This window comes from Ruditapes philippinarum, unplaced genomic scaffold, assembly GCF_026571515.1.
Source record: "Ruditapes philippinarum isolate M1 unplaced genomic scaffold, ASM2657151v2 ctg6227_1_1_1_1, whole genome shotgun sequence".
Classification (NCBI taxonomy): domain Eukaryota; kingdom Metazoa; phylum Mollusca; class Bivalvia; order Venerida; family Veneridae; genus Ruditapes; species Ruditapes philippinarum.
The window spans coordinates 1-138,337 of NW_026855531.1; the positions used below are offsets into that span (position 1 = coordinate 1).

At 31.5% G+C, this 138,337-nt stretch overlaps 1 long non-coding RNA gene across 1 annotated transcript; it reads right to left on the bottom strand.

Annotated features, from left to right (window-relative positions):
- Positions 1-13,758: 13,758 nt before the first annotated feature.
- Positions 13,759-60,517, bottom strand: LOC132743651 (uncharacterized). The gene is made up of 3 exons (XR_009627596.1): positions 60,139-60,517; positions 18,018-18,164; positions 13,759-15,522 (listed from the first exon to the last, which is right to left on the bottom strand). It is a non-coding gene; the product is annotated as an uncharacterized LOC132743651 (long non-coding RNA).
- Between the last annotated feature and the right edge of the window lie 77,820 nt (positions 60,518-138,337).

Consider the following 138,337-nt stretch of genomic DNA (forward strand, 5'->3'; position numbering starts at 1 on the left):
GATTGTTGAAACATTTGAATCTCTAATATTGCATTCAAATAACTAGAATCATATGTTTTATAACTATATAATAAAAACGAAACAAACTAAGTTTTGGGGTAGTCATTGGCAAATCGTCAATAGTATAGTTGTATTGTCCAGGCATGTTAAACATTCCATTTCTTACAACAAATATGCAATTAAGAAAATGTATAACAAGGACTCTACGTTCAGAATAAGTTTATATTGTTAAGACACAAGATACAAAATACCAGAAGCTAATTATAAGTCGGTTTACTAATTACAAGAAAGAATAAAAAATGTGTAGCATAGAAAGGAAAACACAGAATAAAATTAACTAATTAAGTTTGGTAAGCTCTTTACATTATTTAAGTGTTGAAAATGGTAGACATTTTAATATCGATAGAGAAGATCGTGATTGTATGTTTTGTGAATCAATTTTAGAGGACGAATATCACTTTCTTATCGTGTGTTCTTTATATGCAAATTTACGTTCTTTTTATATACCATTGTACTATTGTCAAATTATCCAAATGCTGAAAAGTTCTACTCTTTGATGGCAACTTAAGACGAGTCATTTATACGTTATGTTGCTATGTATATTTAGCAATGAAAGAAAGAAATAATTTCCTTAAATGTTTTGAATAATTTACATTCAGATTGTACTTTATAATTGTATTAGAAATTTGACCATTACTATGTACATGTATATCTCCAGCAATACTTATTTGTAGTGTATATTGTATGCACTGTGTATGGGCCGGAGGCCTTTTTTACAATAACGCTATTGAATAGGATAGAATTGCTAAGAATAGCATAAGGATAATTTTTAAATTAACTTTTGAGTATATTTCTGAATTGTCATTTGCTTTTATCATTTTATTTGAATATTATTTCTTTGAATAACCCTAAAATCAAATGGCAACACGTTTAACAAGGTAGCTCATCTTGCCAGTCTTAGTATAAGACTGTAATATATTATACAATTATTGACTAGTGAGCCATTGAATATGATGTGATATTCACCGGCAGATGACATATTGACCGAGGCGATAGCCGAGGTCAATATGACTTTCTGCCGGTGAATATCACATCATATTCAATGGCTCACTAGTCAATAATTGTTTTATTATATGAATAGGCTAAGAAATAAAAAAAAATCACAAAAAGTACAACCTTATATATACATGTACGAACGCTGCGCATAAAAAAGTAATTCAAGTATATACTCATCATTGCGGTGTAGCCTTTAAGTAAAATGGTAATGTATTGACATTTTAATCGAGAAATATGCCATAAAGAACAAAAAGCAACAATCATTTTTTTAAGTAACACGCGTATTTAACAGTCTACAGTGTATGATCATTGAATATGAGTCTCAATCTATTTTTAGACTGGGAAAATCCAATTTAGCCAGTGAATATGATACTACACCCAGTAAATATGATTTTATAAAAAGTTCTGTTGACTACTGTTTGGACCAATGAGATTGCAGCTATATTAAGATCATATAATAATATTGATTATCACATTACTTTCGAAAAATTGCTAAAGTCTCATCCACATGTGTATGAAATGTATTATTATAAAGTCGCGTTTATTTTTTGTAAACCTTTTAAAACTTGATACGAAGATATGTCATTAAAATAACTGAGGAAAATGTGTTAACTAGTTGTTTCAAAACGTCAGATTACCAGGTAGTTATTTAAAACAATTCAAAACAAACGTACAAAGTTCTCAATATTTATTTTACTTTATATATGTTTTGAATCGACAGATCATACTACGATATTTAAATGAATTACTATAATGTTGGCATAATTATATTGGCCGCTCACCTATAGTAGGTTAAGCGAACAAGTGTTTCTCTCAACCGAAGGTGATCAGGCGTTATCAGTATGTTACAACCCCAATACTTTAGAAACCACACAAATATGCAATGCAACGACTTGAAGCAACAAGCTAGCAAACGCACTAAACAAACGCTAACAAACTAGCCACCAGCGCAATACCTCTAGAGTCTATCCAACTACGTGATCATAGATCTCAGCTCCCCACGGTAATGTAATGGTAACCACTACCAACGTAAAGAGAAGAGAAACTATGAACACGCAGTTAGATATATAGATGTGCCAGGGAGGTAATAGTGCGCAACACTAAGACTCCAATTAAAGCTATACAACGCAACGCAATCTAGATCTTATCAAATACTTTAAGGGCCAGATCTCGTAACTCTAAGCAACACGAGTCAACCTTAAAACCAAGTTCAAAAACTTGCATTATATACTTAACACTGCAAACAGATCACCTTTTCTATATTCTATGCAATTCCAATAACTCTCAATGGTAACTCGGACAGAAACAACCATTATGCAAAGACGAAGCTCCGTTAATTACATTGCAAAGTAAATAAAAAGAACCCCAACATCCCGGACACGGAACTTTCCCACTTCTGGTAACGTACCGAAGTACCAATTGAAAGACAAAAACACCGTGACCAGAACATCCCTGATTTAAAAAATAAGTGGAAATACAGCCGATGACCTCCAGAAGACAGAAACTAAAGCGACAGTGTAAAAGTTCATAAATGCATACATTAATCCAATACATACAAATCTTTTGAATTCAGATTATTATACATAATGAAGTACACTGTAGATTATTAGGCTCCATAAGTACTTGTTTCTAGCCCATAGTTCAATAAGTCAATCATAGCTTATAATAACCACCGATGCTGACTAAAGTCAAATACAGTTTATGACACACGTTTAATTACACAAGTTTAAGACTATGAATGTTTATTGTCCATTCCAGATAATACATGTGTAGATCCAATTTTCCACAAGAATTTCCTTGTTTGGTGAACTGTGATGATAAGGACTTTTGATTGTGTACAGCATCGGTTTCATCACATTATCCATCATACATGAAGCCAAAAGCCTGCAAAATATACTTAAACAGCAGAAATCTAGCAAAACCCAACCCAACATAATAGTAAAAACAGTATGGCAAAATACTAACAAATGCCATGAACGAAAGATAAATTAATAACCAGTAATTAATTAAGTAATTAATAATAATCATTGGGGTGTGGCGGGCGGGAAAGTTTTCCTCTGTCCAAGCGATTGAAACTAGCTAACTGAGAACGCTGCACAGGATTTTTGTGCTATATCAAACTTAACTACTTTAGATCGTTTCCTAAACATATATACGTAACATGCGATCATTTTAACGGGAATGAAGCGATACGTGTATATAAAACGGAAGATTACATGATTATTTGTCAAGCTAAATAAAGGAAATTATTTTTATACAAAATAATTTATATTATTTAAGACTATTTAAAATAAAGATAACGAAGTACATCATTCTCAATATTTATTTTACTACGTATATGTTTTGGATCGACATATCATAATAACGATATTTAAATAAATTACTATAATGTTGGCATATTGGCCGCTCACCTATGGTAGATTAGGCGTAGATCCTCCTACCACAAGTGTTTTTCTCAGCCGAAGGTGATCAGGCGTTATCAGCATGTTACAACCCCAATACTTTAGAAACCACACAAATATGCAATACAACGACTTGAAGCAACTCAAGCTAGCAAATGCACTAAACAGACGCAAATAACTAGCCAACAGCGCATTACCTATAGAGTCTATCCAACTACGTGATCATAGACCTCAGCTCCCAACGGTAACGTAATGGTAACCACTATCAACATAAAAAGAAGAGAAACTATGAACACGCAGTTAGATATGTAGATTTGCCAGGGAGGTAATAGTGCGCAACACTGACTCCAATTAAAGCTATGCAACGCAACAAACGCCTGATCATCCATCGATCGATATTATTTCACGCCATAATAAATTCCAATTTATCCCCAAAATTATAGAGAACATTATGTACTAGTATTCTTAATTAGGCCTATTGCTTCTTTTCAATAATAAAGATAAAACTCCAATCCGAAGTCATTCAGATGAACCCCATCATCTCGAAAAAAAATTTGTCTCAATTCAATGTCTTGGGAAATAATGTCCCTTTTCCCCGACAATTTGATAATTTGTCTACCCAGACAATTGATTCATTTGCGTTTGGCTTCAATCGGTTTGTTACTGAGAGCCACTCTCCAGACCCTCCTTGGCAAAATATCCATATATATTAAGGTCGCTTGCGGCAAGGCCTCACGATGGTAGCTTTCTTCAGACTCCATTATTCTTTTAAGCTTTATCAAAGAAAGACTCGTTAAATCATTACCACCTAGATGGATGATGATGATAGATGGTGGTGATGATAATAAGACTTGTGTCTGCACTGAATGTCTGAATGATGCACATCACAGCCCTCTAACACCCCACCAAGCTATTGTCTTGCCTTGTACACTTAAGTTGACCTTTCAAGTCGACTCAGCCAGTTTTCCAGCTCAAACGAAATGTAATCACCGACAAGCCAGATGTCTAAATTGATTTAAATAATTGTTACGTTACATAGCAAATTGTAAAATTTAAACTAAATTGAACTATAAAGCCTAAAGCGCCTAAAGACCTATGAGCCGATGTACAATTTATAACAGGATGAGGGTCATCTTTCGAGTTTCATAATCGCCTCCGCAGCTGCTAAATCTGAGTCCTGAGAGAAAAGAGTTAAATCTGATTTTTTGTTAACTAATTCCGAGCCCCAAATATATAGCACAACCAATATAGAAAATAATTCTAAAACTGTTATATCTGATGTACATACGCGGGTGTGCCATAACGTAGGCCCCTTAGCGTGACACCAGTGGCCTTTGAAATGTAACCCAAACCCCAGGTCTTGCCCCCAGCACTGTCTGAATATAGTTGAACATCTTCGTTAGTTATCCAGAACCTGTCATGAAATACAGATATACCATTAAAATTCTTAAGAAAATATAACCACCTTTCTAGATCTAAGTGAATATCTTTCTTATCCTTATACGATGATATTTTTTGTATGCCCGCAAATTGCATTTATTAAACGGCTAATAAATGGCCTACCTGCAACAAAAAATCAATGAGCCTATAAGTGATTGCATCATGTTTAAAGTTGTTTTTATAAGCTTAAATTTCCTGTATGTTTAATACAACCTCATAAATTTTGGACCTTTGGATACCGACAGTCATTTGGTCAGAATTTAGCTCAAGACTGAGAAAAACCAAAACCTCCGACGGGCCTTCAGTTTTCTCGTGTTCTATGGGAACCCCCAATTCAGCGAAAACTTCTTTAAAATGGCTAAGATTTTAAATGCACAGATCTGACGTTTTATTTCCACCTAAAAAGTCATCTAAATACTGGATTAATTTGCCCGACTTCATTTTTAATTTTACACAGAATTCTAAAAACCTAGAAAATCGTTCGAATGTAATGTAACTTATAGATGCTTCGAAGAGAAGAGCCTTATGAAAATAATATTTCTCGTTGGATGAAAAACCAAGTAATTCAAAATCGGAAGGCTTCACTGGTATTCATATATATGCACTTTTTACGTCAGATTTAAATATTTTACAGTTCTTGTACCAACTTGACAGCTTCGTCAAAACTGGTGTATTGAACCGTGCAGAGTGTCGGGTCGATATAATCATTGATTGATTCACCAGATGGAAAAGACAAATGGTGAATCATTCTATATTCGTCCGGAGTTTTTGTAGGAACGATACCAATAGGGGAGATAACAAAGTTCGAAAATGGGCGTTGAGTAAATGAGCCTAATACCCTGTCTGCCTTTAGTTCTTTATTTATTTGCGATTAAATTATTTCTGGATTTAATGCTGTCGAGCCTAAATTTTTTGAGTCACGTGGTACTATAGGCCCTAAATACTGATAGAGAACCTGTGCAAAGAACCATTAATTGGAAAGTTCGATTCATTTTTGTCATAAAATGAGCATTCTAACACTATCGGAAAATTTTCTATATAAACAAAGAAGGCCCGAAGCGTGCATTATTCTACAACAATGCACTCGCCGTTCCTATTACCTCCCTTTACTTTATTTTCACATTGAGGACGCCATTTTGTTTAAAAAATCTGATAAATAAAAAAACAATTTTTGTCGAATTTTGTTGTGAAAACTATCTAGAATGAAAGAAAATGTTCTAACAAAGAAAATGAATCCGAACACCAAAAACTATAATTCAGTCGTTAACGCTGTACAGACGTTAAAAGTGTTGTTTACGTGACGTTACAATGTAGCGCCAAACAGCACGTGCAAAACAATCAAATCAAGTACGCTATTTTAATGTCGCAAACGAGTTAAGTTTTACATGTATTTCACTTTTAATAATTTGTATTTCGCTTAAAAAATTGTAGAGTGAAATAAAATAAACACAGTTTTATCAACGTTTTCAAAATTCGTTATTCTCAAAATGTTTCTACACACGGTAGATTTAACGATAGTTTTTTCAACCCACTGGAACAGCCTTAAAAGAACGTTTCTATTGGAAACTCTGAGGCGAAAACAAATTTAACCACCAAACATAAAGTCGAACTTTATAATTATAATTATATTTTTTCTGGACGTGTTAGAATGGAAATAGATATTAATTCTTCGTGCATTATTGTATAATAATGCACGTTTTTCGTTCAAATGCTTTGTAATTAATCACTCAGGCCTATCGGCCTTCATGATTATATTACTACGCATTTGAACTCAAACCGTGCATTATTCTACAACAATGCACTCAGAATTGATATTTATTTCCTAATGCCCGCGTCACACTGTCCCGAATTTGACACCAGATGTGCATACGAATAAGGAATTTTTAATTTCGCGCGAAGTTGGCCCCGAAATAAGTCGACAGTCAATCAAATGCCGAAGCAAGTACGATTCCTACAGAAGGTCACGCGATCGCATCCGATCAACACACGATTTTTACCGAAGGTAACGCGATTGCATCCGATTCGCACACGAAGTCACCTAAAAGATGCAATTTTTAACCAAATAGTTAGCACGCATGACACACGAAGGCCACGCGATGGGAACACGACATCGTATTGTGAGTACGAAGAGTAAGAAGCCCTTGTAGTTTCTGTACATAGAACCAGTATTCCAAGGACATGTAACCGCCACATGCTTGCCATCTAGAGCACCACAGCAGTGTGGAAATTGCCATCTCTTTTCAAACTGCTCAGCAATGGCAGTCCACTCTTCCTTTGTAGTAGGACACTGTATCACCTCAGCAGCAAACTCGGCTTTGATGGCATCGCAAACTTCATTTATTATAAGGGAGATGGTGTTTGGAGCTACTCTGAAGTTGTAGGACAGGCTTTTATAACTGTCACCACAGGCCAGGTGTCGTAGAGTGATAGACAGCTTGAGACTAGGAGGAAGAGACTTTCTGTACCATGTGTCCTTTTTCTGTATTCTGCCTTCTATCCTTTGCAGGACCTCATCGTATAGACCTCTGGGAAGTCTTGTATAGTTAAAGAAGGAATTCTCATCTTCTATCTTCAACTCCTTTAGTAGAGTGCGTGCTGTAGTGACCATACTTTTCTCTTCTTTTCTCAGATAGCCATATCCTGACCCACACAGATCTCGGTTTCTTCCTTCGCCTTGGTTTGCCCCTGCTCTAAAACATAAAAACAAAATAACATAAGTACATTGTCGAATGCTGGAAAGGCAAATAGCAGGAAATGACAAAACTAAATAATTCAGTATTGTTTTACCTGTAAGAGGCGGTGTTCGACCTGTAACAGCTGCTTATCATGGTTCCATAGGTTTATAAATAGTAGCAATGCTGCTGCCTTCTTTTTCTTGTTTTTTTTTCCTCAAAATATGCCATTGTGAAAATTATTGTTAATTACTGCGAATAATGGAACTTTTTTGTATTGTCTATAGAGTTGTGCAGGACTGACTGATGAGGAAGATGGTTTGAGGCAAGTCTTTGATACGTCCACCATGATACATTTGATTGAGCCACTCAAATTTGCTTCTTCCGCCCACATCGTGGTCCCATCTCGATGGCATCGTACCAAAGTACGATGGCGACATGAAGGTATTGCGGGGGCTTCACGTAGTCGTGTTGCCTTCCTAAGACATTCGGGCATCTTCGTATTTCCTTCGTATTGTCTTCTTGAGGCGAAAATTGCCAGATGGCACCGATGATTACACGAAGTAAAGACGACTACTATACGATTTGACAAGATGGCTTCACGAAGGCCTTACGAAGCGCAAAATTGGCATACGAACTGAACACGAAAATGAACCTTCGCAATGTCCTCCGGCAATTTTTTGGCATGCCAAAAAATTTAGGACCGCTCACGAAGTTGCTGCCGGAGCCTGAAAAATTTAGCCGGGGGTTATACGATTACAAAAGATGCCCTTACGAATGACCCGGTGTTATTACGATCAGATCCGAATTTGAACATTTCTTTATTCGTGTGTCCATCTGGTTCCAATTTCGGGACAGTGTGACGCGGGCATAAATAATATTTTAAACGTTTTACATTGACTGGCGTTTTCGCTTAATTCGAAATATAAAAAAGTCCCACGACTTCTGGTACTGGGATTGGCGGATTATTTTGTTTGTTGACCCCTTGCACCGCCCCTGAAGTACATACCAGCTGTTTTGGCTAGAACAATAGGCTGGGGTTTTGACGATTGAGAATTTGTCAACGGCGAAAATTTGTTGCATTGGATCTCAAGGTGAACTCCATAACATTTGAAACCATGATGAAAAAATCTGCAATTTTGCCACGTGCATGAACCTTTATTAGTTATTGCACGTGTATCTGTGGGTACTAGACATAGGAGTTTGTGTATCTCTCACTTGCATGCAACGCCACCAAAGATTGTTTTAAATTTGTGACCAGCTTTTTGGTGATAACGCCTGGCGGAGCCGAAATTGTTCATCGTATGTTTTCCAGGCAGTACCACCTTGCCGTAAAGCACATTCCCAAATATTAAAGAGATAATGAAGCATTTTATGTACTTTGTCAGGATGATTGTGCAGATAAATTGATATATTAATGATAAATGCATTGGTCTATTTTGGCGTTTAATTTGAGAATATTTTTGTTGCAAAAATCGGAAAGTTCAACGGCGCCTTTTAGCAGCAGAGACAATATTACGTATCGCCTTTACCAATTTTTTGTTTAAGCGATGACGGGACATGAGCGGCTAGAACGTCACTTGCTAGAGTTTGGCGCATTTGCATTTGGTATTAATGAATGCAAGGATGTTTGTTTCGACTCCGGCGGTCGTGAAAACAAGTTATGACCCTTAGAGCAGCCACATCCAAATTGAAAATAAACTGTTAACTTTCATTTGAAGGTATGATACCCGAATCTTAAATATTTTTTTCAAAGTCAATTAAATTTGACTCACCAGCGTTATCCTGCAGGAACCTGCTATATTCCCCACCAATATCCTCTGTCTCTCGTCTCGATGACGAGCTCCGTGTCTCCAACACAAGCTTCCTCTGCGCTGCACTTTCGCCTGTTTTAGCTGGCGGATCATTTCGTTGGCGTTCGTCATTGACCGCTCTACCCTAAGTCGCCACTCTTCTTCGTCCCGCACCTCTTCGCATGCCTCTACCTCGAGGCATATTTAATAGTTTCGAAATATTGCTATTGCAAAATTTTCCTCTGTCCAAGCGTGTTGAGCCGTCGATTAAAACTAGCTAACTGAGAACGCTGCACGGGATTTTCGTGCTATCTCAACTTAACTACTTGGGACCGTTTTCTAAACATACCTACGCAACATGCGATCATTTAAACGGGAACCAAACATGAATGAGTTTTATTCTCTTTAACTATTAATTGTGCGACATGTGCTCACAAGGATCAAGTTATAAATCATTTCATGTGACAATTGGCTCACGGTAAGGTTCAATGACCTTACATACAAATAAGTACATCTTTGATATAATTATAATGTAACAAACTTTCCATATTTCATTACTATGCATTAATAATTAAAAGCGTGTACGTTTGCGCGTAAAGCACAAGTATACATTATATTGTCGAGCAAAACAAATAATCTCAGAAACAAAATGATATACAAGCATTCTAACATAATGTGTTCGTGACATAGCTAATTATGTTTCAGTGTTTCTATTTAAACTGCCATTAACAGTTTTCGTACCATCTTTTGAATAATTCCTGTTCATTTAAGAAACTAAACGAAAATTATGTTCAGTTAAAAGTAAGAACAAAATTGATTTGAATTGAAAGTATAAATCATACATCTTCACAAACTTCACATACTTCACATACATATTCAAAAAGGATTATTCTCTACTGTAAAGTATATGATAAACGATACATTTTTTTTTCAAAATCTAAGCCGCATTTATGATAAAATGTTTTATTAAAGGTATATTTTAAAATATTTTACAAGAAACTATTCCGAGGAAAATATTAAAATATTGCCTTTTTACATTAGTTTTAATTATGTTAAGAAGATTAAAGACAGATTTGTTTAACAATTCGAACATTGTATGTTCTGTCTTCCTTATGGGGAGCATAATGTTATGCATTCAATCCTCACAAGGCTTAATGTATTTTTAAATATCTTTAGTTTTGGTATCTTACCATATTGTATCATATCTTGCTCATACAACATGTATTTACCATTTGATAACTTGTTCTTATCTAATTATTCTTTGATCGGAAAATGTTATATTTCTTCTTTCAATTTCATTTGAATGTAATATTACTTTAAGTTCATATATTCCCGTATAAATCTGTTGTTGCACACGAATTGGTAGCAGCGTAGGAGTAATTTACCAGTCCTAATTGGATATTACATCATATTTTGTACTAGCAATAACATTAAATTAAATCTCTAGTGAGCTATAGACTGCAAATATTTGCAGATATGACAAAGAAATAAGACACATAAAAGCTATATAGCTGCAAGTCATAAAGAACACGATCACAATTTTTGTGATTTTCTTACACAAAAAAAGATAAATTTGAGTCATACATATTTGATAGGTAGGAGACGTTTTAACATATTTGTTCTTTTTTTTTTAAATGCGGAATTTTCCTTAAACAAAATCCATTTCCTGACTATTCTTATTTTATTCTTAGCCTTAGCTATTCTTAGTATGATACTCAAATGTGTAACACAAACTCGCAAATGTATAGAAAACATTTCGCTCTGTGCTAATATTGTTCTGTACATTGTAACCGAAACAAATAAACCTAACGATCCTGTACCAAATTTTGATTATGGTTTAATACAACAAGTATGATGCTCAAATTAAGATTATCAATATGGTAAGTTCCCAAAAGCATTATTTATAAAGATATTACCGAATTTAATATTTCATGTAAATAAAAGGAGGTAATAAGAAATTTGTTTTCTATAAATTCTAAGTCAAATTTTCGAATAAGAAATGAATGCATATAATTTAATGATTACATTAAATATAACTCCATCCATTTTAAAAAGGGATTATCCACAGATTCCCAATTAAAAATGCCATTTTCAGCTATTTTAGTGGATATTTTAAGATGTATTTTAAGGGAAAAACAACAAAAAGTACATCTGAAAATATATTTAACACAAAAATTATTTCATTTTGTTATAAAAATACAGCATATTATCACAAATAAATCATGATTTGTTCCGCCAGCAGAACATTTAACAGTTCTTTCTGTGTGATAGCAAGAATCCAAAAATGCTAAAATGTTCTGCCGGCGGAACATTAAATAAAAAATAAATTAAGCTATTTTACACAATAGTTCAGTCTTAAATTGTTCCGCCAGCGGAACATAAGTATGAAAACATGTATTAAAACGTAGGAGGTTATACACATAAGTGATTCTGTTCTGCCGGCGGAACATTTATTAATTACAACATACCACAATTCTAAACAACCTTTGCAAGATTTTGTAACAAATGCATTTCTTAAAGTAAAAATCAAATAAAAGAACTCATTGGAATTGTTCCGCCAGCAGAACAGAAATATGATTCCAGTCCATATGAATGCAAAAATAAGATAGAACCATAAAAAATCCTGTTCCGCCGCCGGAACATTTACTTATAACAACATATCAAAATTCTTAACAACCTTTAAAGGTTTAATCAAAAATATAACTCAGAAAGAATATCATTTAATAAAATTGATTTGAAATTGTTCTGCCGGCGGAACATAAGTATGATAACATCAATTTTAACATAGGATATAACCATAAAGTATTCTGTTCTGCCGGATGAACATTTATTTATTACAAGAAAAAATCTTAACAACCTTTTTAGGTTTAATCAAAAATATAATTCAGAAAGGATATCATTTAATAAAATTGATTTGAAATTGTTCTGCCGGCGGAACAAAAGTATGATAACATCAATTTAAACATAGGATATAACCATAAGTGATTCTGTTCTGCCGGCGGAACATTTATTTATTACAAGAAAAATCTTAACAACCTTTTAGGTTTAATCAAAAATATAACTCAGAAATAATATCATTTAATAAAATTGATTTGAAATTGTTTGTTCTGCCGGCGGAACATTAGTATGATAACATCAATTGTAACATAGGATATAACCATAAGTGATTCTGTTCTGCCGGCGGAACATTTATTTATTACAAGAAAAATCTTAACAACCTTTTAGGTTTAATCAAAAATATAACTCAGAAAGAATATCATTTAATAAAATTGATTTGAAATTGTTCTGCCGGCGGAACATTAGTATGATAACATCAATTTTAACATAGGATATAACCATAAGTGATTCTGTTCTGCCGGCGGAACATTTATTTATTACAAGAAAAATCTTAACAACCTTTTAGGTTTAATCAAAAATATAACTCAGAAAGAATATCATTTAATAAAATTGATTTGAAATTGTTCTGCCGGCGGAACATTAGTATGATAACATCAATTTTAACATAGGATATAACCATAAGTGATTCTGTTCTGCCGGCGGAACATTTATTTATTACAAGAAAAATCTTAACAACCTTTTAGGTTTAATCAAAAATATAACTCAGAAAGAATATCATTTAATAAAATTGATTTGAAATTGTTCTGCCGGCGGAACATTAGTATGATAACATCAATTTTAACATAGGATATAACCATAAGTGATTCTGTTCTGCCGGCAGAACTAATATTTATTACAAAAATAATCTTAACAACCTTTTAAGGTTTAATCAAAAATATAACTCAGAAAGAATATCATTTAATAAAATTGATTTGAAATTGTTCTGCCGGCGGAACATATGTTTGATAACATCAATTTAAACATAGGATATAACCATTAGTGATTCTGTTCTGCCGGCGGAACATTTATTTATTACAAATTTAAAATAATCTTAACAACCTTTTTAGGTTTAATCAAAAATATAACTCAGAAAGAATATCATTTAATAAAATTGATTTGAAATTGTTCTGCCGGCGGAACATAAGTTTGATAACAACAATTTTAACATAGGATATAACCATAAGTGATTCTGTTCTGCCAGCGGAACATTTATTATTACAAGAAAATTCTTAACCTTTTTAGGTTTAATCAAAAATATAATTCAGAAAGAATATCATTTAATAAAATTGATTTGAAATTGTTCTGCCGGCGGAACATAAGTTTGATAACATCAATTTATACATAGGATATAACCATAAGTGATTCTTTTCTGCAAGAACCAGCAGCTAAAATACCATACTAGATTTTAAGATAAAATTTGTTACAATATTACATAAAGGAAACAACTTCAGAAGGAAGTCTCAACTAACAACTAACACTTATATATTTACTCACAAAAAAAAGAAATTTAGTTTGTTAAATTAATACAGAATCCAACTTATTTTCTCTTAAGTAACTACAATCAACTTAAAGGGTCACTCCACTGAGGTTTTTTGACATGATTGGACTGGAAATAATTTTTCCAGTAAAATGTACCATTTGATGTAGGTTTAGACCACTAATCTTTGTGCAAAATTTCCGATCATTCGCGCACTTAGTTTTTCCAGAATAATAACAAAACAAATGTATTCAAATTGTAAAAAATGACCAAAAATGAAAAGCGTTTTAAACCCTTTTCACTCAATTCGGGCTAAGGAAAGCCTAATAATACGATTTTCTATTTATTTCAAAGTATATTTCTTAACTATCTTTGCATATATTTCTGTTTAAAGTGTCCCAGCTCAATTATGTAAGAAATTCAAATGTTATGTTTTTAGGCTTTTAAACCTCAGTGGAGTCCCTTTTTAAGACTGCGAAGCTTAGTCTCAACTACATTTTTGCGACACAATCATTTTAGGTGAATATGAACACTTTAACCATGCCGTAAAATTGGTCATTGATGATAGATATGATCTGTGGTTAACCAACATTTGAAACATTTTATATGGACAATAACTTGGCATTTTGCCAAGAAAACTCTTTTATATGTCTAGTTATAGTAACATATGGCACATTCTGTTTCCTCTTTTTTAGTACTTCAGTATAATCATTTATTATTGAAATTATCCTCATGAAGGTCTTGAAAGACCGAAACCGGTAAATCCTTGAATAAACGTACCAGTTACAAACCATCCAGATGTTTGACATGTGTTCTCTCCTTCTCTTGATTTACTTGTTAAAATATACATGTATAATCATAAATGATTCTGTTCTGCTGGCAGAAATTTAACTTATTGCACATGAAGTATAACAAATTCTGAACAACCTTGCAAGATCTTATCAAGCAGTTTTTTCTCTCTTTAATTAACAACATATAATTCATTTGATTTTTTTTTTCTCCAAAATACCACTGCATCTTCATTTCCAGATAATAAATAACTCACTGTTTGTTTCCGTTTTTCTATTCTTGAAATATCAACAATCTAAAATCTACCAAAAAGAGAATCCGCTTTAAATCAGGGCAGGTGTCGCTTACTTTTTCCCAAGTCTGCCTTTGTGAAAACAATATTCAAATAACTTTTTACAAATTTGTAGTGCTAAGTCAGGTTTACTTGTTGAGCTCTGTACATGTTTATAATGTATAATTTTTTGTAAAAAGCACCATTTTCTCCAGCCAATCATTTAAACACTATTTGTCTGAGTCCAGATTTGTTATTGCAATAGTTTGGTAGGTCTTTTTTACAGCAATGTAAGATTAATTTAAGCCCTAACCCAAGCAAAACACCTGGGAGATATGCATGTGGCATGTTCATTTTTTAGTCCTTCCATTAGTTCTTTCTTTGTATAAAATGTACACATTTTCTTAAAAAGAACTATTTTCTCTATTAAATAGTTTTAACAACATTTGTGTGATTCTGTTGCAGATTTGTTTTTGTATTACTATTATTTTTGTAGGTCTTCGCTACATACGCTAAATATAAGGCCCAAAGCCCTAACCCAAGCAAAATGTCCGGTAGAGAAGCCTCAAATGATAAATTTTGTTCATCCATTCTTTTTAGTTGGCCATTGCATCTATCATTTGTGCATCCTTCAATAACTTTTAAAGATCTGGCCTTGTCTCACAATCCATACAGTGAAGTTTTTTGTTTAAGGAGGTATCTTATCTTCATGCTTATGCCCGACTGGTAAAAATGATAGGTAGATCTGAAAAAAAAAAAACACAAATGATATGAATTAGGTTATCTATCACACTGGCCATAGCTTTCGCATAGCTGTGGGTCCATCGGACAAGGAAAAGTAACAAAGGGCAATAATTCTGTAATTAGTGAAGATGGAGTTAAGGTTCTTATGCACTACACTTCCTCTCAATGTGCTTGACAATTGTATGAAGTTATATTGAATTCCAACCATAAGTCTTCAAGTTACGGTCCGGACAAAAGAAAGCAATGGAAAAGTAACAAAGGGCAATAACTGTAATAACTTTAGGTAGAGTTATGGTTTTTGTGCACTGCACTTCCCCTTATTGTGCTTGACCATTGTATGAAGTTGTTTTGAATTCCAGCTTGTAGTTTTCAAAAAATGCCCCAGACAAGGAAAAGTAACAAAGGGCAATAACTCTGTTATTAGTGAAGATGGAGTTATGGTTTTTGTGCACTGCACTTCCCCTTATTGTGCTTGACCATTGTATGAAGTTGTTTTGAATTCCAACCAGTAGTTTTCAAGTTATACTCCGGACAAGAAAAAGTAACAAAGGGCAATAACTCTGTAATTAGTATAGATGAAGTTATGGTTTTGTGCACTGCACTTCCCCTTATTGTGCTTGACCATTGTATGAAGTTGTTTTGAATTCCAACCAATAGTTTTCAAGTTATGCTCTCGACAAGGAAAAGTAACAAAGGGCAATAACTCTGTAAATAGTGAAGATGGAGTTATGATTCTTGTGCACTGCACTTCCTCTGAATGTTCTTGACCATTGTATGAAGTTGTATTGAATTCCAACCATTAGTCTTCAAGTTATGCTCTGGACAAGGAAAGTGCAATAATTCCAAAATTAGGCATAACAGAGTTACTGTTCTATGCACTGCACTTCTAATCAATGTGATCTATCAACCTACAAAGTTTCTTGATGATATCTCATATGATTTCCAAGTTATGTCCCGGACAACTTCAAAAAGTAAAAATAAACAAAGGGCAATAATTCTAGAATTAGACAAGGCAGAGTTATAATTCTTGTGCACTGCACATCTACCCATTGAGATATATCTACCTACAAAGTTTCATGTTGATATCTCTTATAGTTTTACAGCTATGTCCTGGACAAGATTTTTCTAAAAGGGGAGATAATTCAAAAATGAGGCTTATCAGAGTTATGGTTCTTTTGCACTGCACCTCTACTCAATAAGATCTATCTACCTACAATGTTTCATCTTGATATCTCTTATAGTTTTAGAGTTATGTTCCGGACAAAGTTCAAAGAGTTAAAATTAACAAAGGGCAATAACTCCAAAATTAGGACAAAAAGAGTTATTGTTCTTATGCTATGCACATCTACCCATTGAGATCTATTCACCTACAAAGTTTCATGTTGATATCTCTTATAGTTTTAGAGTTATGCCCCGGACAAGATTTTTCTATAAGGGGAGATAATTCAAAAACCGGGCAATATAGAGTTATGATTCTTTGACACTGCACTCCCCCTCAATGCCCTCTACCACTGTATGAAGTTTCAACAAATTATCTCCAAAGGTTTTCAAGTTATGCTCCGGACAAGACAACGGACGGACAGACGAACGGATGTCCATTCTAACAGGAGAGTAATAATGTGGCTACTCTATTGTTCTCTCTATTGTTCTTTTTAGCCACACAAAAGAAAATAGCCACATAAAAGCATTACGGAATGAATGACATCAAAGAGAAAGAACAGTTACCTATTGTCCCTCTAGCCACATAATTACTCTCCTGTGAGTGCGGACAGACGGACGGACAGACGGACAAGGCGCCGACTATATGCTCCCCCGAAATTTTTCGGGGAGCATAATAATTGATATTGTTTATAACATCAAATAAACATGTTTCTCAGATGTCAAAGTAAGAAAAGGGTTGTACTCAATTGAAAAGTGCGATACATCAAGTTAAACCCTCAAAATATGAATAAATGGTATCGGGCCCACCACAGTGTGTTTTATTCGAATCCTGTTTCTAATTGATATTGTTTATAACATCAAATAAACATGTTTCTCAGATGTCAAAGTAAGAAAAGGGTTGTACTCAATTGAAAAGTGCGATACATCAAGTTAAACCCTCAAAATATGAATAAATGGTATCGGGCCCACCACAGTGTGTTTTATTCGAATCCACCGCCGTCTGCGTTGAAATCATTTTTGCCATTTCTTTTATAAACAGGCAAAAATAGTTTCCGTAAATTTCCAAAATATATGGTTATTTTGTGAAAGTATCATTCATACGATGTGATGCCGTTGTATTATGGGGTCGTTTTGCACACATTTGTACATGTTATAACCAAAATTAGGCAAAAGTGGCGTCCCCACGTCAAACTGTACAGAAGTGTTTGCATAAACGGCAATGTATTGCACCGTATGCGTGTTATAAGTTGAAAGAGTACACATGTGGGCTCCAGTCGCACTAAGTGTTTCCAGTAGAACACTAAAACATAGAACAAAATTCAGTCCTATACTTACTGACAACAGCAAACGGCCATATTTTATCCACAGCTTCTGCGACGAATACTCCACCACGGCTGAGATGGACCAACCGCTTCTGCAAACACCATGGTCAGTGTGTCTATCATCTCGTCTTATATTTAATTTTGCAGCATTATAAACACGCTGGAAAAAAAAAATTTAGTACATACATAATACTCCTAGAAAACGTAACTGTGTTAAACAAAATATAATTCTGACAAATATCATATTTAACATGATATTCATCGAGAGTTATTACAATTAAGGCAAATTTCAAAGGACTCAAATGTCATTTTTAAATAATTCAAAATGCTCGTTTTGTCCAAGTACATGTATGAACAAAATCTGTACAAAAAAAAATATGAAAATTAAAGCAAATTTCAATAACTTAACCTTGACAGTCAAGGACAAATTATGATGGTCAAGGTCAAATAAAAATCATGGAAAATATGTGTTTTGTCATAAGATTTTTTTTCCCGGTATAAATCAAATCCTTGAATAAATAAGAGTGATGACAATCTAAGATAAGGTCAATATTTTAACCTTGACATTCATGGTCATATAAAGATCAAGGTTAAATCTTAAATAGTCAACATGTCGGTTTTGTTATGAGAGTTCTTCTGCCCGAGTATAAATCAAATCCATGAATTAATAAAAAAGTTATGTGCCTGCTGCACAGTACTTTCTTATTTTTCAAAAGTACATGTAATGCAGGCTTTTTTCTATTCAAAAAATATATTGAATTTGCAATTACATTTTTGTGTATTTACAAGAACTTAAAATAAAGCAAATTTGCCCAAAAGTTTTTTTTATGATAGCATTATCCAAAATATAATGTTTCTGGTGCTTGTTGATAGTCTTACTATGAAAATGTTACAATAATTGCTATTAAAAATTAATATGTTTATGAGGAAAAAATACAATAATGTAAAAGTTGTAGGAAACACAAGTCCCTGTAACAATTATTCCATCAAACTATTTAAGATGCTCACTAAATCTCACATAAACTGTAACTGGAAAGAGAATTTAAAGCTAAGACCAGAGCATTTTTTGTCAAAATTGTGGAGGGGCCTGGGCCTGTTCATTTTGTGAAAAAAAGCGAGATATGTCATTAAATTGTGAAAAAAAATGACATATTTCCTGGCATTTGGCAACATTTTGAAACTGGAAACAGTTGATTATAATTTCTGACCTGTGTAAAATCTGCTTCAAGTCGGTACTTTAACCCGGTGAACATGCGCAAAAATCATTAAACTTGATTAAAACTATTTCTGTGTTATTGCAATTGGCATAAATCAATTTAATTTTACCGGAAGGTGCAATTTTGAATTGTGAAGGGGCCTTAATATAATAGCCCCTGTTATAGAAGGAAAAAAAGCCCTGAAGATACCAAAGTTACAATGAAAAATGAAGAAATAAGAGAAACAAGCTGGCACATGAGTATAACCACTGACCTAAATCTTAAAATATTTAAGAGGTAGTGATAAGACTTAACATAAAGCATGAGAACAGAACAACAATGAACTTTGATTATTAACACAAGCATTTGATAGTATTGCGGGCAATACAGTAGTCCCCTACCGGTCCCTCAAAAAGTTCTTTAATTGTTATACACTCCTGTGTATTGCCATTTATAATGAATTTGAGGATGAAGTCTGTATTTGAAAATATCGACCACAAAACATAATAAAATAAGTTTGTCTATATCACAGTAATGTGTTAAGTTTCCATGCTTAGTAAGGAAATTATGTTTATACAACCTTGTCATATTATTACAATGTGGGATTTTTAAAGTAAATCCTATAAGGAATGAAGAAGTTGGAGTGAAAATACCAGTTTCTCGAAAAAAAATCTAAGTTCAAGGGGGACATAATTCTGGAAATAGTCTTGGCTAGAGTATTCAACCTTCTCAAAAATGTCGAGTGATAATAAGAAACATATATATGAAGTTTGAAGTAGATACATTAGGAAATAAAGAAGTTATTTAAAAAAGACAACATTTTTTCCCCTAAAAAATCTAAGTTCAAGGGAGGTAATACTGATATTTTTTTTGTGCTAGAGTTATAAACCTTGTACATATGATGTGGTTGATGACCAGAAACTTATATTTAAAGTTTGAAGTAAACACCTTAAGAAAATAAAAGAACATATAGTGAAAAAGCTGAAAATTTAAATCAGAAATCTTGAAATTCAGGCTATTTGTTGCCATAGCAACCAGAATTTTCAACATAGGAAGAAAAGAAAAAGATGTGCATAATCTCCAGACTGCCATCTACCCATATTTCAAGTTTTCATAAAAATATTTTCAGTACTTTTTGAGTTATCACTGGATCAGTTTATGTGTTAAATTTGCCATATTTTCAGACTATTTGTTGCCATAGCAACCAGAATTTTCAACATAGGAAGAAAAAAAAAGACGTGCATAATCTCCATACTGCCATCTATCCATATATCAAGTTTCATAAAAATATTTTCAGTACTTTTTGCGTTATCGCGGGATCCAGTTTTGTGGACGGACGGACTGACAGACAGACAGACGGACAGACAGACAGACGGACAGACGGACGGAGGATAAACCTAAAGTCCCCTCTGGTAAAACTGGTAGGGGACTAATAAAGGATTAAAATCATGTATTTATATAAAAAATTATAACTTATGAACAGCAATTCCTTAATTTTGAAAAAAAACTGTATTTTTCAAATATGAAAACAAAATTATTTATTTTGAAATAAAATTAATATGTTATTTTTTAACATCAAGAGGACCTTTAAGTAAGTTTATTAGGATAATATTTATGCTTATAGGAATTTTGAACAAATATAATCTTTTGTTATTCTGTGTTTTCAAAATAAGGGTACAAAGGTGACGGATGTTACAGAAATAACCAATGATTCTTTTTACAATAATACTAAACTTATCTTGTTCGGGATACAGACAAAAGCCCCCCCCCTCCCCCCGGACGAAAGCCCCCCATCTAAAAATGACAAGGTGGACAACAGCCCCCCTATGAATTTTCACATAGGACAAAAGCCCCCCCCATAAAAAAGTAAAGGTAGGACAAAAGCCCCCCCCCATAGTCAATATGCAAAATTTACATATAGTGTATTAAAGTTGTTTTTTATGTGTTTAAAAGATATGTTTGGACATCACATGTAGGTGACATAGTGCTTAGGATATTAATTTGATCCCTTTACAAAAGTGATTAAACATTACTACTCTTCTGACACTTGTTGTGTATATGAAAAGCTATGAATTCGGTCATCGCATGCATACATTATCTAATCTTTTTATCATAAACTTTGTTATCACTTCAATATATACATTATAAATAAACATTAAAACAAATTATTTTCATTTTTATTTTAAAGTTTGTGTGAAATTTGATGAATTTGAGCACCTGTGCAGTGAAAAAAGATGGGGGGGGGGCTTTTGTCCTACCTGTATTTTTGATGGGGGGGGCGGCTTTTGTCCTATGTGAAAATTTCATGGGGGGGGGCTTTTGTCCACCTTGTCACTTTTTAGACGGGGGGGGGGGGCTTTTGTCCTACACTCATCTTGTTCTTATGAAGCATGAAAGAGAAGAAGTATGCTTATGTTTAAATGCTGAATTCTGCTTAAGCCGGGCATGGACGTTATCTTGCACTTTCCAGTACCTCCATGAACAGGCACATTAAGACAAACCGAGCCTGCAACATTTTCAATTTTGCTGTTTTTGACTTTCTTTAGGGGTTCTTATTTTCTCAATTTGCAACTGTTTAGGAATGTTTCATAACATTAAATACTGATAAAAATATAAGAACTAGAAGAAACAAATAACAGCCTCCGGAATAAGTTTGCAAATCCGGAATTTTCGCAAACTCAACTACCCTTTTTAACAAAGTTTCAATACAAAAAGTTAAATCAAACAGTAATTTGATAAAAAATAGACGATTATTGACCGATTACACAAAGATAGCGCAATAATTAAACGCTGTGTGAGCGTTCAAAGTGTGACCTCCCATGGGGTTTTTTCAATTCTCCCACGGGTTTTTACGTATCCCACTGGGACTTTAGTGGGGTTGAAACCCCCATTTCTTTAAAGTGGGAGAATAAAACCGTGGAGAGAAAAAATTTTTTTTTTCTAAATATTTTTACATATGTTGAATATATAATACTTATAATAAACTTATAAGTATTCAAGGAATATATTTAAAGAATTTTTGCAATTCTCCCATTGGCTGAACTAACCCATTTAGTAAATGGGAGAAATCTCCCAAAATTAAAATGGTGCGGAAACCTCCCAAAATTAAAATGGGAGAAATCTCCCATGATGGCTAACTTGGAGAAATACCCCATTAGAGCGTGATGGGAGAATAACATTATGGGAGAATTCATCTATATCTTTTTTTTTTTTGTTTTAATAATTGGATCGAAAGTTTAACAGTAAAAGTGTTTCTACATGTTAGTATTCGGTTCCGACCTTTTTGAAATGAAATAGGTCCGGTCCAATTAGTTATTTATTTACTCAATTAATTAATTATTAATTTATTTATTAGTTAATTAATTAATTCTAAATAAATAAATTAATTCATTCATTCATTCATTCATTCAATTAATTATAAATATATAAATAAATAGAAAAATAAATAATTAAATTAACATATTGATAAATCAATATATTAATAAACTAATAAATTAATACACTTATTTAATTGATTAAATAAAGAAATCAATAAATAAATTTATTAATAAATTAATAGATTGATAAATTGATGAATTAATAAATAAATAAATATTTTTTTAATAAATTGATTAAATAGATAAATTAATTAATTGGTTTATGAATTAATGTTACAAATGTCCAATTAGTCTAATAATGAATTAAAAATATATCTGAAATATTATGATTTCGCTTGGATTATTACCTTAAGTTTCATAAACATTAATAGCGACTGTTTTTTTTTTTTAATCATATAAATATATAAATGTATATTTCTTTCCATTAGTTTATAGTATTTGTTCTGTGTAGTTAGTTATTATTTATAGTAGGATATAATTTTATGATAAGTATGATAGTTTCGTGTTATTATAAATGTTTTACTAGTCACTTATAGTTCAATGATTGAATAGTCATGTACTTTTCTGTGTTTTATGTTTGCTTATGAATTTTATTTGTGTATGTGCATGAATGAGACTTAAATAAATAAGTATTATTATACATTGTAGAAATATTTAAAAAAATTATTTAAACAGTATGACAGTCAATTTAATTAATTAATTCTAAATAAATGAATTCATTCATTCATTCATTCATTCATTCATTCATTCATTCATTCATTCATTCATTCATTCATTCATTCATTCATTCATTCAATTAATTATAAATATATAAATATATAAATAAACAATTGAATAAAGAAATCAATAAATAAATTAATAGATTGATAAATTGATGAATTAATAAATAAATATTTTTTTAATAAATTGATTAAATAAATAAATTAATTAATTGTATGACAGTCAACTGTACATTAAATTCGGGCGGTGTGTGGTCAGTGCAGTTCTAATTAGCAATGAGATCAATTATCTTTTATTATCCTTCATGATGGGGCTTTTTCTTAACAGCATAATTATATAAGAGAGACACACACAAAAGAAAAAAAGGGGAAAAAAACACAGTTTAAAAGAATAATAAAAAAAATAAAAAAAGAAGAAAAAATGGATGTTGATCATTTGAAAATAAATAGTTCATATATAATAATGTAAGTTAACAAGTTATATATACATGTACGCCGTAAATTGCATAGTTTGTAACAGAAATTATAGCGTTTAGGATGTTTTTCGTCTGCTTCATTGATCTCTTTCTTTCTTTGTTTACAATCCAGTTGAATAAATGAATGGCTATTTGTGCTAAAAACGACGTATTTGAAAATCGTACATTTTCGTAAATGCGCGTTCATTTAGAGCACTTAAATAACAAAAGCATTTTTGTTTTAATTACATAAATATAACTTGTACAACACGCCAAATGAAACAAAACAGCATATATTTTGATGTATATGCGAGGAAAAGAAATACACATAAGTATAACTGACATGAAGGTTAACAAAGTAATATCCCACGTCATCAATTAGAATGGCAAAAGAAATTACCGACTATTTATTTATTTATTTATTTATTTATCAATTAGTTTATTTTTTAATTTAATTCTAAATAAATAAATAAATAAATAAATAAATTCATTCATTCATTCATTCATTCATTCATTCATTCATTCATTCATTCATTATTCAATTAATTATAAATATATAAATAGATAGAAAATAAATAATTGAATTAATATATTGATAAATCAATAAATTGATAATCTAATAATTAATTAACTTATAAATTAATTAAATAAATAAATTTATAAATCAATTAATAAATAAATAAACCAATAAGTTAATAAATTGATTAAATAAATAAAGTTATTAATTAATTTATAAATTAATAATTTAATTCATTCATTAAAGTAACCAATGTCCAATTAGTCTGATATTGATTTAGAATAGATCTGAAATATTATGATTTCGATTGGATGATTACCGTAAGTTTCATAAACAGTATGACAGTCACCTGTACATTAAATTTGGGCGGGGTGTGGTCATTGCAGTTCTAAGGTTAACAAAATTAGGTAGTGATTTTCCTACGTCATCAATTAAATGGCGGCAGATATTGCCGATTATTTATTTATTTATTTATTTATTTATTCATTTTTATTTATTTATTTATTTATTTATTTATTTATTTATTTATTTATTTATTTATTTATTTATTTATTTATTTATTTATCAATAAGTTAATTAATTAATTCTATATGAATGAATGAATGAATGAATGAATGAATGAATGAATGAATGAATGAATGAATGAATGAATGAATGAATGAATGAATGAATGAATGAATGAATGAATGAATGAATGAATGAATGAATGAATGAATGAGATAATATATAAAAAATAAATAATAGATAAATAAGTAATCGGTAGTTTCTGCCGCCATATTAATTGATGACATAGGAAAATCACTACCTTATTTTGTTAACCTTCATGTCAGTTTACTTATGTGTATTTCTTTTCCTCGCTAATACATTAAAATATATGCTGTTTTGTTTCTTTTTGCGTGTTGTACAAGTTAAATTTATGTAAAAAATGATTTGTTATTTAAGTGCTCTAAATGAACGTGCCTACACGATTTTCAAATACGCCGCTTTTTACACAATAGCCATTCAATTATTACAAAGAAAGAAAGAGATCAATGAAACAGACGAGAAAACATCTTAAACGCTCTAATTTCGGTTACAAACGGCGTACATGTATAAATTATTATAACTGACATTATTATATATGAACTATTTATTTTCAAATGATCAACATCCTCATTTTCTTTATTTTTTACCATTCTTTTAAACCGTGTTTTTTTTTTCTTCTTTTTTCTGTGTGTGTGTGTCTTTTATATAATAATGCTGTTATGAAAAAGCCCCATCATGAAGGGAAATAAAACTTAATTGATCTCTGTGAACAAAAGGATGTAATACGTAATTTATGACCTTCGATGGTTATGTTTTTCACACGTTCAAGTGGTGTCAACATTCTTTTAGGGGGCAATCAGACCTGCCAGTCATTTATGTTGCTATCCAATCAAGTTATTATCCGAAAGATAATTCCTTTGTTTTCATTGGTAATTAGAACTGCACTGACCACGCCCCGCCCAAATTTAATGTACAGGTGACTGTTATACTGTTTATGAAACTTACGGTAATCATCCAATCGAAATCATAATATTTCAGATCCATTCTAATTCAATATCAGACTAATTGGACATTTGTTACATTAACGAATGAATTAATTTATGAATTTATAAATTTATTAATTAATTTATTTATCTAATCAATTTATTAATTTATTAGTTTATTAGAATATTAGTTTATTAATTTATCAATTGACTATTTTTTTTTATTTATTTATTCATTTATTCATTTAATTAAATTATAAGTTTAATTATCTATTAGTTCATTGAGTTATTAACCTATTCATTTAATTATTTATTATCTGTCTATTTATATATTTATAATTAAATGAATGATTTTTTTGATTTTTTTTATTTATTTACTTATTCGTTCTTCATTCATTCATTCATTCATTCATTCATTCATTCATTCATTCATTCATTCATTCATTCATTCATTCATTCATTCATTCATTCAATATAAATAGGTTGATAGATAGATAAATGAATAAATTAATTGATTAATCAATTATTTAATTAATTATTATTGTTACCAATGTCCAATTAGTCTGATATTGAATTAGAATAGAACTTAAATATTATGATTTCGATTGAATGATTACCTTAATGACAGTCACCTGTACATTAAATTTTGGCGGGGTGTGGTCAGTGCAGTTCTAATCACCAATGTAAACAAAGGAATTATCTTTTAGATAATAACTGCAACATAAATGACTGGCAGGTCAAAATGTTTAACGAGGCATTTATACAAATTTAGATCAGACTACAATTACAGCTTTTTGAAACTTAATTTCAAAAAAAAAAGATAGAAAAAATTCCGTCTCGCCTTATGTAAACATACCGTTTTACAACGTTTACAATTAAAATTACTCAAGCGAAAGATTCCGATTCCGCGCTACTTAATATAGATCATTTTAGCCGTGTCGCGACGGCGCCAACGTGGTGGGTTTGCGGCCGGCATGGATCCAGACCGGCCTGCGCTCACAAACCCTATTACAAGTAGAGAAACTGTTAGCGAGCAGCGTGGATCCTGATCGGACTGCGCGGGTGCGCGGGCTGGTCTGGATCCATGCTGGTCGCGGGCCCATTGTGTTGGTTTTGTCGTGACGCGGCTCATTTGTGTTCAGACTGGGTATGTCACGCGGATATAGGTCACAGACTACACGCGCATTAGTCTGTAAATATAAAAATAGGAGCGTTGCCTTACGTAACAAAAACCTAATCGACATAATCAAGACAAATTGAGATAATAATAGAAATCGTTTGGTGTACATTAACTTCGTTTAAATCAACTTTTCTCCGCCTATAAGTTTTTTATTTTATCATTTTTGAATCTATTTGTCATATTTGAATATAATAATTTTCTCACACTTTCTCGTAGCCTGAAGTTATAGACAAAAGAAGAAACTTTAAATCAACTGTTCCTTTTCTTTATGAAAGGATCCTCACTTTTTTAAAATGCGATCTTTGCTAGCCTACTTTGTCCTATTTTTTACCCGAATTTAATTGTTTCATAATTTTTGGAATGTATCATGTTGTCACTTTTTGTGAACTGATGAAAAATAAAGATATTTTGACTTTGACTTTGACTAAACAATATCAACATATCTATTATATATAATTTAATTATACGCATATTTTGCCTTAGAAACATTTTTTTTAAAAATTCTTAAGAAAGTGCAATCTTGAATTTTACAACATTTAAATATTGCTTGAACAGAATGTAAGATATTTATTACTATGAGAAAGTAGCTATAAATGTGATCTAATTTGTCATAAAAGTTGTAAAATAAATAAAGTAGTATTTTAACCTCCATACAAAGTACTAATTTACTATACATGATGGGGCTTTTTCACAGCAAAACTATACATGCTATATAAGAGACACACACAAACACACACACACAAATAAAAGAAAAGAAAAAAATCACTGTTAGAATGATAAAAAATAAAGAAAGAAGAAACTGAGGATGTTGGTCATTTGACAATGAATAGTTCATATATAATAATGTAATTTAACAAATTATATATACATGTACGCCGTACATCGCTTAGTAGGTAACATAAATTAGAGCGTTTAGGATGTTTTTTGTCTGTTTCATTGATCTCTTTCTTTCTTTTTTACAAACCAGTTGAATAATTGAATGGCTATTTGTGTAAAAAACGGCGTGTTTGAAATTACAAATCGCGTTACGGAAAACCCGACTTTCCAAAACCTGTTTTTTATTTCATCAAAGGACTTCTTTAAACACTTTTTTGTTGTGTGTCATTGTAATCTACGTACGTAAAATCTATTTAAAACATACAAAACATGGCAATTCTTTACCTCAGACCTTTAAGCCGTTCCAAGGGGGCGGGCAGTAACTTGCACTTTCCAGTACCGTACGAAAACAGACTCAATAATTTGCTATTTTCAGGCGTATGGATTCCATTTGCTTCCGGCATTTTGATCAGATTTGTAGTGCTTACGGTACCATTTTCTATCGAATCACTAAACTTTTATCATCAAATTCCGTACAAAGTTCTCAAAGGACCATACACTTTTTTGACTTGCATTATGATCAAAAATACTTGTCAATTTGCTGTAATTTTCTAATTGTATATAAATTGTGAGATTTTGGGGATGTGTGTTTGTTTGTTGGGTTTTACGCCGCACAAACCAAGTAAAGGTTACATGGCGGCTTTCCATCTTTTCTGGTGCATTCCGAGCATTATTTCAGGCCTATGCAGACAACTGCTTACCTATTCCCTCTCCACGGGAAGGGAGCTCTTAGTAAGTTCTAACATCAAAGTTACAAAAATCATATATTTATTTGTTCTCCCCGAAACCCAAAACTCGACGCCTTCTACAATAAAACACGGGTTTTTATGTGCATAGACAATTCCATAACAGGTTATGTCACTATTCTATACTTTATCTTTTAAAAAGCGTCTTAAACTATATGAAACCGTTCCATTTCAAATAATGAGCGTCTACTGAACTATAATACCGATAATGAACGTAAATCGAACATTTTAATAAAAAGCTATTATAAATGTTTGTGCTTATCGACAAATGTTTACATTTCATTTTAATTTACCAAAACTTAAAATAAATGTAGCTAAATTTATAAATGTAAAAACCTTTGACCTGATATTTATATATTTATTCATATTACCCCACCCCTCCAAAAAAGTGAAGTGTAAATGACGATCATTTATCAAAGGGGAGTAACTATGCATGGTCATTTATTTACAATACGCCATTTCTGTAACCTTATCTCGTACAATAGTATTTATATGGACGATAAAACCATCTGACAGAGCTAAGAATTCAGGGTACCTTGCGTTATTTGAGCCGCGTCACGACAAAACCAACATAATGGGTTTGCGACCAGCATGGATCCAGACCAGCCTGCGCATCCGCGCAGACTGATCAGGATCCATGCTGTTCGCTATCAGTTTCTCTACTTGTTATAGAGTTTGTAAGCGAACAACATGGATCCTGATCAGACTGCGCGTATGCGCAGGCTGGTCTGGATCCATGCTGGTCGCAAACCCATTATGTTGGTTTTGTCGTGACGCGGCTCAAATAACGCAAGGTAGTAGTAATTAAACTATACTATAGTATTGCTAAAAAGTCGTCTGCTAACTACCGACATGAAATGGAGAAGGTGAGATATTATTACTTTCTTTCATTAAAAGGCATACCGATATCGCTTTCAAATATAGCCGATATTGTAGGAAAATATGTATATCTTATATTCAAAGATATATCTGTCCGTTTGCCCATATTCGTTTCTACACAACATGATGTATAGATCAAAATGCGCGATGCGAATAAAAGCAGTATTTTTTTATCATGTCCTTCAATTTAAAATCAATTATTATACAAAACGTTATTTATAATTTAGAGTATTTCTATGAAATATTCACTTTACTGTAGGGATGAATGTATACTTCAGGATACAAATGCATTTTAGGTGCCTTTCCTGTTTATAATGTATGCTTTAGAAAATTCGGACAAAAACAAATAAAATTGGTGTTTTTATAATGTTTAATTGTTAAGAGTAGCCCTATTTGCTAGATTATCGATATGAAAACATAGATAGTATTGTAGGGACACATGTATACTTTACGATAAATAAATGTATTAATAGATATATCTGTGACTTTATTCGTTAGAGTGAACATAATACATGCCTTACTAGGTGAAAAGTGCACGGTAATGAAATGTTCAATTCTTACACTGGACGTTAGTCACTAAGATATATCTATAAGATATTCACTACAGTGTAGAGACGAATATAAACTTAAATATAAATTTTTGACACCTCAGGCCGGTTGTCAGTCATAATAAATACAAGTTCATGTATATCTAAGACAATACAAATAAAGTCGATTTTGCTGCATTCATTAAGATATTTTTATCAAAACATAATTAAACCATATAGTAGGGACACGTGCATATTTTAAGATAAACATATACCTGTCCGTTTATCAGTGATGGTCCCGTCGTCTGCTGTTTATCGGTATATTACCCAGGGAATTCACTACATAAATAGAAAATCATACCCGCTTGAATAAAGGAGTATAATCTTCTCTTGTATCATAGAAATAGTTGTTGGTGTTTTAAATGCTGATAGACTTTAACTGCTTATTCTGGTTTTTAAAAGAAAAGTATGATATTATAATTTACAAGATTTATTTTATTTCGCGGAAAAAATGCAAATTCGTATTATTTCAGGAACACCGCATTTTGGCTGATACATCGAAGCGCACATTAAACTTTCAACGGCGAAGACTGCGCAAATAAAAGTATTTTCAGTCTTTATTTTGATTAGATATGCATAAAACAATACGCAGTAATAAATATTATGTAAATTAAGGAATAATAAAAGTTGAAACGCATGCAAAAAATACGTTACCAATGTCGGTGAAATTTTCTAAATATTTGCCTTTATGTGCGATATGGATTTTTTGTACCGATAAAGTCCTGCATATTACAAATTAGCAAAGAATAAATGAATGACATTCGAGGTAAGCCCCCCCCCCCATCAAAAATACAGGTAGGACAAAAGCCCCCATCTTTTTTCACATGCACAGGTGCTCAAATTCATCTTATTTCACACAAACTTTTAAATAAAAATGAAAAGAATTTGTTTTGATGTTTATTTATAATGTATATACTGAAGTGATAACAAAGTATATGATAACAGATGAAATAATGCATGCATCCGATACTGAATTCATAGCTTTTCATATACACAACAAGGGTCAGAATAGTAATGTTTAATCACTTTTGTGAAGGGATGAAATTAATATCCTTAGTACTATGTCACCTACATGCGATGTCCATACATATCTTTTAAACACATAAAAACACAACTTTAATACACTATATGTAAATTTGATTGAAAAATGGGGGGGGGGGGGCTTTTGTCCTACCTTTACTTTTTTATGGGGGGGGGGGCTTTTGTCCTATGTGTAAATTTCATGGGGGGGTTGTCCACCTTGTCATTTTTAGACGGGGGGGGGGCTTTCGTCCAATGGGGGGGGGGGGCTTTTGTCCGTATCCCTAGTAAGCGCCATGATTATTTACACAAGTGTTAAACAACAGTTAGCGCGTCGTTACACAAATTCAATGAACGCAGCCCCCACCGGCCCAGCAGATACAAACCCTAACTTAGAATAATATGGTTTTCTTCAGGCCGTTAACATATAAAATCAACGTTGCCGAGGGGTTTGCGCGCTCGCTTAGGAAGCGAGAGGTCTTGAGTTCAAATCCCAGTTAAGGCAACTCTTTTTTTTCAAATTTTTAAGTCAAATAAACATTGAATTGAATATCAGTGCTGCAATTAGTCTTATAGCCAATTTACTACAATTAAAACGCTGGAAAGCATTGGTGGCACTATACAAAAACAAATTGTTTTATAATCTCACAAGCTGCACCTTTCTGACACTCTGAGACCCAAACAAATTCAGCGCATTCTGTGCTTTGATTATACTAATTGTGACTGATTTGATAAGATATAAATCTGCCGAGATATAACAAGACTGGCCCACTCTTTTTATAAATTGGGCAATACGGGTAAATTCCAAATTATATTTACAGGATTTTCTTGATTGGAATTCCAGTATTTCAACACAACAGTTATTGAGAAATACTTAAGCGCTGTAGGTAATAGATAAAGTTTATCTTTATACATTAGTTGATATTAATCGTTTTTTCGACAATTATCTTATCGACAATGTTTTCGCATTTTCCTCCTATCTTTCGTGACCTTTAAATCAATAGATATGTATTCAATATATATCAAATCTCATCACTGCATGTTATCGGCAACAATAAATATTTCATTGCTATGATATCTAAGCGCACTTATAAAAGACTCTTTTCACAACGTAATATTGCGTAACAACCTTATGATGTGCCGCACCGGATAAGGACCGATAGCACCGTGGGGCTCTTCAACTTAAATTTAAGTGTGCGTTCATTATACATACTTTAACATGTTTATTAGTTTGATCTGTTTTTTTCTGTACGGTGTCTTATTAAATAATCTAACCTTTTAATGTTTATTCTCCAGGTTAAAAACTTTACAGCATTATTCAATATTCTTTATCTAATATCAGCCACGATATCACAATTGAATTAAAATTCACTGCTGAATAATTTTGAAAATGATATAACACATATATATTTTATTCGTCGTTGCTCATTGTCGTTAAACAATAAAACAAAGCATACATGGAATGACTTGGCAGACTGGCAGAAAATTCAAATACATAAATAAAACTCACACATTCGAGGGGGCTATTACTAATTTTACTTGCACATATATTTCGATCTACTTTAAGAGTTCTGAAGCTTATCTACTCAGTATCATGTAGACGCTTAATATGCCTCTTCACTGACCAAGAGTTATCTATGAAAGCGTCTGCATGACCTGAGTCAAAAACATGATGTTGAAAAAATGCCTAAAGACATACAGTGTTTTTACTGACAGGAAACTCAGCAGGGGTCCAGGCTCAAATATACATGGACTAAGTGACGTACATTTATCTTAAGCCAGTTTTTGCCAATACGCCGTCTTTGATAGAATTTTTCTATTTAGGTCAGGCTGTCTTGGGGGCTTCAGTCCTTTAAGCTCCATCCCGATGGATCCGAACCTGTAACCCTTATTTTTACCCGTATATCGTTTGAAATTCCGTACACTCTTGAGAACCATATATGTTCCGCAGTCAATTTCATTATTTATTATGTAACATTATCAATACTTATTAATTATGCCAATAATTCATCGGTAAAGTAGCATCAATATATATAACAATGCAAATGAAAAGGTTACAACAATGCTAGATTAGATTATTAGTTATAAAAAAATTAGATAGGTAATATGGCCCTATATAAATGGTTGTTTGGAAATATAGCCTGAGTCGCTAGGCGATGGTTATATCGCAAACAACCGTTTATATAAGGCCATCTAAATAAAAGGGAAGTTTTTTAGTAAGTTTGTATAATTGATTTTAATATACATGTAATATAACATATTTTTTGTAAGTGTGTATAATGTTATATAATATAAGTAAATATTCAACATGTTTATTCATTTCCATAAATGAATAAAAAATACTTTCAATGCATCGAAATTTTAATGATCTCGTAAATCACTATTACGAATAACAAATATTTATGAAAATGTGACATCATTTTATTTTTAAATGAAGGTGTTTAGATAATATTTACCACGCGATACCATCCGATAGTTATTTGGTTTTGCAAACATATAATTTTGAAGTTTATTTTCATTATCAACATTATTATTTTATTATATCAGTGTCACTTTGCCTGTGTATTTGTGTATGAAATCCGTTATAATATAAATTTTGATTACGACAAACTGAGCACCTGACAGACTGTTAATTAAGTCCGTGAATAGGATATTACATTTTCTGTCCAAATGACAACAATAAATGGTCGGCGAACCATACACTAAATAACTATGGAAACGCACTGTATACTTTGTATACTTTGTGGCTCGAACTTTCAGCAAACCTTTTTGTATCAAACTGTCCCTGCTATATTTGCCACGTGTATATACCCCCAAACATGTCTAAGATTTTAGGTAATGATGTTGATTTATTTGATTTATTAGAAACTGACTATAATATGTTTTGTACTCAAGGAAATGTTTTCTTTACTGGAGACTTCAATAGTAGAACCTCGAATTATTTAGATTATTTTGATGTTGACATATATATAAGTAATAATTACTCATTGATTGAAGACGAAAGTCTACCATTAAGGAAAAATAGAGACAAAGTTATTGATTCTTTTGGTCGGAAATTATTAGATTTTTGTAAGAACACTGGTGTTCGCATCGTAAATGGAAGGCTTCCTGGGGACCCTGAGGGCGAGTTCACTTACACCTCAATGCAGGGGTCAAGCACAGTTGACTATTTAATAACCAATTTTGATAATTTTAGATGCCTTAACGATTTTAAAATTCTAAATTGTAATGAATTTTCTGATCATGCACCGATTTTTTTTTTCATTTTTTACTAAACTAAATGAATATCAAACAACGGCACGTGAATCCGATGAGTCAATTAACCGTGACTACTCATACGTAAAAATGGACGAGTCCAAACTCCCACGCTTTAGAAATCTCTTATCAGGTGAACGCACTCAGATAGATCATTTAATCTCATTGGTTGATAATACGGATATTGATCACGTGGTAAGTCAATTTACTACGCTTATGAATGAAAAAGTAAGTAATGTTTTTACTATCACGCGTCGCCATACAAAACCGGGTCATATTGGTTGTAAACAACCCTGGTTTAATTCTGAATGTCGCGATGCAAAACGAGAATTTAACAGAAATAGAAATGTATATATTAAAAACAGATCTGATGCTAATAGACGTAACATGGTAAATGCGAGAACGAAATATAATAAAACTAAGTATAGACACAAACATAAATTCAAACAGAAAGAAGGAAAACGAATTGGCTCATTGGTAAATTCAAATCCTAGACAGTTCTGGAATAAAATAAAAAAAAAGTATGAATACAAAAAGCTCTCAAACAAATAATTTAAAGTTAGATGATTTATTTGAACACTTTAAAAATATGTTCGGTAGCGAAAATGACTCAGAAAATAACTTTGAAAATTTACCCGACTGTGATTTATACGCAGACGAATTTGACCGCGAGTTTACCGAAGAGGAGCTGCATTGCGCAGTCTTTAAACAAAATAATAATAAAGCTCCAGGACCGGATAATTTACCCGCAGAAATATTTAAAGGCTCGTACGATATAATCTCGCCTCTATTACTGCGAATATACAATAAAGTTTATTTATCAGGTATTTATCCAGATTCTTGGGGGAAGGGCATTATTACCCCGATTTATAAGAAGGGTGATCCTGACTTAGCACAAAATTATAGGGGTATAACCCTTATTGACATACTTGCAAAGATTTACTCCCAACTATTGTTAAATAGACTCACAAAATGGTCAAACAAATATGAAAAGTTAAGTAAAAATCAGTTCGGGTTTCAAAAAGGAAAGTCCATCATTGACTGTATATTCATTTTACAGGCGGTTATATGTAAAACCCTTAACTCTAATGGTAAATTATACGCAGCATTTATTGACTATGAGCGCTGCTTTGATTCAATTGAAAGAAATCTTTTATGGTACAAACTAGTGGCTGAAAATGTAAATAGCCGCATGGTGACTGCACTTAAGGCAATGTATAACTCAGTCAAGTCATGTGTACGATTAAACAAAGAGTATTCTCCATTTTTCTCGTCAAAACGAGGCGTTAAGCAGGGAGACCCCTGTTCGCCGATGATCTTCATGATGTTCGTCAATGACTTAATTAATAATATTAATCATGACATAGATGATATATTTACCTTCAGAGAACTTAGTCTATTTTTGCTGCTTTACGCAGACGACCAAGTTGTATTTGCTAAATCAGCGGAGTCATTGCAATCAATGCTTCGTGACATTGAAAACTATTGTAATATCTGGGGCTTAAAAATAAATATAAGTAAAACCAAAGTAATGATATTTGAAAAAGGACGTCACACACAGAAAGACTTTTTTATTTATGGTGAAAAACTCGAAGTTGTTACATCATTTAAGTATTTGGGTATTAACTTATATAAAAATGGTCAGTGGAATCGTAGCCAGAAAGCAATAGCTCACCACGCAAGTTTTGCAATGAATCGATTATTTTCAATATTTCACGGAATAGATCTACCTATCAGTCAAAAATTATATATGTTTGATTCATTAGTTTCATCAATTCTCCACTTTGGAAGTGAGGTCATAGGTTCAAACCCATGCCCTGACCTGGAACGTATCCACACAAAGTTTTTAAGAAAATTATTATGCGTAAAAATGACAACAAATAGTTCTGCACTTTATGGGGAGTTGGGCAGAGTGCCGTTAATAGTTATACGTAAGTTGCGAATGTTAAAATTCTGGCTTAAAGTACTGAAGTCGGACGAATCTAGTATCATACGTCAAGTTTATGAAATGCTTAGATGTGACTCTGACAATAATGTTACTTATGGGGGGAAAAACTGGGCTCATCAGGTAAAACTTGTACTACAGGAAATTGGGCTTAATTACTTTTGGTTGTCCCAAAATGATATTGTGGATCATATATCAATTTTACATATCAAACAAAGATTATTCGATGCCTTTTATCAGTCATGGTACAGCGATATTAACAATTCTAGAAAACTAGAAGCCTATTGTTTATTTAAACATTCATTCAATCGGGAGAAATATTTAGATACCGTAACGGTTGTAAAATATCGCATAGCATTAACTAAGTTCAGAGTATCAGCACATTCCCTAGCCATAGAAACTGGGAGATATGATGGTACTCTGAGAGAAAATAGATTATGCAAATGCTGTTCAATGGGAGTTTTAGAATCTGAATATCACTTTCTTCTTGTATGTCCGTTATACAGAGATCTAAGAATGAAATACTTTAAAAGATATTTTTGCAGATGGCCAACACTGAAGAAATTTGAAATTTTAATGTCGACAAATGTTAAAAGTAATGTTACCAACTTAGCAAAATATATTTACTTTGCATCAAAGTTACGAAATGACAGGTTATCAAATTTATGATGTGTTAATTGTTGTTATATACTAAATTTCAAATTAAGTCTCGTACATTATTTTTACATTTTTTTTTTTTATCCATGAGTAATTAAAATGTCAGCCAAATACGTCATTATGACTGTTTTTTTTTTTTCTATGAACAATTGAAAATGAAGTCTCGTACGTTATTGTAATTGTAAATTTTCAACAGTATTCATATACCCTGTGTAAACCATTTCTCATGTATTTATGTTGTTGTTATTGCTATAAACTTTGTAAGTTTAAAGCGGAATAAAGTATATTGTATTGTATTGTATTGTATAGCCAATATGCGTCTACGTGACACCTATATCAGACGACATTGAGGTATCGTAAACAAACATAATCACCATACGAAAAATAAAAAAATATTATAATATATTTAAGGTAGTGCTGGAATTGTAACGTATAAATACATGTATTTTTCGTGAAAAACATATCGATAAAAGAAAACTGTTCCCGTCAAAATAATGTCGATAAGAATTCGGGTAAACAATGAGTGTGAGCACGAGCGCCTCATTTTAAAGTTTTCACGAGTTTCATAAATTCCATAAAAATCCGTTTGTTAAGATATTTTTATGAAACTTTCATTGTCTGAAAGGGAACAACGTTGCATTAAAGAAAAAATAATACAATAGGGGAGAAAAAATGTGTACGGTACCGCTATAACTACCGCGCGCAGCAAGCTTAAGTGTAATTTTTCACAAATTTCATTTATCGCTCAAGAACAATTTTATTAAGATATTTGGATGAAAATTCCACTGTATGGTAGGGAACAATATTGCATTAGAAAAAGAACAACAAGAAAATCATTGATGCAAAGCATCAAAGGGCGACGCCAAAAGAATTTGATCCAGATTTGCACCTAAATACTTAACAAAAGATGTGTACTTTATAGCAGTACCATTACATGTGACCTGGAGGCTAGGGCCAGTTTAAGTTGAAACTTAAACCAAAGAAGAATAGACTCTGTCTTGCCAAGATGCAAAGACAATTTATAGTCAATTAAGCAATCTTATAAGACTTATGCTATAAGAAAGAATTTCTTCAGATTTATTTATGAGACACAAGGATTCCTGAGTCATCAGCATATAATCACTGGCACGAGTATCGGACCTGGGAAGAAAAAATATGACCAGATGACCAGATTGATAAAAAAAACTGTGTTTATAAAAACTAAAACAAACAAGATTGCATTTGAGAAAAATGCTATGCCACCGCATTAATACAATGCTATGCCATTGCATTAATACAACACTAAATAGTAGTGTAGGAACAGATTTTTTTTGTTTCTATACAATTGAAGATTGTCATAATGCATATCTAATTCTTATTATCAGATTAGTGGTTAAATCTACTGTTAACTCAATAAAAGATCAGAGTAGGAATATTTCAATGCACTTGAGTCTAGTGAATTTGGTGGTGAAGGTCATATTTCACACAGCCTAAAATTTCATGACTGCATCAAAGGACAACATGTAATACACTTTGTCAAAATCTAGGTCAGCTGATATCAAAGTTCACTTTTAATTTTGACACTGGAGGCAAAATTTGAACAACTTTGGTTGAGTACCTATAAATGATATCATTTAACAAATATTAAAGCTCTAAGCCTTGTACCTTCAGACAATAAGATTTTTTTGAATTTTTTCTATATGTATATTTTGAAAATCAATAACCCCAGGGCTATTATTTGAACATTCTTGCTAGAGGTTCACTTCACAATGTTTCATGCAAAGTATCTAACCTCTAGCATTTGTCAATTGCTAGAAGAAATGTTTTTAAAGTTTTTACTATAAGTTTTTACAATAAGTTTTTACTATGTAAATATGAGGAAAATCAATGACCCCCGGGCCGGGCCGATTTAGACCCAAGGGCTATAATTTGAACAATCTGTAAGAGGTCTATCAGACAATGCCTTATGCAAAATATCTAAGCTCTAGGCCTTTTGGGTCTTTACAAGAAGGTATTTTAAATTTTTACTATATGTACATACAGTTAAAATCCATGACCCCCAGGGCAGGGCCGATTTTGACCCCAGGGCTATAATTTGAACAATATTGGTAGAGGTCTACCAGACAATGCCTTATGCAAAATATCTAAGCTCTAGGTCTTTTGGGTCTTTACAAAAAGGTATTTTAAGTTTTTACTATATGTACATATAGTGAAAATCAATGACCCCAGGAGCGGGGCCGATTTTGACCCCAGGGCTATAATTTGAACAATCTTGGTAGAGGTCTACCATACAATGCCTTATGCAAAATATCTAAGCTCTAGGCCTTTTGGGTCTTTACAAGAAGATTTTCTAAATTTATTCTTATAATTCCTTCTGGTTACCATGGCAACCAGATTTCTGCATGGAATAAAATTCTTTGAACAACTTTGGAAGCCCTTCACCCAAGGATCAATCCTGCCAAGTTTGGTTGAAATTGGACAAGTGGTTTTTCACAAGAAGATTTTTTAAGTTCACTATATAATCTATATAACACACACACACACAAACAAACAAACACACACACACACGCACACACAGGTGAATCGCTATATGCCACCGCATCGCAGATGCTGCGGTGGCATAAAAATGTAAATAATGATCCCCTTTAAAAATATACTATCAACTTGAAGTATATTTTTAAAGGGGGTCATTATTTACATTTTATTTTGGTTGTTGACACTTTTAAGATGAACACAGGTTTTTTTATCAATCTGGCCATATTTTTTCTTCCAAGGTCTGATACTCGTGCCTGTGCATTATAATAAAAGCTTATTGCTTAGGGTTGAAGACATGTAATTGACATATATTAGACATAAAAGAGGACCTAAAATGAACATCAGGGGGACAGCATAGGTACTCCCAGAGCAGTAGTAGAATGAGTACCAGCCACATCAACCAGCTACTATCAGAGATAAGACTTAAACCATGTAAGAATGTCATTATATATGGCAGATGCTTGAAGTTTCATGAAGAAGAAGAAAAACAACTTCTTCATCCCAGATGTGCAGTATAGTGTGTTCAACTGTATCAAATGCCCTTTGTAGATCTAAAAGTATCATGCAATACTGCCTTTGTCCATTTCAAATAATGCAATCTGTTAAATGAATCAAACATGTGTCAGTTGAAAAACCACTTCTAAACCCTGACTGAAACTGCCTGACCATGACTCGAACCCATGACTTTCAGAAGACCAACTGAGCTATCCGGCCTGCTACACATTTTCTCTTTAATAATGAAACAGTTCTAAACCACAACATATTTCCCCACTATATCGATTTGTGTTCGTGAATTTCTTATGTTACAGAGCATAGGAAATTGAACTCATGCTTATATGCAGTCACAGGATGAGAAAAACTTTGAGCTTGACCAGAACTCAAACCTGTGACCAACATAAGAAATTTTACGAAGGCTGATTTGTATTTTGCATCAAGGGCACCGGGCAAAAACATGAAAATGCAACAAACAAACCACTTTGTGGTAGATTGTATTTTCATGTTTTCATCTGGCGCCCAGTTACTTTTTATACTATGTTGGTTTTCATGTGGCACAAATCACCCACTATAAATTTAGTGCACAAATTTATTCAAGGGCAAGTAACAATCTACTCTATGTACAGTCTGTTGTCGGGTTGACTCAGGAGACCTGGAGGTTGAGACCGGTGTCTCTTCATTACAAATAGATAAGACCGAAGCTGTTTTTTTTTCAAACTATGCACATGTTAGAAAAAAAATAGAATAACTATTCAGAATATGATTTTTTGAGACTTTATTAATTACATTGCTTGATCCAAGTTTAAGGACATTTTCAATCAATACATGTTTTATCATTTATAACTTTAAATGAAAGTCTCATCCCTTTAATAATAATGACATAACTGTATCTCTTTAAATGCAGAAAATATAAGTCTCAACATATCAATATACTACTGTCTAAGATATACATGTATGCACATAACATTAATAATTCCCAGTTTATATTAAATAAATATGAAATCCTAACATTAACATGCTTTTGATGACCTTACAACTGGTGAATTATATACAACAAAAATAGTATTATAAGTAATACCTAAGATAGACAGAAAAGAACAAATAATTTAGTAAACATGAGTTACTTCCCTTAAAATAAAGAAAACCTGAAACCCAAAAGAACACCCTAAACAGCAAAATTATGAAATGCTGCAGGTTCAGTTTTATCAAGCCATGCAAATTAATGGTAATGTATTCATAAAAAAATAGATGGCCATGTGTCAGCAGTAATTGCAGAAAATCGGATAGCTTTCAACATCCGGATACTGGTACACTTTGTAAAAACAACCATTCTGCGCAACAGATAAATGTAATAAGGATAAAATCAATAGGATAATCGTTTACAACAGTTCCATTACCTATCCTTATACTCAATTGCAGGTGAACTTTCTTCTTGTAGGAAAATTTTGAAAATGTATAAATGAATGAATGAACTGATACGGCCTCAATCTAGACCACAACGATATTCGAAATCCGGGTTTTAGTATTGTCATTAAAACTAAGGGACAAGCTGTTAAACTTAACCTGAAATTTCGTGAAAATAATATCACAATGCACATGCTTTTTATAAAAAGTTATTAAATACAAATATAATAACACATTTGTTTACTTGATTTTTACGAATCAAAATAAAACTAATTAACACAACATGAAATTAACTGCTAATAATAACAGCTCCTTCCATAGGCAAAAATAAAAAGCGTTCCATAATAGACGACGCCGCTCACCGGCGTCGCCAATAAATATTATGATATATCTAAGAACATGTATTTTTCGGGAAAAAGCTTAAATCAGATAAAAGATGGACTTTCACTTCCACCGAATATTTAAACATATCGATATTTATTAAGATATATAAGGATAATTTAGATCGGAATATAGTTAATTACATATACAAGGTAGACAATGATACCTTAGGTACGGAAAACACGTGTATTATACCGCTATAAATACTGCGCGCACCTAACTAAAGTTGAGTTTTTCACGAACTTCATTAATCGCTTAAGAACTTATTTATTAAAATATCTGGATGGAAATTTCACTGTATGATAGGTGAACATCTTGCATTTAAGAAAAATAAAAAAAATATTATAACATATTTAAGAGTGTGCTGGAATTGTAACGTATAAATACATGTATTTTTCGTGAAAAAAAAAGCTTAAATCGGAATGAAAGGGTGGTTGAATTTGCAAATATATAGATATTTATTAAGATATATCGGGATAATTTAACAACGACAGCAATTTATGAAATCTTAGGGAGGAAAACCTGGGCGGGAAAACACGCATATAGTTCTGTTCCTAAAAAGCGCGCAGCGTATTTAAGTCGTGTGACTGATGAAAATTTCACTGAATACTAGGGACAATGTTATATTAAAGAAAGACTAATAGATATTATAATTTATCTATCAATATATCTAAATAGGAAATTATATGTACAAGGTAAACAATAAAAGCAAACTATTATATCTTAGGACAGAAAACACACATGTATACCTGATAGAAGTACCGGGCGCGGCAAAAATAAGTTTTCCACGAACTTCATTGGTTTCGCGTAAAGTTATACAGTGATATACTTTCATGGAAACTCTACTGATATATAGGTTGAAGCATTGCAATTAAGTAAAACAATTACATTATATAATATATCTATATGTTTGTATGGTACAAGACTTTAAAGTACATGTACATATCGAAAATTGAAAATTCCGAAAAATCAGAAGTCGTAAAATCTCGTCTGCATATTATGAAATAAGGGCGTGAGACCAATGTCGTAAAATGTCAGTTTGATCACGGTGACATATATTCTCCGGCGACAATTCGAACTAAATTTTATCATATCAAACCAAATAAGATAAATAAGGAAACAATCGATACGTTGGTACGACACTGTCTGTTATTCAAAATGCACATAATTCAAATACATGTACGAGGTGCATGGTGAGAACATATAATGGTGGAAATGAACGGAAGCTATCTATAATCACGACTGTCCCACAATTATATGCTGCTTATTACGGGACAGACACGTTGGGAGGGCTTTTAGAACAGAACAGAACATATCTTTTATTTTCACCCAAGCCCTTTTCAATACAATATGGGGGCATAACACAATTTTTATATAACAAAAAATGCATAGTTCCGGTACGAACAAAAAAGTGAATAATCATTTAACACATTACATTGCCAATGAGGGTGTCGGGCTATTGCCGATTGTATGATGAAAGCATTATCCATGGACAGGGGTGCGATTACGCCTCCTTCGGAATCAAGTATATTAAATGATGATAGTGCATCAATAGACAAAAATGATGTTGATACTGTTCATGAGATGCCGTAAATTGATAAAAAAAATCACCGTATGGATTTATTACATGCTTTTCAGTGAATTAAAAACTGATAATTTCACTGTTTTTAATTTAAGCCCCTTACGTTGTTTGAGTGAAATACAAGCGTTCACAGTGCTTGAAACCACCTTAATGACGTGACTTCGTAAATGACGTCACGTTGTATAATTATTTGGCGTGCCTTCCATTTAGTATTAGGTTAAATGTCATTTAAACGTTTATAATATAATACAAAGAAAATGTGTTACACTGAAATAAACAAATATCCTCTATATATAATATTACTTCAACAACGGGACAGAAATTCAAGGGATGAAAATGTCGTTGTCTTCAAGGTTGTGTAATATTTCGATATTAAATCATTGTTCCAAGTATATTAAAAAAAATGTTTTATAACAATGGCTGTTTTTACCATTTTTCGAAAAATCATTATTACGGCGATTAACGCGGTTTTCAAATATTTCATATATATATAAAGCATCAGATTTCCCTTGTTAATTGATTTTTAGTGTTAAATAACATTATTTTGGACCGCTTTTCTACAATAAATACCACCAAGGAACATACAGTAAAGCATATGCAACGGTTCTCATTTAGATAATGTTTGTCCAGGGTTTTGTTTTTCTATAGCACATGATTAATTGGGCGGAGCGATAAACCGTTTAGCGTCTGGTCAATTCCGCTGCGTGGCAGACTATACCTTTACGATACTGTACAAATGTGCATGTTATGTTAATGTGTTAAGCGACGATAATTTCCATTACGCCCCCTGTCAATCAAGCTGGCAGGGGTCACAGAGATAAGCTAATCAGCGATCATTATCAGTTTCACCCTAAGATGCCTACGAAGCCCATCATTTACCTTAAATAAAACAATGGTGCAGAATTAATTAAGATTAAAATTATTTTAATTTTATATAAATTTAAAGCTATTTAATCGGTATATTACATTATTAATAAAGTTACCAGATATACTGACATATTGACATATCGAGTAAGTTAGTTTAATATACAAAAGTCAATTGATTTCTACAAATGGAAATAATGAGTTTTGTAGTGGGTACAAAACATTTATCCTGGCTGTAGCACAATGCATTGAAAAATAAAAACGTTTCAATAAATCCACATTTTTTGCCATTACCTATTCATAATCACATTATAAACATATAATAAGGTCCCAGAATATCCAAAAGATATGACATTTTGTAGTTTATAACGTATAGCGTCAATAAAAACGCAGCCGTAAAAATGCAAATGTAATGAGTAAACACAATACAGTAAACGTTGAGGAAACGAGGCGCTGTGAATATCGGAACTCTTTAAATACCGGACAATTAATTTAGTCATTCATTAAACGATTGCATGAAACATTGACAATACCGGAATCTGTAAAAATCGAGAATTGGGAAGATTAACAGTATGAAGTCAATTATATAGATAATTACCCTGACAATACCGGACGTCGAAGGTGTGAATAACCTTGCAATTGTCAATTGGTTGTTTGTAATTCGCTAACTGAGCGGTAACTAAATAGTAATTGTCTGATTTGTTTATTATGTCTCTTTTTACAGTTTGATTTACTTTGATTTATATTTCTTTCTTTAAAACATTAAAAAAAGTGTATTATTTTTTATATTTCTCTTTAAATAATGACTAAATGACTATTGATACTGCATTATCTTTTCAGGACTTTACAACCGGATCACATATATTGTAAAATATTATTTTGTAAACCCCTTATGTATTTTATTAATACCTGGTTGAATAAATATATTTGAATTGAATTGAATTGTTTATTATGTCTCTTTTCACAGTTTGATTTACTGTAAAGCATAATATGTTACCGTTGAATAGTTATGCCTAAATGCGCAGGTAAAATCGGTATGAATAAAAACACAGATTTTTTTATAATGCGTTGCTTTTGTATATAAATTTCCGTATGTAGAAATTTATTGACTATTTGTGTAATAAACAAACTTACTCGGTCCGTCAATATGCCAGTTTATTTGGTAACTTTATAAATGTACTTACACCCATAAACACTTTCAATATGATCTACGTAAATAACCGAGGTATAGCGAGTAAAAAAATAAGAGTTGCTTCCCTTATCTTCGAGTAAAATCGATATCGCTTATGATAAAACATAGTTCTAAATTTGCATAAAATTAAATAGACAGGAAGCTTGTCTTAGGTAAATGGTAGACTTCGCAGGCATCTTAGCGTGAAACTGACAACGATCGCTGATTGGCTTATCTCCGTGGCCCCTGTCAGCTTGATTGACAGGCGGCGTTATGTCAATTTTCAATGACTGCATGTTTATATTTGATACAAAATAACAACTTGTATGGCTTTATGCTACGCACGCCTTACGGCAAACTTGTTTTTCATCCCTTATTACTTAAGCTACGTCTTAAAAATCTGTATGACACCGATTAGATTACCATTTGAGCATATTACCGTTTAATCTGATAAATAATGTTGATTTTTGTTTGTTTGTTTTGAAAAATTTTCAGTACTAATTTTTCATCCGACGATGACAACAATAGAAAAATGAAACAATTTCCATTATTGGAATTACTTGGTGTTATCCATTATATGAACAATATTAAAAATTTGTTTTCTATAAGGTTATTATTACAACTGAACGAAGTGATCAACATATTGTTTGTTCGAAAAAAAAAACCTTAACCCGGTATTTATATTTAATGAATTCAAATAAGTTATATACTTCAAATCCAGGAGAGACTTGCCATTTAGCTTGTGAAACTATTTGAATGTCAAAATAGACTGGATGAGACAGAAAATACAGATAGCAGACCGGCGAAGAGTACATCATAGCATTTTGGATTGTTTTATATTTAAATGAATTTTGGTGATTAAATTGTTACATATGATACTTTCCTGTATTCATTCCCGTCATATTCCAAGATAAAATGCCAATGCCTGTTTTGTTATTATTATTATTATTATTATTAGTAGTAGTAGTATTATTTCTTCTTCTTCTTCTTCTTCTTCTTCTTCTTATTATTATTATTATCATTATTATTAATATTATTATCATCAATATTATTAATTATTATAATTATTATTATTATCATTATTTTTTATTATTATTATTGTTATTATGATGATTTTATTTTATTATTATTATTGTTTTTATCATTATTATTTTTTTATTACTATTATTATTATTATTATTATTATTATTATTATTATTATTATTATTATTAATTATTATTATTATTATTTCTTCTTCTTATTGTTAGCATTATTTTAATCATAATTATCATAATTATTATTATCATCGATATTATTATTAATTAATTTTATTATAATTATTTTTATTATCATTATCATTATTATTTTTATCATTATTATTATTATTTATGTATATTATAATTATTATTTATCTATTATTATATTTTATTATTATTATTATTATTATTATTATTACTATTTTATTATTAATATCTTTTTAATAATATTATTATTATTACTATTATTACTTTTTATTTCTTATTATAATTATTATTATTATTTTTTTATTATTTTTGTTATTAAATCTATTATTTATTTATTTATCTATTATTATTATTATTATTATTATTATTATTTTACTGCATATTCCCTGCCATTTTATTTGATTTTTGGATTTTATTTTATTCGTATATTTTGTATTATATTTTATAAGCGCCACACCTAAAAGATAGAACACTCTCCCATTTGCAAGGAATGGGAATTATCTCCCATTATAAGAAATTGGATTTTTTTTCCCATTTATCAAAATAGGATTTTCTTCCCATTATTAAGATGGGTGATTTCACCCATGGGTGCGTTCCACCCATAATGAAAATGGGAGATTCTAAAAATATTTATATTTCGATCTATATTTTTAGGAAGGAATATCTTAAGTCAAGATTAGTGATTTTATTTTAAAATAATGGTATATAAATTCTTTTAATTCTCCCGTGATTTTTTTCTCCCATTCTCGTAAAGAGGAAATGAAACCCCACGAAACTCCCACTGGGAGACCAAATCCCCAGTGGGGGAATCGAAAAACCCCATGGGACGGCCAACTTTGAATGTCTCCCCTGCATTTAATTTTAAGGGTATCGTCATTTCAAAGGCCAGATTTTACTTGACTCAATCTCTATTATTGACCGGTCTTTAAATTTTTTCTCTAATCAATTTAAAAAAGGTAGCTGAGTTTGCGAAAATTCCGGATTTGCAAACTTATTCCGGAGGCTGTTTATATATAAAGCATCAGGTTTCCCTTGTTAATTGATTTTTAGTGTTAAATAACATTATTTTGGACCGCTTTTCTACAATAAATACCCCCAAGGAACATACAGTAAAGCATATGCAACGGTTCTCATTTAGATAATGTTTGTCTAGGGTTTTGTTTTTCTATAGCACATGATTAATTGGGCGGAGCGATAAACCGTTTAGCGTCTGGTCAAGTCCGCTGCGTGGCAGACTATACCTTTACGATACTGTACAAATGTGCCTGTTTTGTTAATGTGTTAAGCGACGATAATTTCCATTACGCCGCCTGTCAATTAAGCTGGCAGGGGTCACATAGATAAGCCAATCAGCGATCGTTATCAGTTTCACCCTAAGATGCCTGCGAAGCCCATCATTTACCTTAAATAAAACAATGGTGCAGAATTAATTAAGATTGAAATTATTTTAATTTTATATAAATTTAAAGCTATTTAATCGGTATATTACATTATTAATAAAGTTACCAGATATACTGACATATTGACATATCGAGTAAGTTAGTTTATTATACAAAAGTCAATTGATTTCTACAAATGGAAATAATGAGTTTTGTAGTGGGTACAAAACATTTATCCTGGCTGTAGCACAATGCATTGGAAAATAAAAACGTTTAAATAAATCCACAATTTTTGCCATTACCTATTCATAATCACATTATAAACATATAATAAGGTCCCAGAATATCCAAAAGATATGACATTTTGTAGTTTATAACGTATAGCGTCAATAAAAACGCAGCCGTAAAAATGCAAATGTAATGAGTAAACACAATACAGTGAACCACGGATTTATATTACAAGGATCGGACACTTTCGTTTAGCTTAAAGTCCCGTCGCGCGCATGCGCGGAATCGGATAAAGGTGGACAGAATGAGATGGCAGAACGCTCGGAGTGTGAAATAGACATATTTTCACAAGAGTATGTGGTGTTATTGCAGCTTTGTGAAAAATTATACACGTATGAATGTATTGATACAGTATTATTTTGTGCAGCTAAAGTATTAATATATAAAAAATATGCCGATAGAACGCTGAGACGCTTAGTTAAAAAGCACCTAATTTAAAAAATATTCGCCTATTGTTTAGGCATACCCTCTACACTTTGACGCCTTTTTACGTCAAGCATAAATTATTACCGCGATTCAGATTAAGATAATTATTTTTTACATGGTTTAATGGTGGCATTGCAAAAAAATCATTCTTGATTGCTAAAATACTTTTAAAGAAATTCATATTTGAAATGTGTCTTCACTTCTGTGAATTATTTCCAAATGATTTGTACATTTTTCATTTGATTTACCTGTATATTAGTATAAATATACTACTAATTAGTGTATTAAATATATTTTCAGATCATTCTAGACATTCGTTCATACATAGATGAATTCATTAGATTGGCAAGGAAGAAACTTTTATTGGCATACAGAACAGCTATTTCATAATTATAATTTTTTTGAAATCCTTCACAATTCACGTTAAATGATTTATTTGTCATATGTTTATTTTCATTATCTTTCAAAGAAAGGACTATACAAATTAAGTTGTTTATTTTCAATTTCATTTATAAATGTTAATAAAGAAAATAGATTTACATTGTATTTATATATATCCTATTCAGAATCATTTTCTTACCACACATGCCATGGACTGTAGTTAAAGACCGCGCACATACAACATATACATTCAAATTCTATTTGTTTTTAAAGATTGAGTGTTTAAATTATCACATGTAATATAAATCCGTGAGTGAACGTTAAGAAAACGAGGCGCTGTGAATATCGGAACTCTTTAAATACCGGACAATTAATTTAGTCATTCATTAAACGATTGCATGAAACATTGACAATACCGGAATCTGTAAAAACCGAGAATTAGACGATGTAAAGGGGAAGTTTAACAGTATGAAGTCAATTAGATAGATAATTACCCTGACAATACTGGACATCGAAGGTGTGAATAACTTTGCAATTGTCAATTGGTCGTTTGTAATTCGCTAACTGAGCGGTAACTAAATAGTAATCGTCTGATTTTTTTATTATGTCTCTTTTTACAGTTTGATTTACTTTGATTTATATTTCTTTCTTTAAAACATTAAAAAAGTGGATTATATTTTATATTTCAGTTTAAATAATGACTAAATGGCTATTGATACTGCATTATCTTTTCAGGACTTTACAACCGGATCATATATATTGTAAAATATCATTTTGTAAACCCCTTATGTATTTTATTAATACCTGGCTGAATAAAGATATTTGAATTGATTTGAATTGTTTATTATGTCTCTTTTCACAGTTTAATTTACTGTAAAGCATATATGGTACCGTTTAATAGTTATGCCTAAATGCGCAGGTAAAATCGGTATAAATAAAAACACAGATTTTTTTTATAATGCGTTGCTTTTGTATATTAATTTCCGTATGTAGAAATTTATTGACTATTTGTGTAATAAACAAACTTACTCGGTCCGTCAATATGCCAGTTTATTTGGTAACTTTATAAATGTACTTATTAAATAGTTCTAAATTTACATAAAATTAAATAGACAGGAAGCTTGTTTTAGGTAAATGGTGGACTTCGCAGGCATCTTAGCGTGAAACTGATAACGATCGCTGATTGGCTTATCTCCGTGGCCCCTGTTAGCTTGATTGACAGGCGGCGTTATGTCAATTTTCAATGACTGCATGTTTATATTTGATACAAAATAACTACTTGTATGGCTTTATGCTACGCACGCCTTACGGCAAACTTGTTTTTCATCCCTTATTTTTTACTTAATCGCTACGTCTTAAAAATCTGTATGACACCGATTAGATTACCATTTGAGCATATTACCGTTTAATCTTATAAATAATATTTATTTTTGTTTGTTTGTTTTGAAAAATTTTCAGTACTAATATTTCATCCGACGATGATAACAATAGAAAAATGAAACAATTTCCATTATTGGAATTGCTTGGTTTTATCCATTATATGAACAATATTAAAAATTTGTTTAATTACAACTGAACGAAGTGATCAACATATTGTTTGTTTTTCGAAAAAAAAAACCTTACCGCGGTATTTATATTTAATGAATTCAAATAAGTTATATACTTCAAATCCAGGAGAGACTTGCCATTTAGCTTGTGAAACTATTTGAATGTCAAAATAGACTGGATGAGACAGAAAATACAGATAGCAGACCGGCGAAGAGTACATCATAGCATTTTGGATTGTTTTATATTTAAATGAATTTTGGTGATTAAATCGTTACATATGATACTTTCCTGTATTCATTCCCGTCATATTCCAAGATAAAATGCCAATGCCTGTTTTGTTATAATTATTATTATTATTATTATTATTATTATTATTATTATTATTATTATTATTATTATTATTATTATTATTATTATTATTATTATTATTCTTCTTCTTATTATTATTATTATTATCATTATTATTAATATTATTATCATCAATATTATTAATTATTATAATTATTATTATTATCATTATTTTTTATTATTATTATTGTTATTATGATGATTTTTATTTTATTATTATTATTATTTTTATCATTATTATTTTTTATTACTATTTTACTATTATTATTATTATTATTATAAATTATTATTATTTCTTCTTCTTCTTATTGTTAGCATTATTTTAATCATAATTATCATAATTATTATTATCATCGATATTATTATTAATTAATTTTATTATAATTATTTTTATTATCATTATTGTTTTATTATTATCATTATTATTTATGTATATTATAATTATTATTTATCTATTATTATTATTATTATTATTATTATTATTTTATTATTAATATTTTTTTAATAATATTATTAGTATTACTATTATTACTTTTTATTTCTTATTATAATTATTTTTATTATTTTTGTTATTAGATCTATTATTTATTTATTTATCTATTATTATTATTATTATTTTGTTGCATATTCCCTGCCATTTTATTTGATTTTTGGATTTTATCTTATTCGTATATTTTGTATTATATGTTATAAGCGCCACACCTAAAAGATAGAACACTCTCCCATTTGCAAGGAATGGGAATTATCTCCCATTATAAGAAATTGGATTTTTTCCCCATTTATCAAAATAGGATTTTCTTCCCATTATTAAGATGGGTGATTTCACCCATGGGTGCGTTTCACCCATAATGAAAATGGGAGATTCTAAAAATATCTATATTTCGATCTATATTTTTAGGAAGGAATATCTTAAGTCAAGATTAGTGATTTTTTTTAAAAAATAATGGTATATAAATCTTTTTAATTCTCCCGTGATTTTTTTCTCCCATTCTCGTAAAAAGGAAATGAAACCCCACGAAACTCCCACTGGGAGACCAAATCCCCAGTGGGGGAATCGAAAAACCCCATGGGACGGCCAACTTTGAATGTCTCCCCTGCATTTAATTTTAAGGGAATCGTCATTTCAAAGGTCAGGTTTTACTTGACTCTATCTCTATTATTGACCGGTCTTTAAATTTTTTCTCTAATCAATTTAAAAAAGGTAGCTGAGTTTGCGAAAATTCCGGATTTGCAAACTTATTCCGGAGGCTGTTAAATACAAAATCCAAAACAGGATAATTATAAAAGAGTTTCATAGGTTAGAGAACTTGAAAGTATCTTTTTAATTAAAATTAGTCAATTGTTAAAAGATACTAGGTAAACTAATCATCTATCCAAGCCCCTCATAAAACAATGGGATATGGATCCATTAAACTATATACACACAGATGGGGCTGGCACTTTATTGGAAGTTAATGAGCTGTTTATTGGGAGCTGTATATTGGGAAGTGTAATATATTACAGAACAGTAGAGGTGCCAATAAAGGGTGTTATACATATATACTTCATTAAAAAATTGGGAAGGACTACCATATCAGTGTTACAGAACGCCTGTAGATCAATTAAGTCACAGGATTTATTGAACTTAAATTTTATTGGCTAAAGATGTAGTCAATTTAAAAAAAGAAGCAAAAAATTTAATTCAACACCCTGAATCAAGTTGTTGTTCTTTTCAAAATTCTTACCATTTGACCCATTTAAACATTATTAATAAAGTGGATGAAAAGGATATGGTTAGGATTCCTGTACTGAAAAAGTTGGAATAATTGTGACAATTTGTCTGTAAATGTTTTTGAATCTATAAGTTTTATTGAATGACAAATGAATTCACAGTTAAGCAGTTCATTTTCACTGAAATATTTACACAGAGAACTATTTAAAGTTAGAAATAATGAGCTTATGACACTGAATCATAATGAATCTTTGGATTATGTTGCTGACATTCCACATAAATAAACTTAAAATTTCATCAAATCAATAGAAATTAATTTCAATAATTAAAAATCTTGAATTTTTCATGTAAATTTTTAATTGTTAATAATTAATGTGTATTAAGTAATGAGAAATTCAAGCTTGCATATCCCAAACCAAAATCGCAAGCTAACATTGCAAGCTTGTCACAAGCTTGCTGCAAGCTTATGTTGCAAGCTTGCTACTGGCTAGTAATTGGAACCTTGCGGCAAGCTTGCGATCAGTTATTTAAAAAAAATCTGACAGCAAACTAGTTAATATTTAAGCTTGCGCAAGCTTAATCGCAAGCTTGCGCAAGCTTAATCACAAGCTTGCGCAAGCTTAATCACAAGCTTGCGCAAGCTTAATCGTAAGCTTGCGCAAGCTTATTTGCAAGCTTGCGCAGGTTTATCCGCAAGCCTGCACAGGCTAAGTCGCAAGCTTGTGTATGTATAACTACAAGCTTAATGTATAAGCTTGCGCAAGCTTAATCGCAAGCTTGCAAAAACTGTAAACCCTATTTGGAAAGGGAGCTGCTACGTATATGAACAGTCTCTGAATCCTATGTAACTTGCAAAAAAAAGAAGGCATTAATTTATTATTACCATGATAAACTTATTTAATCATAAATTGTAAAAAGAAGCTGATGTTAAATTTTTCATTTGCTACACTAATGTTTTCTTCCAATTACCATGGTAAATAGTCCAGCCTTGATGGAATGACATTGAAAAAATCCAGCATAATTCCAGCATCCCTGAATGTTCTTAAAATGTAAAATTCTGGGACGGAATTCAGCACAGGAATGTTTGGGGTAGAATTTTTATGAGTTTAACATGATCACATATTTCTTTCACAAAATTTAATACATATCCTTTAGTCCAAATACAGAATAGAACATCCTACATTCACTATAGCACAAACAGTTTTTTTTCTAGCTGCAGGTTCTGGTTGTCTTATAAATTTTAGCAATTATTTTGCTCTTAATCTGTCAATGAGAAATTTTGTTTCAAGTGTTTCTGATTATTTAAATTACTATTTCTTTTATTGATGTCCATTTTCAGTCCTCTGCCTGTATTTCCTAGAACTTCTTGTGGTTGTGCTCACCTTTAAAGATAAAATTCATAATAAATTTAATACAGATGTGGTAATGACTTATGTTTTATTGCATAAATGCAGTTATATTTCATATCTTTTAATAACATCAAATCTAATGTTTCAACAGTATTAACTATTAACTATTAAATATTAACTATGCTTATGCATTTTCAAAAAATACTAAAGCAATGCAGTATATCTTTTTTCAATGTGCACAAATGTTTAAGAATTTCTCTGTATGAGAATTAAGTAAATTTGTGACAATATTTATTACCCAGTATGTATTTTTTCAAGAAAAGATGTGGAATAGAAAAGTATTGAGATTTAATATTATACCTTTTCAGGATTAATACTGCACATCATTATTAAACACTGCCGCTATTTCTCACACTTATGTCCCAGCCTGCAAATTATTTATGCATAATGTAATTTTAGATTGTTCCATTGAAAACACAACACATACATGTAAAATAACAAATGATTATGATTGACCCTGTTCAGCTGTACAAAACTACTGATTGTACCATTTAGTCCTATTTAATAAAATTGATTTAATTTGTTTAATTTGCAGGAAATGAAAAAGATCTACTAACATGCCATTTAAACAATATAAACAATCATTAAAAAGAAATCATTGAATAATTTATATTTTACAGATTATACATGTATAGATTAAAAAGAATTATCAGAAAAACAAATGCATGAAGTTGAAAATATAAAAACAACCTTGATCTCTTGTTACAAAATGTTAATTAATAGTTTGATATATAACCTGTTTCTGCATTAATGTAACTTAAGGTTTATAAATACCTGATTCTGTTGTATATCTCCTTCAACAGTCCCAGGTGATTCTGATTGTTATCATACCAATACTTAAACACTTTAAAATCTTAAACAAAACAATATCTTCAAAACTTCTCTGTAATTTGCTCTCTTTGCTGACCCAGATATCTTAGAATTCAAATTTTACAACAGTTACTGTAAAACTGGACAGGTCTATCATTATGTAAAGCAGGGTTAATCTACTCATCATTTTAACTTTCATTCTTTGAGCGTAAAAGAAAATATCAAATAGCTAATAGATATATAGATTTTAAATATCATTACAAATTTTTGTACAAAAAGATTGCAATGTCCTCCTAGACACATTCTGCATGTAAAATTTATAATGTTATCTCTCCCCAAAATAATCACATGGAACAGAACAGCCTGATCTGTCGGAATGACCAGGGAGTAAATTAGTCATGCACAGATGGTCAATGAATTTTATCAAGGCTCTGATGTGTGTAGGGTAAAATCTCAGTGGATGTAGTATTTATTTTCCTAAATAAAAGCAATATATATTGATTAATTTAATATAGAATATATATGAGATTATTTCATGCACTGTTTTTATTTTGTTTATTTATTTATTTATTGTTATCCAAAAACATGAAATCTTAGAATTTAAAAATAGCAAGCAATGCAATCCAATCTTGATTATTATAGTGTCTGAATGATTTAATCACAGACTTTAATTAATTTATAGTTCAACATAAAGCCTGTAATTACATGGATATTATTTCATTGTACATAACTTCATGTAGATTTATTTCAATAATAAATATGTATTTTGAGCAATCAATTCATTTACGTCTTTAGCATAGACATTTTTTCTGAGATACCCTTTTCCAACTACATGAAATGTATAAAGTGTCAAATTTCAAACCATTTACAGTAACTTGCATTAAAATAAATGATGATTGTATATTTTCTTCGTAAATTTACAATACTGAGCTGAATTTATAAAATAACTAATAACTAATAATAAACTTTAGCGTGGTAATCTAGTTTAAACTAGTTAATTATCACTGATACTATCATTTTTGGAATTTTTTTTTTTAATGTGTACACTTTTGACAAAAATTTTCTAAGTGTTTCCATTATACTTTAACAAGAAATTTCTAAGTGTAGATTTGTACAAAAATTTTCTAAGTGTCTACTAATTGCAAGCTTGCGGCATTGCAAGCTTACATCAAATGTTTGCAAGCTTGCATGAATTTTAAACAAGCTTGCAATATATTTCAAAAGTCATCGCAAGCTTGCGCAAGCTTGTTGCAAGCATGCAGCAACCTTGTATTTCAGCTGTAAGCTTGCAGCAAGCTTGCGACAAGCTTGCGGCAAGCTTGTCGCAGGCATGCATTTTGGTTTGGGATGTTTCAATCTGAAAAATTCTCATTTACTTCACACTGTATCATATCATTTGCAAAGATAAATCTTATCCTATAACTATAGTATTTTGAAAATGATTTCATGTATAGAAAGGTACCGCTGGTATGACATTCTATCTTTAACACAGTGTAAATGCATTATCTAGGAACAACCATTCTTTTAGCAATTTTGTTCTTATTTTATTCCAAACATTTCTAAGTTCCTTCAAATGTAAGATAACTGGAAGAAAACTAAACATTTCAATGTTCATTCAAATGTAAAATAACGGGAAGAAAACTAAGCCAATACAACTTTTCATTGTGAAACACGAAAAGTAAGAAACTCCTTCGGCTGCAGTCTCACTTACATCCTGGCAGAGCCCGGAAGACGTCCGGGCTGATCCAGGAACGACCGGGGTACAATTTGGAACAACCAGAGTACATCCGTAACTCTGCCAGCAACGTCCGGAATGATCTGGGTACATCAGGCATTCGAGCCCGGATGGAAAAAAATATTTAATATCACTGGGGTGGTCCGGTAGAGCCCTGGTGAATGCCTGCAGAGCCCCAGAGGATAACGATAGATCTATGATTGATCCAAGCAGAGCCCCGGCAATTTTAGCCCGTTTCAATTCAAAAGAAACACAACAAATTGCGATGATTATAGCACTTGTTTGTATTAAAACCCTTCCCCATTTCCCTTCTGTCCAATCTTGCATATTTAGGACTATTCGAAAATCATCATGAATTACTATTCTGGAACAATAGATATTATATTAAATGAAAATTATATATCAACGTAATCATTTTCACGTGCTTTCAATCCACCGGGGTTCTACCGGGATTGTCATGGGCTCTGTCTGGATTGACCCGGGCTCAGTGCCTAGGTCAACTGGGGCTCTCCCAGCATCATCAGGGAAAGCACCGGCATAAACCGTAGTGTCACCTAGGCTCTGTCTGAACGCATCCTGGGTGGTTAGTTGGAAATTACCGTAGTGCTGCCGGGGTAAGTGTGACCACAACAATAATTTTACCCCCGATCATCCCAGTAACTTACTGGGGTGGTCCTGGGCTCTGCCTGGTGTAAGTGATACCGCAGCTTTAATTGTCGGGTATATTTATACATTTTTCTTATTCTTTGTCCAATTATTTTACATTTATAGTACTGTACAAAGCATATTTATTTACTCTTAGAAATTTTGATATTTTAAAACAAAAAAAACAGGCAAGCATAAACTATGAACTTTGAACGTCTAGTGTAACAAACTAACATCCCCCCCCCCCCCCCAATTATCTAACATTCGTCCCCCTGATACAGTTCAGTTCTGTATTATATGACAAGAAACATACATTTATAAGAAAGCCCTATAAATTTTACTGTTTTACAAGAAATGTGTTTGCATATTTGATTTAAGTATAATGATTTGGTGTACCTATCCTTGTTTTTTTCTCTTCGTTTCTAACATGTTTGAAAATTTCATTTTTGCAAGGGAAAATACTGAAAATTAGAAAGCAAATATTTTTATATCTAAGATGAATTTTCCAAAATTTTCTTTTTGTAACATTTATCAGAATACATAATATTTTTTTTTTTTTTTTTTTTTTAAAGAGAAATAATAATTTCCTTATAATAAACTTTAAGGTGACAACGGAGTCAATTATCACTGAAAATACCTAAAATGAGATTTTTTGCTTAGTAGATTTATCAACCTTTTCTGAACACATTCTTGATTTAATTTTGGAAGTAGTTAGTCCAAAAAATGTGTTTTTAAACGTTTTAAAACGGTACCTGTACCATTTTTATCTGCTATTCGCGTAACCTGTCAATTATCGATAACGCTCCGCCCCCTGTTGAGGCATCAATGAGGAAAATCGGTAGTTCCATATATGCGTGAATTACCGGTCCATACTGGTCCATACTACCCGTAATTCATGTATCGTACAAATACCGTACATCTTTTATGAATATCGTCTACCTTTTATTTAGCCTTTTTTTTATAAAATAAGAAATTGTCGGCCAATGTACGTAACATAATGTATGAAACATAAATATATAGCGGCAAATCGCACGACCACGTGGTTGATGCTAAAATATCCATAATGTGTGAAAATAATTTGTCTGTCCCGTTAATCTGATAGATATTACATTGAGTTTATGGACTTTTGTACGTATTCAAGGGCTTGCTTTACATTCAACCTCGTTTTCTAACAATGTCAAGTAAAACAACAACAAAACAGACAACATTTTTTATGTGAACGCCTATATGACTTGTGGTAATTTAAGGTGTCCCTGACAAATTTCAAAACCATTTTAGGTTGTCTAAGGATGATTATTTCTCTATGAATCAATAAAAAAGATAATAAAATACGAGTATATTATCAGTGAATGCTTTGAATAAATTGTTCGCCAGTAAATCGAACACAGTACTAATAAACCTGGAACAAATTATGGAATTTATTGTATATCCCAGTGGAAACTGGATCTCTATGCCGTGCATAGATGATTTTCATGATCATAGAAGTCAAGAAGGTCAGATCATAATGATCGAGAGATACCTTTTATTTCTATTAAAATATGTTAAGCATTTATATCAATTTGGAGGAAAAAATATATAATATCCCGTTCTACCGTGGACTTTAAAAGACCGTCAGAAGCTCAGTTTTTTGTTATTTTAATTTATATTTTAACGGAATTTCATACACGAATACACAGACAGAGTGACACTGGTGTAATATAACAATGCCGATGATGATAATAATAATAATAATAAACTTCAAAAGTGAAACAATTAAATACCCCGCTACGTTCCATTTCCCCCCACCGAGTGCCTCAAATTTTACCGAAAGTCACGTGACATGTGCGACCGATATCAGACGGAAGGTAAAGATTTGAAGATATTTCTGTTATAAATTGATATTAATCAGCAACTTTTTAACTGGTCAGATGTCACTGGGTCATAACATGTTGTTAGAGTATGTTACCGCAACTTGTGACCCTCTCTGGTGCGATATTTGTGTATTATGCAATTATTTAGCGTGAAACGTAGGGGTCCGAGAGAGAACAGCCGATTTATGACACTTCGTTTGATGCGGGTCGGACTAACTTTGAATCGGCATAACTTTTTTAATAATCAAGCAATTAACATGCGGTTTAAAGCACATGAAAGGGAATTCATTTACGGAGGGAACCGTATCAGGGATTTTTGTTTGCTCAATCAGCGACTTTATTATCTTTAATTACGTAATATGTATGGTGAAAAAAGTCGCATAAAATGTTTGACGTTACGTTATATTTTTTTGAGAAAAGATAGAAAAAATTTGAGACACGGTTCCCCAGATATTATAAGTATGTTTATTTTCCAAAAGTTTGATGACAAAAAAATAAAAAATAACTTTGATATGACGATTTAAAATTTTAGGATTTTTATTAAAATTCAATCATTTACAAAGGCATTATTTTCAAATATGTTATTTTTTATGATGATCAACGACATTTAATGCACAAAGATTAAATAAATAACAATTATTACTAAAATAAGTTGGTTTAAATGACATTTATGTGAGTACCACGGAAAGTGTCTGTTGTCACCTTAAGATATGCAGACTTTAAGCATAACTTTGAAACATCAATCCCCTACCCCAAAGATCAATGTAATATTTTGAAAATAAAAGTATCCAAAGTTATCCTTTCTTTAAAAAAATAATGTTACAGGCACCTTCCCTAAGGTACATTAAAAAGCAAATATCTTCTTGTTTAACTTGATTATTTGACTTAGATGCTAATATATTTGGTCCATTTATTTACTCATGTGCAGCAGGCATAGACTGCCATTTTATTGCTGAGAAATTCACAAATTTGACCTTTAGTTTCAAATTAAAATTAAGGTCAAATCACATGTACAATAACAACTACAGTTAAAAGCAAAAAGAAACACTTACCAACAAACTGCCCGCCACATAGATCTACTGCATAAAGGACATCATGCACGAGAATAAACTTCACTAAATGTCTACTAGTATATAAAACAAGCAGATATTTTGAAAATTTGTTGAAAATTAACTGCTGTATGATTGGGTCTCCAAACCGCTTTCATCTCATACAGGCACTAATTACTTGGCACCCGCTAAAAGTTCAAAGCGTTTATGCGGCGACGGACGAATCGACACGATAATTTAGGGGTAGTCACCATACACGGCAAACTCATCAGTAAATTCCCGCTATTTATATCATAATTGAACATTTAAGTACTAAAATAAAAAATTCAAATGTATTCATTCATAAAAATACACTAGATGTTCCTAAAATTGTAATCAAACTGTACAATGATTTAAAAGTTGTAGAGCTAACACCCCAATAAAAACGTAAACATTGAATCGTCCAGTAATCTGGGTCATCGTCTGCTAATGTACTGATCACACTCGCCTTGGATGTGATACGCACACAATAACGGGCACAATAACAGTATGTATAGGTCATATTTTATTTTAAAAATTTTAAAATTAAAACGTGAAGATGATGTGGCGTTTGAAAGAAGATATTGATTCGGATACTTTGTACAATAACGATGAGGAAATCGGCGCTAGTAGGCCCTACAGGTCTGTGTCCGCCCTGAAGAAGATCTTCATTTTTTGAAGGTAAGTGGCTGGTATGTAACTGTCTCTTCATTACATAATATCACGGGAAATTAACATTTAATTGCAATTACTGAAAAGTCTGAAACTACTGAAAAGTCTATCTTTCTATAAAATTCTCATTTTTTTGGCTTCGTTCATGCCTATTTTAGCCTAAAATCAGTGTGAAAAAAAATAGTTTTATATAGAAAAGGTTTAGCTTTAAATAAAAACTTTAAGGAATTTGGCAAAGATGAAATATAATGAAAATTAATCTTTAAAGAAAATAATTTCAAACACTAATTTGTATTAAAAAGTATACTTTAATGATTATAATCATATGGGTTATTTAGACTGTGCATGTAGCAGGAGTGAATTTATTGATCATTAATGGAATGCACACAAAAGAGACAAAAGTTACAGGGATTTTTTCCAGGATTTTAGGAACACGACACATGGTGAAAAAAAGCATGACTGAAATTTTAAAGTGATTAAAATAAATGGATGCAAATAATTTCTGTCTATGGTGGCATCTTCAATTATTTAAGCACTATTACAGTGAAGATCGAAGCCCTTATTTGCAAAGATTCAATACTTTAATTTTGTAACTTTCAATTGGGAATTTTTTATGTGGATTGGGAAAATAATATACTATTTTCAATTGGGAATATGACCCAATAACGGCTATAAAATAAGCCAAAAAAATCCCTGCTTGAGTTAACATTAGCTGCATTGTATTTAAAGGATTTGTTGTGATATGATTTTATAACAGTGGGTGGTCAGTCAGGAAAACTTTATAATCAGTTCCAGATAAGGGCAACTGGTCAAGATACTATTGATTGATTATACTCTAAATCACTCATTTTATTCAATGACTTAATTTGCAGATCAAACATAATCCCAACTTTTCTAGGAAACACATTTAGACCTGTGACAGTATGCTCATTTTTTAATGTCGAAGTTGAGCTGAATTAGCGGTATTCAATGTTACAATCTCTAAATGATCAATTAATGAAACATGGATTGACCAATAATTTATAATGACAAACAAAATGATTAGGGTGAAATTAAAATTGCTTAATATAAAAAAGATTGCCCAACTTTTATGTGACATCCGTGCTGTTCTACAGAAATTAGAAACTTCGAGTTTGACGGGAGCAATAGCGACCGTAGAATGTTTCTAATTTCTGTAGAACAGCTACGGATGAATACTAACATATTTAGTGTCAACCTCATTAATGATTATGATTATATCAAAATGATCAATTGAAAACATTGGGACAAAATGTAAAGTTATTATGACTTTTTCCACGTTACAGCACTCAACATTAACATTTATAATATAAGGATTAGCATAATATCACTTTAAATGTAATTTTAAGGCATAACAATAATAATGTCCTGTACTTACTAAGGTATTCTGGTGGAACACTATTTCTTTAATAATTAAATGCCCACGCTGTTATAATAACTACCACATTTTTTCATTCATTCTGACTATTCTGCAGTCTGTGCGGAATTGCTTATTCAAGAGTTATAAATTACATTCAATAAGTTTTTTCCAAAGCAATGAGATTTGCTACATAATGTTACACATGTATATAATGATCCCGGTAACACATGCAGTCATGTGCATACCAAATTAGACACCAAATAAAAATTGTAAATTTTCAAATTTTTCTGGTACACACAGTATATTATCTGCATCTTCTACAGTAGGTATAATACTTAATGGAACACAACATGCAGTTACAGTTCCATTCGCAGTGTTCCCTATATCTACAAATTAACTGCTACAATAAAATTCAAAATAACCTGTTCATGTAAAAGCTTTTTGACATAGTTCAAGTATCTTTTTAAAGACACTTATGTTTAGGATAAGTATTTAGTTACGCAGCGGGCAAGTCAACTATAACAGTAAAACAGTTATCAAATTGTGATTTTCCATCTTAAGGCATGCAGGCTTGCGATATAAATTAAAATATTGACAAATTAATCACCTGTCAGCGTAACATACTAGGTATGGTTGCCAGTTAATGTTCTAGTTAAATACGTATCAATGCAAGACTGGTCTGAATTGTACTCTTTTTTTTTTTCTCGCGAAAAATAGTTTCTGTAAATAAACATGTTATTTTTTTCTTCACCTAAAGAAATATTTAGTGTTGTGTTAATTTCAAAAGACTATTAAAGGGACTCCACTGAGGTTTTTTTGACATGACGGAACTGGAAATATTTTTTTGAGATTATTACTCCATTTGATGCAGATCTATACTAATTACTTACATGTGCAAAATTTCAGATTCTTAGCTTGCTCCATTTTTCCAGAATAATTATTATAATAGTGAAAATTGACCCAAAATTGAAAACGCTTTACACATAAATCGGACTGAGAATGTCACAAACATATGATTTTTAATGTATTTCTTTAAAAATTTTGGTTATATTTTATAAATATTGATGTTTTAAGTGCTCATGTATATGACTGTGAAAAAATTAAAATTCATGTTTTACGCTTATAAACCTCAGTGGAGTTCCTTTAATGATTTGTGTTGTGTTAATTTCTATAAACTTCTCATATCACTTTATTTTCAAAGTAATATCTGGCAAGTTGGTACAACCTAAAAATTATACTGAATACTAAACGGAATGAATAAATGTACACAAATTGTTTCACCTGGCACGAAATACTTGTGCACTGCACAAGTACTTTGACTCACTGCATACTACACAGGATAAAAATAATTTTCCGGTATATTTAAATTATTAGATACTATTACAAATTACTTTTATTTTCCAATTCTAAGTTAGACAACTTGTGATACTCGAACTCCTAAAGATGTCGGTTTAATTGCATCCTAATGATTTTACAAAATTTGCCATTAAGACATTTAAAATTCTATTTTTAGCTTGACTATTCGAAGAATATGAGAGCTATTGTAGTCGCCCCGGCGTCCGCGTCTATGTTGGTTAAAGTTTTTTGTAAATTCAAATATCTCAATTATTGCTTTAGATATTCAGTTGAAACTTACAATACTTATTTATAGTAACAATGTACATCAGATTGACAAGTTGGATAACTCTGCCTACAATATTGACAAAATTATGCCCCTTTTTAACTTAGAAGTTTTGGTTAAAGTTTTTTGTAAAGTCAAATATCTCAATTATTGCTTGAGATATTCAATTGAAACTTACAATACTTATTTATAGTAACAATGTACATCAGATTGACAAGTTAGATAACTCTGTCTATAATATTTACAGAATTATGCCCCTTTATAACTTAGAAATTTTGGCTAAAGTTTTTTTGTAAAGTCAAATATCTCAATTATTGCTTGAGATATTCATTTGAAATTTACAATCCTTTTTTATAGTAACCATGTACATCAGTTTGCAAAATTGCATAACTCTGCCTGCAATATTTACAGAATTATTTGCCCCTTTGAAACTTAGAAATTTTGGTTAAAGGTTAAAGGTTTTCAAAGATATTTACTTGAAACTTTACATTGTGCTTAGGGTCATAATTGGAGAGTCATAATTGTATGTCACTGACCAAGTTCCATAACTCTACTCGCATTTAGGCTGATTCATCTTCCCTTTTCTACTTAGTCTCTTGGTTAATGTTTACATGCAAGTTTTACATATCTCAATAACTATTAAAGATATTTATTTAAAACTTCACATATATGCATTTAGAATCATAATTGTAGGTCACTGACCAAGATCCATAATTCTATCTTGCATTTAGGCTGATTTTTCTCCCCATTTTCAACGTCAATTTTATGTAATCATAGGTAATTAGCATTATTATACTTAATAAAACACCCTTGTGACAACTTTTTGAATAGTCGAGCCAATACTGTCCTCCGACAGTTCTTGTTTATCTTGTACTATATTTTCTTCTACAGAACCTGTTATACTTATACTTAACTTATACCTATTCAGACAAAGATTGTAAACTTTTGTGTACACAAAAAAATGCAACGTCATTCTCACATTCTCATAGCAGCACAGTACTTAAATTATGGTCATGTTTTTTTTTTCATGAATGAATAATTTTATATTTTTGCAGGTGAAGCTACAATATTTGTCTTGAACTTGACTTTACTAGCTGGGCTTATAAAGACAAGATATCCAGAAGTGATTTCATAGAGAAATGGAAATTATTATTATTATTATTGTTTCGAAATTAGAACAGTCCATTAAAATTTAATTATACTTTTCCTTTTAATCTTCATTTTTAGCTCTACTTTAAAAAAAAAAAGAAGATAAGTAGAGGTATAGTAACAGTCATGTCGGGTTGCCATTGTCGTTCGCAAATTTACTTGATCATAAATATTTAAGTTCTTGGTGCATTAATTAAATGTCTTAATACCTGGCCACAACAACCCTTGGGACAAGACCTTCAAGTATACCAGAATAACCTTGACCTTCAATCATAAATGCACAGTTTAAGATGTAAAATTGAACTTCAATATCAGCTGGCCTAGATCAATTTCTTGGCCTTTGATGTACAGCTATGAAATTTGGACCACAAGCACAGTTTTAGATGTAAAATATCAGCCATCCTTTTTTTTACATAGTTGCCTACTTTCTTGTCCTTTAATGTACAGCTATGAAATTTGGACCACGTGCACAGTTTAAGATGTAAAATTGAACTTTGTTATCAGCTGACCTATATTTTGACCTAGTCATCTATCTTCTTGTCCTTTGATGACTACAGCTAAGAGATTTGGACCCTGTCAGTGTGCACAGTTTCAGGTATATTATTGAATTTCAGTTTTTGTCAAATATCAGATTTCCTAGATTTTGAACTATTCAGTATTGGCATACTTTGGCTTTTTTTTTACTTTTTTCTAAAATTTCTGTTTTAACATTTCTTTAAAACTTTAAATTTTAATTTGTTTGCATTTGGACAAAACAACATATGTTACCAAACATACATGTTCAATGATTTAGATATGATCTTTAGATGACATTGACAGTTGTTAAATTTATAATAAGGGGCAATAAAACATGAAAGCCATTTTTATGCCACCGCAGCATCTGCGATGCGGTGGCATATAGCGATTCACCTGTGTGTGTGTGACTGTGTGTGTGTGTGTGTGTGTTTGTTTGTTTGTTTGTGTGTGTGTGTGTTATATAGATTATATAGTGAACTTAAAAAATCTTCTTGTGAAAAACCACTAGTCCAATTTCAACCAAACTTGGCAGGCTTGATCCTTGGGTGAAGGGCTTCCAAAGTTGTTCAAAGAATTTAATTCCATGCAGAAATCTGGTTGCCATGGCAACCAAAAGGAATTATAAGAATAAATTTAAAAAATCTTCTTGTAAAGACCCAAAAGGCCTAGAGCTTAGATATTTTGCATAAGGCATTGTCTGGTAGACCTCTACAAAGATTGTTCAAATTATAGCCCTGGGGTCAAAATCGGCCCCGCCCCGGGGGTCATTGATTTTCACTATATGTACATATAGTAAAAACTTAAAATACCTTTTTGTAAAGACCCATAGGCCTAGAGCTTAGATATTTTGCATAAGGCATTGTCTGGTAGACCTCTACCAATATTGTTCAAATTATAGCCCTGGGGTCAAAATCAGCCCTGCCCCGGGGGTCATGGATTTTCACTATATGTACATATAGTAAAAATTTAAAATACTTTCTTGTAAAGACCCAAAAGGCCTAGAGCTTAGATATTTTGCATAAGGCATTGTTTGATAGACCTCTACCCAGATTGTTCAAATTATAGCCCTGGGGTCAAAATCGGCCCGGCCCCGGGGGTCATTGATTTTCCTCATATTTACATAGTAAAAACTTATAGTAAAAACTTTAAAAAAAATTCTTCTAGCAATTGACAAATGCTAGAGGTTAGATACTTTGCATGAAACATTGTGAAGTGAACCTCTAGCAAGAATGTTCAAATAATAGCCCTGGGGTCAAAATTGCCCCCACCCCGGGGGTCATTGATTTTCAATATATACATATAGTAAAAAATAAAAAAAATCTTATTGTCTGAAGGTACAAGGCTTAGAGCTTTAATATTTGTTAAATGATATCATCTATAGGTACTCTACCAAAGTTGTTCAAATTTTGCCTCTAGTGTCAAAATTAAAAGTGAACTTTGATATCAGCTGACCTAGATTTTGACAAAGTGTATTACATGTTGTCCTTTGATGCAGTCATGAAATTTTAGGCTGTGTGAAATATGACCTTCACCACCAAATTCACTAGACTCAAGTGCATTGATATATTCCTTCTCTGATCTTTTATTGAGTTAACAATAGATTTAACCACTAATCTGATAATAAGAATTAGATATGCATTATGACAATCTTCAATTGTATAGAAACAAAAAAATCTGTTCCTACACTACTATTTAGTGTTGTATTATTGCGGTGGCATAGCATTTTTCTCAAATGCAATCTTGTTGTTCCCTAAAATGGTGACAAAATATTTGTCTTTTTTTCTCAAAAACTATCAAAAGTTAATCTGACAAACATTAAATATTTCTTGACTATCAAGGAAAGGTTAGTCTGCCAAGCACTTTTCTAGAATTAGGCCTGCTTAGAACTCCTGTGTTGCTTCTAACTATCTAGAACTTGTGAAAAGTGGAGCTTGGTCTCTGACAGAATTTGATTAAATAAACATCTAAACTAATTTATTCAGTATATCTGAAACCACTCTAGGTATTAAGCTGGTAAGGTACAAGAAAGGCGTATCTATACGTCGGGAGATAATGTACAAAAAAGGCATAGCTGTCTGTGAGTCGGAAAAGTTGAATAACTTTAAAATATATTCTTTTTGTTTGCAGTACCTAGAAGCATGTGAAGTGGAGATGAAGTGATGCTGAGAACTTTCAAGGTATATTTTGCTATTTTTGCGTAAACCTGTGACATAAAGTGTAACTCCCTGCATTTTAGAATTCCTTTTTAGCTCGACTATATGAAGTATATGGAGAGCTGTCCTACTCACCCCGGCGTCTGTGTCAAGATTTCAGATTAAAGTTTTGGTGCAGTAAAATATTTTGGACTGTAACTTTTTATTGTGTCCCCACCATAGGTGGGTGGGGGCATTTAGATTTACCCTTGTCCGTCTATCCGCACTCACAGGACAGTAATTATGTGGCTAGAGGGACAATAGGTAACTGTTCTTTCTCTTTGATGTCATTCATTCCGAAATGCTTTTATATGGCTATTTTCTTTTGTGTGGCTAAAAAGAACAATAGAGAGAACAATAAAGTAGCCACATTATTACTCTCCTGTTAGAACGTCCATCCATCCGTCCATTCTCTTTTTGTGTCACACGTAACTCAAAAAGTAATTGATCTAGAGTCATGAAACCTGACAGGAATGTTGATCAGCATGTGAAGTTGTGCACCTGGGTATTTTCATGTGAATATATTATTCAGTATCTTCAGAGTTATTGCCCTTGACTTAGTAAAAATTTGCAAGTTTCAACAGTTACTTGTGTCGCAAGTAACTCAAATAATATTTTACCTAGAGGCATGAAACCTTACTGGAATGTTTATTAGCATGTGTAGTTGTTCATCTGGGTATTTTTGTGTGGATATATTTAGTATTTTTAGAGTTATTGCCTTGACTTAGTAAAAATATCCAATTTTCAACTTGTGTCGCACATTGCTAAAAAGTATTTGACCTAGAGTCATGAAACTTACAAGAATGTTGATCAGCATGTGAAGTTGTGCACCTGGGTATTTTTGTGTGGATATTTTTAGTAATTTTATTTTTGTTATTTCCCTTGACTTAGTAACAATTTACACTATTCAATTTTGTGTTGCACTTAAATCAAAATTTATTTGACCTGTAGGCCTGAAAGTTTACAAGAATGTTGGTCAGCATGTGTACCTTGGGTTTTTTTTGTGGATTTATTCAGTATTTGTAGTATTTTGCCCTTTACTTAATAAAAGATTTTTTTTTCAACTTGGGCACATGTAGCCCAAAAAAAAAATTTTGACCTAGAGACATAAGATTGACAAATCGGTGGAGTGTTGCGGGCACCCGTGTCCTATGGACATATTTTCTAGTTTCTTCAGGTATCAACTTCAAACTTCAAATATATGTTCCTTATCATCAACCACATGTCATGTGACAAGGTTCATAACTCTAGCACCAATATTTTCAGATTTATTTCCCCTTGAACTTAAAAAAATATTATGTTTTACTACAACTTTTTCATTTCTTAAGGTATCAACTTCAAACTTCAAATATATGTTCCTTATCAGTAAATATTTTTGACTGTTACTTCTTTATTTCATAAGTGATCAACTTCATACTTTCAAATGCATGTTCCTTATCATCAAACACAGCTTATGTGACAAGGTTCATAACTTCTAGCACCAATATTGCAAGAATTATTCCCATTAACTTAGTTTTTTTTCTTGAAAAATGTTATTTTTTACCATAACTTCTTTAGTTTTATAGAATCTACCTCAAACTTCAAAAACATATTCCTTTTATCATCAACCAAATCTTATGTGACAAAATTCATAACTCTTAAAGCAATATTTTCAGATTTATCTCCCTTTGAACTTAGAATTTTTTTTTAAGAAATATCATAACTTCTTTACTTTTTAGCTCACCTGTCACGACATCTCATAAATCACTGAGCCAATTTCGCCCAAACTTCACAGGAATGTTCCTTTGGTGGTCACCTTTAAAAATTCTTCAAAGAACTAAATTCCATGCAGAACTCTGGTTGCAATGGCAATCAAAAGATTTAAATTTCTTCTTCTGAAAAACCCAAAGAGGTAGACCTTAGATATTTGGCACGATTCATCTTCTAGTGCGTGTGTACCAAGTTTTGTTCAAATAAAAGCCCTGGGATCAATTTGGCCCCACCCCAGGGGGTCATTGATTTTTCCCTATATGTGTATAGTTAAAACTTAAAAAAATCTTCTATAAAAAAAAACCGAAAGAGCTAAACCTTATATGTTTAGCATGAAACATCTTCTAATGGGTGTCTACCAAGTTAGTTCAAATAAGAGGCCTTGGATTTTAAATTTGGCCGCCCTGGGGTCATTAATTTTCTTATTTATGTATAGCAAAAGCTTTAAAAAATCCTTCTTTTAAAAAAAAATGAAGAGGTAGAGCTAGGGTATTAAGAATGAACCATCTTCTAGTGAGTGTCTACCAAGTTTGTTCAATAAAGCCCTCAGGGGTCAAAATTTTTTTTTGCCTGCCCCAGGGGTTTCATTGTTTTTTCCCTACATGTGTATAGTAAAACTTCTTTAATAAACCCAAGGAGCTAGAGCTAAGATATTGTAATATTGTAAATGGGTGTCTACAAGTTGTTGAAATAAGGGCTCTGGGATTATGGGTCATTGATTTTCCTAATATGTGTAAAAAATCTTATTAAAACCCCCAAAGAGCTAGAGTTTAGATACTAAGCATGAAATATCTTCTAGTGAGTGTCTATACCAATTTTGTTCAAATAAAAGCGTGTGGTAAAAATTATCCCTGCCCCGATGGGGGGGGGGGGGTCATTGTTTTTCCCTATATGGGTATATTAAAAATTTAAAATTTCTTCTTTTAATAAACTTAAAGGGCTAGAGCTTAGATGTTTAGCATGAAACATCTTCTAATGGGTGTCTTATTGTAACCGAGTTTGTTCAAATAAAATCCCTTGGGTTAAAATTTGCCTGGCCCGTGAGGCCTATATACAGGTGAGCGATTTCAGGGCTATCATTGCCCTCGTTTGTTAAGGTATCTTCTTCAAACTTCAAATATGTTTTTTTCTTATCACACATGTGTTGTGGGCAAGGTCAATAACTCTGTGTGACTATTTCAAGAATTATTTCCCCTTGAACTTGGAATTTATGTAAACAAATATAACTGCTTGTCATAAGAAGAAATAATTTTATATTATAATTGATTTTTCCTATCATAGTTTTGTCTTAAATCCTTACTGCATCCAGTATTTAATTAGTCGAGCTTCTCTGTCTCCTGTGACAGATCTTGTTGTTGTACATATTCAGTGTCAATTTTACCAATCTATTACTATAGCATAATAATATACATGTATAATTACTTATCATTATATAATAAAGATGTACATGTACCTGCACTGTTTGAAAATTTCATCTATTTTGACATCAAGCATACTTGACTCCTAGCATACTTGACTCCTGGCATCAGGGTTTGCTCAAAATTTCCTATATTTTTGTGTGAAAGGGTCGTAACTGAAACTTTATCAATAATCTTTTTTTGCATACAAATAGAATTACCTTACCAATCAAAGATAAATCAATAACTGAATGAATTTTAGCCCAATTCCAAAATCAAATTAGAACTTCGTAGGATGATAGATCTTATTAAGAAAAATTGCAGTGCACAAGAACCAGTACTTTGCACTTCTTTTATTTAGAGTTAGTGCACTTTGTTAACAATAATACTATATTTTTGTACAGGCCATTTCTCCTAAACAATAACAGCTATTGACTTGAAACTTCATAGGATGATAGACATTATTAAGAAGAAGTACATTTCACTAGAACCAGAAGTCTGCACTTCTTATTTTTTTAGTTATTGCCCTTTGTTTATTGGCCGGGTTGCACTGGTGCAAACCCGGGTTATAGTATGGTGAATGTTGGGCGGCGGGCGGGCGGGCGGTGAAAAACTTTCGTAACAGTTTTCTCAGCAACTACTTATCACAGCCTTTTGATATTTGGTATACAGCATCAACACATGGTCCCATACTGTGGGATTCGACTTCAGGTTGGTCACTCATCTACTTCCTGTTTGCTGACCTAGTTAAATTTTCAACATTAATGGTCAATAGCAGGAAATTTTCGTAACAGTTTTCTCAGCAACTACTTATCACAGCCTTTTGATATTTGGTATTCAGCATCAACACATGGTCACATACTGTGGGATTCGATTTCAGGTCTGTCGATCATCTACTTCCTGTTTTCTGACCTAGTTAAATTTTCAACATTAATGGTCAATAGCAGGAAATTTTTGTACAGTTTCTCAGCAACTACTTATCACAGCCTTTTTGATATTTGGTATTCAGCATCAACACATGGTCCCATACTGTGGGATTCGATTTCAGGTCTGTCGATCATCTACTTCCTGTTTGCTGACCTAGTTAAATTTTTCAACATTTAATGGTCAATAGCAGGAAATTTTTGTAACAGTTTTCTCAGCAACTACTATCACAGCCTTTTGATATTTGGTATACAGCATCAACACATGGTCCCATACTGTGGGATTCAATTTCAGGTCGGTCACTCATCTACTTCCTGTTTGCCTGACCTAGTTAAATTTTCAACATTAATGGTCAATAGCAGGAAATTTTCGTAACAGTTTTCCTTCAGCAACTACTTATCACAGCCTTTTGATATTTGGTATTCAGCATCAACACATGGTCCCATACTGTGGGATTCGATTTCAGGTCTGTCGATCATATACTTCCTGTTTTTGCTGACCTAGTTAAATTTTCAACATTTAAATGGTCAATAGCAGGAAATTTTTGTAACAGTTTTTCTCAGCAACTACTTATCACAGCCTTTTGATATTTGGTATACAGCATCAACACATGGTCCCATACTGTGGGATTCGATTTCAGGTCGGTCACTCATCTACTTCCTGTTTGCTGACCTAGTTAAATTTTCAACATTAATGGTCAATAGCAGGAAATTTTCGTAACAGTTTTCTTGGCAACTACTTATCACAGCCTTTTGATATTTTGTATACAGCATTATCACATGGTCCCATACTGTGGGATTTGATTCCAGGTCTGTTGCTCATCAACTTCCTGTTTGCCCACTTAGTTAAATTTTGACATAATTAATGATTTATAGATAGTAGGAAATTTTCGTAACAGTTTTCTCAGCAACTACTTAGTAAGCCACAGCTTCTTGATATGTGGTTCACAGCATTGACATGTGGTCCCATATTGTGGGATTCCATTTCAGGTCTGATGCTCATTACCAACTAAGTTAAATTTTCAACATCAATGGTCAAGACAGTGGTAAAAAATTTAAGTAACATCACAGCCTCATGATATTTTGTATACATATGCAACCCGGCCATTTCTGTCTTTGACCCATTTTTATCATATTTTTTTGTCTGGGCCATTTCTCCTTAACAATAAAAGCTATTAACTTGAAACTTCACAGGATGATAGATCTCATTAAGGAGAAATGCAGTGCATAAGAAACAGTACTCATCACTGAAAAGGTACTCATCACTTCTTTACTTTTGAGTTATTGCCCTTTGTTAATTTTCATTTGTTAAATACTTAATTTTTGTCCGGGCCATTTCTCATATATAACAAAAGCTATGGACTTGAAACTTCAGAGGATGATAAATCTCATTAAGAAAAATTGTAGTGCACAAGAACCAGTACACTGCACCTCTTTTATTTTCAGTTATTGCCCTTTGTTAACAATAATACTTAAGTTTTTTACAGGCCATTTCTCATAAATAAAACATAAAAAAATAAAGCTATTGACTTGAAACTTCATAGGATGATAGATCTCATTAAGAAGAAGTGCAGTGCAAAAGCACCGGTACTTACCACTTTATAATTTTTCAGTTAATGCCCTTAGTTAATTTTCATTCTTTATTTTTGTCTAAACCATTTCACAGACACTTGGGGTGTGGAGCTCAAAACGCCTTTAAAATCCAAATAAAAAGCATATTTGTCAATCCAAGCACATGTACTGATCATATATATATCAATAAGTCGTTATTATTATAGTCGTTGAAATATAAATTTTTTTTCAAAACGGCTTATATTAAATTTTTTTTGATATATATGATCAGTACATGTGCTGGGATTGACAAATATGTTTTTATACCCCCAAAAACGAAGTTTGGGGGGGTATATAGGAGTCACCCGGTGGTCGGTCGGTCGGTCGGTCGGTTGGTCGGTCGGGCGGTCGGTCGGTCGGTCGGTCGGTCGGTCCAGACGTCCGTTGCATTTTCCTTGTCCGGAGCATAACTTGAAAACTAATAGTTGGAATTCAATATAACTACATACAATGGTCAAGCACATTGAGAGGAAGTGCAGTGCACAAGAACCATAACTCTATCTTGACTAATTACAGAGTTATTGCCCTTTGTTACTTTTCCTTGTCTGGGGCATAACTTGAAAACTACTGGTTGGAATTCAAAACAACTTCATACAATTGTCAAACACAATAAGGGGAAGTGCAGTGCACAAGAACCATAACCTTATCTAAAGTAATTACAGAGTTATTGCCCTTTGTTGCTTTTCCATTGCTTTTTTTTTTGTCCGTTGCATTTTCCTTGTCCGGAGCATAACTTGAAGACTAATGGTTGGAATTCAATATAACTACATACAATGGTCAAGCACATTGAGAGGAAGTGCAGTGCGTAAGAAACATAACTCTATCTTGACTAATTACAGAGTTATTGCCCTTTGTTACTTTTCCTTGTCCGGGCATAACTTGAAAACTACTGGTTGGAATTCAAAACAACTTTCATACAATTGTCAAAACACAATAAGGGGAAGTGCAGTGCACAAGAACCATAACTCTATCTAAAGTAATTACAGAGTTATTGCCCTTTGTTGCTTTTCCAATTGCCTTCTTTTTTTTGTCAGGAGCATAACTTGAAGACTAATGTTTGGAATTCAATATAACTACATACAATGGTCAAGCACATTGAGAGTAAGTGCAGTGCATAAGAACCATAACTCTATCTAAAGTAATTACTGAGTTATTGCCCTTTATTTCTTTTCCATTGCTTTCTTTTGTCTGGACCATAACTTGAAGACTAATTGTTGGGAATTCATTATAACTTCATACAATGGTCCAGCACATTGAGAGAAAGTGCAGTGCACAAGAACCATAACTCCATTTGACTTATTACAGAGTTACTGCCCTTTGTTTCTTTTCCTTGTCCAGAGCATGACTTTAAAACTACTGGTTGGAATTCAAAACAACTTCATACAATGGTCAAGCACAATAAGGGGAAGTGCACTGCACAAGAAACCATAACTCCATCTTGACTAATTACAGAGTTATTGTCCTTTGTTATTTTTCCATTGCTTTCTTTTGTCCGGACCATAACTTGAAGACTTATTGTTGGAATTCATTATAACTTCATACAATGGTCATGCACATTGAGAGGAAGTGCAGTGCATAAGAACCATAACTCCATCTTGACTAATATTACAGAGTTACTGCCCTTTGTTACTTTTCCTTGTCCAGAGCATAACTTGAAAACTACTGGTTGGAATTCAAAACAATTTTATACAATGGTCAAGCACAATAAAGGGAAGTGCAGAGTGCAGTGCACAAGAACCATAACTCCATCTTGACTAATTACAGAGTTATTGCCCTTTGTTACTTTTCCTTGTCCAGAGCATAACTTGAAAACTACTGTTTGGAATTCAGTACAACTTCATACAGTTGTCAAGGACATTCAAAGGAAGTGCAGTGCACAAGAGTCATAACTCCATTTTGACAAAATACAGAGTTACTGCCCTTTGATACTTTTCCTTGTCCGAAGCATAACTTAAAACGTACTGGTTGGAATTCAAAACAACTTCATACAATGGTCAAGCACAATAAGAGGAAGTGCAGTGCACAAGAACTATAACTCTATCTTCAGTATTTATAGAGTTATTGCCCTTTGTTCTTTTTCTTTGTCTTTCTTGACTTATTACAGAGTAATTCAATTAAACTTCATCAATGGCCAACCACATTGAAAGGAAATGCAACATACATGAACCACAATTATCTTTAATTGCCCACAACCATAACTCTATGTTTCAATTCTTTTACAAGGTATTCTGTTACTAGTAACATCCTCATTTCCGAAGCAGACTTGTGGGGGTATTAATCACATTTAGTGATAGTTCTAGTTTATTTGGATGTTAAAGGCGTTTTGAGCTCCACACCCCAAGTGTCTGTGGACCATTTCTCATATATAATAAAAGGTATGGACTTGAAACTTCTGAGGATGATAGCTCTCATTAAGAAGAAGTGCAGTGCACAAAAACCGGTACTCATCACTTCCTATTGTTTAGTAATTGCCCTTTGTCAATTTTCATACTTTATTTTTGTCCTGGCCATTTCTCCTAATTAAGCTGTAAAAGTTATGGACTTGAAACTTCATAGGATGATACATGTAGATCTTATAGTAAAGAAGTAAAGTGCAAAAAAAAAACTGGTACTCTGCACTTCTTATTTTTTTAGTTATTGAGTTATTGCCCTTTATTGATTTTCAGGTTATTTCTCCTAAACTGTAAAAGCTTTGGACATGAAAATTTTGTAATTTCAAGGCCTTGAACTAAATTGCATCTTCACATTGAGTAATTTAAGGGCCTTTAACTTAGAATGAAAAATAATCATGTATGCAAACAAAATTGGAACTATTAGAATGAAAATTAATGGTTTGTGTAAACAAATTTGGAACTAGATATTAATATTATTATCAACATTACAATTTTGTCTGCATGCGTGAGCATCCATGGGGTGATGTCACATTTCTAGTTTTATCTTTTTAAAAATGCAATTTCAGAAATAGTAATAATCAATTATCACTCTTATCTTTAAAAGTGACCTATATACCATGTACTTGTTTCATTGGAATAAGTCAGTACTTACCTATGCATTTATATTATTAGTTATAAAGATTTTTTGACAAGTTATATGGCCCTATATAAATGGTTATATTGCAAAAACAACAGTTTATATATGGCCATATAACCAGTGTCAGAAATATTTATAACAAATTTATGATACAGCAAGCATCTTTTTCAAGAGTAAAAGATTTCGTCATAAATTTACAGCAGCCGTGTATATAAAATTGTATATATGTCACAATTGTCCAATGAAAAGCAATGTTACAACGTTCAGTATTATAAGTATATTTATTAAACCAATGTCAGCAGGTTGGGGAAGACTGTTTTAAGAGACTGTCTTATGTGACCATTTTTCTTGATTCCCAGAGTCGATCACTTTAAACAGTCTTGACTGTACTGAGTAACAAACCTTTAGCACAAAGGCATCGATTTGCACTTACTCTTAAGAGTGTTAATATGAATTTGATATTTATAACATACTTTTGTCAAAGAAGCAATTATTATGTACATATCGTATATTTACTCACTGACTTACTTTGCAGGAAACTTCTCAGTGAAGTACGATGATGGCACACAAGAGTTCCTTCTTCATGTTCTTCATGGGATAAAGCACAGGATCATTACAATCAGGAGTTACTCACAGGATCATTATAATCAGGAGTTACTAGTACTCAGTCAACAAAGACTCAATTTTAGAAAAGAATTAAATGGATATTAATGTTAGCCTAAAAATATTTGACCTAGAGTCTTTAGTTTGTGTTGGGCACCCATGTCCTTTGGATACTTTTCTAGTTACAATTTATTTAGACATTAGTGTAAATACAACAAAATTAATTATTTAATGCTGTTCATCATTTTGAACTCATGTTTTAATCTTACCTACATGTATAAAAATCAAACATATTTAGCTCGACGTATTTGATAAGAATAAGTATAATCGCTATTGTAGTCACCCGAGTGGCGGCGTAACCTCCTTATGTAGTAAAAGTTTTTGTTAATACCACAAAATCTTTCCAAAGTCCGTTATTAAGATTTTTCTTGTTATATAATAAATGTTCCGCCGGCATAGAACAAATCAACTTATGAAATATCCTATGTTTTAAATTTGATGCATCAAACTTATGTTCTGCCGGCAGAACAATTTCAAATCAAAATTTTTTAAATGATAATTCTTTTCTGAATTATATTAATTAAACCAAAAAATGTTTTAAAAATTTTCTTTCATAAATTAAATGTTCCGCCGGCAATTACAAGAATCAACTATACTTATGGTTATATATCCTATGTTTAAATTGATGTTATCAAACTTATGTTCGCCGGCAGAACAATTTCAAATCAATTTTATTAAATGATATTCTTTCTGAATTATATTTTGATTAAACCTAAAAAGGTTATCAAGATTTTTCTTGTTATAAATAAATGTTCCGCCGGCAGAAACAGAATCACTTATGGTTATTTCCTATGTTTAAATTGATGTTATCAAAACTTATGTTCCGCCGGCAGAAACAATTTCAAATCAGTTTTATTAAATGATATTCTTTCTGAATTATATTTTTGATTAAACCTAAAATGGTTATTAAGATTTTTCTTGTTATAAATAAATGTTCCGCCGGCAGAACAGAATCACTTATGATTATATCCTATGTTTAAATTGATGTTATCATATTTATGTTCCGCCAGCAGAACAATTTCAAATCAATTTTATTAAATGATATTCTTTTCTGAATTATATTTTTAATTAAACCTAAAAAGGTTGTTAAGAATTTTCTTGTTATAAATAAATGTTCCGCCGGCAGAACAGAATCACTTATGGTTATATCCTATGTTTAAATTGATGTTATCAAACTTATGTTTCCGCCGGCAGAACAATTTCAAATCAATTTTATTAAATGATATTCTTTCTGAATTATATTTTTGATTAAACCTAAAAAAGGTTATTAAGATTGTTATAAATAAATGTTCCGCCGGCAGAACAGAATCACTTATGGTTATATCCTATGTTTAAATTGATGTTATCAAACTTATGTTTCGCCAGCAAAAACAATTTCAAAATCAATTTTTATTAAAATGATATTCTTTCTGAATTATATTTTTGATTAAACCTAAAAAAGGTTGTTAAGAATTTTAATATATTGTAATAAGTAAATGTTTCTGCCGGCGGAACAGGATTATTTATGAATTTATAAATTTTTCCTTTGCGTTAGAGTGAATCATATTTCTGTTCTGCTGGTGGAACAATTTCAAAATGATTACATTATTTGATTTTAATTTAAGAAATATATTTTTGACAAAATTTTGCAAAGGTGTTAAAAATTGTATCTTGTAGTAAATAAATGTTCCGCCGGCAGAACAGAATCACCTACGGTTATATCCTATAGATGTTTAAATTGATGTTATCATACTTTTGTTCCGCCGGCAGAACAATTTCAAATCAATTTTATTAAATGATATTCTTTCTGAGTTATATTTTTTATTAAACCTTTAAAGGTTGTTAAGAATTTTGATATGTTGTTATAAGTAAATGTTCCGGAGGCGGAACAGGAATTTTTATGATTCTAGCTTATTTTTGCATTCATATGGATTGGAATCATAAAACTGTTCTGCTGGCGGAACAATTCCAATGAGTTCTTTTATTTGATTTTTACTTTAAGAAATGCATTTGTTACAAAATCTTGCAAAGGTTGTTCAGAATTGTGATATGTTGTAATTAATAAATGTTCCGCCGGCAGAACAGAATCACTTATGGTTATAACCTAGTATGTTTTGATACATGTTTTCATACTTATGTTCCGCTGGCGGAACAATTTAAGACTGAACTATTTTGTAAAATAACTTAATATATGTTTTATTTAATGTTCCGCCGGCAGAACATTTTAGCATTTTTGGATTCTTGCTATCACACAGAAAGAACTGCTAAATGTTCTGCTGGCGGAACAAATCATGATTTATTTGTGATAATATGCTGTATTTTTATAACAAAATGAAATAAATTTTGTGTTAAATATATTTTCAGATGTACTTTTTGTTGATTTTCCCTTAAAATACATCTTTAAATATCCACTAAAATAGCTGAAAATGGCATTTTTAATTGGGAATCTGTGGATAATCCCTTTTTAAAATGGATGGAGTTATATGTACAAATATTTGCAGTACATATTTAACATATTCTTCGATGTTTGAAAATGGTTGTATTAGCTTAATAATATTATAACATATATAATTTCATGCAAGTGTGGTATACAACCTCAATTTCAAAATATACAGGATCTATAACGTTCTTTCTTGAAAATTGTATATAAGAATTGATTTACTCAAGCCCTTGTCATAAAGTTTTGTTTGTTTGTTTGATTGAGTTTTACGTCGGACCGACACAGTATTGGTCATAAAGCGACGTTTCAGCCTTGTTTTGCGGAGGAAGACCTCAGGTGCCCTTCCGTGCATTATTTCATGCACGAACGGGTACCCGAGTAGAACCACCGACGTTCCGTAAGCTAGTTGGATAGTTTCCTCACATAAAGAATTCAAAATCCCTGTCGGGATTCGAACCAACAGCGGTGAGGGGTAAGTGGTTTGAAGTCAAAGACCTTTTTTCACTCGGCCACGGACGACCTTTTGTCACAAAGTAATCGATATAAGTGAGCAAACATTCGTAGATAGCTTCTTGCGTTTAAATAGTATTTTGTTTTAACACATAATACTCATTCCTTGTCAGACCCTTATCTGTCAGAAAAATTTCGAACCGCGACCAGCTTATCAAATTGTTAATGTTTACAGTAAATTTTGCAATTTTCACATTTTCCTCTATCCTTTGCTCCGTCTATCCAGTTTGGTTCGGTGCCTTATTTGATGGCCTGTCGTTATGGCTTGGTCATGTTGCGTTTTATGAACGAACTTGAGATTGCAATGTCACATATGCCAGAATTTCAAAATAACGTACACACCACTCATCGTGATAAATATAAGGACTTTTTCTTTTTTAATCAATCAAAATTATAAATATCTGAATAATCACAACGTCAATTAAGTATTATTGTTTAACATGTTACTTTACACCTACTTAATTTATTATTTCGTATTTGTGAAAAGTATAATGAGCTAATACGGTAAATATCATTGAGCATTTTGTAATAAAATACTTTCATACTACATAATAAAGCTATTGTAACAAGACTAAGCTGAACATAAACCATCAGATAAATGCTATAAAATTATTTCCAATATTTACAACCAAACGTAAATTCTGGATATAAATGGACTAAATAATATTATTTTATTTGAAATTTAGGCATCACGCATTCAAATGTCAAACATATATATTGACCAAGACAAACTTGAAGAAAGGGAAAAGCAGAACAATCTTATCTTTTAAAATGTGATATGTCTTGAGTAATTGTTTCTCTGATCGACGTATATAATAAATCTTTAAAGATGGTAATTGTAAGATAACTATTGTACATGCAAGGTGGTAATGTTGGAGAACAAAATGTTATAACTTAAATACTCATTTTGACTTTACATTTGAGATTATATCTATTTATATTGCTATGTTTTTGTCGCATTATGAAAGGGACCAAAATATATCTTACATGTCTTGTCTGAATATTAAAAGTTGAATTCTGCTTAAGCCGGTGCTAGGGGGGGGGGGGCGTGTAGTATGCAGTTGACAGCACATTCCATGAACAGGCTCAATCAAGCTGAACCTGCAACATTTTCAATTTTGCCGTTTTGGACTTACTTTTGGTATTCTTATTTCCCCTATTTTGTAGTTAAAAATGCTGACATAAATGATATTTTGAAATTGGTAGATGTTGTAATGAACTCGTGTTCATTAAAGACAGTAAATATAAAAAATCTTAATATAAAATGTCGCGGGTCAGCTCAACCAGGTAGGCAGTATCATGGAAATTTGGGGTTGAAGTGAATGATAACGCAACAAAAGATACGATCCTGTAATTACATAAACATGCAAAATATATATGGTACATATACAAAAGTCATTATTTAATTAAATACACAATATTACAATAACTAACATACATGATTCATTCGAGTATATATTAATAAATACAAAATACATTTATACCTGTAATTATATAAATAAAATAAATACAGAAATGGTAAATATATATAGCACAAAAATGGCTTTGTTATTGTTTGACTTTTTGAATAATGGCGGAGAAAAGGCGGAAGGAGTTTACGATTGGTTCTTGACCCGTGCAAAAGTAAATCGAGAATTCAACAAAAAGGAGTTTTTAATACCAACAACTGCATATGACAATCTATAAGAGTACTATTTAAAACTGATATAATTTTCTCTGTGTTTGTTTGTGTGTATATTTAAAAATGATATTCTCTAGGATAGCTTATTGGAAGTATAGGTTAAGTATAGGCCAGTACAATGTAATAAACAAATATATATACCCTATGACACATTCCCCCCAGCTGAAAAATGTCGTCCCGACATTTCAAACTCGGAAACATATATACAACTAATATATACTGAAACAATATTGTTCAGCATAAATATATATATAATATCAACTATATAATATACTACAAAAATATTGTAGTAAATCTTATCGTAAACTTGATGTACGAACTAGTTTATTATCTGTTGTATTTCACACATATAATGTATAACAATACTCGAGTATATCAGTATCATCTTGAGCAATACAAACGCATGTCGGCTTTTTTAATACGGACGAAATGTCATATTTCCGCGATATGGAAATATCTGTACGTCATGAAAGAACCAGTTATTGCAACATATGAACGCAATTTTGAAAAGCTTTGTCAAGTGTATGGTGTTTGTCATATACATGTATGTATGCGTTTATTTTTGATAAAATCTATCAATGTTATATATATTCTTTAATATTAAATTTATATTATTATTTATATTTCAATTGCATATTCTGGTAAGTATATATACAAGCATTATCATAACATTTCACATCATTTTTTTAGGCAATTGTCAACTATATACAGGTAAGTAAAGTCATTCCCTTCGTGGTAAGTATACGTTATCCATATATCCATTCATATCTTGGATTAAGGTAAGTATTTAGTATGAAATGTATATCTTGTGAAGAATACTGGTATCTCCCAGATTGTTGAAGGTTTACAAACTCTTCATGATTATTGAAGCTTCAATGTTGTGACCATACGTCAATAATCCAGATAGCTTATGTTGAAACTATGTTATCATTTATTTCATTACCCATTGGTCTGACTGTTGCCACTGAGGTTTACGTCGATGTCGTTGTGGACGTAATTGTACCGACTGAGCTTCCTCGTTTGTTTCCTGATTTCTTCTTTGAGGAATGATATACTTTGATGATTTGATTTCTTCTGTATTTTTATATCTTACCGATGCTGATTTAAGTGGTAAAAGAAGATTTCTGTGAAGCGTTTTAATCTTTCGTGATTTTGTTGTGATTAATGCCTCCGTGGGATCACTTTGTTTCCAGAATTTTGTACTTCACAACAGCAGGTGTCAAGTGCTGTGTGGCAGCCGTAAAAAGTTGCCCCGTACTTCACTTCAGTGTTGTAATATTTTATGGTCCTTCGGGATCATTGATGCCAACACTATAAAGTGTTGAGAATTGAGTACCGCTCAAGCCGGTGCTAGGGGGCGTGTGGGATGTTGCTTTTAGTCATTATCCCTCATGTACAGACTCAATCAAACCGAGTCTGCAATTCTTATGTTATTTTGTTGTGATTAATGCTTCCGAGGGATCACTTTGTTTCCAGAATTTTGTACTTCACAACAGCAGGTGTCGAGTGCTGTGTGGCAGCCGTAAAAAGTTGCCCCGTACTTCACTTCAGTGTTGTTATATTTTCTGGTCCTTCGGGATCATTGATGCCAACACTATAAAGTGTTGAGAATTGAGTACCGTTCAAGCCGGTGCTAGGGGGCGTGAGGTATGTTGCTTTTATTCATTATCCCTCATGTACAGACTCAATCAAACCGAGTCTGCAATTCTTATGTTATTTTGTTGTGATTAATGCTTCCGAGGGATCACTTTGTTTCCAGAATTTAGGATTTTGTTTCTTAATTTGAAAAACTGGTAATGTTTGGTCTGGTTGAGAAACTACAATATAAGGTTCTGATTCCCATTTGTCTGCTATTTTGTGTTTTCCTCTGAGTGAAACATTCCTTGCTAACACTATGTCTCCTGGATGTAATGTTGCCGCTTTAGCCTTAATGTCATATTTGTCTTTGTTTACTTCTGCTGTTTTGTCTGCTGTTTGTTTAGCTTTGTTGTAGGCAAGTGAAAGTTTGTCTCGAAGTTTTCTAACGTATTCGTTTCTGGATTTAGATGAGTTTTCTTCAATATGAATTCCAAGTTAAGCATCTAGAGCTAATTTTGGTTGTCTGCCAAACATGATAAAATAAGGAGAGAAACCTGTGCTTTCGTGTATCGTAACATTGTAGGCATGAACCAGTGGAGCGACATAAGTTTTCCAGTCAGCTTTCTTGTCTTCAGGTAATGTACCAAGCATCTTTAAAAGTGTTTGATTAAATCTTTCACAAAGACCGTTACCCATCGCATGATATGGTGTGGTGTGAGACTTAGAAATGCCTGCTAAATTACATAATTCTTTGATTAAATGACTCTCAAAACTGGCTCCTTGGTCACTGTGTATTCTGTCTGGAAAACCGTAATGAACGAAAAATTGATCAAATAAAACTTTTGCAGTCGTTGAAGCAGTCTGATTCTTTGTAGGAAAAGCTTGAGTTTATCGTGTAAAGTGATCGGTGACAAATAAAATATGTTCGAATCCACCTTTTGAACGTTCTAGGCTTAGATAGTCAATGCAGATTATTTCCATTGGTGAAGTAGATGAAATTGAAACTAATGTTGTGTTTTTCTCTTGATACATCTTTCACATGATCTGACTTTTTGTTCTATGAAAGTATCCATTCCAGGCCAATAAAAACGCTGTTTGAAGAGAGAAGTAGTCCTATCGCGGCCCTGATGTCCGAGATCATCATGAAGAGCTTGGAAGATTTCTTCTCTAACCGCTTCAGGACGTATCAGTTGTAGATATGTTTGACCTTTGAATTGTGCACGCCTATACAAAACACCACCTTTGAATTCAAAGTTGTCCCATTCACATAAGTATTTAACCGCTGGAGAGATATTACCACTGACCCGCTGAGCTGACGGTCTAGTGCCATTTTCCATGTGGTTAACAACTGTAGAAATGACGGGATCTTGGGCTTGAGCTTGTTTCCAATCCTTTGAACTCAAAGACTGTGAAAGTATAAAGTCATTGTTTATTTCATCTGTTGTTAAAGGATCAAGGTCTTCTAAATATTTTGGTTCCAAAACTGATACGGCAATAGGTATTTGTGATGGTTCTGCCGAGATTGTTTGTGACATTGCTGATATCTCGTTGTTAGATATTCTTGATAATCCGTCGGCGTCAGCGTTATTTTTACCACTTCTGTAAGATATAGAAAAATTGTAGTTTGATAAGGCAGCCATCCATCTCTGACCTGTAGCGTCTAGTTTGGCTGTAGTTGTAACATACGTGAGAGGATTGTTGTCGGTGACGACTTGGAAAGTGGTACCATACAAATAATCATGAAACTTTTCTGTGATTGACCATTTTAAAGCGAGGTATTCTAGCTTGTGAGCGGGATAATGTTTTTCAGATGGTTTGAGGCTTCTACTGGCTAAGCAATCACTCTGTCGACGCCATCTTGTCGTTGGTATAACACAGATCCAAGACCTTTTGACGATGCATCCGCATGTAGTTTAAAGGGCAATTTGTAATCTGCATATGCGAGTATTGGTGGATGTATTAACTTTTCTTTTAACTCTTCAAAAGCTGTTTGTTGTTCGTTGTTCCAAATGAATGGCTGTTTCTTATTTTTCTGTTTAGAAGGTTTTTCAGATTTCAGAGGGTGACCAATAAGTAGGTTGTTCAATGGTCTGGCAATTGATGCAAATCCTTTAATGAATTTTCTGAAATATCCTACAAATCCCAAAAATTTTCGTACTTCCTTGACAGACTTTGGAGTTGGCCAATCTCTTACAACTTTTGTCTTTTCTGGGTCTGTTTGAATACCTTCCTTTGATACCACGTGGCCTAAATAAGTTATTTTCTCTTTAAAGAATTCACATTTAGATGGTTTAATTTTCAAGTTGTTTTCTGACAATCGTTGGAATACGGCATCAAGGCGATTTAGATGAGTATCAATGTTATCTGAGAATATGACGATATTATCGAGGTAAATGAGGCAATCCATCAAATTTATGTCTCCCATGCACCTCTCCATTAGTCGTTGGAAGGTAGCTGGGGCGTTGCAAAGTCCGAACGGCATTCGATTAATTTCGTAAAATCCTACTCCCCAAACTTGAAAAGCCGTTTTTTCTGTATCACTTTCATTCATTTCAACTTGCCAATATCCAGATAAAAGGTCCAATTTTGAAAAATAGCGAGATCCTGACAAAAGGTGTAAAGTGTCATCTATTCTTGGGATAGGATAAGCATCTTTCTTTGTTCTTGAGTTTAGTTTCCGATAATCAATGTAAAATCTTATTGTTCCATCTTTTTTCCTTACTATAACAACATTTGACGACCAAGGGCTTTTGGATTCTCGTATTGCACCAATATTCAGCATTTCTTGAATGTGTTCTTTAACTTCATTGTAAACAGCAGAGGGTATTCTTCTGTGTGGTTCTTTGAAAGGAGTGTTGTCTGTAAGTTCTATAGTATGTCTTACTGCTGAAGTATGTCCAATATCATGCTTATTCTTCGGAAAAACGGATTCCCATTTCTTGAAAAGATTGTATACTTTATGTTTTTGTTCCAAGGAAAGAGCTGAATCTTCGATATCAACGCCGAAATCCTTTTTAATATTACATTCACAATATAATTTCTCATTTTCTGTTTCAGGTGACAGTCGATGTGTTGTCGATGAAGATTCGGAAGACTTTGGTAAGTATATTTTATCTGTATGTTTTTGATATGTTTGTCTGTTTTCCATTTCAAGTTCAGATCCCATGCACGAGAATGGATCTCGATCATCTTCAACAGATTGTTCCGATGTAGATTTCAAGTTGTCAGGTGAGTATGTGTTTTTCTTTTCAGGTACAGAATGTTGATTTGATGCAACTCTAACATTTTTATTGCTTTGGTTGATTTCCGTTTCCTTCTCAGAGTCACTTGAACTGTTGCCAATATCTATGTTCCGTAGTACTCTAACTTCGTTAAGTTGACATATTTCTGATTTTCTAGAAATTCGCATAACTTTTGTTGAAAGGTTACAAATTTTCACAGGTATTCGCGCAGTTTTTCCTGCATTCGTCAATTCGACCACTTTAGGACAAATTAATGGTTTCTGATGATAGCTATCTTCAGCTGGTTCTGTTACTGCTGCTATTACGTTTCTACTTTTACGTACAAAACCACTTATGATTCTTGTTTCCATCGGCTGAAGTGTTATTGACTGAGTAGAAGTTACTGTCCCTACTGAAGCTGATTCAAGAGAAATAAATGCAGTTTTCCATTCATCAGGTATATGTTCATCTTTCCCATGCTTTTGCTTTATTTCACGGATGATATTTGTTCCTATCAACACTGGAATGCTGTGGTGATATTCGGTAGTAGGTACCACTAAAATCAAAGTTGTAATAGCATCATGCTCAAAGTTTTTGCATTCTATAGTTGCTTCAATGTAACCAATGTATGGTACTAATGTCCCGTTGGCTGTTTTGACTTCCAGTTCAAATTCATCTAAGCTATGAAGTTTTGGTTTCATTTTCATGTTGTTGTAGAAATCTTCAGAGATAGAGCTTACCATAGATCCGCTGTCAATAAGTGCATTTGTTTCTAAATTATCAATTCGAATTGACGTTTCATTCGATGATCCAACAAGTCTGTTCAAAGTTTCATTTGTAGGACATTTTTCACTTGTATTGCTTACATCCTGTCCTGCGATGGAAGCATTCAATCGTTTAAATTTCCACTTTTAGGTTTAGAGTCACTATTGGTGTTCGAATGGGAACTGTTCTCTTGAGGTTTAGCAGGTTCACTTGTTTGTTGTCTTTCTCGTTCGTAATAACCTCTGTTATATCGTTGTCTCGATTGTCCATATTGTGAATAGTGGTAAGGTCTTCTTCCTCTAAAGTAATTCCCTCTATATGTATACTGTTCGTTTCTATATGGCGTGTTGTACTCTGGTTGTTTTTCCTCTTTTCTTTCTTGTTTTAAGTGCTCTAACTCTTTCTCTAGTTTATTCATCTTCTCCATTAATTGTTGCATCATCATCATCTGTTTGTCAAATGGCGTTCCCGTTTTCATCTGTTGTATTTGTATCAGAGTTTCCTTCTCAGCTTGACTCTTTGTATCTTTTCCCTCTCTTATATTTGTATTATCAGGTGTCCTTTGGACTTTATATTCGTTTGTTGAGCGTTTAAGTTCTTCTTCTTCAATTCTTGTTTTATTTCTCAGTTGTTCAAAGTTCGCTGATGATTCAAATGTAACTCTTGTATTGTTTCTTAACTTTTCACTTCTAAGTCCTTTCCAAAATCTTTTTTTCAATAAACTATCTTTTTTTGTATTTGAAATTTCACCACTTTCAATAGCTAATTGCATAATTGACTCAAGACGTAGTGCCCAATCTGAAGAACTTTCTTTTTCCTCCTGTTTTGAATTAAACAAGTCTTGCATAATTGAATCTTCTGTCTGAGTTGTTCCGTATATATCTTCTAATTTTTCTAGTATTTCATAAGAGTTTGCCATTGGGTCTATGGTGAGAAGAACTTTACGTGTTTGTCCTTTTAACGAATTTCTCATTGTCTGTGCAATTAAATTTTCAGGATACATTCCACTTTTGATGATACACTCAACTCCAACTTTCCAGACTTTGAAATCGGTTCCATCGAATGGAGATACTTTAGGTTTTCCAAATCTAGACGAAATTTTGTCTTCACTTCGATCTCTTAGTATTGGGGTGTTTTAACCAATCTCACTACATCTTTCGTATTTCATGTTTCTAAATTCTTGTCTATTACTAAGATAATTGTCCATGTCTCCATGTTTCTCTGTATCTCGTATACCTCTATTTCCCTCATAAAATCTATCTGTATCTCCTTCATCTCTATTTCTCTCATATTGTCTGTATGTACTATAAGTATCTCTTTTTCTCTCACATTGTCTCTCCGAGTCTCTTATGTCGTCATGATAAGCACTCTCATTTCGAACTCTATTATAATACATTTCTCTTTCATCAATATCATTTCCATATGTTACTTTGTCACATTGACTATCTCTGTCTATATGAATCAATCTTCGGGTTAGTGATTCTTCCTGATTTTTCAACAATAACAACCTTTCAGCACGCAGCCTTTCAAGTTCTTTCTTTTTCTTAATTTCTCTTTGTAATCTTTCTCTTTCCAATCTTCTTTTATCAAGTTCATATTTTGTCACTTTCAAATTTTGTATTCTTTGCCTCACTTTCTCTTCTTCCTCTTCATTTCTTTTACGTTCCAAATCTATTTGTCTATTTTGTTCTTGTAATTGTTTCATAAGAAAATATTCTCTATCTAAGTCTAGTTGAACGCTATTTTCTTCTCTTTTGTATTTATCGCCAAATCTATGTTCATCACGACCACGTTCAATGTGTTTGCTGTTGTCGTCACTAGTTTTGACTTTTGGTCGACACGATAGATATTTTCTATCTGTTTGATCGTAATCCGAAGTTGGAGTCTGGATTTTCGTACTTGAAACAACATTCGCTGTATCAAATATGTCATTATTATTTTGTCGAAGAGATTCCAATTTCATATCTAATTTTCTCATTTCTTCAGTGATATTAACATATGAATCATCGATCAATGGACTGTCATCACTTTCAAATTTTGAAGGAGATTTTTCAAATGAAACACTCTTTCTCTTTGTTTCCGTCATTTCTCTATCTCTCATTATCGCCATTTCTCTATCTCTCATTTCCGCCATTTCTCTATCTCTTTTTTCTTCTATTTCTCTATCTCTCCTTTCCTGAATTTCGTTTTCCCTTATAGCATTTCTTCTAAGTTTTCTATATTCTCTATCTGATATTTGAGCATCCATTTTTATATGAAGCACTTTTTTTTCCAACACTCGAGTAGATTCAAGATATTCACAACACTTCAAATACAATAACACTTATACTCTTCAAATTATAGGATGAGTTTCTCTCAGCATTCACAGTTATGTCATTCTAAATTCAAACAGTTACATGAAATTCTTATTTCAGTAACAATCCATCACTTTATTTCATATGTGAACACAATGCTTGCTTTCCTATTCAATGTATTGAACATTCAATATATTTACTTTCAGTTTATTGTAATATCATAAGTGAAACTCCATTAAGATAATCTTCTTAAACACTTCTAGTCAATAGTATATCTCCAAATTCAACACATTTTCTTGAAGTATTTCTCTATCACATAAAGAATTCCAATCCAATTCCATATATCAGTTATGTACTATTTCAAATACAGCTATCCAATATATGAATTTTGACTATTTTAAATATTAAATGGTTAAATCTTTTGTAAACCAATTTTCAATTTTTCTTCACAACAATATAGTATCTGCTAGTATATTTGTTTCATTCCAAAACATGTACATCAATCCATCCATACACAATCTTCAACAGAACTTTATATTCACATTTATTCACAATGTTACTCCATATCTCACTATACACAATGTTTCATAACATTTCCACATCACAATTCATACAGTTTTCACAATTTCCTTTCAGTACTCACACATTTACAAATCTTATTTCAATTGTCAATCAACAACTTTCATTATTCTCACAATTCAACTCAGTTTTCATATTCTAAGGTTATAACACTATTCATTCACTCAATTATTTACAATGCTTTCACTATTTTCTTCCAATCTTTATCTATATTACATTCTATTCATCTTCTCTATAAAGCTTCTAGTATATATATTCCCTCTATATACCTTTGAAGTATATTTCAATATATTTGACAAGATTATTTCATAATTTTTATATATAATTCTGTTTTCAAGTTTTCACAATTTCATCTTCACAACATAATTATACTTAAATATATACCAATCCACTTCACAACTTCACAATGTTGATTGTAGTTTTATTCAAAATCAAACTTCACAATCCAACTTCACTATGTATATTTTACTCACAATGTAATGTATTCCCAAATTCAACTACACAATTTTTCATATCATTGTTTCCATAATATCAATTCAACTTCACAATTTTATATCAATATTTTCACCAATTCAAGTTCACAATTTGTATATCAATATTTTCAACAAATCAGCTTCATAAAACTTTCATCTATTCACTTTCACATTTTGTATCAAAATTTTCATCATTTTAGCTTCACAAACTGTATATCAATATCTTCACAATTTCAACTTCACAATATGTATATCATTCTTTTCACAAATTCAAATCTTCACAATTTCAACTTCACAATATGTATTTCACTTTGTTCACAATTTCAACTTCACAATATGTATATCATTCTTTTCACAACATGTGTATCAATATTTTCAAATTTCAACATTTATTTTCTCTTCTTTCCAAAGTTTGCATTTATATTTCCAATAAATGTTACAGCTTTCATTTCATCCCACAATATCAGGATCTTCACTTTAATGATGTAATATTAATTTATATGTGATTCAATTGTTCTTCTTTTTCATTCATCAATGTCCACTTCAAACTTTCACCATTTCATTTCTCTATAAATTTCAAAGTTTCAAGTTTGTTTTTCAACTATTCAATTGTCAAGATGTGTACGTCTTCACATTCACTTTTGTACACCTTTGTATATGTTTACATTCGCAATTGTAGGATTTTGTTTTCAATAAAATTTACAGCTTATACTTTATTTTTGTTTTATTTTTATGTGTGTGTTTTTACATATTTATGTATTTTATTTCTGTTTAATGAAAAGTTATATTGATAAATTGATAATGTTCATTTATTGTATTTGTAAAACGAGCTTTATTTGTGTGTGTATGAAAAGTGTATTTGAATAAAATGAAAAAAAAAATGTCGCTGGCGCGTCTCGAACTCGTTCCCAAACTTTACCAAAATTAAAGAGAACGATCGTCTTACCAATTACGCTACGCGGACTACATAACAAATATTGGAAATAATTTTCCAATACTTATCAATTACCGATTGCACGTGCTTAGCGACGCGGAACTATAACAGTCTGGCGCGTATCTAGCTAGACAATTTATAAGTCAAAATTATGAGTATTTCCCAAAATAATGTTTCCACAAAAGTTTGGGATATTGAAACACAAATAAAATACTATAGGGATGAATTTACACTGGCAATATATAAATTATTATAGGATAGGGGGTTTATAGGACAAGGCAATGGACAAATGTATGTTAATTAAACTGATGACTTTCCTGAAAGTACTTGAACTAGGAAAACAACAATACAATAGGATAAATATATTCTTCCAAACCTATATCATCATCTAGTGTGTAGTATGTGTATGTGTTGTGTCAAGCAGTAATGACAGAAGGGGATAAGTTTACCTAAAACTTCACATACAAAATCACAACAACAATAATAAGAAAATAAAACACTTAAAATAGTCAAAATAACATTTTCCTCTCAAAATTTGAAATCAAAAATTAAATGCAAGTATATCAAGCAGACAATAAATAATTATTATCTACATGGCAATAAATATAAATATATTAATTCACTTGTTGAGATGTCTATCATGAATTTCCACACAGGGGTCAAAGGTCAAATTTTCAATAATTGATTCCTCCTTCTTTGTAGACATCAGACAGATCTTGTTGAATGATCCTAAGGCCTTTAATAACTCTAGCTAGCATTAACGTACTTTAAACTGTGCACAGATTTTATAAAAAAAAATAATATTATATCACCATAAAGCTGATCACTTGGGCTTGGTCCCTTGAAATCTGTGACCTCTCTATGTGCTTTATAAAACCATGAACGTATCCCTCACATCAATTCTTTCCGTTGGGCGCCATTGTCGCGGGTCAGCTCAACCAGGTAGGCAGTATCATGGAAATTTGGGGTTGAATGATAACGCAACAAAAGATACGATCCTGTAATTACATAAACATGCAAAATATATATGGTACATATACAAAAGTCATTATTTAATTAAATACACAATATTACAATTACTAACATACATGATTCATTAGAGTATATATTAATAAATACAAAATACATTTATACCTGTAATTATATAAATAAATAAATACAGAAATGGTAAATATTATATAGCACAAAAATGGCTTTGTTATTGTTTTGACTTTTTGAATAATGGCGGAGAAAGGCGGAAGGAGTTACGATTGGTTCTTGACCCGTGCAAAAGTAAATCGAGAATTCAACAAAAAGGAGTTTTTGATACCAACAACTGCATATGACAATCTATAAGAGTACTATTTAAAACTGATATAATTTGCTCTGTGTTTGTTTGTGTGTATATTTAAAAATGATATACTCTAGGATAGCTTATTGGAAGTATAGGTTAAGTATAGGCCAGTACAATGTAATAAACAAATATATATACCCTATGACAAAAAGGTTACCTTACACTATAATTAAAAATCGGCTTAGAAAGACATTAAAATTTAAATATGGAAACCACCGACTTAAGTAGAACTTAATATTTGAAACGGTGAGATTTAGAATTAAAAACATACGCAGATGTGTTCGTATGGTAGATTTACTCTTGCAGTTCAATGTTTTAATTTAGACAGAAATTAACATGGAATATGGAAACCACTGACTTAAGCAAAACTTAATATTTGAAAATGAAATGGCGTGATTTATAATTGAAAAACATACGCAGATTGTAGATTTAATGATAGAATTTTATTTAGTTTTAATTGCTCTGGCGAAAATCCCCTTGTCCAGATATTCAAACTTTTCAGTATGATTAGCAATGGGCTAATGTAAAAGGATGGCTTTGTCCTACAAAGGCAGGGAAAGAATAGGTTGTAATAACTAATGCTAAATTGATTTCTCTCAGTAGTTAATAGATATTCAGATATGTTTTCTTGTTTTCTGAGATTATAAAATGATCAAAATCGGAGCAAGTTTTGTTGGCATTTTCAGGAAATTAAAATGTTAAAATGTATCCAGATAGCATCCACACATTAAAACAAACACGACTTTTAAAAAAGATAGCATAATGATATTCAGTGACAACGTGAATATCGTCTTCATTCAAGAAACATTATTTTAAATCAAGATAATAAAAGACACATATTCAGCCAAACCTAACAATTGCAAATGTATTGGTTTACCTTGTACATTTTATGCTGACTTCATTTTAATTTAGTTTTTAGACAAATATTTTGCTTTTATTTTTGGTATAAAATAGATAACATAAAACGACACTTATTATTTACATCAAAACATTTCTCTTTATTCAGTGTTATTGTTTGCAAATGTGATATTATCATTTGATGAAATAAAAAAACCGGCAATTTGTTAGTAATATTTTGATATTCAAAATTAGAATTATAGATCTATAAAGAACAAAATATATTTTATATTAAATATGAAAATGAGTAATACCCTAATATGTTATGTTTAATTTCCTACATTGTCTTAACAAAAGGACGAAGCGGACAGATAGCTTTTTTTAAAATAGATAACATAAAATAACACCAATTATTTACATCTAAACATTTTTCTTTATTCAATGTTATTGTTATGTGGAAACTGTGACAGAAAGAAATTAATACGCTATATGTGTTCTTTAATGTAATTTGCATACTTTTATATAATGTTTTATTGTTCTAAAATTTTTCGTTTTAACTTTTAACAGTACAATGGGATATTTAAAGTTATATAAACTCTTCAAAGCTGAATAATTACAAATTTTGGAATGTATATAAAAATAGTTTTAAAAAATAAAATGAATGTGCTAAATAATACTTTTCTGTGTGCCTATAACCGATATAAAGAATATCTGGCATATCTAAAATGCATTCATTATTTTTCCAGCTTTTCTATCTATTGAGTCCATCAAGATTCAAACGAGAAAACAAATCCTGGAATAGCATCCATACTCTTATAGAATCAAGAATCAAACTTATTCTACGGTTAGAAGTTTATGTTTAATAGAGGATAATTTGACATCTTTATTCAAAGTGATAATATTAAATGGATAAATAGTACATACCTTAAACAAGTTCCATAATTTGATAAAATGTTTTGTCCCGATTGACAAGCCCTTTTAAAATGTCTGCAAGATACTAAATAAGCAAATGTGAGCAAAATTGAAGTACATAAAATTTTATCTGAACTATTCGAACATACTACCGTAACTGTACTTATAACAAATATTTCTTGAATCTTGACAATAACACACTATTTGTACCGGAAATTTCAAAAATTCTTATAAATATGTATTTATTTTAGTTTGATTACCTTTGTCCGGTCATAGGCAACATATTTATAAACACAATACATTTAGGTTGTATCACGTCATAATTATCGTATTATTGAGAACAAATTTCTTCATTACTGTTTGTTTACCTACTATATATTGGTAGTTCGGTTTGCCCTTACTAATAAATAACAGAAAAATTCCTTGTTGGCTATACAATAATGGGAGTGACCTCTGGACAATGGCAAGAACATGAAAATGATTAGAAAATCGTTTGTTTCGGAAGTCAATGATATGTTAACTATTTGTGACTAGATAACAGCTAGATAAACCAGTCAATTATATTTTACACAATACGCTATTTGCTGCATTATTTTTATCATTTAACATTGCATAATTGAGAGCGTAAATGACGTTTGCATATACATGCATAGAATGTGGTATTTTTAGTAAACACTTAGTACAAGTTATAACAATGAGGTGCATTGCTCAATACTACGGTGGCACAAAGGGTTGTCATTCTATAGTGCAGTATCTAGAAACACTAGGTTTGCTTGTCATTCTATAGTGCAGTATCTAGAAACACTAGGTTTGATTGTCATTCTATAGTGCAGTATCTAGAAACACTAGGTTTGTTTGTCATTCTATAGTGCAGTATCTAGAAACACTAGGTTTGTTTGTCATTCTATAGTGCAGTATCTAGAAACACTAGGTTTGTTTGTCATTCTATAGTGCAGTATCTAGAAACACTAGGTTTGTTTGTCATTCTATAGTGCAGTATCTAGAAACACTAGGTTTGTTTGTCATTCTATAGTGCAGTATCTAGAAACACTAGGTTTGTTTGTCATTCTACAGTGCGTTATCTAGAAACACTAGGTTTGTTTGTCATTCATAAACGTATATGCATACAATGACATATGCAAAATGATAATTGTTAATAATTTCCTGTAAGATAGTAATACGGAATTTCTTTGAGATCATAAGTATAATTTTATATTTTATTATATTCATAACTATTCAATGTTAGTACTGCGAAATTTCATAAAAGAAATTTGTCATTTAATTACGATATTATTCAAGGAAAGGCTCAGCTAAAATGAGTACCACAGGTTAAAAAGGAAATGTTTCGGATGTTATGACAATGCACAGGAAACATATTTTCTCACTAAGCCTTATAAAATGCATTTGTATTTAAAATGGGAAAATAATTCAAACATATATAAGTGTTTACAATGTTCTTGTTTAAGTATTCTTATGGTAAATGATTCAAATGGAAAGGTTCGGATCGTTTTAACAGAAAAAACACCAACATAAACAGGTATGGCACTCTTACATTATCGAAAATAGATTACAGATTACATTAAAATTTCTGTGTTATACTTTGTCTGGGATATACATAAACATATTCTGAAAGAAAATCCGAACATAAAACGAAAGTAAAGAAAACAGAAATCCCCAAAAGAAGGACGAGAACGGCAAAATAAAAAATGTTGCAGGCTCAAATTGATTGTGTCTGTTTGTCTACGGCGGTTATTAATGTATTCTACTGAACTCACCCCACAACGGACCCAGCTTAAGCAGTTTTCAACAAAACAAAAAAATAAATAAAAACAAAACATAAATAAAAACAAAACAAAACGAAATCACAAAAGGTCAAATAGAAATAAATCATTCATTTCTCTATTATAGATATACATTCATAATACTATTTTGGTAGTTATTTTAAGCCCCAGTCACATTAGAGCTTACGACCAGTGAAATAGATAAATACAGAATCCCCAAAGAAAGCCCAACACGGCAAAATTGAAAATGTTGCAGGCTCGGTTTGATTGAGCCTGTTCATGGACGGTACTGGAAAGTGCAAGTTACCGTCCACGCCCCCTAGCACCGTTCACGATCACCAAGACCAGGTGACGATCACCTGTGACCTCTGGTCGCGGACAATCTTTAAAACGACGGTCATCGGTGATCTTTGACAGTCTTTATTTAGGTCCCACGACCAATTTCAGTCGTAGAGAGGTTTTTGAGCTTGCACAAAAATCTCCTTGCGATCAAACAGGTCGCTAGTGATCTTATAATGTCTTAAGGCTGTCGCACGATGGTTGTTCGGAAGTGCGACAATCTTACGACAGTCTGTTCAAATTGCCACTAGTCACTGATAATCTTAAGTAGTCTTTAGTAATCGTGTGATGGTCGTACGACAAGTTGTAGGTGATCGCATGTTATGTCACGGGAAGTCGTAAGTAATCCCAGGAAATCTTGAGACCTTCGTACGTTTACTTATGACCTGTCGTGCGATTGTCAATGATGACTTGTCTTACGATACTCGCAAAAGTAAATTTATCTGTGCAAAAATGGTTTTGGTCGCAGACAATCGCTGATGATCGTCAGTTTTACAAGTCGCCGGTGGTCGCAAGTAATCGTAAGCTCTAGTGTGCTTGGGATTTACGTTTTATCATTATAAAATTTATGACTGCAAATCTGAGAATAAACTTGATTATACTATTGCGGTAAAATTTGGTGTTATTCTTTAAAGAAAAAAAGAAACATCTGTTTTTCCCTGTGTCAATACAATGTATATTTTCTATGAAATGACGAATACCCTTTTTGTTTTATTTTCTTGGAACACAGTTAACGTCTGTTCAATAAAGATCGGATCAAGTGAAGAAAAATGTTCTATTCGTAAATAATAAGATGTGTAAAATAATAACAAACCACTTGCTGTAAATAACATTTTATAAAATATGGGTGTGTGATTCTTCCTCAATTGAATATTGTTTTGAATATGTAGATATTTTTAAACAATCTAAAATACAGTTGTTGTTCTTTTCCAAGCATATATCGTCACCGTAGTGTAGTTAGTTGCTAACTCTTATCAAATTGTATAAGGAGTTAATCTGTTAATGCACTAAGGTGACGATATCCTCTTTGTACGGAAACTTTCTTTTCATTTCAATGAGTTAGATGTTATACAAACACATATACTCAAAATTATATAAATAAAATAATTATTCTCTTAACAATCATACACTTTGATAAATGACTACGATTATTTGTGTGTTTGTTTTTGATTTGTTTGTTTGTTGTTGTCTTTTTATTTGACACAACATTTTTTTATGGCATTTCAACCTTTATCAACAGACTTAAACTTTGTTTACTAATATTGACGAAGTTATAGTTTTTAAGTTAAAATACATTCATAGATTGATTTTGAGATAATATTCTGTTATGTTTACAAAAGTGTTTGTTCTCGTAAATTAGTAATTATATTGATCAAGTGTTGGGGTTTAGTTAGTGCTTAACCTCTTAACCTTTAAGCACAGTAATTCGTTCTGTCTAAACACTCAAAATTGATCTGTAAGCACCACATGATATTGTTTCTAATTATGTAATAAACATTGTTTCAAAAGGTTAATTTTATAACACGTAATTTAGATTAAACATTACATTATCGTGGGCTCTTATTATGATTAGAACACCCCCTGTTTTTCCTTTAGTCGTTTTTCAATATCATAAAATTATTCTACAAATACATTTACTGTCCTTAATAAACTGTATTCACATGAAAGCTCTTAATATTTATTTAATATGTACCTTTAGACAATACAGACAATCAGTTCAACTCTTTGGTTTGCAGAATGTACATTATACATGTAACGAAAACTTTACAATTACTGTCATGATAATTTTGTTGTGATTATTTTGTTTCTTCCATACCCGAAAAATGTAATACCTATAAAGCAACTTGCACAGATGATTTAAAGATATTAACTGTTTGACATAAAGAGTTGTTATTTAGGAATTAAATGTTCTTCTTTGTTCTATTGTATCTGTTTACAAACTAAACCGAAACATTTAAACATTGAAATTGTTTTGCCTGAATTTCAACAGTTTATTTCTAAAAATAAATCGAAGTTTTACCATAAAAATAAATAAAAGCTTCATACTATATTACATTATCAAACAAAAGCTGCCGGTAGGACAGCAACGCTCGACTATTCTTAGTGTTTGATAGTAAAAATGCCTTGATAATGTAAAATTTTCGAAGTTAACAAAAAAGCAAAATTTTTCTTTAAATCGATGTTTCAGTTATAGGCCTTGAAGAGAAACATATAAGGCTCTAAAAGAGTATAGAATTTCAACTTGTTCCAAAGCCAGATGTCAATAGAATATGAAAATATCTGAGGTGACATGCAAACTAAAATGTCTATTCTAAGTTGAAAAAGGTGCATAATTCTGCCAAATGCTTCATAGAGTTACCTCCTCCTGTCTACGGGTAAGAGTCATGATGATGAACACGTGTGCAAAGTTTCAAAGCCATATGTCAATAGACTTTGAAAATATTTGAAGTATTACAAAAACTTTGATGAAAATTATAAGTCGGAAAAGGGGCATTATTATGTCAAAATGCTTAAACATTACATCCTCCTGTCTACAGGTTAGGGTCATGATGGAAAACAAGTGTGCATAGTTTCAAAGCCATATGTCAATGGACTTTGAAAATATTTGAGGTATATCAAAAACTTTAATAAAAATTATAAGTCGAAAAAAGGGCATAATTCTGTCGAAATGCTTGATACAGTCACCTCTACGTGTCTGCAAGTTGGGGTCATAATGGAGAACAAATGTGCAAAGTTTCAAAGCCATATGTCAATGGACTTTGAAAATATTTGCGGTATTACAAAAACATCAACGGGAATTCTTAGTCGAAAAGGGGGTATAATTCTGCCAAAATGCTTGATACAGTTACCTCCTTCTGTCTATAAGTTGGGGTCTAATACATTAATGGACTTTGAAAATATTTGAGGTATTACAAAAACTTTAACATAAGTGGTGACGCCGACATTTGGGTGACTACAATACTCTACTTATTCTTATCGAATAATCGAGGTAAAAAAGCAAGTAATATAGATTTTTGTGATTGTTTTTTTTTTTTAATTTTCATGAATGACTTTAGACTTGTTTGTGTAAATATATTTCAATATCTATCGCTCATTATGACTAAGAGTTTCATAACGATCTAAAAAATATCGGCTCCCGCATTTTCTACTTTCATTTTTATCGGCAAGGATTAAATTTCGCCCGAATTGTTGTATGTACTTCAATACAGCTTTGAAAATGAACTTGTATAGCAGTACGTGATAGGGTTCTATTTAGAATATTTTAGCATGAGTTATTGTCACCAATATAAAACAATTATTCATTTTATTCTATTCAAGTAAACTTCACTTTTAGCGGACGCGATTATAGCAGACTTCCGGTTATATGGAACACTTTATTGGCCGCCATTTTCCCTTCTTTATTCATAAAGAATTATCGCTTTTAAGAAACTAACTAATGTTTTAGTCCCAATTAAATTAAAATTACACTTTTATAACAAACTCCAAATTAGCCGCTATCAGTAAATAGATCCCGCATTTTTATACTTTTTTTTTCATCGGCACGTTTTAAAACTCGGTCGAATGTACCGTTATTGTTGTATGTACTTAAGTACAGCTATGACAAACATGTACCGTTTACTGTTGTTTGTACTATCTATTTTAGATATTTTTAGCATGAGTCCCTGCACTAAGATAAAACGATTATTTATGCTATTACATTATTTCTTTTCTTTAATAGTTTTGCTCGAGGAAAAAAAAACGATTATCATTTACAATCGGTTTTAACATTATTACACGCTATTTCTTGAGTAAAATCCACTGAAAAGTATAAAGTACGATTGAAATAAACGAAATCTTTATCTGTCATTCTTAAGATATAATGTAAGATAGTCAATATAAAAGGAAGGAAAATCAAAATCTTGTTTATTCTTTATCATGGAAAGAAACGAAAAGCGCTTATTTTAGAAATGAAAAATAAATAATATCTTACGAGAAAGAGAGATATTTTGAATATCCCAATGTGTTAGTTATGAGCGGAGTGTATTGTTTAAGGTGAATATTTATCATGTCATTACATTGATTTCGATGTCCCACCGTTCATTTTTCCCCCCTGATCAATTTTAAAATATCAGCAACTAGCATGTTATTCTTTATATATCATTTAATTGGCATTTCAAGAATTGTCTATCTTTTATTTTTGTTCTAAAAATAATTAAAAATAGGACTGATACAATTCAATTATGTAGACATTTGTGCCGCTATTTGCAAGATATATTAGAATGAATCTTTCATCTTTCATATCGATGTACTTATCGAGCACCAAACAAAGCATTCATTCATCGAGCATTCATTTATTCTTGTTTTATTAGCATTGATTGCACGAACCAATATCTGTTTCACATAAAACGAATAAAATTGCATGACCAGAATGCAATAAAAAAGGAAAATGTTCAGTACGAATAAAAGATAATGCCAGATAGACTTTCTTGACATTGCAATCATCTTTATTGTGAATATCACTTGGTTTAATTGGATATCTTACTGAACTGTAGAGTAAACTAATTGACAAATAAAAAGCATCAAAAGCAACCGTAACGACAACAGTCATGGTATATTGTATTGCAGAACAGTGTTAAATTCACACATGCAAAACAAGCTGTTTTTCAGCGTATGATGCAATACCATTTAGGTTCACGAAAGTCCCTTCAGTGTAATACAACCCTTTAGGATATAATACCTGTCTTTTGAAATGTTCGATTATAAGTATGAAACATGCATCAAGGAGTTTTATGCGTGTTTCTAATATGGTATATGGTATAAACCGATATTAAAGTAACATAAATACAGTTTGATTTTATTTCATCCTTTCCGTTATGCTGAAAGGGTAGGCTTTTATAGTAAATAATTCAAAAATGAAATATTTATATAACAAAGCATCAAAGAATTAGTTGTTTGGCATTTAAATTCCAGCACAATTAAATGATAAGCCAGTTCAGTAGCCTAAGAACAGATTCACCTCTTTGTTCAAAATTGTTATCTGGACTACACTTAATTCAAATAGTACGATAAATTAAAGTCGTCTGTGAAAAGGTGCTCACATTATCTAAGACATGTAAGAAGTGGAAAAGCAAATGTACAAATATTCAAAATTGATAAATATCAAGAAATGCAGTCCTTTGCTTACCTAATATATCTTACTGATGCGATGCGGTTGAATCAAGATATAGAAATAAGAATATAATGTCACAATTCTATTAAGTAATTTGCAAAGTGCTTATCAGCATGTCTTATGTAAACATAGTTACTGAAGAGATCTAATTGTTTTGCCGTTAGTATGATCATATGGAAAATGTCAAAGAGAAGCATTGAAGCCAGTATCGGCATTAATAATAGATGGAAATTAAAACAAATTCTGAACATAATAGCTGTTTTATTGTACTTTTATAATGCGAACATGTCATTAAAGATCTTGACTGACCTGAAAATAACTGTAACAATGTGACGAAGAATGGAACAGATTTTTCTATAATAGCTTCCACATAGCCTGTACGCTAATTTTGAATGAATTATTAAATAAATATTAGTTAGCGTGTGACTCTTGATTTATTTAAATCCTGTGGTTTGTAATTGTCACTCGTGGTATTTACATAAGATAATGACGCAAGAACAATAGTATTTTAGACTCCCGGATAGACTTCATACACTAATCTAGTTTGTCTTGTCATTTGATGATCACGGAATACACAAGGGACAAGACTCTTGTGACCAGACCTAATTAAAGATACAGATATTTGTCCAAAGTATATTATAAATTTGTACTTCAAGCGTTGTGGTAGAAAATGATATTTCTTCATACACAACGTAATAAAACTACTTTATTTCTTAAATATATATCGGAATTTGCCCGTCACTTTTCATTTATACAACAGTTGGGTAAGTTTCTATATTTAGTTTGTATTCTAAAATATTTGTCAGTATCAAATTTCGATCACTCCCCATTATGACAGTCATGCTTTTGAAACATAAAGTGGATTCAGGTAAATTTGACAATCATGAAAATATGAACATTTTGTCACCACAATACATGTTGAAGTGGGCAATTGAAAGGTTTACACAATTATCAAAAGAAGTGATTCCTTTGTAACGTAATTAAAACTTGGAAATCGCAACTGTTACAAATTATTTGTTGTCATGTTTGACACTTTTGGTAATGCAAATCAGGAAAACGCATGTTATTATCATGAAAGAGACTTACTCATTTTACCGATTATGTTATACATTGTCATCGTCGGTCGCAAATACATCGTTGTGATATAAATTGATGACCCAATGTTTTGATAAGTTCTATGTAAATATCAGACCAAAGAAGTATCATTTAATTAAATATAATGCTGCAGTAAATAAATGTTGGCTATCGAGCTTATTTATCATTTAATAGGATTATCATTTCATAGGATGTTTTTGTGTTGAGTTTTGTAAAGGCTGTTGCTAAAGGGAAGTCATTTGTCCATGTTGATCTACATTTAGTATACTCGTATTGAATAAATAAGTAAGTCTAAATTACCTTTTCCATGTCTGCCTTTCTTTTCTTTTTGTAAAACAATTTTCTTCAGATGGATGATTAAGGGTTTTCTTTTTCTCTCTTTTTTCAGATTGATCACCCCGTTTATTTAATTTTCCACTGAATTTAATTTTATTCTACATTTACTGTTATTACATCGATGCCTTTTTTATTTGATAGATTTTGTAATTAATTTTACAGAGAGACAGATTCATTAATGTATGTTTAGCTGTTTTACAATATAAATGTAAACAATAAACACTAGACACTTACTTTACGACAGTAGTTTGGTAAGGAAGCCTGTTTTCAGATATTTGAAATACATCTGACAGCTATTGCAGTCAATCTTATGCTAATTTCAACATAAAGCAAAAAGTAACGGAACTATAATAATTATAATAAGAATAATAATAGAGATAAGAAAATGTCTTAAAAAAGGAACGTGCGAAATTATCAAAAAACAAAACAAAACAAAACAAAAACAAAAACAAAACAAAGAGTGCCGAAGTAAGCCGAAATGAGACGAACTGAAAATTGTTATTGACAATATATTTCTAAATATTTAGTATCGTACAAATACAACTGCATTGTGTGAAACAACACAAAAGATATAACAAAAATGTATATCAGTCTACGAAATCACTGATATTCAAATTAAGGCACACATATTTTTCAGTAATGACCATTTCATTACCGTCATGGCTATCCACTTACTACTAACGGTTGTTATTTGCATAACATTGGACAGTAAGAACAATATGATTTGCATGTATACATTGTTAGTTATCTTGCCTCTTCCAATGAATTTACAGTTCACAACATTTTCCATTTAACAGATATCTAATACCGGAGAATGGGTAAATACTTTACTCTGACTTTTTTAAATTTAAAATGTGTTGTCATTACTCGCGGGCGATTCTCCCTTTCCATATTTTAATTTCTGATTGGTATTTCTTAACCAAACATGACATTTAATTATTTCTTATAACATAAAATTGCAATTCTTGCAATTATTAGATGCTTCCTGTCATTAAACATAAATAGCCTATAATATCTCTTTTCTATAATTTATATATTTAATTGTGTCACTAAGCTAAGCTTAAGTTTTCATGCTTTCTGACGGTAGTTAACTTTGAACAAAAATTGTTACAGATGTTTGTTCATGAATCAAGTCCTTCACTCTGAGCAGAAATGTAGCTATATAATCTTCCTTATAATCAAACTTGTTAACCATGGACATTTGTTTCTATAGGGTTACGCGCAGACGTGTTATTTTTAGAATAAATAGGTTTTTTTTATTTCAAAGACTTTTACTTATCTGACCTTTGAAGTCCTTGGTTTTTTAACTGTTTCTGTTATTATCACAACTTCGAATGAAACAGCGGAGGTGACTTTTATATGAACATTGTCTTTTCAATATTGGGGATACGAGGCTTTTCAAATAAGCAGACAGGCAACCAATATCACAGAAAATATGCAGTGTGTCCTGATAGTCAAAGTTGTTTACATATGACATGCATATAAGGAACATTTCGTGCAGGCATCTGGCAATTACATGTAACAATTGAAATAAATGAAATTCTGGTAAAGTTTATTCTTTCAGGTCCGGCTTGTCTTACATTGAGATTTATTCTTTTTCATATTCTTGTTCTTCACATCGTATTCTATATATAATAGTTGTAACGATTATAGATAAGGAAACTATGTTTTAGTCTAATCGAGTCAGTTACAAAACTATCTATCATCCACTGTACAGTTTTATTGCCCAGACATGTTATAAATTCCATTTGTTACAACAACCATGCATACATTAATAAAATCACATAAAAAAGAAAACACATAACTAAATAAACATCTAGGGGTGCCCTGCTTGACTTGGTTATGTCGGGGCTTTTTTTCTGGAGGAGAGTAGAAATTCTTAATTCAACATATATTTTTATTTGACATTGCCTTATTTAGCGCACACATTACAAAGGCTGTGATGTGAAGTTATATAAACAGAAAATAAGAGAACCATCAAAAAGAAACTTACAGCATAATATGTGCCCGCACAACTCAGGTAGATAATGCATCCCCATTTATCATTTAACTTTTTTAACTGACAAAGTGTTTACATAAGTCAAAAATTAAATTACATTTTTATGTTGGCATATGGTTATGCCTTTTTAAGTTCTATGCATGTTCAACAGTCTATCAGCCCGTTGTCCTACATAACATACTTGGACCATTTTTACAAATCATAAAACTCCTATGTAGAGACAAGTGGTTGCCATGACGACAAATTGACCTGAATTACTACTAACTTCATTATATAATTTTTAAGCCATACATAAACATATTTTAAAACTTGCTAGATATTTTGATACTCGAAATGTAATTTGTCATGTACCAATGTTAAACACTCTTTTTATATTGTAACATTTCAATAAATCTACATTTCCTTAATAATATCCGGGAATGGTACCATATTGTGGTATGAAAATTATCATGTTTTAATCGTTGCTACTGTCACTCTTGAAATATTTATTTTCATACCACTCGATGAAAATAGGTCTTGTATTTACAGAAGAAACTTGAATATCTTATAATTATTTCTCTATAATAATTATACATTCATTATGCTATTTCAGTAGTTATTTTACGTTTTGCTTTAATAAAATTTATAAATCATAGAAGACTGGGACTACGAATCTCTTACTTAATCACACTATTGCGATAAAGTTTGTTGTTATTCTTTAAAAGAAAAAAAATGTTTTTTCTTTGTTGTAATATCTTTTCTATGAAATGACGAATACACTTTTTATTATATTTTCTTGGAACACAAGAACGAATCGAGTGAAGAGATAAGTTTTGTGTAAAATAATAACAAAAGTAATTGCTGTAAATAATATTATTTAAAAATATTGGGATGTGAGATATCTTCCTAAATGCTTTATATATGCAGATATTCTAAAACAATCTAATATACAGTTTTTTCGTCCAAATGCAAACCTGTCACCTTAGTACAGTAACGTGTTTACTCTAAATTATATAATTATGTAAGTAATTAATCTGATACTGCACTAAAGTGACGATATCCTCTTTGTATGGAAACTTTCTTTTCATTTCAGTGAGTTAGATGTTATACAAACACGTAACCCTAAAGTAAGAACAAAATAATTATCCTCCAAATTCCAACAATCGAACACCTTAGTAAATGGTCGCGATTTTGTGTGTGCTTGTTCTGGATTTGTTGGAATTGTTGACGTAACGTTACTTCATATGGCAATTCAACCTTTACCTACAGGCTGAAATTATGTTTACTAATGTTGACAAAGTTAAAATAGATGTACTTTTTAAGTTAAAATACATTTATAGATTGTTTTTGAGATGATATTTTGGTATGTTTACAAAAGTGTTTGTTCTTGTAAATTAAACGCAGTAATTTGTTCTGTCTGAACACTCAAATTTGATCTGTAGGCACAGCATGATATTGTTTATAATTATGTAATAAACATTGTTACCAATAGTTAATTTAATAGCACGTAATTTAGAGAGTAACTATTACATTATCGTGGGCTCTAATTATGATTAGAACTCTCTTTTAAAACTAATCTGAACGCAAAACTGTTTACAAAAATGTTACATTTTTATTAAGCTGTTAATGCTAAGCACCAGTTACTGATCTAACATTATTAATTATCTAACAGTTCAAAAAGCTTCGTTACTGGTTTACGTTGTATTAAAATCTTTATAGAACTTAAAACAATTTCGGGTATCATTACACCTAAGTACACAAAGATAACAAAAATCTCAAATACGTATCCTATGTACGATTTAATAAAAAGAATAAAGTTAAAGTTAATAAGGATGATTTTTGCTTTAATATACTGAAACAAATATAATACAGATACAATAAGGAAACGTTTTCAATCTATATATTAATTATGAACTTAAATATAATAAATTGTAGAATTTGTAGTTGAAAAAAAAATTCCAACCATAGACTGATAATAACATTTTGAAAACAGCTAGACTTAACAAGACGAAATACAATTCTTATTTAAGAAAACTGTGATGGACAATTGAAACATTGCAAAATACACAATATGAAAACGACAAATATCTTAAAGAAACAATAATTTATCCCCTGAGTATATTTGTTCGTTCCTTTATGTGTAATAGTTAAATCGTTTATCAATACGACAAAGAAAGTAGTAGGTTAAAGTAAAATATTCTTCTGCAGCTTAACAAATGAAAAGAAAAACATAAGACAAGACGAAACTTTAAAATGATATTCGGTCACATTAAACCTTCATTTACTTGCATAGGTTGTTTCGGTACTATTGAATACATAAAGAAATGTTAGCTCAGCGTTTGTGTAGTAATGACAGTTATAATTGGTCAAATGCTCAGTTGCTGAAAATACTTAAACCACAATTGACATAGCATTTATAATATTGGTTTGACCTAGGAAACACTGCGAAATATGCTTTTAAATGAAACCGTCTTTTTTGCGGTGTTTGTAACTTACACTGAGATATTCATTTACATATTAATATTTGCTTCATTAATGTTCAAAGATACATGTCTGAGAATCATGAAATGTAAATCAGAGGAACACATAAACAAAAACTGAACCAGAGTACAAGAGTACCATGAATGTTCAATGTCTGAATTGGTGTATTTCGGTATTTTCATGCACATGAGTTACTGTGATCGTGAGCGTTACTGGTAGTCTCCTTCTTTTAGACAAAACTTACAAAATGCATTTATATCACAGTTAAATTTTAATGTTTAATAAGCAAACAGTTAACAGGTCTCAAATATCCGAAAAGTATCCAGACATTGATTATATCTCTTCTAAAACATTTAAATGAAAATAATCTTTACAATAATATTAGTATGCAGATCGATTCAGTGTCACAACAGCTATGCTAATACATCATCAAGGTATGCTTAATCATTGCGTCATTCATGGCCATTTATTCTAAATTATCATTTTGTAACTACCTTTGATCTTAAACATACTTGTATATTCTTATTTTCTTTAAAAGTCATTTGGAATACGACTATAAGGTTAAAGCATATTTCCTAGATCAGACCATTTCTTAACCATTTTAAGCATGTAAACAAAATCATCAATATACTAAAAAAATCAAAAATAAATAAATTTAAAGCTTCATACTAATATTAAATATTAAATTATCAAAAAGCAACTAATATAGATTTTTTGTGGTTGTTTTTTTTCCTTACATTATTAATTTTCTTGAAGGACTTTAGACTTGTTAATGTAAAATTATGTCTATATCAATCGCTCAGTATGACTAAGAGTTGCATAACGAACTCAAATATAACGGCTTATTTTGTACATGTGAAGCCGAAGGCTTGATGAAAAATAACAGATGAAAATTAAAACAAATCTGAACAGAATAGCTGTTTTATTGTACTTTTTATTTTGCGAACATGTCATTAAAGATCATGACTAACCTGAAAATTACTGTAACAATGTGATGAAGAATTGAAAAGATTTTTTATAGCTACCACATAGCCTGTACGCTTCTTTTGAATGAATTATTAAATAAACATTAGTTAGCGTGTGACCCTTGATTTATTTAAATCCTGTGGTTTGTAATTGTCACGCGCGGTATTTACATAAGAAATGACGCAAAGAAAATAGTATTTTAGACGCATACACAAATCTAGTTTGTCCAGTCATTTGATGATCACGGAATACACAAGGGACAGGATTCTTGAGACCAGACTTAATTAAAGATACATATATTTGTCCAAAGTTAATTATAAATTTGTCCTTTAAGCATTGTGAAAGAAAATTATATTTCTTAAAACACAACGCAATCAAACTAGGCCAAGGATATGTCTTAAAATCCAGCGGAATTTAGCTGTAACGTTCAATTTATACAAAAGTTGGGGTAAGTGTTTATATCTTAGGTTCATATTTGTATTCTTAAACATTTCCAGTATCAAATGCCGATCGCTCACAATCATGACAGTCATTCTTTTGAATTATATAGTGAATTCATATATTTTGGACAATCATGAAAATATGAGCATTATGTCACTTTAAAACATACTAACAACCGATGCTGTAGTGGGCAATTGAAAGGTTTACAACATTTTCAAAAGAAATGGTTCTTTTGTTTGTAAACGTAAAAAAAAAGTTTGAAATCGCAATTTTACAAATTATTTGTTGTCATGTTTGACTCTTTTGGTAATGCAAATCGTTAAATAACGATATCAACATACAATTAAGCAAGACGCACACAGCAGAAAGCATAATGTGCATGTAAGAAAGCAACATGTAAAAGTCAGAATGGAAGATGTACAAGTCAGAATGCAAGATGCAAGAAGTTAGAAAGCACGATGTAACGTGTACATGCATCAGTATACGAAATCAGGCTTTTTAGAACAGATATTTATCAGTAGTGACCATTTGATTACCATCATTGCTTTCCAATTACCATTAACGGTTGTTATTTGCATAACTTTAATCAATAAGTACAATATGATTTGCATGTATACATTAACAGATATCTTGCCTCTTCCAAAGAAGCTGCAGTCCTCAATTTACAGTCCACAACAATTTTTGTTTAATAGAAGTCTAAAACCGTAGAATGGATAAATAATTTACTATGACTTTTTGTAATGGTGTGTTGTAATTACTTGCGGGCATTCCCCGTTTGCATATTTCCGATTTGTATTTCTTATCCAAACGTGACCTTCAGTTATATCTTATCACGTAAATTGCAATTATCACAATTAATAAATGCTTCCTGTCATTTAACATAAATAGCCAATAATATCACTTTTCTATAATTTATATATTTTATTGTGTCGATAAACTAAGGTGGCGTGGATCCCTACACTTCAGCAAGTTTCCATGCTCTCTGACGGTAGTTAACTTTGAACAAAACTTGTTACAGATGTTTGTTCATAAATCAAGTCCTTCAGTCTGAGCAGAAATGTAGCTAATATGGGCGCCGTCATGACATTTTGTACCTTCGGACAAGTTTTTCAAACACCGGTTAAAAGTCCGCGAAATTGTTCGCAGTTTATGACGGCTTTTCAAGTACCTTGTTGTCGCTAGATCATGAATTTCCGTGTTTTGTAGGCGGAATTTAGACACCATGTCTGAGAAGAATGATTTTCAGGTATTTTTGTATCTTTTTATGATTTAAAAAACAAAAAATACAAAGATTTAAAGTGCAAAACTAGATTTTTAAAAAAATATTTAAGATGTTGCGTCTGCTGTCAAATTTGACAGATGATTTGAGCGCTTCAGTTAAAAATGAGTTTATTTATGGTGAAATCATGTTTTTATTTGTCAACTTGCATCCTGCATGTAGTATATAGAACAAAATATTTAGCAGTTTAAGTTTAAGATGCAAATTTTATCGAATAATCCCGATTTTCAGTGGTTTTACTTCATAGCAACAGTATATACAAAGGAATTGCCTCCCTTCATAACATAGTTACAGACCAAGAGTAATCGTTCATGTTATCGATCGATTTACTGTAGTATTGAATTATAATAATGTAGTGTATACTAATTGTCTCTGTAGCGCAGTCAGGAGGGTGAAGGTTTGACCCCTGAGAGGACCGAAGTTCGAAACCTCGTACTTCCTTTTTTTTTTTTAAATTTTCTTTATGGTATGCATAGAGTAAATAAATTGTACATATAACAGTGCTTCATAGATATGTTGTAAGAAGGGAAGAAATATTTTTCAAGGAATAGATATATTACTTCATTTACTATCTTACCGGAGTTATTTTAACTGGATAACTGGGACAACATATAATATCATTTATATTTTATTCTAGATTATATCGATTATAACTATCATCGGTCATACAATTTTATCAACAGATTATTATTATTTATTTTTACTTTATTTTAACGCAGGAATTAGATGAGTTATATGAGGAATTTGGCATTGTTAATGAGACAGTCGAGAAGGTGCCACATGCACATGTAACAGAGGACAAGTTAAATGATGATTGGGGAGACGATGATGACGACCAACATGCAGAGTCAATCATAGGGCGTGTCCATGAGTTTATCTACAGTGCTGCAGAGGACATGCCGGAAGGATCAGATGGGGAGAGGGGCGAGGGCGGTTTAGAATCAGAGTCGGACGATAATGATGTCACAAGTGTACAATGTAAGTGTAAAACCAATTGTTTGACGCAGTTTGATGCTGAACACATTCAAGGGCATATATTGTCTCTCAGGGAAATGGAGAAAGACCAAAAGGAGATGTTTGTTATGGGAAGTCTGTTGAAAATAGGTGCACAGGAAACCAGGAAATGTAAACGTAAACGAGTTAGATATAGATATACATTTGATGGCAAAACTGTCTGTAAATCTGCGTTCTGCCACATTAATGATATTGGGCAGAGAACTGTTAAATCTTTACTGAAACATTTAAATTCAAATGGACCTGTGTCGCGAATACATGGGAATACCGGGAGAAAGCCAAGACATGCAGTTAAATACGAGGACGTGCGTTTCTGCGTTGATTTCCTGTTATTATATGCAGAAATCAACGGGTTATCAATGCCAGCAGCACCACGCGGAGCAGACGAGGCTGCACCTATACTGTTACCATGTAATACTACAAAAGTGGATTTACATTCAAAATACCAACAAGCATGTGTAGAAGCCAGCGTAAGAGTTCTTGGTATAACTACATTTAAATGTGTGTGGAAGCAATGCGTTCCACACATTAAGATAATGACGGCAAAAGATGACGTTTGTCATAAGTGCGAGATGATTAGGAAAAGGTTGGCTGATGCTATACATGAGGTGGACAAACTTGAGGCAGCAAACGCTTTACGAGAACATATACATGTAATATTAATTATATCATACTGATTTCCATCTACAAATACGCGTTACTAAAATTTAAAATCCGTTCGACAGCGGAATTTAATCTGACTTTAACACCTATTACGCTTAATTAATCAAAACAAGTCTGCAATTTTCATGTCATTTTGTTGTTATTAATGCTTTCAAGGATCTCCTTTTTCCAGATGTTTATTAGTAACACTGATTTTTTCCTGCAAAGTTCTTGCTGTAATTATTTGTCTGCGTAATGGAACCATACTTTTGAAATTATTGACATATCAATTGAATTATAGTTTGATACATGTGATACCAAATTTGCTATCAACAATTTAACATTTATTAAGATAATATTTGTGTTAACTAGCATTACATGTTTATAGATATTTTATTGTAAGGTTAATAATTATAGAGTTGGAGTTATTTGTTTATATTTTTTTGTTTCTTTACACAAACTATGTAGGATGCACAGAGAGAGCGACAGGTTTATAGAAAGACAATAGAAGAGGCTCGTGAGGAAATGAGGCACACATCAGTCACAGTCAATCGACCTGCCCAGCCATGCACTAGTGATTCATCAAAAGTGCACTATACGAGGGTTGTCCCAATACTCCGTGACAAAATTAATTAACGGCGGCGCTCTTAAGATATTAATCGCATATTTAGATAATTATTAGAGACAAACATATTCTACATGTGTTTAAAATTTCATTTCAATATCTTTACAAATAACAAAATGAGCAAAGATTTAAGACAGACAGTACCAAATACGCGGCGCACACTGAACGTCAACACCAACGTCATGACGTCATTCAAGCACCTTTCTCGAAGTACTCCCCACAGAACTCAACACACTTCCTGTGACGTTTCACCCAAGTGTCAAACACATTGTGAAACCAATCTTTAGATAGTCCTCTGTTAAAGGATAATGTGGCTTTCATCAAATCATCGGTAGACTCAAACCGCCGGCCACGAAGCTGTTCTTTCAATTGCGGAAAGTAGGCAAAGTCAAGGGGAGCTAAGTCAGGTGAGTAAGGTGGATGGACCAGTCGCTGAAATCCTAAAACGTCAATCTCAAGCTGGGTAAGATGAGCTGTATGAGAGGGGGCGTTGTCCTGGTGCCATATAATTGACTCTGGCCGTTCATATAATGTTGGACGCTTCTTCCGTAGAGCATTCATTACATCACGACAAATGACCTGTAGAAATAAAAAATAAAATGCAAGAGCAATGCAATATAAATTGAATTTAATTGTTAGTTTCTTCTAAATAAATGATAATATTACTTTATGATATTATAATTTTATTACACTTAAGCATGCTATATAAATTATAAGAAATTATACCTTTGAATAATATGCGGCGTTTACAGTCTGGCCCTGGGGAACTGCATGAACGAGAATAACTCCGCTCCTGTCAATAAACACAATGAACATTGTCTTTCCTAACGATTTAACAGCACGTGCCTTTTTGGGGGGTGGGGTGCCAGGGGTCTTCCAGGCGCTTGATTGCCGTTTGCCTTCTGGTTCAAAATAGTGTAACCATGTTTCGTCACATGTTATCGTCCTATCAAGTAATGAGTCATCAGCAGTCACGCGCTTAAGGAACTCTGTTGAAGCGGCTACACGACGTTCTTTTTCATCCTCCTTAAGTAACCTTGGCACCCATCGTGCACATACACGTGACATGTTAAGTTCATCAGACATAATACGGTGGACTGTAGTTTTGCTGATATCTACAATTTCGGATATTTCCCTTACTGTCTGTCTGCGGTCAGCATCTATACAGTTCTTTACTACCGCTATCATTTTTTCAGTAATAATTTTTGGCCGTCCCATCACATTAAGTTCCGTTCCTGCAGGCTCCAATGATGAAAATCGTCCATGCCACTTGTACACAAGTGCTCTCGAAACATTCTTGAATCTGTCTGTCTTGTGCATTTTCCTGACAGTTTCCAATGGTGACATTCCTGCGTCCGCACAAAACTGGATTACCGTACGTTGCGCCGCACGTTCATCAAACGTCGTCATTTTTACTTGTTTTTGTTAACAACCACTGGCACGTTTAACGTTGCTGAACAACCGGAAATAACGTCATTAGTTCAGAATTTTAACAGATGACGTCAGATTGTTTGTGCAAGACGTACACGAGTGTTTTGGCGAAAAAACTTACGTTATCAGTTTTTAAAAAAGGATTGAAGCAGCTACAGGAATGTCTAAAAAATTGAAATTTTGACGTGCGCCGGGTTACAACACCACGCACCTTTTAAATCAAAATATTTTTTATATCAAGTAAAGAATTAACATTAAAATATCTTAAAATCATATAATGCTTATAATAGTTATTATATCTACTAATTATTTTGTAAAGACGCCGGAAATATTCACAGTATACGATTTGTCACGGACTTTTGGGACAACCCTCGTACTTTCGACTATTCTCAAAATGTGACAATACCACATCATAGTCAACAAATGTGCCTTTTGTATTTTGTTATTGGCAGGAAAATAAACATTTTTTGCGTCCGTGTTCATTCTATGTCACAACAATATAATTACCTTATAGTCGAGGATGAATCAATAGTTATGTTAAGAATAAATAAATAAATAAATGAATAAACAAATAAATAAAAAGAAATAAATAAAGATATCTTGCTTTTTCAATAATACAGATATTTTGCTTTTCAGTATTGTAAAATATTAATTTCATATAAACATATAATAAATAAAATGTCATTTTAAATGTGTGCTGTCGAAATATGAAATATACTTAGAATTAATGTAAATTAACAGGTGCTGATGGTACAGGAACCCACGGGCCAAACTCAGTTATAAGTATGCTACATCATTGCCTCGAAAACCAGGGATTTGGAGAGAAAGCTTGCGTCATGCACGCCGACAACAGTGGTTGTGAGTATTTTTCCGTATTTGTGTTTTTAATTAAATAATAGTATAGCATTGAACATTCCGTTTTATATTCAAAATGCTACATTTTACAAAGCATAATTTTTAATTTATAAGTTTTAGTTCAAATGGTGAAATAAAAATATATTTTTTATTACAGCGCAGAATAAAAATCGCTTTATGTTAGCGTATCTGGCAAGGCGAATTCATATGGGGCTCCATGATGAGATAACACTCCTGATGGGAATTCCTGGTCATACAAAGTAATTTATGTTTTTAAGTTTTATTTTATTTAATACTCGTATAATGCGAACTTATGTATTTTAGTTTATGACAGTCCTCTACAATAATCCTGGTCTGCACAAAACGAGCATGTGTTTAAACATGTATGTATGTACTTGCACACCAGCGGGCGTGTTTTATGCATGCCATAGAGACAATCTGGCCATTAGATTAAAACTAAAACACTTTCGAACAAATCGATTATTCCAGAACAAATCTACTTGCAATCATTATGTTCCTATATAAATAAAAATAAAATCAACATAAACTATAAATAAGCAATTTTTGATATAGTTTTTTATTCGATTTCAGGTGTCTTGTGGATGGAGGTTTTGGACATATCAAAAAGCTGTATAGGCGCACGGACTGCGACAGTATTTCGCAGGTGGCATCTGTCGTGAGAAAGTCTGCTTCAAGCAATTTCCCCGTGCTCTTCCGCAAGGAGGATGGATGTCAGAATTGGACTTGGTATTCTATTACAAATATTTGAATTTCTAAAATTTACACCCCATTTAAATAAAGTTGTACATTAAAACAGCAAAACAAATTAATAGAGAGCTTAATTCGGCCCTGGCATAAACGCTGGTATATTACTTGTACGTTTATTAATACTTGCTTGTCATTGTAAAATATCAAGTAATTTATGACTGACATATTATTAACTACGTAATACATATATTACAGGTATGACTGGAAGACATTTCTGCCGCGTTTCTTTTTACCATTACGGGGTATACAGCGCTATCACGCTTTCCGTATTACGAAGGATGCTATATACGTGAAAGAGCGCTCGACTGACGTAGAGCAGCGGGTCACAATCCTGAAGAGAAATGCTACAGTACCAGAAGATATTCTCCCTGCAGTTTTGCTACCGGGTGGACTTTCCCGCGCAAGGCAGCAATATCTGTACAAGAATGTACGACCTTTTGTACGTCAGGCGTACCGTGATGTGACGTGCCCACCGTTACGGGAAGAATGACAATTTAGATTTAAATGTACAAATGTATACATGCATTATCTTTGACTGTGTGTTTAGTCCTTAGATTTGTTATCAATAAACTAGATATTATTTGATATAAGAATGGTGTATATATTGCAAGTTTTGAAATTTCGTTAATAATAAATTAACCAATATACTGGGCACATTAGTGCTGATCAGTTTATGTGATTTCTTCTGTTATCTTTTTATATTTATGAATTTGAAGTTTTTAACTTCATAGGACTGTAAAATGAATTCACGTGGAGATACTGTCTTTATTGATTCTTACAAAATCCATTCTTAAAACAAAGCAATTCAGCAATAAACTACGACGTTCTTAAAAACGTTCAACGTTTAAACAAACGTCGTCGCCGACGTCGAAGCAACACATTGGTCTATGTACATAAAAATATATATCTTTGATATTTTTCAAGATTTTTTCGTCAAATAAAAAGTAAAATCATCTGTAATAATTGGTTTCTATGAAAATTATGAAACCAAAAAATCGAAGAAAATTGCCCGAAAGGTCATTTTGTCGTGACGGCGCTCATATAATCTTCCTTATAATCAAGCTTGTTTACTATGGACAATTGTTTCTATAGGGTTACGCGCAGACATTATTAGAATAATTTTTGCTAAGACAGTTTACTTATCTGACCTTTGAATTAGTATGTTTTTTAACTGTTTCTTTTATTATTACATCTTAAAATGAAATATCGGAGAAGACTGTTATATTTGATAAGCATTGTACTTTAAATATTGGGGATACGAGGCTTTTCAATAAGCAGACACACAACCAATATCACAGAAAATATGTCGTGTTTCGTAGTTGCTTACGCATGACGTGCGTATAAGGAACATTTTGTGTTGGCATCTGAAAATTACATGTGACAATAGTAATAAATGAATTTCTGGTAAAGTATATTCTTTCATGTCCAGCTTGTCTAACATTAAGATTTATTCTTTTTCATGTTTCCGTTTCTTCACATCCGGATTCTATACGTAATAGTTCTAAAAATAAAAGACTAGGAAAGGCGCCAAACAAACTAAGTTTTAGTGTAATCGAGTCAGTGACAAAACAATCTGATCATTTACAATACAGTTTTATTGCCCAGGCATGTTATACATTCAATTTTGACAACAAATATGCACGCATGTACATCAATAATATACAAACACACCATAAAATCAACTTACCTGTGCTTACATGATATGATTTTAAATCCACACATAAACACATTTTGAAACTTGCTAGAAATTTTGATATTCTAAACATAGTTTGTCATGTACCAATGTTTTACATCCTTTTTCATTTTGTAAAATTTCTACAAATCTACATTTTCATGACAATTTACAGGACCTATTGTTATTGATTAAAATGCTTTAAAATATTATTTGATTCATTTAACTTTTAGTTAGCGCAATAAAGGCAATAACTCTGTCCCGTGAATGGTAAAAAACTATATTCACTAACTATGAAATATTGTTATTCGCGTGTGCCTTAAACGAGAAAACAATAGACGGAACTAAATGAAACGGAATCTTGAAAGTAGATCCGAGATAATGAAGGTTATTAACCTAATGTGTTAAACTCATGTTGTAGTCAATCCTATAATATTACTCAGCGAAGTGCATTTTTAAGTCTCATCTCTGTATTAAACATGTGGATTCTATATATAACATTAAAGCCAATGAAAATATTGTGATGTATAATGTGTTAACAATAAACTGTTGATATTCTTTTGATGTATTTCATTTCTGCATTTAAGATAAGGGAAAATCAAATTTAAGCACAGCTATATAACTAGAGAGGTGATACCCATACCTTGCTCTCCCAGAGATGTTTCTATTTCATGCTTAATTCATAGTTGAAATAAATTTTGAAAAAACAAATTTACTTAGCTTTATGCCTATATATCTTTATGATTACCTTATTTGAAGTTTATTAAACGAACAACATATGACTGAGTCTATTAAAACGTCATTTGCCGTCATGCAACAACAGTTTCTTTTTATTCGGAAATTGAGTAATCCGATACTTTCTGTCGCAAGAGAAGTTTACATCTTACATAATTCTGATATTTTTAGATTCCGGTTCTATATTAGGATATTTTATGGCGCATTTTGTCATTTCACGTGCCTACAATTAGTTTATTTAGACGTCGATAATGCGGGCGCCTTCAGTACTGAATAACGCATGCAATATTTATCACCCTACCTCAATTTGATTATCATTTAAGAATTGGGCATCGATCATTAGATAACAGGCAGCTCTTTAAATTATGAATTATGTTATCAAATTATCACATCTGCCGGATTATGTCTCAAATGCATAGCAAACGTATAAAAAGTGCATGTATAATTATAGTTGCATCGGTGGTTCTACTCAGGTGCCCGTTCGTGTAAGACATAGTGCACAAGTTAATCTGGAAAGTCGCCATATGTCCTTTGCAGAGTTGGTGCGACGTAAAAGTCCCCACCTCTAAAAACATAACCCGGAGCAATATGCAACGTCAATAAAAAAAAACGTCGCTTAATTTTATATGTCGTACATTCTCTACAAAATATGATAAACAAGATCAACAAGGAAAGGCGGCTTTCAATAAATGCAATCCCCATACGACCCAGCAACAAGAACCAGCGACAAGGAGCCCAGGAGGATCCCAAACAAAAACAGGACAAGGCGCAAGTGACGGACAAACTTATCACTAAAAGTAAATGATTTATTAAAAGGCCAGTCACAAAAAATATGCACACACTATCTTGTTGACTATACTATTATACCATTAACATGTTTTGATTTTTTTGTGTGTTCTTTTTTTCTGTGCACTTACACAGTAAAGGTCATATTGAAGCATGACCTTAGATACCTTCGGGTGTTACAAACTTTAAACAACACTAGGGGTCAAAACCACCTCTTCTGCTAGTTTGTTTGTTTGTTTGGATTTTTACGGCACGTCAACATATAACTGGCCATATCGTGCCGAATGCTATAATAGGCATAAAATGTTATGTTAAACTTTGTAAATGACGATAGAAAGGAACCAATTAGATCCTAGAATACAAGTTTATTTCTTTCAAATAATCAATTATGTTTTTTGATGGAATTGTATTAAAAAGTTCTTTGAGTGAATTTACGGAATAAAATCTATTACGGGCCTGTGAAAAATCATGACATTCAAGAAGAAAATGCTTGACAGTAAAATTTTCATTACAACCTACACAGAAAGGGGCATTGTCATTTGTAAGGAGATAAGAATGGGTAATTTTAGTGTGTCCAATTCGGCATCGAAGAAGAACTGTTTGATCACGGCGGTTTGACAGAGATAGAGATGGTGACACAACAAGAGATGGGTTTATATCGTGAAGTTTATTAAAAACGGCATTGTTCCAATTTGCTTGCCATTCAGATGATACGAGTTTATTTATAGCCGGTCTAAAATCACAAGCAGGTAACAATAAGTCAGTTTTTTGAAAATTTAATGATTGTTTAGCTAAAGCATCTACTATTTCATTTCCTCGTATTCCTATATGACTTGGAATCCAATATAATTTAACATATTTTGTTTTTAGTATATCATGAAATCGTAAAAGAAGTTTCCTTACCATGATATTGTCAGATTTTTTTATTTTTAATGGATATTAAAACAGAAAGCGAGTCAGAAAATATCACAAATTTATCGTGTGTATGCTGTGCTATGTATGACAATGCTAAATCGATAGCTTTTGCTTCAGCAGTAAAAATTGATGCATTATCTGGTAACCTCATACTAGATGTAAAATTATTTTCAAACACAGCCGCACCTTCTTTGCAACCTTCTTTTGAACCGTCCGTTTAAATATGTATAAAATTTTCATGTTCTTCCTTAATTGCTAGAAACTTCTCTTTGAAATGTTCATGTGAATTTGATGACTTTTTTACATTTGAAAGGTTTATATTTATTTCAGGGGAATTATAAGTCCAAGGTGGAACATCCTCATCGTCATTTTGAAGGATACTGACAGGATTAATTTTAAGTTTATCTAAATCATCTTTTAAACGAAGGCCTAATGGTTTAATTTCCTTTGGTTTGTTAACAAATTTTTCAATATAACTTGGTTTGAAAATAATATTTTTGGCTGGATTTTTGCTATTTGATGAAATTCTAGTTGCATATTGAAGTGATGGCTTTTTTCGACGAAGTTGAAGCGATGGTTCCCCAGCTTCCGCATATAAACTTTCTACAGGTGAGGTGCGAAATGCACCTAAAGCTAACCGTAAACCCTGGTGATGTATGGTATCTAGCATGTGAAGATATGATTTTCTTGCAGACCCATATACTACAGAACCATAATCTAATTTTGATCGGATAAGACTTCTGTATAATTTCAGTAATGTGGAAGAATTTGATCCCCAATTTGTACTTGATAAAACCTTAAGTAAATTTAAAGCTTTAAGGTATTTAGTTTTCAAATGTTTAATATGTGGTATAAAAGAAAGTTTTTTGTCAAATATAATTCCTAAAAACTTAGCTTCATCAACTACTGGAATTTTAGAACCAGATATGTAAAGTTCAGGGTCATTATGGTGTTTCCGCAATCGACAAAAATGAACACATTGAGTTTTTGACTTTGAAAAGTTAAAACCATTTTCTATTGCCCACTTTTGGATTTTATCTAAATTTTGTTGAAGTTGCCTTTCAATTGTTCTCATACTTTTCGATCGATAGCAGATAAGAAAATCATCTACATATAGAGAACAATCTATGCCTGGTGTAAGAGCGCTAGCAATATTGTTTATTTTTAGGCCAAAAAGTGTAACAGAAAGTATGCTTCCTTGAGGAACACCTTGTTCTTGTTGGTGATCCTCAGAAAAAGTTGAACCAAGTCTTACTTTAAAGTGCCTATCGTTTAAAAATCCAGAAATGAAAAGAGGAAGTCTGCCTTGACTCCAGTACTTAACTGCCTCAAAGGAAACCGCTCCTCCACAAGGTGAACCGAATGACTGTCTTTGTTATCTTTATATAAAAAGATATGACAATAATTTAATATTTGTTCAAATAAGAAATCTCTGAGGACGTACAAACCAAAATTATTGGCTAAAAACAATCGGACGAAAATAGAAACAGATCAGCAATGCTACTTAATTGAAAGTTGTGGGGGATTTTAATTAATGACAAAACTAGGAGCATTCACATTCTACATTTCGTTCTGTTATTTTATAATTTTTGTGTTGTCATAAAATTTACTTGTATTTTTATACTTATGTTGTATATCATTATTATGTCTTTTTCAAAAGAGCACTATTTCATTATAAAGCAAAAATTGTGACACATCTAACACCACTAATATATGAAGTCTCGATATTTCTATTTAATATGTTTTTTTAAAGATTTTAATTCTTAACGTTCATATTTCTAGGATCACCTTCATCAAAAGATGATTTTTCAGATTGACTTCCGACATCTTTATATATTTAAGAGGGAGCAGTTTTCATTGATGCTATTTGTTTTAGTTCCAGAGGAAAAAAAATCATGTATTGCGAAAGAATGAAATCAATTTTTCAGTTGTGATTGACTTATTAATAATAGTTATTATCAATATCATCAATTGATATAATATTTTTGCGGTTAAATAGTTCTCTAAAATTCCGCTAAGTTACACAAGAAGTGTGAGGTGGTACGACAACAAAGACAATGTTATGTTATTCACCCCATTTCTTATGTGTTAAGATACCCCATCAAAAGACAGGAGAATAGTAGAACCATTTGAAAGGACATGCTTCAAACAATGATCTTCAAGAAATTCCACGAAAACATTTGAATTTTACCATCCTGTTATATTATTATTAATATTATTTCGTAAATACGAAATATTTATTCGTAATTACGAAATATTAATTCGTTTTTACGAAATATTAATTCGTTTTTTTTTCGAAATATTAATTCGTAATTACGAAATATTAATTCGTAAAAACAACATATCACGGCTGTGATAGTACACGCGCTAGGAAAATTTTGTAGAAAAGTGGGTCCTTTGCTTCAAATCCAAACACGGACATTTTTTGCTGTCTCGTTTTGTCGAAATTATTGAGTTTTGAAATAAATTATTATGCTTTTATGATCGCACGGTGCCTATACATAAATTGTAAGGAAATAAACTTTTTTGAATTAATTAAATTAGTGAAAATCTAGAGACCCCCTTTTAGTCTTACTGATTTATATGATAAAAGAAAATAATAATATAGCATGTTTCTTTTTTTAAGAAACATGTCAGAAAATATTAATTACCTCAACAATTAAAACATTGCTGATGAGAACATTTATTTGGCAATGGGTAAAAAGAGGATATTTTGGATTGAGAATGACTTTTCACTCAAAACTCCTGTTCACTTAAATGTAATGACTTGAGATTCGGCTTATAATCGCAAGGTTGACCCCTTTGCGAGATTAGTAGTTTTTTTTTTGTCAAGCTCACAATGACCTTAAATAAGATTTCGTAAAAACGAATTAATATTTCGTAAAAATGAATAATTATTTTGTAAAAACGAATAAATATTTCGTAATTACGAAATATTATTTCGTAATTATGAATTAACATTTCGTAAAAACGAATTAAATGCCGGGAAAAAAGTGTCGAAAATGTCATCTTAGGGGCTCCGTACTTTTAAGGTATGTTTTCAGATATTTAACATGAAAATATTTCAAGGAAAATGTAAAAAAGGAAAATGTTAAAATATTGCCTATCAGTATTCAATTAAAACGTTGCATGTTCTGTTGAGGAACGGAACATACTGAATGTATCGTGCATATATATTACGGTCTCCTAAATGAAATAATCAACACACGGGTATATTTGTGTTCTAATATCTGTTTTGGTAGAATAGCAATTTATGTAAACTGTTACGTACATTGTGTAATAAAAAAACAATAAAAGAAACACATTTTATGCTGAAATAATGTTAAATAATTATACATATTTCGTTTATTCTAGATGCGTGTACCCTTTGTTAGCTTGCTCTCATCTAATTATTCTTTGTGTTGAAATATATTAATTTTCTACTGTCGAATTCATTTGAATGTAATACAACTGTATGCGCATATATTCCCGTATTAATGTGATGTTGCACACGAAAAGGTAGCAATGTAGGAGTAATTGACCAGTTCTAATTGGTTATTTCATCATATTTTGTACCAGAAATAATATAAAATTAAATCTCTAGTGTGCTATAGACTAGAGATATTTGCAGATATAACAAAAAAAATGAAACATATAAAAGCCACATAGCTACAAGTGGCAAAAAACACGATCACGCTTTCTGTTAAGTGATTTTCTTAATCAATCCAAAACATTATTACGTAATGATTACGTGTGTTCTATAAAAATGAGTCAAATAATTCTATTCTGTTACCCTGATATTTTGAATTAATGTGTCAATAGTAAATAGATGTAAATGTGAAAAGCAAATGTACCAGCCACTAAAAATCTTTCTCGCTTTCAGTTGTTGCAAATGCTTATTGAATATCAGGTCCTTCTCTTACAGATAGATATGAAAATATCATATAGTATATTTAATGTCCTAAATATTCTCAAAACCAAGATAACGTTAGCGGATATTTCGATAGTTAAACAGCATAACAATAATTGTTTATGTCAAAATAGGACTCTTTTTTAACTGTATGAATGATATTAGTACTCTATTTTTGTTCTTATATAATAATTTGAAAAAAGTATTTCTATTTTGAATAATGCAATTTGATATTTATAGTTATATTAACCATTCAACACTCAATACAGTTAAACTTCGTTCGTTAGAGCCCAAATCGCTCGAACACCGATCGCTCGAATTCTCGAACATGATAAAATAACACTTGTTCGGTCGAGCACAAAATTAAACAACAAAAACAAAAAATATTTGCGGGTCGACATGTTTTGACTTAGTGACAGTCGGCGCCACATGTTTAAACGCCTCGTGAACGTAATAAAGGCAATTAACTTAAAGGTTAATTGATACAAAATTAGTGGTGTTTTAACCGATTTGTTTGTTATGATAATAAAATTTGAGACAGAAAACAAATACATGTATGAGTAACAGTCCATGTAATATTTTATTCATTATGCAACATAGTATTAAGTGTAGAGTCCGTTTAGTTAAGTTTATAAGCCATTCATAGAAAGTATCATTGAACTAATCAGCTCTTTTTTTCGTTAAATGAAACAGCGCGAAGTTCAAACATGCAGTATCTTCTAATATAAGTGAATATGATTGCATTGTTTTTGGTTTTTAACCAAAAGTAAAACACATATAAATTGCTTAGTAAACTAATTTGCTAAGTGTGTCGGTTTTTTTTAAAAAGAAATTTAGAAAACGGTTTTTGTAAAAAAAAGTGAAATATAACCAATATGATGAATGCCGGAAATGTATTACTAAAATGATATTAAAAGTGTATCTATCCTTTTTTCACTGTATATTTTCGATTCATTGAGTCCATCAAATATTCAAACGGAAAATAAAGTCCTGAAACTAGCATCCAGTCTGTAATAAAATCAAGAATTAACTTTATAGCCAGTGATTGGATTGTTGTGTTTAGAGGGTTATTTGACATCTTTATTAACAGAGGCAATACTACGTGGATAGTTATTGATTACGTCATGCAGAATGCTTTATACATTGCAATTACATAAGACACCAAAATGTACACACTGGAATGTAAAAATTCATAAAATAGAGAAAAAAGAATCCCCAAAGAACGCCCAAAACGACAAAATTGAAAACATTGCATGGCTCGGTTTGATTGAGCCTATTCATGAAGGTAATGGAATGTGCAAGTTACCGTCCACGCCCGCAATCACGCATTTTTAGAATGCATAGTTATATGTTGGAGAAATGTCTAAAAGAGGAAGAATGCATGTTTTTATTTAAATCGGAAGACAAAGTTAACACACATTTCCTGTCATGAAAATACATGCATGCATGCTTCATGGTACGTTTTTTTAGCAAAAATAAATAACAAGCAAATTATTTGCCAGTTCATGTGCATACAACAACTGACTCTGACTAATTGAATGATCTTATACTTTCAGTCTCGAGGAAAGTTTATATCTTACATTATTCTGATATTTTCGGATTCTGGCTGTATATTTGGCTGTTTCATCGCGATTTTGTTTAAAACGTACAATAACTTTATTGTAGCTGCTGGTAATATAGGCGCCTTTGATATTGAATAACGCGTATGTAATATTTATCAAACAATCTCAATTTAAGTATTATTGAAGAAATTGACTTCATCAGATACAAGTCTTTTTGGCAAGCACTGTTACAACCAGTTTTGCAATAATGACAATAATAATTAGTAATGACAAGGAGGATGCGATAACTTGGTAGCATATCTAAGGACTTTTGTATAGTTAAAGTCATGCATGTATATTGAACATATAAATATGTTGTGCTTTGTTACAACCAGTTTTGCAATAAAAACGAGTTTTGCAATAATTTTATTGCAAAACTCGTTGCGTTGACATGATTTTATTGCAATTTGATTACAACCGGTTTTGCAATAAAAACGAGTTTTGCAATAAAATATTTTTTCTATTAAATTTTATTGAGATTATACACAAGACATTATAAAATTTATCTATGTATATTAGAATGACATGCAGGGATTATATTCGGGGATAATGAATATGTAATATGCATATGCTCAAACAATAATTTACATTCTAAATTTCATTAGTTTTTTATTTTATATATATGATGAAAGAATCAAACAATAAATAACATTCTAAATTTCATTATATGTTTTTCTCTTTTAATATATATGATGAAAGAATGATCATCATAAAATATTAGGACATGTACAGTTACAATAACAACTGTAGTTTTGGACACTCGTGTGCTTAAATCTCAGTGATATACATACATGACATTTTAATAGGGTCTTTACTTACCAGTATGTATATTAGGATTGACAGGCAGGGATTATATTCGACAATTATATTTACAATTACATTCTCAATTTCATTAGTCTTTTTCTTTTAATATATATGATGAAAGGATGATCATCATGAAATATCAGGACATGTACATTTACAGCAACAACTGTATTTTGTCTCTAATTTCCGTGATATACATATATGAACTTTTAATAAGGTCTTAACTTACCAGTCCGTTGAAAAAGAAAAAAAAAGAGTTTTGCAATAATTTTATTGCAAAACTCGTTGCGATGACATAATTGTATTGCAATTTGATCACAACCGGTTTTGCAATAAAAACTAGTTTTGCAATAAAATACTTTTTTTTATCTCTAATTTCGGTGATATACATACATGAACTTTTAATATGGTCTTAACTTACCAGTCCGTTGAAAAAGAAAAAAAAAGAGTTTTGCAATAATTTTATTGCAAAACTCGTTCCGTTGTCATGACTTTATTGCAATTCGATCACAACCGGTTTTGCAATAAAAACGAGTTTTGCAATAAGATATTTTTCTATCGGATTTTATTGACATTATACAAAATACATTATAAAATTTATCTATGTATATTAGGATTGGCATGCAGGGATTATATTCGGGGATAATGAATATACAGTCGAACTTCGTTCGCTCGAACTCGGAGGGCCTGTGCAAATTTGTTCGAGAGATCGGTAGTTCGAGCCAACCGAGGTCGAACTATTATTACGTTGATCATATGCCTAAAGGTTTATATGCATATGATCAAAAATTAATTTACATTCTCAATTTCATTAGTCTCTTTTCTTTTAATATAAATGATGAAAGTGATATACATGCATGACGTTTAAATAAGGTCTTTACTTACCAGTAAATTGAAGAAATAGATAAATACGACTTTTTTATTACTTCAAAGCTTACAAGTACTTATTCAAAAGTGTTTACAATATTATTGCAAAACAAACTCGTTGCAATGACATATTTTTGTATAATTTTTTCACACCACTTTGTACAATTAAAACGATATTTGCAATAATAACCCGTTGCGTTGACATAATTTTATTGCAATTTATCCCAAGCAATTTAGCATAAAAAAACGAGTTTTGCAATGAAATATTTTCATATCGGATTTGATTGAGATTATACCATTGACATTATAAATTTCACATGTGTAAATAAGAACTTGCATGCAGGGCTTATATTCGGGAGTATTGTATACATGTATATGATTGAAACATTCTAAAAGTTTTTTTTTCTTTTAGTAATTTTGATGAAACAATGATCATCATGAAATATCAGGGCATTACATGTTCAACAACAACTGTTGATGATATTCTTACATGACCTTGTTATAAGGTCGAAACTTACCAGTGTTTTTCAGAATGTAATGATAACATTATTGCAAAACGCCATGCGATGACATCATTTTGTTGCAATTAATTTATTCACAACCAGTTTTCAATAGAAACTAGTTTGGCAATAAAATATTTTCTATATCAGATTTTTTTGTGATTATACTCTAGACATTATAATGTTTATCTTTGTCTATATGGATTCACATGCAGGAATTCAATTCAGAAATATGCATATAAAATCTATGGTTAAAAATATTTTTTATAGCAAATATGATAATGGAATGATTTTTATTGAACACCAGCGCATTTACATTATCTGAAACAACTGTGCTTTTGCAAAATCTTTGGAGCAAAACTCTGTGATATACATTCATGATATTGTTATAGGGAAATTCAGGCAAAATAATGTCAAAAATATTAAAATGATCTAATGTACGCAAATCAAGCTAAAATGACTTTTCTTGAAGTTTCAGCATGAATTTCTGTTTAAATTCTAAATATTTTGGGTTTGAAGCATAAATATATCTTTATATGTTGAACAAAATTGAGACTTGAGAGTGTCCAAAACTACAGTTGTTATTGTAACTATACATGTCTTTATATTTCATGATGATCATTCTTTCATCATATATATTAAAAGAAAAAAAATCTAATGAAATTTAGAATGTTATTTATTGTTCTATTCTTTCATCATATATATATATATATATATATATATATATATATATATATATATATATATATATATATATATATATATATATATTAAAAATAAAAAAAACTAATGGAATATAGAATGTAAATTATTGTTTGAGCATATGCATATTATATATTCATTATCCCCGAATATAATCCCAGCATATCAATCCTAATATACGTATATAAAGTTTATAATGTCTTTTGTAAAATGTCAATAAAATCCGATAGAAACATATTTTATTGCAAAACTCGTTGTTATTGCAACACCGGTTGTGATCAAATTGCAATAAAATCATGTCAACGCAACGTGTTTTGCATTAATATTATTGCAAAACTCGTTTTTTCTTTCTTCAACGAAATGGTAAGTTAAGACCTTATTAAAAGTTCATGTATGTATATCAACAAAATTTGAGCAACTACAGTTGTGGCTGTAAATGTACATGTCCTGATATTTTATGATAATCAATCCTTTCATCATATATATTAAAAGAAAAAAGACTAATGAAATTGAGAATGTAAATTAATGTTTGATCATATGCATATATTTTCATTATCCCCGAATATAATCCATGCATGTCAATCCTAATATACATAGATATATTTTATAATGTCTTGTGTGTAATGTCAATAAAATCTGATTGAAAAAATATTGTATTGCAAAACTCGTTTTTATTGCAAAACCGGTTGTGATCAAAATGCAATAAAATCATGTCAACGCAACGAGTTTTGCAATAAATTATTGCAAAACTCGTTTTTTTTTTTCTTTCATCAAAGAACTGGTAAGTTAAGACCTTATTAAAAGTTCATGTATGTGTATCAACGAAATTTGAACAAATACAGTTGTTGCTGTAAATGTCATGATGATCATTCTTTCATCATATATATTAAAAGAAAAAGACTAATGAAATTGAGAATGTAAAGTAATGTTTGATCATATGCATATAAATATTTATTATTCCCGAATATAATCCCTGCCTGTCAATCCTAATAAACATAGATAAATTTTATAATGTCTTTTGTATAATCTCAATAAAATCTGATAGAAAAATATTTTATTGCAAAACTCGTTTTTATTGCAAAACCGGTTGTGATCAAATTGCAATAAAATCATATCAACGCAACGAGTTTTGCAATAAAATTATTGCGAAATTCGTGTTTTTCTATTTCTTCAAAGTACTTGTAAGTAAAGACCTTATTAAAATGTCATGTATGTATATCACTGAGATTTGAGCACATGAGTGTCCAAAACTACAGTTGTTATTGTAAATGTACATGTCCTTATATTTCATGATGATCATTCTTTCATCATATATATTAAAAGAAAAAAAATCTAATGAAATTTAGAATGTTATTTATTGTTTGATTCCTTCATCATATATATATTAAAAATAAAAAACTAATGAAATTTAGAATGTAAATTATTGTTTGAGCATATGCATATTACATATTCATTATCCCCGAATATAATCCCTGCATGTCATTCTAATATACATAGATAAATTTTATAATGTCTAGTGTATAATCTCAATAAAATCTGATAGAAAAAATATTGTATTGCAAAACTCGTTTTTATTGCAAAACCGGTTGTAATCAAATTGCAATAAAATCATGTCAACGCAACGAGTTTTGCAATTAAGTTATTGCAAAACTCGTTTTTATTGCAAAACTGGTTGTAACAAAGCACAACATATTTATATGTTCAATATACATGCATGACTTTAACTATACAAAAGTCCTTAGATATGCTACCAAATTATGCATCCTTCCCTTTTCATTTCTAAAAAAAAAGTTTAAAAAAAAAAAAACAAAAAAATAAATAAAAAAAGAAAAAAAAACTTTGTTTAACCAAAAAGAAAATTTAAAAAAAAATTTCAGATATAAAAAATTGGTTAAACTTCAATTGAAACATTTTTATAATGCCTTTAGTAGCAAACATTTTCTTTTGTAATTTGTTTTAATGTACATTTGGGTTTTAAACGCGACCTTTTCCCGGGATAAAAAGTACATTTTTTTTGTTTTTTTTTCGGAACATGTTTCAAGGGCAGGGGGTTTTGTATGGTTTAGACCGGAAATTTTTTCAAAAATTTTATTTGGTTTGGGTTTTTGAAATCCTTTAGTTTTAAACAATAAATTAAAGTAAAGATGATTTTATTACTTTTCCTTTTTGATTTGGGAAAAACAAAAAAAAGTTTCCCGTCTATTAAATTTTTTGTTTAAAAAAAAAAAAATAAAAAAAAAAAAGTTTTAATTTTAAAAAGGGAATTTGGGAAAAAAATATGTGTATTGTTTAAATTTAAAAAAAAAAGCAAAAAGGGGCGATTTTAAAAAAAGGTTATTTCCTTTAAAATTTTTTTACTATATTTTTTATTTTAAAAATCTTTTCCATGCATTTTATATATTGGGCAAGTTTTATTATTTAAACTATTATGTAATTTGTTTTTCCGCCCTTTTCAGGAAAAGTGGACTGTCCCCTTTTTATATCAAGTTAGATCTAGCCAGTTTGCATATTTAGCACTTTATTGAAAATAAGTATGTGATTAGAAATTCATGTTCATTAGTAAATAAATTAATCGGAATTTTCATTAGTTTTTTTTTCGTCTGATTTCCAGTCAAGTTCTATTTTAATATACTATGAATGTTCAGTGGTACAACATTCAAAGAGTTACTTTGATGTTTATGAATATATTTTAAATGAAGAAAATTCCAGATGTACTCAGATATTCATAGAAAAATACTGTTACCCGAGGCGTTACTCACAAACCTATGTGTTATTTATTTTATTACCCCAAACAAAAATACTGTGATGATCTGAAATTGTCAACTAAATCTAACTGTAACAAAAAAAACCAAGAGTAACAAAAACTAAACTGTCCTTACCTTTTAGGTTTTAAGTGTACTTTAGGTCTACTTGTTTTCTTTTTCAAGTGATGATATCTTCAAATCATTAAAGGGATATTCAGGTAAAATGATGAAAAAAATTTAAAATGATCTTATGTACTCAATTCACGCTAAAATGACGTTTCTTATAATTTCAGCATGAATTTCTGTTTAAAATCTATATATTTGGGTTTGAAGCGTAAATATATCTATATATGTTGAACAAAATTTAGACGCCAAAAGAATCACTGAATACTTTTAAAACAAGTCATGTTATTTGAACAAACCCTTGATGTTACAATAACAGATATTGTAAATATTGTACGATTGAAACAAGTCTAAAATAGATAAATAGAGAATCCCTAAAGAAAGCCCAACACGGCAAAATTGAAAATGTTGCAGGCTCGGTTTAATTGAGCCTGTTCATGGACGGTACTGGAAAGTGAAAGTTACCGTTCACGCCCCCTAGCACCGGCTTAAGCAGAATTCAACATTTAAACATGAAATGGTACAATTTTGAATTTAGAAACATCCGCAGATGTGTTCATACGGCGATTATCATGGAACCTTCAACATGCACTTCCGTGCCATTCCATGAAAAGCGGCGTATTGTCCCCAAGTAATAGAAAGCGTGTTGCCCTAAACGAGAAAACAATGGGCGGAACTAAGTAAAATGGAATTTTGAAAAGGGGATCAGAGGTTATGAAGGCCTGCATATCACAGATAATACGTCAAAAAGACAAATTTAGAAAGCAGGCAATGTATCCTAAGGGTGATTCAACATTATTCAAGTAGGAATATTGGAACCACCTAACTAGAAAATGCCAAAAAAATGAAAAGAAAAATACCACAAGCACATCAATAATGTCGTGCTGAACGATCTTCAAGGATCGAAAATATAACATCATTGATTAAATGTACGGGGAGACTTTTTACAGCCGCCACACGGCACAAATAACACGGATGTGATCATAAAATAGATAAATAGAGAATCCCTAAAGAAAGCCCAACACGGCAAAATTGAAATTGTTGCAGGCTCGGTTTAATTGAGCCTGTTCATGGACGGTACTGGAAAGTGCAAGTTACCGTTCACGCCCCCTAGCACCGGCTTAAGCAGAATTCAACATTTAAACATGAAATGGTACAATTTTGAATTTAGAAACATCCGCAGATGTGTTCATACGGCGATTATCATGGAACCTTCAACATGACACTACCGTGTCATTCCATGAAAAGCGGCGTATGGTCCCCAAGTAATAGAAAGTGTGTGCCCTAAACGAGAAAACAATGGGCGGAACTAAGTAAAATGGAATTTTGAAAGGGGATCAGAGGTTATGAAGCCTGCATATCACAGATAATACGTCAAAAGACAAATTTAAAAAGCAGGCAATGTATCCTAAGGGTGATTCAACATTATTACCATGTAATATAACCCATGTACACGGTTATGATCTGTTTCCAGAATATTCTTCGCATGGTTTTTGACAAAATAACGATGATATTCTATGTAACAGTACGAAATTCACAGTCACATGGTACACTTGCATTAACAGTAAAAATAACTCACAGAGGCCTATGGGAAATTAGCATTACGAAAAAAGTGAGGGTAATAAGCCAACTTATATTTCTCACAATAACAAAACGTCATGACTTTGCCAAGTAGTATAACTGTGTTTGCAATTATTTTTGGCAATGTTTCTGTTCATCACTGAGTGAATGGGTAAACCTTTTGTTTTTGAAAAAAATGCAACTGTGCAGAATCTTGGCCGGGGGCATTTGTGTTTAGCAAACACGTTTTTGATCGGTAGACTTTTAAAAACAATTAAATACATCTTATACTTTAAGTAGCACACCTTCAGATCTATGCTGGTTTCCATAAAAAATAACATGTATTAAAATTAATTTATATCAAGGGAACAAAACAGGTAATTTATACATTGCAAACGACACCTAAAATCAAAGGCAAATGCCAAAACATAGGTTAGAATATGCAATAATTTACCTTACATGTACAACGTTAGTCAGTAGAAACTGGTTAGAACTAACAAATCAATCATTAATTGCAAATAACATGTAATTTTTTTCTGAAAATATGAACAGTTTTACTTTTCTTAAAATCTTAAAACCTATGTACATATCTTCCGAGGTTGATTTCCTAGCTTCAACACAACTTATTTTCATTTCCATGTGCTCTAGAGGATCACGATAAAAATATTGTACGTGACAACGATCTTTTCACTTTGTCGCTATAGTTCAGGGTCCTTACGTACAAATAATTACATATTTGTTCCTACTGCACGATCAATATAAATTCATATATATTTTCTAATCAAATAGACACAGAAACAAAATAATGTACGAACAATTTAACATACCAACTCTAACATGAGTAACATAATGTGTTCGTGACATAGCTAATAATGTATCTGTATTTCCATTTAAATGGCAATTAACAGTTTTCGGGACAACTTTTATAAATATAAATTATTCCTGTTCATTTAACCCTTTCCTTCATTAACGTATTGTAAAAATGACCCTTTTCATTGAAAAAACCTCCTGTTACAAACTTACAAGTTCAAACTGCTATGAAACTATGCAAAATGCTCAATACCCATGAAATGTCACAAATGTTGACTGGACCATATCCTTTGTAACAGCATGCTCAATCATGCATTTCCTGTTACCAAGGCAAAGGGGGAATTTTTTTAAAATTGACAAAAATCACTTTTTTTCCATCAAAACTGATTGCAAAGTGCTGCAAATTCTCAATGGATTGGGATAAAGTTAAAGAACCAGTAACATAATTTTTTCATGATTTTATTTCATAAATATGATAAAAAAATTAAGATTTGTCAATTTTGTATGATCCAATAAGCATTATTTATAAAGATATTACCCAATTCAACTTTTCATGTAAATAAAGGGAGGTAATTAGAAATTTATTTTCTAAATTCTAAGTCAAATTTTCAAGTAAGAAATGAATGCCTGTAATTTATGAATTAAATATAATGTGCACAAATATTTGCAGTACGCATTTTACATATTCTTCGATGTTTGAAAATTGTTTTATTTGCATAATTATATACATATATATTTGTTTGCAAGTGTGGTATATACACAGTAACAATATCAATCACAAAACATACAGGATCTTAAAGGCTTTTCTGCGTTGGTTACTTGTTACACTATGTTCGACCTGAGGCCATACTTAGCCTGTCACATATCCAAACTATTTCTTGATGTACAATTTTGTTGGGGGAGGCGCCAAAAAAAGTGATCACTTTTTTAACAACATTTCTTGAACGAAATACAGTTTTTGGGGCCTAAAAAGGGCATTTCTTTCACTGTTTGAGGCCTCAAAAAGGGGGAGGGCAAAAAGCCGTCAAAAGACGTCTATGTTAGGCATCAATGCACTTATTAAAAATTAAAGAATCAAAACTTGTTTTTACCTCTTACCTTGTTATTCGTACGACAGGTGATTGATTGATATCAATTTTCCAGCGCTGCTCGTAGAAAAATACAAAGCCTCAGAAAGCTACTACAACATAATATTCCGTATTTATATTAGTGTTTCTTATAAGTAGAGTAAAGACAAAATTGATAAACATTTAAAACATTGCAAGTCATGATGTCCTTATGGGGAACATAATGCTATGCGAGCATACGTAACGCGGACTCCTACATGGTTTGTGAGATATAGACTGACAATATTTGCAGATATGATTAAGAAATAAAACACATAAACTCTATATAGATACAAGTTATAAAGAACACGATCACGATTTCTGTTTGTTTGAGTCATACATATTTGATAGGTTGAAGGCGTACTAATATACGTATTTGTTCTTTTATTAGATTTTAACATTCGTTCTCGAAAATTGTTTCCAAGATGCGATTCACTAACGCCCTTGTCAATGCAAACATTCGTAGATATAGCTTTCTTGTGTTTTTTTATTTTAACACATAATTCTCATTCCTTGTCAGGCCCGTCTCTTTCAGAGAAAGTTCTAACCACGAGGAACTAATCAGTTTGTTAATGTTAACAGTCAATTGTGCATTATTCTCATTTTTTCTGTACTATGCTCTCTTCTACTTTGGTTCGGTGCCTTATTTGATGGCTGGGTTCTGTGAACTTACTCAAGTTTACAATGCTTTATTTGCCAGTATTTTTTAAAAAGAGTAATAGAGTAAATGGAGTTTATATGTTTTTCTCTTTTTAATCAATCCTTATGTTGTTTTTAAATTATTCAAATCTGAATTATCACAGCGTCAATTTAGTATCATTTTAAAACATGTTTTGTTTTTCTTAACACCCACTGAATATACTATTTCGTCTTCAGGTAAAGTCTTAGCTAATTGAGCATTTTTAACAAAACATGTTCATTCTACATACTGAGCTATAATCAAAGATTAAGCTGGTCATAAACCATCAGATTAATGCTATAAAAACCTTTCAATTACCTACAACCAAATGTATATTCTAGACAAAAATGGACTACTATTTCATTTTAGATGTAACTATGCATCAGGCATTTAAATATCAAACATATATTCTGCCCAAGAAAAAAATTGATGAAAAGAAAAGAAAAAGCGGAACAATCTTATTTATAAACATGTGATATGTCTTGTGTAACCGTTTGTCTGATCGACGTACATACGATACCTCTTTTATCATAGTAATTTATAAAATTGTATTCGTATGTTTTAGTTACACCGTAATGTTTGTTAAATCAAAATATTAATTAAGGAGGAATGTTTTGAAATATATATTTTGTATATATATTACACATAAAAAATAACAGATGATACATTTACTATTTAAAGTTTTAACTTATTTTGCTTTGTTTTACAATGTGATTATTAACATGTTAAGAATTTTACTGAAAATATTCTAACACATATTGTTTGAATATAAGATTAAAATGCAAATTTTCTTTTTTATTTGTTTTAACGGCAAGTGATATCATTTTAAAAGCAATCTGTTTAACCTGTCGCAATCGGGAATGGAAATATGGATTTAAAAAGATATAATAACAGCATTGTCAAGGGCAGAAATGCCGAGTGACTTCAAGTGACAAGATTATTATCAAAGATATAATGTTATGTTGGATTGTTTACAAGACAGGCAATTGCTGGTTGCCAGAAGCTTTAAAAAGATAACTAATACTTTGTTACAAGTACTGGCTTCCTAGCATTTTCCGTTTTTTGGCCGTTTATCATTTTCTTACAGTACAGTCTATTTTTACAAGTAAGGAAACATTTGTTTTCTATGCTGAACAGCATTTAAAATAGTACAACGATTTATATGTTTTGAAGTTTTGCCTGTTATTAAAAGTAAATTAAGAGAATTTGCGACATTCAAAATAAGCAACCCCTGGGGAATTCTAGTTTGAATATCAATGAGCAATAACTAAGACCCCATTTAAGGTAAATCAATACTTCGAAAAATAAAATATTTTTGCAGACGACACGGAAAAGGTTGGGAAGTTCTGTTTGTCTGATAAAATCATTTTTATATTGCTTTATGGTACTGAATTATATTCAAAATAAAAAAGGTCCGGAAAACTATGAATTTTTTAATAAAGGTGAAAAAAGGCGTTACATTTCAGGCCTATATTCAAATTAAAAAGTAAAATGAAAGTTCAACATTAAACACTGGCAATGCTGGACACTACCTAACTTTGTCCTGTCACAGCTTTGTACCCCTCCGTAGATTGATTTTTATTCTATTTGTTAAAAAGTGTGATTTGTGGCCGGAAACTGTTAAGAAACCAGCATGGAAAATACCAACAAGAGATTTAACAAGTACAAGTGTCCCTTTGATAACAAATAACAACTTGTCTCATCGTTAATTCCGAAGAACAGAACTTTCCAAGTATGCAATTAATTCACTAAAACACATGCAAGGAGATAACGTTGAAGAACAAAATGTTGTATTTCAAATACTCAGTTTGACTTTATACTTCACACACAGGTGGTACATATGATGTTACACTTTAATGTTTTAATTGCTCTGGAGGTAATTCTCTTTTCCATATTTTCAAACTATTTAGTATGATGTGTCATGCGGTCCAAGTAAACGAATGGCTTTGTCTTACAAATACTAGGAAAATACTAGTTTTTATATGATTTCACTCAGTAGTTTATAGATCTGTTCAGATCTGTTCAGATCAGTTATAAATTCAGATCTGTTTTCTTGTTTTCTAACATTATTAAATGATCAAAATCAGAACATATTTTGTTGGCATTTTAAGGAAATTAAAATGTAAAAATGATTTCAGAAATGGAATGGGTATAACATGATGACATTTAAAGCAAACGTGATTTTAAAAAGATTGCATAATGATATCAAGCGACAACGTCAATATCGGTTTTATCCAAGAAAACATCTCAAACATTCTTTTAAATCACGATGATTAATCTAACAAACTTATTTAGCTAAACCAAACATGACAATTGCAAACGTATTCGTTTTAATTGTTCATTTTATGTTGAATTCATTTTAATATAGCTTTAAGACAAATATTCTTTTCAATGTAAATGCGATAATATTACTTGATGAAATCAAAATATATTCTTGAAATTGTTACATTTATTAAACTATTTAAGTAAGGATATTGCAGATTTTTAATGCAAAAAGCAAAAATTTAAACATTTTCTTGATAGGAATATAAAATATGAAAAACAAGATCAACAAGGAAAGGCGGCGTTCAATGAACGCAACCCCCATATGACCCAGCAACAATAACCAATGGCAAGGAGCCCAGGCGGACCCCAAACTTAAAAAGGACAGGGCAACGACACGTTAATCATTAAATGATAAATAATTAATTAATAAGTAATATTAATATTAATAATATAAGTAATTTCCTCATATGGCCCTTTTTATTTGATAGATTTGCAAGTTATTGTACGAGAAACAAATTCTTTAACGTATGTTTAGCTGTTTTACAATATAAATGTAAAAAAAAAAATAAACACCTCTAGACACGAAACTAGTTTGGTAAGGACGTGTGTTTACAGATATTTAAAATTCATCTGACAGCTACTGCAGTCAATCTTATGTTAATTTCAACATAAAACAACATGTAATGGAACTAAAATAACCATAATGAGATAAAAATAGAGATAAGAAAATGTTTTAAAACAAGAACGTGCCAATTTACCAAATACAAAAAGCGCCGAAGTAAGCCGAAATGAGACGACCTATTAAAAAA